Genomic DNA, 121,896 nt, shown 5'->3' with positions numbered 1-121,896 from the left:
AAGCGCTCTACTCGGAACTCCTACACGGCAAGCAATCCCCAGGTGGGCAGAGGAAACATTTCAAGGTCACCCTCAAAGTCTCCTTGATAAAGTGCGACATCCCCACCGACACCTGGGAATCCCTGGCCCAAGACCACCCTAATTGGAGGAAGAGCATTCGGGAGGGCACTGAGCACCTTGAGTCTCGTCACCGAGAGCATGTAGAAAACAAGCGCAGGCAGCGGAAGGAGCGTGTGGAAAACCAGACTCCCCACCCACCCTTTCCTTCAACCATTGCCTGACCAATCTGTGACAGAGACTGTAATTCCCACATTGGATTGTACAGTCACCTGAGAACCCACTTTTGGAGTGAAAGCAAGTCTTCCTCGATTTCGAGGGACTGCCGTAATTTCTGCTTATGTGGCTCGGGGGTCAAATGTTTTGTCTCCTGTGAAGCACGTTGGGACGTTGTACTGCGTTAAAGGTGCTCTATAAATACACATTGTTGTTGTAAAATCCTGAGGTCGTGAAAGGGAAAATGATTTGCTTTCAAATGTTTAAACGGGTTTGTCGGCGATCCATTTTTGTGTGTGTGTGTGTTAAATCACAAATCTCAGTTTGAACAGTTGCCTGATGCAGAGTTGCTGTGCAAGGTCCTGGTTACCTTTGGCATTGTGTGTGTGGAGGGAGTGACAGGAAGCTGAGCTCGCAGCCTGCCTGTGGCAGAGCAGGAGGAGGAGTCTGGCTTGCACAGCTCCGGCTCAGCTGCTGCTCAGGAGGAACTTTGCGTCCAGTTTGACGGCGGAAGTGGAGGCAGCGGACGGACGGACAGGAGCAGCGCGATAGCACCTTCACCCATTTATTGTTTGCTCAGAGTTCAGCCTACCTCTCCTCAAAACTCCTTCCCTCCCCTCGCAGGGAATGGCCGGACTGCAGCTGGACTTTGGGCCCCTGAAGGAGCCGATCGGCTTCATCAAACTCTTGGAGTGGGTGAGTTGGAGTTTTATGTCTTTCATTAATTAATTATAAAGATGGCCGGGCCCGGGGTTGGGCCTGGCAGCTCAGGGAGCAAAGAAGGGAGGGAGCGTGGGCTGGGGGACGCTTCAAACTTGAGCTCGGGGCTGGGCCGGGCCGGGAGGGGAGGGGAGCAGCGGGGCTTGCCGCTGCTCTGGGGCGGGGGCTGCCCAGGGCGGGCTGCGCCGTGCTGGGCTCTGCCTTGTGACCAGCCCCAGCCCCGGGGCTCGGTGCCAACTCCTCGAGCATCAGCCGCAGCCTCTTCACTTCTTGCAGAGTGAGGAAAGGAGAGGCAGTGGGAGCAGCTGAGGCAACACTATGGGGAAACATGCTCGTTTATTACTGAAATTAATGTTTGCTAGTGAAATTAATGTTCATTTACTGACATTACTATTTGATAGTGAAATTAATGTTTTTAGTGAAATTAATGTTTAGTGAAATTAATCATTTACTGACATTACTATTTGATAATGAAATTTATGCTTTTTTTAGTGAAATTAATGCGATTATTAGTGAAATTAATGTTTATTTACTGGCAATCCTAAGTGATGTTTGATTACTCGTGAAATTAATGGTCAGTGAAATTTTTATTTAGTGAAATTAATATTTGTTTAGTGAAATTAATGGTTCTGTACTGATCATGATTATTTAGTGATTAATGTTTGATCGTTAAATTAATGTTTGTTAATCATAAATAACCATTAATTTCACTTAAGTATGTAAAAAGGGTGGGGAGGAGAAGTACATGTCGGGACAGGTGTTTTTTTTACACTAGCTACTTCTCCTGAAGGTGCTCACTCTCGTACACTTCCACAATGGTGGCAGCTGTCACCCATAGTTGTTCATGTGAGCTGGGCCAAAGACTATATTACCTCAGTGAGAGTTGAAGGGGAGGTTGCATCACATCCAAGTAGACCCTTGATTTAGGTCTCATTCGCTGTAGTTCGCTCTCCACATTTACTTTGATGGCAGAATCGTAAACCGAATATAAATAAAAGTGGGTCTCTGATTCTACTGATAAGGGAAGACGGTTTTAGTAAATGTGAGGTGACATTATCCAGCTGCAGATGAGAGTTATGGCAGCTGCAGTACAGACTGGGTTATTTGCCATAAATCACCAGTTCCTGGTGTGCAGTGTTGTGGCTGTTGGGACATATTTAGTTGCGGAGTGGTGTGCATTTTGTGACTTCGAGGCTGCCTTGGCGGCAATGATTGTAAATTTGTGCAAGATGCTCATACTGTTTGTGCTGCATTTTGGGTGAAGTTGAAGCGGATAGCTGCGGCGCTTTTCACAACTGCTTGTTTTGAAATCTCCTGTTTGTGGGTTTGGTGAGGTCCTACTTTTAAGATTTGATTTTTAAAACTGCACTTCACAAAGCCTGCAACTGCTCAAGTTAAAGGAATTGAATGTGCTACCATTTAAAAGTAAACTTATACATTTGCAGTGTTATTGTCATTTTTTTAGTTGGTTTTGGTGCCCTGAGTGCTCAATTCTTCTGGGAAAGGGGGTCTTAATGTTCTCAACATTGGGACCATTCTCATGGGCAGGCTAAAAGGGCTTCCATATGTATTGGGTTATAAATACTACGTTAATTAATTTACTGCAAACCCCCCCCCCCCACTTCTCACTACTTTGTGCACTCTCTATCCCACAGTGAAGTCCATGAAGTATATCACTGTTGAGTTCTTGAATTTCAAACCCAAAGTTTAGTGGCGAGAATTTAGAATTGCGCCACACATCTGCACATGTTCTACTTCATTGAAACATTTATTTAGCTGCTTGATATTCAAAAAATCCTGGTTCTGAACCTTGGAAAAGTTGGATTTTCTTTCCCTGTGTTTCAGAAAGAGAAACACTCTTTTGTTAATCAGACTAATTTCCCCTTATGCAAATAATTGGTCAGTTTAAATTGTGCATGTATGCAAATTCAAAATATCTTAGCTATTTGGTACTGGTTTCAGTATCTTTAAAAATGTTACTTCAGTGTTAAAGCCACTGCTCAAATCTGGTGAAAGTTGGACCAGTTTACAGCTCAGAAGATGGCTATTTGGCTGTTTCCACCACCCTTTCAAGCAGTGCATTCCAGAATATTACAGCTCGCTGAGTTAAAAACATTTCTCCTCGTCACCTGCTGACTTTGTTGCTAACCTTAAATCTGTGTCGCTCTGATTACTGACCCCCCCTGCCAGTGTATCATAGAATGGCCTCCTTCCATGCTGTAACCATTCAGCCTATCGAGCCTGTACTACTCCCCTGCCCTTTTCCTGTAGCCCTGCAATTTCTTCTCCTTCAGATACTTATCCAACTCTCTCTTTTGAAAGATAAAATTGAGTCTGCCTCCACCACCCTTTCCAGCAGTGCATTCCAGATCTTAACCACTTGCTGTGTTTAAAAAAAAAAACTTTTTTTATTGTGTCGCCTTTGGTTCTGCCAATCTTGAATCTGTGTCCTCTGGTTCTCGACCCTTCTGCCAATGTGAACAGTTTCTCGCTATCTACTCTGTCTAGCCCCCATATGATTTTGACCACCTCCATCAAATCTCTCAATCTTCTCTGCTCCAAAGAGAACAACGCCAGCTTCTCCAGTCTATCAACGTAACTGAAGACCGTCATTCCTGGAATCATTTTCGTAAATCCTTTTTGCACCACCTTTAAGGCCTTCACATCCTTGCTAATATATGGTGCCCAGAATTGGACATAGTACTCCAGTTGTGGCTGAACCAGTGTTTTATACAGGTTCTTCATAATTTCCACACTTTTGTACTCTACATCTCTATTTGAAGCCCAAGACCCTGTAAGCCCTTTTAACCGTTTTCTCAACCTGCCCTGCTACCTTCAACAATTTATGTACACATACCACCAGGTCTCAATGTTTGTGCACCCCCTTTAGGATTGTACCTTTTAGGTTATATGTCCCCTCCTCATTCTTTCTACCAAAATGCATCACTTCACACTTTTCTGCGTTAAATTTCATACGCCCACGTTTCCGCCCATTTCACCAGCCAGTCTTCCTGAAGCCTATCACTCTTCTCCTCACTGTTCACTTTACTTCCAAGTTCTGTGTCATCTGCACATTTTGAAATTGTGCTCTGTACACCCTTGTCCAAGTCATTAATATATATTAAGAAAAGCAGTGGTCCTAGAACTGACCCCTTGGGAACACCACTGCATACCTTCTCCAGTCTGAAAAACAACCGTTCACCACTACTCTGTTTCCTGTCACTGAGCCAATTACATATCCAGGCTGCCCCTGTTCCTTTTATTCCATGGGCTTCAATTTTGCTGGCAAGCCTATTATGTGGAAACAACTTTCTCGCTATCTACTCAATCACGACCCTTCATAATTTTGAACATTGTCTGTACATTTTATTTTTCTGTTTTTTTTACGTTCAGATTCATCCTTGTTTCTCTTCACTGCAGGCAGTGTGTGCAGATAGATGTATTTCCCTCCATGCACCTTTAATACATGGCTCTCACTCGCCCCATCTGTGGAAATTCGAGGTGCGCAATTCTTACTGTTGGGTGGAGGGGATTGGAAGCTTTGTCCCTGATTTCTGAAGGCTGAGGAGGGATGGAAAATATTGGGAGTCAAGAACTTGCATTTCGCTGCATAAATGACCAAGTTGCAGTGCTGCCCAATCCAATTATCCCCGTTTGAACTCACTCGGATGAGGATGTTGTTCCCCAGGTATTGCTGTTGGTTTATTTTAATTGTTTTCTGAACTGAAACAACTAAGTTGAGGGCTTAGTTAACAATAGGAGGACTCCTGTCCTATTGTTAACTAAGCCCTCAACTTAGTTGTTTCAGTCCTGTCCTATTGTTAGCAACCTGAGAACCACTACCAGCTTGTGTACTTTTGAGGTCTTAAAAAAAAAAAAAATTGCACAGTATTTCCACGTTACCGTCATGAATTTTAATACCTTTGTGATCCTTTTTGAGTTAGGAATGCTAGCCTATTCGGTTAGGCCTGTATACATCTCTAGGGCAGATGTTACAACAGCTGTTTGTGGGAGCGTGCTGTGAGCAAATTGGTTGCTGAGTTTCCCGCATTACAACAAGTGACTACGCGTCAAAAGTAATTAACTGGCCGTCAAACGCTTTGGGGGACGTCCTGCGATTGTGAAAGGCGCTATATAAATGCAAGTTCTTTTAATGTAGTAAAACTTTGTAAATGATTCGATTTGTGGTTGACCTTCCTGGTGGTACATGTAGTTCTCGGTGGGGTGTCAGTGGATACGCCTCTCCTTCACTTGGGCCCTTGAGAGGTTTCTGCTGCTCCATGTGTCTGAATCTCCACTCAGCCTTTCTGTGTATAGGATTTTGACAGCTGGGATTCAGTGCCGTTTGCTCTCTGTTTCTGTATCTCTAGCCACTGCACAGGTGAGAAATGCCCAATGAAAACTGCTGGACCAATTTAGTTTTCCTCCATCTGTTGGCCACAATGGCTGGCTTGAAATTAGGGACTGGCTATGTGAGGAGTCGGATGCAGACCCGAGTCCTGTCATTCAGTAGCCTTGTGAAGAGCGGCCTCCGTATTCAAGACAGGAATTGAAACTGATCTTGTGGCCGCGAGGTTAGGTTCTCGGTTTTGGGGTTCAGTTATATTAGTATTTACAATTTATTTTAATATAGATACTATTCACTTGGTGGGCAACAAGTCAAGGTGAAGACTCAGTAACTTTGCTGTATGTGCTTTAAAAGTAGAAGCCCAGTGGCCAGCACCTTAATACTGACCATTTCTACATCTTTTTTTTGATATGCCATTTTTTTTCTTTAGCCTTCAATATTGTTGCATTTAAAACCTATTTTGATATCCTGAACCCAGTCATTCTTGTCCTCCTTCCCAGCTTCATTCAGCAGAGATGAAGTCCTTTTCATCTAGCCCTGCAGGTCACAAGCCAGTATGGTTGTACCTGTATAGGCAACATTGTGAGTGTCTACTTTGCTCTTTTAAAGGGCTGCTACATTTTTTTTAAATGCAGGGGAAATTCTTTTTAAAATTTAGATTGGGGGGGGGGGAAATAATGGTTGGGTAATGTTCTGATAAAGAAAGTATTCTGTGTATTCCTGTATGGCGGCTGCGGCCTCATAACAGATGGCACACTGCGTTTGTGTAATCTATAACCGCTTACCTCCACACTTCCTGCATCAGTGTGGGGTGAGTGAACTGCCGATTCATTTATGGCTTTGAAAAGGCAGTTTGCTCTGTGGTTGTCGTACCAGGAGGAGAGCTCAATCTGACATTGTGCAGCTGATAGTTAAGTGTTAGCAAATGAACACACAATGGCTAATGAGCTGAGGTTTCCACCAACAAGTGAAACTTCCAACCACCATTAAGCGATCGTTGCTTTGCAGCGATCGTGCAGCAGCCCGGGAGGAATTAACCCGTTGAGTTTCATTGTGGCTCCTTGTTTGAAGCAGTGGTGACAAATGGGAAGGAATACACAGGTGCCCAATATCGGGGCAGGGAGCTAGCTGGTGGCTGCTCGTGTTCTTCAGTGAATAACGAGTCCTGTAGAACACTACTGATTGAAATGGTTGGAGATCTTTTCCAAGAGTGCAAGAACACGTGAAAGTAATTCAGTGCCACTGTTTGAGATATTGGTCGTTTTCACCTTTGTTAACTGCCAGTTAACCTGGCAGCGATTCCAGGAATCGTTATACAGCCAGTAATTCGATGCCACTATCGACTATTATGATTACAGCCTCCTCCATTCAAATTATCATGTAACTTTTTTGTCGCTGTGTAATCTGCATTGCTTAATTCAAATTATTGGATAATATTTTTTGTGCAAAAGCATAACTGAATTATCAGAAGGCGAATCGGACCTTGGTATCGTATCAATTTGATTTTAATTTGTATATTTCACTGGGTTGTGGAAAGTATGCAAACCCATTATCTGGGTTGGACAGCAAAACTTAACAAAAAAAAAAAAATTATATCTATATAATTATTCTAACCTCATGCTAATACCTGTACAGGTATTGCATGTTACAATAGCCTTTCTCGTCTTGTGTCTCTGAAGTTTTAAATACTTCTGCCATATGGTAAATTGTAATTGAGGGTAAAATTAATTGTTAACTTGAATGAATTCCTTGCAGTTGAGAAGATAGTTGGGGAGGGGAGAAAGTGTGTGTGCACAAAGGACCTTGGGCGCAAGTCTTGCAGTTGATATTGCCCAGACTCTTTGAGAATGGTGCACCTTGCTAGTGTACTCTAGACCTAGTTTCTCCCCACCACTTACACTGTCCACGCTTCTCGCGGGCAGCCACCTACATCTGGCAACTGACGCGCTGACCATTTGCCGTCACTATGAGATTCATAAAAGGCGGCGCTCATAATGTTTTGAGTGCAGCAACTATTTTGGGCAGTTCAATAAGTCATCATAGGCAGTCCCTCGAAATCGAGGACTTGCTTCCACTCCTGAAGTGAGTTCTTTGGTGGTTGAACAGTCCAATACGAGAGCCACAGACTCTGTCACAGGTGGGACAGACATTCGCCGAGGGAAGGGTTGGGTGGGAATGGTTTGCCACACGCTCCTTCTGCTGCCAGCGCCTGGCCTCACCACGCTGTCAACGTTGAGATTCGAAGAGCTCAATGCCCTCCCGGATGCACTTTCTCCACCTAGGGTGGTCTTCAGCCAGGGACTCCCAGGTGTTAATGATGATGTCGCACTTTACCAGAGAGGCTTTGAGGGTGTCCTTGTAACATTTCCACTGTCCACCTTTGGCTCATTTGCCGTGAAAGAGCTCCGCATAGAGCATTTGCTTAGGGAGTCTCGTGTCTGGCATGCGACCCATGTGAAGCTGATCGAGTGTGGTCAGTGCTTCAATGCTGTGGGTGTTTGCCTGGGTGAGGACACTAATGGTTGTGCGTCTGTCTTCCCAGGGGATTTGCAGGATCTTGCAGAGACATCGTTGGTGATATATCTCCAGCAACTTGGTCTCTTCTGTACATCATCCATGCCTCTGATCCATACAGGAGGGTGGGTATTACTAAAGCCCTGTAGACCGTGAGCTTGGTGGTAGATTTGGGGGCCTGGTCTTCGAACACTCTTTTCCTCAGGCGGCCGTAGGCTGCCCTGCCACACTGGAGGCGGTGTTAAATCTCCGCATCAGTGTCTGCTTTTGTTGACGAGGCTCCTGAGGTATGGGAAATGGTCCGCATTGTCTAGGGCTGCGCCGTGAATCTTGATGACTGCGGGGCAGTGTTGTGCGGCAAGGACAGGCTGGTGAAGGACTTTCGTCTTACGGATGTTAAGCGTAAGGCCTATGCTTTCATATGCCTCGGTGAATACATCGAATATATCCTGGAGTTTAACCTCAGAATGTGCGCAGATGCAGGCGTCGTCCACGTCCTGTACCTCTTCGACAGAGGTTGGGGTGTGATCTTGGACCTGGCCTGGAGGCAGCGTAGATTAAACAGCTTCCCACTGGTTCTGTAGTTTAGTTCCACTCCAGCGGGGAGCTTGTTGACTGTGAAGTGGAGCATGGCAGCGAGGAAGATTGAGAAGAATGTTGGAGCGATGACGCAGCCCTGTTTGACCCCGGACGTGGATTGGGTCTGTAATGGATCCGTTGGTAAGGATCACGGCCTGCATGTCGTCGTGGAACAGGCAAAGGATGTTGACAAACTTTTGAGGGCATCCGAAATGGAGGTGAACGCTCCATAGATCCTCGCGGTTGACCGTGTCAAAGGCCTTTGTAAGATCAAAAAAGGCCATGTATAAGGTCTGACGCTGCTCTCTGTGTTTTTCCTGCAGCTGTCGCGCTGCAAAGCTCATGTCCGTTGTGCCCCGTAGGGGACGAAATCCGCATTGTGATTCCAGGAGGAGCTCCTCGGCCACAGGGAGAAGGCGGTTGAGGAGAACTCTAGCAACAACTTTCCCAGTGGCTGATAGCAGGGGAGATTCCCCTGTAGTTTTCGCAGTCGGACTTGTCCCCTTTTTTAAAGATGCATCTCTGAGATCTCCCGACATGCTCTCCTCCCTCCAGATGAGAGAGATGAGGTCATGTATCCGCATCAACAGCGCCTCAGCAGGGATTCCATCCGCACCCGTAGCCTTGTTGTTCTTGAGCTGTTTTATGGCTTTGCCTACCTCGTGCAACATTGGGGTTTCATTGAGGTGGTGGCGGGTCGCATGCTGCGTGATGGAGTCGAGAACATTCGAGTCAAATGTTCTCCTCGATTGAGGAGATATTCGAAGTGCTCCTTCCAGCGGGCCCTGACAGCCTCGGTGTCCTTGATGAATGTTTCCCCGTTCTTGGCCAGGAGTGGGGTGGGGCCTTGGGAGTTTGGACCATAGGTGCCTTGACTGCAGTGAAGAATTCTCGCATATCGTGGCTGTCGGCCAGTTGTTTTATCTCCTGTGCTTTCTCCATCCACCATCTGTTCCGGGTTTTTTGTTGGACCTCAGCCTTGAGCCGTCTGTAGCGTTGCTTTGCTGCTCCTGAGTTGGGTTGTTGCTTGAAGCTCAGAAATGCTCTGTGCTTGCAATCTATTAGTTCTTGGATCTCCTGATCATTTTCATCAAACCAGTCCTGGTGTTTTCTGGTTGTGACCAAGTGTCTCTTCACAGGCACTGGTTCTGGAGGGCAGACCAAGCGCTATGTGCATTCAGCATCTCCGGGTCATCAAGGCATGCCAGATTAGCTGTGAGGCGCTGGCTGTATAGGGCTCTCTTAGCTGGGTCTTTAAGTGCCCCGGTATTGACTTTTTTTGCAACACTGTTTCTGCTGTCCCCTTTGCTTTGGGGCTATGTTAATGTAGATGATGGATTGGATTAGGCGGTGGTCTGTCCAGCAGTCGTCAGCTCCTGTCATGGCGCGGGTGATGCGCACATCCTGGCGATCGCTGGCTCGGACGATAACCTAGTCGAACAGGTGCCAGTGTTTGGAGTGAGGGTGTTGCCACGATGCCTTGTATTTGTCCCTTTGGTGGAACAGAGTGTTGGTGATGAGTTCATGTTCTAGACATTTTGTCAGGAGTAGGGTACCGGTGGATTTGGCTTTCCCTACCCCCCTCTCTGCCAATCACGCCTCCCCAGAGGGCTGTGTCTTTGCCGACCCTGGCATTAAAGTCACCTAGGAGGATCAATTTGTTGCCCGTGGGGACGCGGGACAGAGGTTTCTCGAGGTTGGAATAAAAACCCTCTTTTGGCCTCATCCGCTGCATTGAGTGTTGGGACGTACGCACTGATGACTGTGGTGCATTGGTTCCGGGATAGGGTAAGACGAAGAGTCATGAGGCGTTCGTTAACCCCGCAGGGGGAGTCTTTGAGGCGGTCGACCAACTCATTTTTGACGGCAAAGCCGACTCCATGAAGGCAGCGTTCTTCCTCTGGTTTTCCTTTCCAGAAAAAGGTGTAACCCCCCACCTTGTTCCTTGAGCTGGCCTTCCCCTGCCCGCCGGGTCGGTCTCAGGGCAGCGATATCGATGTCAAAACGTCTAAGTTCCCGGGCAACTATGGCGGTGCGTCGTTTCGGCCTGTTGGAGTTGTCCATGAGGATCCTGATTTTCCAGGTCCCGAACTTAATATTAACGAAGTGGAAGGTCCTGTACGTGAGTTCTTTTAACGTGGGGTGGCCGATGCACACGGGCTTAGCTGAGCAAAGTCTTGGTCCAGTGGCAAGGGGGTCCAAGATGACTGGAGACGAGGCACTGCTGTATAAGCCTAAATGCCTACGGTGAGGTGTTAGCCGTAGGCTCGGAGCCGAGTAGCGCCATTGATGGTAGGTAGGTGGCCCGAGGCTTGGTTGGAGGGGGCAGGCTGGAGTTCTGAGGAATGTTTTAAAAAGTTTTTTCCAAAGTTATTAAAAGTTTCTCCAAAGGTTTCCAAGTTGTTTAAAAGTTTTTCCAAATTGTTTAAAAAGTTACGCAGGTTGATTAAACGTTTTTAAAAAAGATTGAAAATTGATTAAAAGTCTAAAATGTAAGTCAGTAGGTTACTCCCCTGGCACTGCTCCATGGGTGCCACCAGCCCTCTGTTGTCCTGGAATGGCCCCGGAGTCCCTTCGGCCGGCTAGACGCCAGCCTCGACAGCGACCCCGGAGTCCCAGCGGCCCAATCCTCCTAGTTACACTACCCATGTAAAAGGCTCTGCTGATTTCAGGCAAATTCAGATCGTCAATCAGCTGTTCATACCTCGTTGATGGGCGATTACCATAGTGATTCTGAACGCAACTGCGAACAATTAGGGGGTAATCACGAAGTGAGATTTCCTGTTTTTAAAAAATATTTTGGTTACTTCGCTCTTTGGGGTTACCATCCACCGTGTATCGCGGGCAAATCACATTCACACAAATGCAGAAGGAAGCAACAATATGTTGTGTTTTAGAGCTGGTTAGCAGTGCTGGTTGGAGTGTTAGCACTGTGTTGGACCAATGCCAAGTTGTGAAAGTTAATTTCCCAGTAAAATGACAGCAAGTTTTCACAGCTCTGACTGTAGCAGTCTCAGTTGTGATTTTTTTTTGGGAGTGGCGGGTGGGGTAGGTAATGGTTTTTCCTGAATTACATTGTTGTGAAACCATCTTGCATGGCAAAATGTACCATTCTGTCTCCTTGAATATATTTTGTAATGTTCACCATTTGAAAGTGAAAATAACTTAATGAAGAGGAAAATCTAGGGGATGGGGGGAGCATTGGAGCGGTCAAGTATTTCTCCCACCCCACTGGAGCGTCACTCCATTGATGCCGGCTTCTGAATAGGGATAAGGACCGTTGACCTGGCTGCAATAGTGAGGTGCCTGGGCTGGGAAAATAGTGCTGGTTACTGCTTCATATTGACCCAAATTGGCAGGCCTCCAAGGAATGGAATAAAACGATTCCGAAGGGCCACACTTTGAAAGTAGAATGCCACTGCAGATCAGTACAATATATACACGTGCTCCAAAAGTGGTTGAGATATTTGCAATTGCATTCCATAAACAATTCTTGTCTCTGACCAATGTTTGGAGAACTTAGTGCAAACCGTATTGTCCTGCTGGTGTCCCAGCAGCGTGCGACCATGAAGCAATTCCGAACTAGCTCGTTTTCTTGCAGTAATTAAGGTGCACACTGCATTTGCAAACCTGCATTTTAATGTGAAAGCATTTAGAAATCAGGAAGAAAAAATTGCAGTCATTATGCAATACAGCGACCTGCTTTTCGCTCAGATGTGCTAACCTGACACAGATCAGGGTTTTGAATTTGGAGTCTATCTGGATCATATACGAAATTGACAGGACCAGCTCGTCCATCAGGCTCCCAGCCCACTCGCAAAACCCAGAGCATTATGAATGAACTCTTTTTCCCCCCCCCCCCCCCCCCCCCAGCCATATAATCTCCTGGGAGAGGCACAAAAAAGAAAAAAAACAGGGCCAATGAGGGGAAAGTACTCTGGAAAATTCTTTCTCCGACCTCCTTCACGCGATCTGGTCCAAGTGTTGGCTATAAAGACGTGTATGTGATGTGACCCCTGTCCCACTCAAGTATCAGTCCAGCTCCCTCTTGAGTGCATAGAGAGAGTAAGCCAGCCAGCAATGTGTTCCAGAGGCTCACTATGGCAGCCGTGGCCAGCATTTGGCTCTGCTTTTGCTCTCGTGGGGTTAAATGGGATCTTTTGGTTTTTCATCATGGACGGTATGGCGGACCTCTTAACTGGGCTGCTCCAACAATCACCAATTCTGCAGTTGCAGTGGAATGTGGCATTTTTTTTAATCATCCCCCACCCCGGGAGTAGAGTTTTCAAGCGGACAGGACCAGCGTTTGTTAATGAGACTGGATCAGGGTTGACATCTTGTGCAGAGCGGGAAGCAGCATGGTGGCAGGTAGCAACAGTAGATTCCATTTTTCCAGAATGATATTAAATGTACTGTTCATCCTGCAATTTATTTGCGTGCCTTTTCAAATTACTTAGTTTTACAGCTGCAACAATATAATTTTAGCAATAATGAACAGCCTCTTAAATTGTAACAAGTGATTTGTACAGGGGAATGTAGTGAGTGAAACCTGACGACTTTGCGAAGACGGTCTTTGCTTCAGAAGTATGACCTATTGCTGATGGTTTGTAGGGTTTCAGGACTCATGCACTGTCTAAATGGATTCTTTGAGGTGAGTTGGAAAGTGACTTCTGTGAAAGAATTTCTCAAAATTTAATAAAAAGTATGTTCACGGTATGAACTGCTAGCCTTCTGTCCTGGTATGAAGGAGAGTTATTGGAATATTGAGAGATGGACAAAATGGGGTGAAATCATGCTGGGCACGCCATTAGTGCGTTCATTGTTGGTGCTGAGCTGAAGTCCCTGTTACGGAGTTTGAGGCCCAGTGAACTGTTTTAAAAAATGTAAGTGCAAAGCTGAATTTTGGAGGGCTGAACTCTTTGTGAGAAATATTCTGATTTCAGTGTTCTGTACCACTCTTGCACAAATGTATATATATTTTTTCATGCCTGTCCATCACATGCAATGAAAGTACAGCGCCGTCCTGACTGATGCTTAGAGTTGGTGCGATGGTGCATGCAGAGTAGCAATGGTCTCGAGAGGCAAAACATGTCGAAAAGCTGCAGTCGTTCAAGTCTCTGACTCTAGCTTGTGTAAAAATTGTAGTTGGTGAATGTCTCTGAGCTCACTGATGTTTCTACTAACAGGGTTTCATTATTTCAGGCGAGATTGAATTTTGTTTACTGCTGGGTTGGTTGAAATGTTTGCACATTGCCCATTATATCATTTGAAGACCGTGATGATTGGACTCTTGACACGGCTATTCAACAAAAAATGTGCTGAACCGAAAATATATCCCTAGTAGCACTCTTTACGGCACGTTTATCGTATTGGTGGGCTGTAGATGGGTTGTTTTTTTTAAATTAATTCGCAGGATGTGGACATTGCTGGCAAGGCCAGCACTTATTGCCCATCCCTAATTGCCCTTGAGAAGGTGGTGGTGAGCCGCTGCAGTCCTTGTAGTGAAGGTACTCACTCCCACAGTGCTGTTGGGGAGGGAGTTCCAGGATTTTGACCCAGCAACGATTGAAGGGATAGCGATATATTTCCAAGTCAGGATGATTTGTGACTTGGAGGCGAGTTGGGAGGTGGTGGTATTCCCATGCGCCTGCTGCCCTTGTCCTTCTAGGTGGATTTGGGAGGTATTCTCGGGCTAGCAGCAACTCTCCTAAATGTAAATGACCTGACCTCTGTAGAGTGAACAACAGTACAGATCCAGTTTTGGTTTTGCTCGGCCAGGCCCTGAGCTGTGATAGATAAAAGCATCAGCTCCTCTTTGTCAGCTAAGGTTCTCTTTTGTGCAATCTTTGAGCTTTCAAAGGTGCTTGCAGCTATCCAATGTCTCAGTACCACTCCATTTGGTGCGTTTTCCAGCAAATTATCGGTGATCCCACATTTGTTATTTTAAAAGGTAATTAGGAATAAAATGTGAACAGCTAACAATTAAACATTTCATTTTTTTTGGGGGGGGGGGAAAGATTGCTGAAAAGTTAAAACTTGTTTTCATCACTTTTAATGGATCTCTGTTTCCCCTTTTTTTTTAAAAAAACCCCCAGATATTTGCAATTTTTGCATTTGCAACATGTGGCGGATTCAATGGCAAAACTGCATTGAATGTGGAATGCCAGAACGCTACTGACAGTCAAGAATATGCTGCGGCCTTCCAATATCCATTCAGGTTAGTGTGTTGTGGGCATTATTATTTGATGTAGGATTGCCTGGGTCAAGTCAAATTCTTGTAGCTTCATATTGATGTAACTTTCAACGTGTGCAGAATATGTGATATTCTACTCCCCAAAGTTAAATTAGCTTCAAAGTTCTGCTGTTTAATGAAGAGGTTCAATTCTTCATCTTTCCACATCGTTTAGCTGGCATTTTACATCATGATGCTTTCGTTAAACAGAAGCTTTCAGAGATTTAGTGACCGAGTTTGAGTCTGTTGCATTTTGCAATCTTGAAAACTTTTAGTATTTAAAAAAAAAAAGTCTCCTAACCTGTCCCAGGACAAGACGCTTTCATTTATTTGCAAAGCCAGCATCTAGTGCCACAGCCTTGCATGGTCAGAGATGAAGACGGGGAATAAATGAGGTAGTCTTGTCCCCATGTTAGCAGCATGTTGTTGAGTGATGCAGAGCAGTTATGGTATTAGCACAGTCATGAGGTCTCCCACATTTACTGCCCTAGAAGCTGGAGGGTAACTGCACTGTGAGCATTTTTGAGAAGAAATTTTGATGAGGGCGGAAGTAGGTAGCGAATGCAACTTCATTGTAAAAGTAATTGTTGAATGTGTGTGATATTTTTCAGGTTGAACCATATTGTGATCATCCCCGCGACAGTCTGCAATCAAAGTAAAAATACCTTCCTAACGGGAGATTTTTCATCCTCTGCTGAGTTTTTTGTTGCGATCGCAGTGTTGGCCTTTCTCTACTGTATTGCCGCCCTTGTTCTGTATATTGGCTACCTCCATGTGTACCGTGACGGCAACCGAGGGCCGATGATTGTGAGTATCTCCAGGAATATTTCCATGAAACTACCAAGGGGTGACTACACCTCATTATAATATAGTTAGGATCAAGTTGGAGCAGTTGACACAGATTGCAGTGTTTTTAGTCCTCATAAACCTTAAGCAATTTGGGATTAAATCAACAAGAGTATATGGAGGGGGAGGGTCAAATAAAACAAAGGTGTGTGTGATATTGACAGATCTTTACCCTACATATAGTCTATCTTGTACAGCATCAAGAGCTTGCTTATTGTATCCATCTGATCTCAGTCCTAACTTCAATCGATATTCAAATGTAGGTTTTCACACATCAATAAGTGATTGCTGCATGTGAGTCAACTGAGTGTTGTATATTTAGAGTCCTGTTTGGACACAGATGCCCCACTTGTACATGATGGTGTTTTTTTGATAGACTCAGATATTCCTTAGGCCTTGTCCCAAATTACGTACAGTGAACGAACCAATCTGACCCCTCCCTGTAAGTCAGGACCTGGGAGTCTTGTGACCAAGCAAGGATTTACATTTTCATGGCATTTGGAAGATTTAATTACTGATCTTGAAATATAGAGTATTCCTTCAATGATCCATTGGCACCTATATTCTAAAAGCCTAGAGCACAGATGTTAGTGGTTAATGAGGCACTGAAACATTGTGATTGGGGCAGGTATGGGTGCTGCTTCTATTATAAGCAGCTTGTAGCTGTATTCTCTTTACCCTCTTGTCATATATTGACATGAAATTCAATACTCACTCAGGGACTCGGTGTCGGTCTCTGTTGCCATTAATAGTAAGGTGCAATTACGTGCTGTCAGTCATTAGCACTAAGTTGTGGACTTGTTGTATATTCCACTCAATTCAAATGGGTGCAATTTAAAAAAAAAAAAAAAATCCCCTTTCAAAACTAACCATATTCTCTTCATTATTCATATCTCAAAAAGAGTTAGAAATAAACCATGGCAAAATTTGGGAAGAGCAGGGAAGTTCTCCCTAGTGTCCTGACCAATTGTTGTTGCTCAATCAACGTCACATTAATGGTCATTATCTCATTGCTGGTTGTGGGACCTTGCTTTGTGCAAATTGGCCACCACGTTTCCTACATTGAAACAGTGACTTATTTTTAAAAGTGCTTCATTGGCTGTGAAGTGCTTTGTTAGGTCCTGAAAGTTCTTTGTCATTTTGTTATTTTTTATTAATTCACGGGATGTGGATATCGCTGGCAAGGCCAGCATTTATTACCCATCTCTTGAGAAGATGGTGGTGAGCCGCCGCCTTGAACCGATGTAGTCCGTGTGGTGAAGGTACTCCCACAGTGCTGTTAGGTAGAGTGTTCCAGGAATTTGACCCAGCGATTATGAAGAAACAACAATATATTTGAGTCAGGATGGTGTGTGACTTGGAAGTGGTGGTGGTCCCTTGTACCTGCTGCCCAGTCGTGGGTTTCGGAGGTGCTGCTGAAGAAGCCTTGGCGAGTTACAGTGCATCTTGTAGATGGTACACACTATAGCCACGGTGCGCCAGTGATGGATTAGGTGCCAATCAAGCAGGCTGCTTTGTCCTGGATGGTGTCGAGCTTCTTCAGTGTTCTTGGAGTTGCACTCATCCAGGCAAATGGAGAGTATTCCATCACACTCCTGACTTGCACCTTGTAAATGGTGGAAGAGCTTTGGGGAGTCAGGAAGTGTGACACTTGCCACAAAATACCTGGCCTCTGACTTGCTCTTGTAGCCACAGTATTTATGTGGCTAGCCCAGTTAAGTTTCTGGTCAATGGTGAGTCCCCAGGATGTTGATGGTGGGGGATTTGACAATGGTAGTGCCATTAAATGTCAAGAGGAGGTAGATAGACCGTCCCCTGCTGGAGATAGTCATTGCCTGATACTTGTGTAGTGTGAATGTTACTTGCCACTTACCAGCCCAAGCCTGAATGTCTTCCAGGCCTTGCTGCATATGGACATGGACTGCTTCATTGTCTGAGGAGTTGCTAATGGAACTGAACACTGCAATCATTAGCAAACATCCCCATTTCTGATCTTATGATGGATGGAAGGAAGGTCATTGATGAAGCAGTTGAAGGTGGTCGGGATTAGGACACTAACCGTGAAGAACTCTTGCAGCAGTGTCCTAGGGCTGAGATGATTGGCCTCCAACAACCACGATCTCCTTCCTTTGTGCTTGGTATGACTCTAGCCAGTGGACAGTTTTCCCCCGATCCCATTGACACTCACCTCACCTGGAATTCAGCTCTTTTGTCCATGTTTGGACCAAGGCTGTACTGATGTCTGAAGCCAAGTGATCGTGGTGGAATCCAAACTGAGCATTAGTGAACAGGTTATTGGTGAGTAAGTGCCGCTTGATAGCACTGTCGACAGCACTTTCTATCACTTTGCTGATGATTGAGTGTAGACTGATGGAGCAGTAATTGGCTGGATTGGATTTGTCCCGCTTTTTGTGGATAGGACATACCTGGGCAATTTTCCACATTGTTGGGTAGATGCCAGTGTTGTAGCTGTATTGGAACAGCTTGGCTAGAGGCGTGGCTAGTTTTGGAGCACAATACTTCAGCACTACAACCGGGATGTTGTCTGGGCCCATGGCCTTTGCTGTATCCAGTGCGCTCAGCTACATGATACCACGTGGAATGAATTGAATTGGCTGAAGACTGGCATCTGTGATGGTGGGGACCTCGGGAGGCGGCTGATATGGATCATCCACTCGGCACTTCTGACTGAAGACGGCTGCAAATGCTTCAGCCTTGTCTTTTACATTCACGTGCTGAGCTCTGCCATCATTGAGGATTGAGCCACTTCCTCCTGTTAGTTGTTTAATTTTCCACCACCATTCACAACTGGATGTGGCAGGACTGGAGAGCTTTGATCAGATCTGTTGGTTGAATGAACATTTAGCTCCGTCTATAGCATGCTGCTTCTGTTGTTCAGCAGGCATATAGTCCTGTGTTGTATATTCACCGTGTTGGTACCTCATTTTTAGGTACATCTGGCATGCTCTTCTATCAAACCAGGGTTGATCCCCTGGCTTGATGGTAATGGTAGAGTGAGGAATATGCCGGGCCATGAGGTTACAGATTGTGGTGGAATACAATTCTGCTGCTGATGATGGCCCACAGTGCCATATAGATGCCCAGTTTTGAGCTGCTAAATCTGTTCTGAATCTATCCCATTTAACATGGTGGTCGTGCCACACAACATAATGGAGGGTGTCCTCGGTGTAAAGTCTCCACGATGACTGCGGTGGCCCCTCCTACCAATACTGTCATGGACAGATGAATCTGTGACGGGTAGATTGGTGAAGACGAGGTCAAGTAGATTTCACTCATGTTGGTTCTCTCACCACCTGCGACAGACCCAGTCCTTCAGCTGTGTCCTTCAGGGCTCGGTCAGCATTCATGCTACTGAGCCACTCTTGGTGATGGACATTGAAATCCCCTACCCAGAGCATGTTCTGCACTGAGGGAGGGTGGTAAGTGATAATCAGCATGTTTGACCTGATGCCTTGAGACCTCATGGGATTCGGAGTGATAAATGACTCCCAACTGCATACCACTGTGCTGCCATCTCTGGTGGGTCTGTTCTGTTGGTAGGATAGGACATTGAGGAGTCTACGATGTTGGATGAGTATAATTATCAGGCTGATGCTTGACTAGTCTGTGGGACATCTCTCCCAATTTTGGCACAAGTCCCCAGATGTTCATCAGGACTTTGCAGGGTCGACTGGGCTGGGTATGCCTTTGTCGTTTCCAAATCCGGTGCCTGGATCAGTGCCGGGTCGTCTTATTTTTCGTAGCGGTTTGATACAACTAAGTGGCTTGCTAGGCCACTGCAGAGAGCAGTTTAGAGTCAAGCACATTGCTGTGGGTCTGGAGTCACATATAGGCCAGACTGGGTAAGGATGGCAGATTTCCTTCCTATTTTATGACAATCCGGTAGTTTCATGATCACCATTACTGATACTATATCTATTTAATAAATTTTATGCCGGATCTATTTAATTAATTGAATTTGAATTCCCCGGCTGCTATGGTGGGATTTGAACTCCTGCCTCTGGATTACTTGTCCAATAATATAACCACTATGCTACCGTACCCCTAAGAATGTTTTTAACCAACATCCATTGTCTCATACATGATCTACAGAAAGCACAAATCTGAATAGCCACTTGGTCTGAATTTTTATCTGCAGTCCAGCATGTAGCTTTTCTGCAAATGTATTCCCCCCTTTAATTAAATTTAACAACGAACATCCGAATATAAATTCCTCCTGGCTTAAGGAGCTGAAATCTCAAACTATGACGGTGTGTATTTATTTTATAAATTTAAAAAATGGAAATATTGTGGTGTCAAGTGCTATTTCAAAAATCTGTGATTTTAAACAGCTTGTCAAGATAAGCCCCTTTTAAACTAGCAAATGACATGATATATTTCCAATAGTTTGATTACAATGCATGACCTACATTATATTGGTAGTTTACATGGTGCACTGTGATATTTAGTGATCAAAGTTCAAAGATTAAAATTTGCTTCTAAATCCTTGGAAATCCTTAATATTGTGCCGCAGCCCCTGCTGATTTACTTAATACCAGGAAAAAAAATGAATACATTTTTGCTGCACAGCAGTACCCAGTTAGTACAGACTTTTCTGTCTAAGTTGCTACTGAGGCTGATCCTTATTGTCCTTTTCTTGGTTTGCTTACGGAACAACCCTTGATGCAGAAAAGAACCTTCAGGTATGTTTCCAATTTGGAGAGAATATGTTGAAATGAATATTCATTCCAAGTCAACGTACTTTTTACATAGAAACATTGAAAATAGGTGCAGGAGTAGGCCATTCAGCCCTTTGAGCCTGTACCACCATTCAATAAGATCATGGCTGATCATTCACTTCAGTATCCCTTTCCTGCTTTCTCTCCATACCCCTTGATCCCTTTAGCCGTAAGGGCCACATCTAACTCCCTCTTGAATATATCCAACGAACTGGCATCAACAACACTGCAGTAGGGAATTCCACAAGTTAACAACTCTGAGTGAAGAAGTTTCTCCTCATCAGTCCTAAATGGCCTACCCCTTATCCTTAGACTGTATCCTCTGGTTCTAGACTTCCCCAACATCGGGAACATTCTTCCTGCATCTAACCTGTCCAGTCCCGTCAGAATTTTATATTTCTATGAGATCCCTTCTCATCCTTCTAAATTCCAGTGAATACAGGCCCAGTCGATCCAGTCTCTCCTCATATGTCAGTCCTGCCATCCTGGGAATCAGTCTGGTGAACCTTTGCTGTTCTCCCTCAATAGCAAGCACGTCCTTCCTCAAATTAGGAGACCAAAACTAACACAATATTCCAGGTGAGGCCTCACCAAGGCCCTGTCCAACTGCAGTAAGACTTTCCTGCTCAAATCCCCTAGCTATGAAGGCCAACATACCATTTGCTTCCTTCACCGCCTGCTGTACGCCCCTTTAATAAGTTTTAGTGAATCATAGTATGCTACAGCACAGAAGGAGGTCATTCGGCCCATCGTGCCTGTGCCTGCTCTTTGGCAGAGCTCTCCTCTTTCCCCAAAGCCCTGTAAATGTTTTCCCTTCAAGTATTTATCCAGGGGATATTTTATGTTCGTGATGAGCATCTTCCGTTGTTGTATATATTTTTAAGTATCTGCATGTTTAATGTCTAGTTTTTACAGATCTAAATTGCTATTATCATTCACGATTGAGTGAAAAATGGGTGGGAAGGTTCTTCAGATTTAAAATGGCTTGTGATTTTATTTCCTGCTGCACACACAAAGAGGATGAATCTAAATTGTGGTAAGTTGCTTGACAGTTCAGGACATACTAATTCATCTCTGTGATTATGGGATTTGTTCTGTTAACATCTTCACAAATAGCAGAGGGGTTGGTCGATCTGTTTCCATACGGTATTTTTCCAGACTCATGCGGTGTTCCTAAATGACATGTTCACATGTGCGACTTTCTGGAAGCCAGCAAAAATAGCGCTGTAAGAGGAAGTGGCTCAGTAGGTATTTGCAGCGAGTTGGAGTCATTGTGCAGATTATGGGCCCAAGTTTCCACACGCGCCTAGATCGGCGCAGTCCCGACCTGGACGCCCGTTTTTCGCGCCACAAAGTTCGCCTAAAAAAATCCTCTGTATTCTCCACCTCCCTGCAGGTCCTCTGGCCCTCGGCGCAGCGCATCACGAGCTATAGGGAGGGCGGAGCCAGGTCCCTGCGCTAAAAGCAGTGCCGGGACCTCTGCACATGCGCGCTACAGTGGGCACGCAAGTACAGTAACTCCAGGCGCCGAGCTGTGTGGGAGGGGCCTGAAACATGCAGCCCCTAGCCCTGGCCGAATGGCCTCACTGGGGCTGTGTGAATAAGGCTCCTCCCACGACCAGCTCCTGCTCCCCCCCCGACCAGACCCGACACCCGCTTCCCCCCCCCCCCCCCCCCCCCCCCCCGCCTCCGGACCAGACCGACACCCGCTCCCCGCCCCCCCCCTGCCTCCGGACCAGACCCGACCCCCCCCCCCCCCCCCGCCTCCGGACCAGACCCGACACCCGCTTCCCCCCCCCCCCCCGCCTCCGGACCAGACCCGACACCCGCTCTCTTTCCCCCCCCCCCCCCCCCCCCGACTGGACCCGACCCAACCCGCGCTCCTGTTCCTGCTCCCCGCCCCCCCGACTGGACCCGACCCGCGCTCCTGTTCCCGTTCCCCGACTGGACCCGACCCGCACTCCTGTTCCCGCTCCCCGCCTCCCCGACTGGAACCGACCCGACCCGCGCTCCCGACTCCCGCTCCCAGACTGGATCCGACCTGACCTCCCTCCCTCTCTCTCTCTTTCCCCCCCTCCCTCCTGCTCTCTCTCTTTCCCCCCTCCCTCCCTCTCTCTCTCTTTTCCCCCTCTCTCTCTCTCTCTCTCTCTCTCTCTCTCTCTCTCTCTCTCTCTCTCTCTCTCTCTCTCTCTCTCTCTCTCTCTCCTCCTCTCTCTTTCTCTCATTTTCTCTCTCTCTCTCTCTCTTTTTCTTCTCTCTCTCTCTCTCTCTCTCTCTCTCTCTCTCTCTCTCTCTCTCTCTCTCTCTCTCTCTCTCTCTCTCTCTCTCTCTCTCTCTCTCCCACCGAACCTCCCCGACCCAACGCCACCTACCTGTAAATCTGGTGCTGGGGACGGGCCCTGCCCAAAGTCTCGGGCCGGCCCGTTCAGCCTTCGGTCCCGAAAGGCCTGCCTGAAGCACTTTCACACAGGTAGGAAGATGGTTTATTTAATCTTTTCTTTGCTTATAAATGTTTATTCAGGTTGGATTTATTTGTATAAGTATAAATAAGGATTTATTATAGAATTTAATGACTTTCCTCCCCCCCCACCTCGTTCTGGACACCTAATTTGTAACCTGCGCCTGATTTTTTTAATGTGTAGAACAGGTTTTATCAGTTCTACAAAAATCTTCACTTGCTCCATTCTACTTTAATTTGGAGTACGTTTTCACTGTGGAAACTTTCAAATCAGGCGTCAGTGGCCGGACACGCCCCCTTTTGAAGAAAAAATTATGTTCCAAAGTAGAACTGTTCTACCTGACTAGAACTGCAGAAAAAAAAATGTGGAGAATTGCGATTTCTAAGATAGTCCGTTCTCCACCAGTTGCTCCTAAAAATCAGGCGTAAATAATGTGGAACCTTGAGCCCTATATGTCAATGCGACTTGGCACTCGCAGCTGTGAACAGTCTGCTTTAATTGATTCTCACCGGTGTACGTCGTCTTCAGAGTCTCGAGTGTCCCAGGATTGCTTTTCATAAAAAGGGGTAGAATTGAATATAATTACACTAAAGCGTGGGAGAGAGAAGGAAAGTAGCCCCTGCCCGCCATGTTATCACAACTAACACTGCTTTTTGATGAAGTTTTAACCTACGATTGCGTGCATCATTCAAGTTGCCTGAATGGTTGGTTGCATGGAAAATGTTATTTTACTTATGACTTTGTTTGATAAAATGACTTCAAACTGCACAGGACTTGAGTGAAGTCTACACTTTCTCATTAATTTAATATTAACCATTTCTGTAATCTCTCCCCTGTAAATCTGCTTTTAAATATTTTATTCTAAAAGTCCAAACAGCAAGGTTGCATTAGCCACTTGTACTTTGTGCCTATGACAATATATGTGAATCGATGGTTAGCACCTTGTGTGCCACAGTGAGGTGTCTAGAGTCCCTTGTGGCGCAGGGGCGGGGATGGGTCGGTCTGCTCCCTCGGTGTCAACTTTCTTTTTAAGGCTTATTTTTCTGGGCTGCTGGGGCATTCTTAGCTTTGACAGTCTTTTGTGCTTCCATTTCCATCTGTCGAGAATGTCAGCTGTGGCTCAGTGGGTAGCACATTCGCCTCTGATTCAGAAGGTTGTGGGTTCAAGTCCCACTCCAGGGACTTGGACCCACAAAATCTAGGCTGACACTCCAGTGCAGTGCTGAGGGAGCGCTGCACCGTTGAAGGTGCCGTCTTTCGAATGAGATGTTAAACCGAGGCCCCGTTTGCGCGCTCAGGTGGACGTAAAAGATCCCAAGGCACTATATTTCAAAGAAGAGCAGGGGAGCTATCCCTGATGTCCTGGTCAATATTTATCCCTCAATCATCATCACTGAAACAGATTATCTGGTCATTATCACATTGCCGTTTGTGGGAGCTTGCTGTGTGCAAATTGGCTGCCGCATTTCCCACATTATAGCAGTGACTGCACTCCAAAAGTACTTCATTGGCTGTAAAATGCTTTGAGACACCCGGTGGTCAAGTAAGGCGCTATATAAATCCAAGTCTTTCTTTCTCCCTCACCATCTCATCCATTCACATGTTCTGTGTTTTATCAATGTCTTTAAGTTTTCTCTCAATCTGTGTCATATTGTCTTGTGCTATATCACTTACACCATTTAATCATCTCCTGTATTCCACTTGAACAGATTACAGGTGCCTGTGTGTGTGTGTGTTCTACTTCTCACCCCCTTCCCTTTGATCTGTTTTTTAAATGCTGTTCATTTGTAGTATCCTCAAGTTTTGACTAAGGGTCCACACCCGAAAAGTTAAATGCTATGTTCTTGACCTGCTGAGTGTTTCCAGCAATTTTCTCTCTGTATTTTTCTCTTTGTTTCAATTCCAGCATCTGAAGATTTTTTTCTTTGTTTGTAATGTTGATGTTCCTTTGTTGTTGCGATACTTCATTCCCGAAGGGATATCACTTCAGTTTCTATCTAACTGAAGATCACAGACAATGCCAGTAGTTGCAAAAGCCTTTTATCATGTTTTTGACTGGTGTGATGTGGTACAGGTACAACATCTGAAATCCGTCAACCTCGGGACCGAGTCCGTGCCGGTTCTTGCCGGATTTCGGACCTCGCTGTTGGTGCTCCTTGCGGCCCTCTGGCGCTGCATTTTTTTACCTGTTTCCTCGTCCCTCGCCACCCGATGTCACCATTTTGGCTGCCTCAAAAATGTCCGGTTTTCGGATAATTTCAGTTTTTGGGATTCGGGACATTGTACCTGTATCTAATATAACTACAATTAATATTTGTTCAAAATTCTGATATTATTTGGTAACGGTATAGGTGAAATGTTACAGTACAAACCCACTAGCTCTTTATTTTCAGGATGTCTAGGTTTTGGTAGTAAAAGTGTGACATCCGAAATCCAGGAACCTCAGGACCAAGGCCATTCCGGATTCTGGGTATTTCCGGATTTCGGAACATCTTTGCCTGGGCCGAGGTAGGTAGGATAGGGGAGGAAGGGTCGGTTGGGCTGCCTGAGGTCTGGGGCGGGGGGGGAGGGGTCAGTCGGGCCGGGTGGAGGGGTGGGGGCGGGGGGTCGGAACGCCGTAGGTTGAGGGGATGTTTTGGGCCGAGGTCAGGCCAATGCTGGGGGAGGTCGGGTGGGCGAGTCTGGATTTCAGAACATATTCCGGTTTCCGGACAACCCCGCCACGGATCGTGCCCGGTGTCTGGATTCCGGAACTCCGGATTTTGAATGTCACACTGTACAGGCTTGCCTTTTCCCCACTATTGTAAATTCTTAGTACTGAGGCCATACCTTCAGCTGCCTAGGTGCTAAGCTCTGGAATTCCCTGCCTAAACCTCTCTGCCCCTCTACCTCATCCTTTAAGACGCTCCTTAAAATCGACCTCTTTGACCAAGCTTTTGGTCACTTAATATCTGTCATTTTATTTCATAACGCTACTGTGAAGCACTTTGGGACACTTTTTGCTATGTTATAGGTGCTACACAAATGCAAGTTGTTGTAATGCGTGGTCCACTTTGACTTCAGTGCTTCCCATTTTATGGCCCCAAGTTTCCACATGATTTGCTCCTGATTTTTAGGAGCAACTGGTGGAGAACGGAGTATCTTAGAAATCGGAATTCTCCACATTTAAGTTTTCTGCAGTTCTAGTCAGGTAGAACAGTTTCACTTTTGAACAGAACTTTTTTTTCAAAAGGGGGCGTGTCCGGCCACTGACGCCTGATTTCAAAGTTTCCACAGTGAAAACGTACTCCAAACTAACTTAGAATGGAGCAAGTGAAGATTTTTGTAGGCTTGAAAAAACCTTGTCTATACATTAAAAAATCAGGCGCAGGTTACAAATTAGGCGTCCGGAACGAGGTGGGGTGGTGGAGGGGAAGGGAACTCATTACATTCTACAATAAATCCTTAGTTATACTTATAATAATATTATACAAATAAATCCAACCTGAATAAAAATTTATAAGCAAAGAAAAAATAAACCATGTTCCTGCCTGTGTGAAAGTGCTTCAGGCAGGCCTTTCAGGCAGCGGTTTCCTGACGGCAGGCAGGGAGAAGGCTGCAGGAAGCCTCAGAACTTGAGGCAGCCGTTCCCGACGGCAGGGGGGGAAGAGGCAGTGAGAAGGCTGCAGGCAGCCGTTTCCGATGGGTCAGACCGGAGGCAGTGAGAAGGCTGCAGGAAGCCTCATTGCTTGAGGCAGACGTTCCCGACGGCAGGGGCGGGGGAGGCAGGGGAAGGCTGCAGGAAGCCTCATTTTGCTTTAGGCAGCCGTTCCCGACGACGGGGTGGGAGGCAGGGAGAAGGCTGCAGGAAGCCTCATTGCTTCAGGCAGCCGTTTGCCATCGGGCCCGACGGACGGCAGGGGGAGAAAGCTGCAAGAAGCCTCAGTGCTGATCATGGAAGGGCAATGTGGTTTTATTAAAAAATTTTAAAAATTGAACAGCTACAAAGAATTTGAATAGTCTCAAACAAGTGCATGTGTCCCGTTTATCACTGTCTATCGCAGGGTTGCCGGCACGAAAAAAACTCATTTAAATGGTACCCGCCCCCTCCTACTTACAAAATCGGCGCGAGTGGTAGGCTCCGCCCCCTGGGCGCCGCGCCAAGCAGACAACGAGCTGCAAAGCGCTCGAGAATAGTGTGTGTTTTTTCAGGCGCTGTTTTCGGCGCGAAAACGGGCGCCCAGCTCAGAGGGGCGCCTGTTTTGCCGCGTGTGGAAACTTGGGGCCATTGTGTGGAATCCTTTCGACAGTAGGGCAGTAGTATGCTGCATTGTTCAACATTGCTTTTTGGCCGCTCAAAGTTGACTGTGTTTTGAGAAGGGAGGGAGAGGAGAAAGTGAATTGGGATAACACAAATGGTTTTCATACCACGTGTGCGACTGCTCTGCATGTGCTTTTGCCAGCAGCTGCAAAGCCTGAGGCTTGAACTGTGTAAAGCAAGCAACAGACTGTCTGTCTGATTTACTATTGGTCAGCCGCTAAACATTCATTACCCTGCTCAAAAGACTTTGAACGGTGTTATATTTTCCAGTTATGCTTTCCCAAAAGCTTATGAGACTAGCACAATATTCTTTCTCTTCCCCCACCCTTTTTCTAAATTGTTTAATATGAAGTCAACCAGGAGTTAATTATTAAATGTGTCCAATAAATTTAAACTAAAAAAGATGGGTTTATGATTTTTTTTTTAAGTTTGGGAAGTAACTACATCTGTGGCAGTAAAAATTGCTGTTCATTTGCGCTGGTTATGATTTACCATTCGACTGCTAGACAAACTACTACACTGGGTGAAGGCTGTTGTGTTTCTCACTTTTTTCTCTCCATTCTTTCTTCCCTCACATCTCCCCGGACAATGAATTAAAGCTGGACTAAGAAAGGTCCCAGCTGTTCAATTTCAATAATATTTCTGTTGCACGCTTCCATGTGTACTGGGTTTTCCTATGTTTTGCTTATTGTGCTGTTGCAAATACTGCAGCAGACTGAGTTACCGAGTCCTTAACTACAGTCTGTAGCCAGCAGTTAGTTACTAGTTTTCATGTCTAGATGACCTGGGTTAAGTTATCATAATTTGCTAAAATCTTTATCTGGTCATTATTACATAGAGTTTAAAGTGCAGAAACAGACCATGATCTACACAAACCTCCTCCCACCCCTCTTCATCTCACCCTTTCAGCATAACCATCTTTTTCTAGCTTTCCCTTAAATGCATCTATTATTTGCCTCAAATGCTCCCTGTGGTAGCGAGTTCTACATTCTCACCACTCTAGGTGAAGAGGTTTCTACTGAATTCCCTATTGGATTTGTTAGCAGTTATAATTATGGGCCCCTGTTCTAGTCTCCCCCACAAGTAGAAACATCTTCTCTACGTCTGCCCTATCAAACCCTTTCATAATCTTAATGACCTCTCCATTCATCACTCAGCTGCCTTTAATGTAGAGAAGAGAGACCCAGCCTGTTCACTGAGTATAACTTCTCCACTCTGGTTAAAAAATCAATTTGCCATGCGCAGTAATCAAGCCCCAAATCGATGCATCTTCAATGGATTTCCATCTTTTTTAATTACCATTTGTGAAAGCTGCATTTATTTAAGATGTTAAGTGACATTTTATTTCATAGCGCATCCCATCCTGTTTGTCGTCGATCACAGTGAGAAGTCAATAAATTGGTTTGAGCTCTAATTTTTTTCCCAATGTATTGAACTGCACTTTTATTTCCTCTCTCATTTTCTAGGACTTTATTGTGACAATGATTTTTGCCTTCTTGTGGTTGGTCTGCTCTTCAGCTTGGGGGAAAGGCCTCACTGATCTCAAATATGCTACAAATCCAAGCGTCATCATAGACAATGTTCCAATTTGCAGTGGATTGGCTAAATGTTCTTCAGCAGGCGTGTCTGGCATGGGAAGTTTGAATGTCTCTGTGGTATGTGCTCATGGTTTTAATTGCTCCTCTGTCTCCACCTATCTTGTGGTTAAATTATTTCCCTGCAGTGATTTTTTGGATGTCAACTCATTAAATGCGACATTGTGTTCAAGCTTAAATAGGTTAAGAAAATTACTAGCACACACAAGGGTGGGGGTAGGGGTGGTGGAGGGGAGGGGAGGGGAGGGAGGGAGGGGAGGGGAGGGGAGGGAGGGGTGGGAGGAGGTGCGGAGGATCACACTGAGAAATTACTTTTTTGAGGTGCTTCGTGTGTGATGTTCCTTTGCCTGTTGTACATAATTAATTCTGTTTGTTATCTTGCTCCCATTGTGCACAAATCTCTCTGGTGTGTCTTTTGATCTGAAAATTTCAAAAATACCATTTTCAAATGCTATTAGATAAGTCTGGTTCTGAAGGCTGTGGGATTCTGCTGTAACTAATGCCCACAGTAGCATATCGTGTGTTATGACCTTGAGACAAATTAGCGTGCAGTTGTACACAATGACATTCTCTCTGCGGTCTGGCAGCACAGCGGAAGAACCAGATCCATTACAAGTCCCATTATGGCACCAAACCTTCACCATATTTATGTAAGAGGCAATACTGCCAGTTGGTAGCTGCACAGAGTTACTACTTTCTGTTGGTGCTTGAACAGGAGGTTTAGTGCAAGTTGTTCACCTCAGTGGGAAGTTCACTGGTGTTGGTTGCAGTTGGCGTCACCTATTTGTGTCTGCATGCCAGTCAGCACTGGTTGGCACCAGCTGAGGAAAAGACAGTCAATCAGTGCCATCCAGAATTGGCCTTTTGTACTGGTCCACAGCAGGACACTTCCATTTTCCCATACTGTCAGAAACCCTTCCTCATAGTGCCCAAGAGGGGTGTAGTGCCAACTGACACTCTTGATTTGGCTTGGGGTGGGGGAGGGGAGTAGTACCTAATCTTGTTTAACTGTTTATAGCCCAAGGGCTCCCAGTGCCTCCTGACAGAGAGAATACTTGAGGCCTCACTTTTGGAGGATGCGAGCCCCAGCTTGCAGGGATATGTGGGTTCCTCAATGGTGGCAGAACTTTAGACCCACTTCTTTGGTTCCCTAAGATCTGCTGTTCTGCATAGTTCCATGGACTGCTGGAGTCTTGAGTTTTTTTCCCCCTGCTCTGCTTTACCCCAAAAGGCCACATACAGCGTTCCCATTAAGCTGCGTGGCCTCGCAGCGGTCTGGAGGTCCCGTGCAGGCCGCTCACCGGCTTTTAGATGGAAGAAACCACGCATCGGAAAAATTTGAATGGGCCATACAGCCAGTTAAAGGGTCCACGTACGAAATAACAATTAGAGAGAACATTGGCCACATAATCATTGATTTCCCCAATGGCTCCTGATTGGCAGGGACTCTTCATGGTCTGTACAGTATCTTTTTTAAAGCAAACTGTAAGCAACCTTAACGCTGCTTTTGAAGTTGCGCCTCGTGCTGCATCACTTCATTTGATGAAATTTGATGTGTTTTATTTCTCCTTCATAGGTGTTTGGTTTCCTCAACCTGATCCTATGGTGTGGAAATGCATGGTTCGTGTACAAGGAAACCAGCTGGCATGCTCCACCAGAACCTCCTAAGCAGGATCCAGGGAATGTGGCACCACCACCTCAAAATCCATAGTGGTGCAGTTGAAAAATTGTTCAGGCATGTGTTTGCCACTTCACTAAAGCATACAGTAGGATTCATAATTATTCATAACACTGCATTAGCTTGTTGGGAAAATGCATCTGTTGTATTTGCTATTTGTGCTGTTGTGTCGTATGCCTTTTGGGGGGGGGGGGCGGGATGGGGTGGTTGGGGAAAGGGGGGGTGATGAATGTATGTAGTCCCATTTAAGTGTTGGGGTTTGCAATGAAAGAATGTGCAGACATTGTCAGTAATAGCGTTGGTGATCTGTTACACCATAAGTACGTAACAGTGGAGCCCTTTCAAGATCCATCTAATATGCCAGCTATTTCTGCCTCGGGTGGTGAATTACTGCAGAGTATTTATCATATATGTGTAAAACCTAATGATCGGTAAATGAATAGCTGCCAAATTTGCTGTTTTCCCCCATCTTCTCATCTTGCTGGGAAGTGTGAAAGACATGATTTGCATATATTAACAAGCCATTATGGAATACAAAAAGTAGGGGATTGCTCTTGAATCTCTTTTGGCTGAATAGCATGTACGATTTAGATTTTTTAAATTGTCTTTGTACAGTTAGTCTCGTACTTAATCTACATTGTTCTGAATACAAATAGCTTTGTACACGAAAGATGTTGATCTTTAATGGGCTGTGCTGTACTACGTAATTCAAGCCATCGCAATGAAGCATTTTTATGACATAACTATAAACACTTCAAATTATTTTTCTTTTGCTTTGTCTGTTTTCTTGTACAGAAATTATGAAAGGAGTGTTAAAGAAATTATTTCCTTTGGCTAAATCTGCACTTGATTTTTTCGCAGGGTTATTAAATCATTAGTTTATTTGATGCAGTACTTGATGATAAATAACACTTTCTCAGTAGCTCCACCCTGAGCTGGTCTGATTTTGTTTTAGTTGAGAAAAGTGAAAATCATAATTGTAATGGCTTGCTTTCATTGTAAATTACATACTTTGTAAAATGAAGGTTGTTCAATGTAAGCTTGAAAATATTTATGTATCCAAATCCTTGCTTGCTTTATCTCGCAGTCTTAAAATGCCTTGGTTTCTGATACTGTTATTCAATGGCTAAGGGTTGTCAGCATGGTGTGGTAATGTACCAAATGTATTTGAGCTTTTTTTTTTATATATATACACTGCCTCTCCAGTTTTGATTTTGGAACTGTGCTTTTGTTCGCCGTTAATCTTCTGCTTCGCTAGAAGCTTGTGGCGGGGCGGGGAGGAAAAGAGAAAGGTAAACATTAATTTGCCACATAGCCTTGTCGGTCATCGTCAATTTGTCAAAGTTTAAAAAAAAAAATCTGTATTTTCACTGAACCTCAAGTGCCTTTCCCTTGTCAGACACTGGCTTGTATTTTGAAAATGGAGTTCCCAGAACAGCCCATGTGATTTGGTTGGTGCTGCAGAAAGACATCACTTCAGAGCTGCACCACGTGTTTTACTAAACCTGGTAAATGTCTTGGCCTCTTGAGACAGTCTGGCCCATTTTTAAAGGCCACTGATTAAGAATTCAGGAAAAATAAATAAAAGATTTTCTGTTGACAGTGATCCTTTTGTTTTTTTTTTATTTAAATGTTGCTCAAGTGAAACAGTTAATAGCACATAAGCAAACTTAATTTGTACCATAAACATTTTTTTGGGGAACTTTTATTAAAGTCATCTGAGTTTTACTATCATTACACCCGTGTTTTCCTTGCTTATTTTTTAAGCAACTGCTCTGCTTCATTTATGGGATAATTCTGTTTCTTCCATTTCTAGTTTGGAATTGTTTGAATGTGACTTGCCAGATGAAAATTATATTTGCACAATATATATTTTTTTGCATAGACAGCTTTCTGGAATTGCTAAGAGTGTGTGCGCATTTTTAAAGAAAGCTTCTTTGAATTTATGAAATTTTCATCATCTATTAAATTAGAAGCTGTTGCGGTAAAATGTTGGGTTCCTAATTTGAGACACAATGGCCGGAATCTTACCAGCCCTGTGAGTGCGGGTTTGGAGGCGGCGCCACTGTCTAAATCAAAAAGATTGACGGCTGATCGGTATCCCTCATAAACCCGCCTCCTTGTCAGTTTGCCAAGTGTCGGGTCTGTCATTCCTCAACAGACCCGACACCAAGCGGCGGGTCAGCCAATTTAGATAATTAAAAGCTTGTTTAAAGTTAGCTAAGCAGGATTTTACCATGTGTATGCCATTTTACCAGGTTTTTAATTAGTTTTCCGGAGCGCGGTTATCACGTCGGGTAAGTAGGTCGGGTGTTGTCAGCATCGAATCATTCACTAACTTGACAGCTGCAAATGGTCTATGAAACTTCCCATTTCATAGGTCTTCACTTTCCAAGGTTAGAAAATGTTGCTTACTGCATTTAGAAGACAGACTGACCTTTATGCAAGTGTATGGGGCAAACTCTCTATCCAGTGTCATCTCATTGGAGCAACCTCTCTCGATTGACAGATCGTTTCTGTCATCTCAACCTCATCAGCATCGGTGCCCTTGAAAAAAATCTCACCTTGGTTCTCCGATTCCCAACACGATCAGACTCGACACCAACATCACCGGGCACACTAGCCCCACCGACATCCACACCAACCTTCTCCGCAATCAGCTGATGCTGCACTGGACACACAGCACTTGTGTTTTGAGGGGGAGTCAACGAGGCTGAGGGTGTATGAATCGAGGGAGGAAGTAAGAATTAAATGGTGGTACTAATGTGAATGAGATAGAGACGAGATGACTTGAGTGACAGAAAGTGAAGAGATGATGGCTATTCAGTTGCAAGATTCATCTGTATAAAAGCTTCTGTTTGGACTGTGACCCAACACTTGAAACTTGGCTCTAAGGCGAGGGTCAAAAGGCCATTTTCCATAAGCAGAACCATGTCTCCAATGAACTGAAATTAACTTTCTTATACATGCGCCCTTTATGATCAAGAGTTTACCTTTACTATGCAATATCTAGGCCGACAATAGTGTGACCTGGAGCCAAAATAATAAAACCCTTTGTTATATTAACCCAATACTATAATCTCGCTGCTAAGTATGCATCTCCAGTCTGCTGAAAAGTGGATTGATACTTTACAAATAAGTGAACAGAGTAATATTTATAATCAATCTCACCTTCCTTCTGTAGCACTTATAGCAGAAAATAACAAAATGCCTGAATGTCCTTTTTACCGGCAAAAGATACTATTATGACCACAAAGTTCTCTGAACCAGATCAGCCATAAACTCAATAGAGAGATCTTAAAATCTTTAGATTTTGCTTCTTCACAGATCTTCCTGACTCTGTCCGATCTTTGTTTTCTAGATGCACAGGAAGCCAACAGTTTGATTTCTAAACCTTCCCCCGTTCTCCATGTCTTGGGATTTGCCAGTAAGTAAGTGTACCGATTAACCACTCATTGCTAAATCTGTCTAGTTTGAATCAACCACGCATGAGTGAACAAGTTAGGGGCCAGGTTGCTAAAGATTCTCCATGATTTGGAAATCCTAAGCCATAAAATGATCCTGGTAAAGGAAATAATAGGATATCTTTAGAAGCAGTGTGAAAACTCATGAAAACATTGAAGACGTTTTGACGTGGATTATAGCAGAAGAGGAATGTGAGCTCTAAGTTCCTTTATAATGTTTGATATCTGGGCTGCATGTTTCATATGCTGCAGTTAGTCATCAGGGCTCTACAACATTTGCATGAAAGCCAGCATATTTACTAAAATGAGAGCTGTTAATTAATCAAGAAATCACCTAAGGCAACTTGACCTTTAAGCAGTGTGCAATGGAATCACACCCACCATTTAGTGTTGAAGAAAGATACTACCACTACAGTGTTGAATTAGAATAAAGTTGAAAGCTTTCTCATGAGTAAGTGGAACATCTAGTCTTAGAACCTTTTCCGTCGTCCCACAGTGCTCTTTTACAAGATGTAAGCTTCTCAATAATAATACCCAGTGATATGGGTAGCTGGAGCTAATTTTATTGATACAACTTGACTGAATTTATAATGTACTCTTTCAAAAAAAAAAAAAAAATTTATACATTAGCAGTGGGGTGCATGTTTGGAAACGTACTGGCTGATGTCATACTCCAGTGATTCCATGATTGCAGTTCCAACCAGTGGGTTTTTAACTCCTCTCCAGCTCCGTGGAGCTTATTCCTTTATCTTTTTTTAAAGCATATTTCTTGTGAAATGTGATTGGATAGAATTTTTGTAGCAGCATGTAATGGAGAGAGAATTTGTGTAATGAAAGTGGGACTTTTTTTTTAAAAAAGGCTGCAAATTGGGCAAGAATTGCATTCCATCCATTTTATTACAAGTGCGTTTTATCAACTGTGAATGGCCTTCACCACGTCTTTGGAGACATTGAACTATGAGGCACTTTACAGGGAAAGACAGAAATTCTGACTGTGAAGGACCCTGACCAATTTTAAGCATCTGGTAATGGATACTCGAAGGTATTTTGAAGAGGCCTGGGCTGCTTTGGTTGGTGAATCTGAGGGCTTTAACACCGAAGCAGAGGGGAATTTATTAATTATTTTAAATTTGTGAACCTGTCACTAATTACTAGAAGGAAGCACTTTTTGAAATATAATGTAAGAAAATATAAAGTCAACTCATGGGAGCGTCTGGGTGACTGGAAAGGACAGAGAATCAGAGGGCAAATTCTCAGTATTTATAAAAAGCACCCATGCAATAGATACAAGCATTCTTTGTTCATTGGCTCTCTGAACAAATACTTCCCATTGTTATTGCATTCCATCATTTGTGATCAGTTGGCTCGTTTTTAATGATCTCATCACTGGCCAACTCTCAAAATGGTGACCATATCTTAAGGGTACTACAGGCTGAGCAAATAGCACAATCGATTCAATTTAGTGTAATGGATGCTTGCATTTCTTACGATCAATAAAAGACAAGACATATGAAAGCGTAGTGTGTCAATGTACCAAATTAGTGTAAATTGGATTTTGAGTGCATTGATTTTATTAGTCATTCTGTTGTGCTAAGCCTCATTTAAGGAAGAGGGAATGTTGTCGGGTGTTACATATAATGTGGGAAGACTGAACGGAAAAAAAACAGGATTATAGTAGAAGTCTTCTGTATTGCTAATAACAAAAGTATTGCTGTTAGAGAAAGAGTTAGCTGCGAAGTTCAGTAGAGACAAACAATTGCTGCATTCAGAACATCTACAAGCTGACTAAGCTGGTAAAGTTGGCTTGCAATGATTTGAAAGTCATTTTCCGACTATAAATAAACCTATAAAATGTAAGAATTTAACTCCACAGTGCCGTTTAGATTCCACAGTAATGAGATTAAAAAAAAAATTAAGATTATTAAGAAAATTGGGCCTATGTTTTCATGGTACTGTAGATGTGTTTTTATTCATTCATGGGAATTGGGCGTTGCTGGCAAGGCCAGTATTTATTGTCCATTCCTAATTGCCCATGTGAAGGTGCTGGTGAGCCGCCTTGAACGGCTGCAGTCCTTGTTTTTTTTAATTTCAAAATATACTTTATTCATATAAAAATTTGTACAGTACATTCAAAAGCAGTTCAGTATATTTGGCTGCGATCAGCAATCCCATACACTACATTTGGGTGCTGACGGCAGTTCCGTTCGAAATATTTCCTTGCTTTTCATTTCGAGTGCAATTCGGTACAATACGGGATACATTGTAGTACATTCGACAAATTATATTACATGTGTCACTATACAGTACACGGAATGGGTGACCGTACATTTACATTTTTTTTTCTTTTCAACGTGCATTACGAAACAGACCTTGCATTGTACATGGCACTACATAGGTGTTTACAGATCATGGTACTCCATGTACACAAAGAAGTAGTTACAAGTACGGCCCGAGGGGAGTTTTATACTGATTCCAGCCCCTGGGTTTACCGTGGCAGAAGGGCTTTAAACTGTGGCCCTTCCCCACCGTGCATTTGCGGCGAATGCACCAATTTTAAGTGCGTCCCTCAGCACGTACTCCTGGATCTTGGATTGCGCCAGTCTGCAACAAGCAGACGTGGACATCTTGCTCTGGAAGACCAGCAAGTTTCGGCAAGACCAAAGAGCGTCTTTGACCGAGTTGATGGCCCTCCAGCAGCAGGTGATGTCTGTCTCGGTGTGTGTCCCTGGGAACAGCCCGTAGAGCACAGAGTCTTGTGTTACGGAGCTGCTTGGGATGAACCTCGACAGCAACCACTGCATCTCTTTCCAAACCTGCCTTGCGAAGGCGCAATCCTGAAGGAGATGGGTGACAGTCTCGTCCGCCCCGCAGCCGACTTGGGGACACCGTGCCGTGTTGCTGAGACATCGGCTGTGCACGAACTCTGACGGTTAAGGCCCTCCTCACCGCCAACCAAGCTACGTCTTGGTGCTTGTGTGAAAGCTCTGGCGATGAGACATTCTGCTAAACGAGTTCGACAGTCCGCTCGGAACCACCTGACAGGGTCCACCCTCTCCTTTCGTAGGGCGTCCAGGACGTTACGTGCTGACCACTGTTTTATGGCCTTGTGTCAAAGGGGTTTTTTGTGAGAATTTTTCCACGAAGGACAGGTGGACAAGCATGGTCCAACTGGTGGGGCCGTTTCGCGGCAGCATGGCCAGGCCTATCCTTAGCAATACCGGGGACAGGTAGAACCTCAGCACGTAGTGACACTTGGTGTTTGCGTACTGGGGGTCTGTGCACAGCTTGATGCAGCCGCACACAAAGGTGGCCATCAGGATGAGGGCCATGTTCAGAACATCCTTTCCTCCACTGTCCAGAGATTTGTACATTGTGTCTCTGCGGACCCGTTCCATTTTGGACCACCGCTGCAGTCCTTGTGGTGAAGGCACTCCCATAGAGCTGTTGGGGAAGGAATTCCAGGATTTTTACCCAACGACAACAAAGGAATGGCAATATACTTTCAAGTTAGGATGGTGTGTGACTTCGAGAGGAACGGCTGCTGACGCCACAAAATGCCCAGCCTCTTATCTGCTCTTGTTGCCACAGTATTTATCTGGCTGGTCCAGTTAAGTTTCTTGTCAATGGTGACCAGTGGATGTTGATGGTGGTGTAGATTATGGGTGGCTGTGACTGCATCATCATCATCATCATCATCATAGGCAGTCCCTCGGAATCGAGAAAGACTTGTTTCCACTCCTAAAGTGAGTTCTTTGGTGGCTGAACAGTCCAACACGAGAGCCACAGACCCTGTCACAGGTGGGACAGATATTCGTCGGGGGAGGGGGGTGGGGTGGCACTGATTTACCACATGTTCCTTCTGCTGCCTGCGCCGTGGGGTGGCACTGATTTACCACATGTTCCTTCTGCTGCCTGCGCCGTGGGGTGGCACTGATTTACCACACGTTCCTTCTGCCTGCGCCTGACCTCTTCACGCTCAGTGTTGAGATTCGAAGAGCTCAACCCCCTCCCGGATACACTTTCTCCACCAAGGGCAGTCTTCGGCCAGGGTCTCCCAGGTGTCAGTGGGGATGTCGCACTTTATCAGGAAGGCTTTGAGGGTGTCCTTGTAACGTTTCCGCTGCCCACCTTTGGCTCATTTGCCATGAAGGAGCTCTGCATATAGCAGTTGCTTCGGGAGTCTCGTGTCTGGCATGCAAATTAAGTGGCCTGCCCAGCCAAGCTGATCTAGTGTGGTTCGAGCTTCAATGCTGGGGATGTTAGCCTGGGCGAGGACACCGATGTTGGTGCGTCTGTCCTCCCAGGGGATTTGCAGGGTCTTGCGGAGACATCGTCGTTGGTATATCTCCAGCGACTTGACGTGTCTTCTGTAAGTCGTCCATGCCTCTAATCCATATAGGAGGGCGGGAATTACTGCAGTCCTGTAGACCATGAGCTTGATGGTAGGTTTGAGGGCTTGGTCTTCGAACACTCTCTTCCTCGGGCTGCACTGGCGCATTGGAGGCGATGTTGAATCTTGTCATCAATGTCTGCCTTTGTTGACAAGAGGCTCCCGAGGTATGGGAAGTGGTCCACGTTGTCGAGAGCCGTGCCGTGAATCTTGATGAATGGGGGGCAGTGCTGTGCGGCGAGGACAGGCTGGTGTAGGACCTTTTGTCTTACGGATGTTTCATATGTCTCGGTGAATACATCGACTATATCCTGGAGTTCAGTCTCCGAATGTACGCAGACGCAGGCATCATCCGCGTACCGCAGTTCAACGACACACTAGGGCTGTGACTGCAAATAAGTCTTAACTGGCTATTTAGATGCCATAAGGCACCAATGCAAATTTTGAGTTTAGGAGACAATTTTCCATGACTCCTTCAAATTCTGCATCTCGCAAAAAGTCTTTCAGCTTCAGTTACATGGATAGACTGGAGAAACTGGGGTTGTTCTCCTTGGAGCACAGAAGATTGAGAGGAAATTTGATAGAGGTGTTCAAAGTCATGAGGGGTCTGGACAGAGTAGATAGAGAGAAACTGTTCCCATTGGCAGAAGGGTCGAAAACCAGAGGACGCAGATTTACGATGATTGGCAAAAGAACCAAAGGCAACATGAGGAAAAACATTTTTACGCAGCGAGTGGTTGGGTTCTGGAATGCACTGCCTTTGGGGCAGTAACTGGGGCGCTGAAGGCACCCGCGTAGCGCTGATTCATTTCAATGCCGCTCCCCTTCGATTAAAGTGGGGGAGGGCCGCTGCGCACTCTGCTGGCCTCCACTGGGCCACCAGGGCAGCGTGCGACCGGGCCAGCAGCCCGGCACCCAAGACAGAGTGCAGGGATGCACGATGGCAACCCGGACCATTGAGCCGACCCGAGACTCAGCTGACAAATAAAGGTGGCGGACCGGGGCACTGGCGCCCTCTCCTTTTAAGAAGAGCCCAAGAGCAGATGTCTGGCAGCTTCACGACCCGCGAAGCTGACATTGTCATCTGCTTGCGCCAGCCGCGGGGCACTACGGGGTCGGCGCGGAGCAGTGAGGGGTCGCTGCGCACGGCAATGACATCATCACCAGTTGCGCAGCAGTGAGGGGCGCACAATAGTGCCCCCGCTAACTCCTCGGATGGATTCAGAGCCCCACCCGACTCTCAAACAAAGTTAAGAGATTCCCTCCTCTAGAGTCTTGCCCTATTACTGGCTCTGTTTTTGCACTACAGCTGTAGTGTTGGTATGATGCAAAACCACTTGGCCTTTACTGTGGTGTCAATGCAGCTTTAAAGGTGACAAGTCAGCAACACGTCCAGTCCAACTTTCCTTTTTAGGGAGAACGGTGAGAACATGTTTTCAAAGTTGAAGCTGTTTTTTGGAGAACAAGAGTTAAAAGGAAATCAGTTTAAGGCTTGTCACAGTTTGTTTAAGAAGAGCTTAACAATAATTTGTGGTGACTCACTGCTGCAAATTTTGCTAATTACAATCTATTTAGAGGAACTGCTATAAAACCCATTCTGCTGGTCAACCACTTTTTTTCATATTAGTAACACCAGGGCCTATGATAGGAACAAATGCTATGTATTTATTACTGGTTTAACCTAATGGGAGAAGCTGACGATCTATTGCAGGTTAATTAAGTTAATTTGGTAACAGGATTGAAACCTTAAACAAAATCTGATGTCCACAAGAGTATCATATCCACACTATCACCAGCTGTTGTGATGAATGTAACTTGTAATATTGCTCATTATGGGTCAGACTGGAGCATGAAATTGGAGCCGGTTATTGGTGAGACCCCAGCTCCCCTGCGAAATGGGCCATTCCCAGGAATTGCAGGCTCGGGAATGGGGGCAGGACAGCAGGAAGAGCGGCCATTATAAATGAACAAGATGAAACACTGAATAAAGAACATTGTTGGCATTGGGCAGTTGTTCGCTCCAATAATAAAACCATTTACGATGCGACTACGAATCAGTGTGGTTCAGAAAAGGAAAAGAGTTATTTACCAATTGTGTGAATTGGTAAATAACTCTGTGGAAATTAAATTGCTTTTAAAGAATGAGAAGCAACATAGCCACAACACGTAATGACCGGAGATAATTCCATATGCATTCAATTAAGTATATTGATACTTTAATTGTTTTTATTGCTGTGATACATGAATCTGAGAAGCAGGCAGGGTATTCTGACCTTGATATAAATTCTGTGACAGTATGGTGTAGCTTTGATTTTTCCACTTTGAACACCAAATCTGTTGATTTGCTTATTTGTAGATGAGGAATTACAGATGTATGAACAGCTTTGCAAATTTTTAAAAGAACTATCATTATTGAAGTCGTTATGTGGGGGGACAAAAACACACACCGGCTTTTCAAAAACATCTGCCAAAAGATTAACAGTTCACAACTGTCTTCAATCATTACATTGGAACCTCCAGGTGAAGGACTAAAGCGCATTGCGCAGGGCATGACCACGGTTACAAATAAGTAGGAGAGAAAAAGACTTGGATTTATATAGTGCCTTTCACTACCAGCGGACGTCTCAAAGCATTTTACAGCCAATGAAATACTTTTGAAATGTAGTCACTATTGTAATGTAGGAAATGCAGCAGCCAATTTGCGCACAAACCAGCTCCCACAAATAGCAATGTGATAATGACCAGATAATCTTTTTTTTTATGTTGATTGAGGGTTACATATTGGCCAGGACACCGAGGATAACTCCCCTGCTCTTCTTCGAAATGGGACCTTTTACATGCACTTGAGAGAGCAGACGTTGCCGAATGACGGCACCTCCAACAGTGTAGCATTCCCTCAGCACTGCACTGGAATGTCGGCCTGGATCTTTTTGTGCTCAACTCCCTGGAGTGGGATTTGAACCCACAACCTTCTGACTTAGGCGAGAGTGCTACCCACTGAGCCATGACTGACACTATGGAGATCAAGAAGTGTTAATTAGATAGCGATTATAGGAGAGAAATCTAAGATCGGTGTAAGATATTTCGTTTATGGTATAAGAAATCTTTTTTAATATGATTGGATCTTTAGAATTCTACAAACATTCCTTACCAGGATCAGAGACTCTTGTAAACGTTGTCCTTTCCTGAAATGAAAATTGTGTTTCTTTTCAGTCTATTCTAAGAAACTGATTAAATGTTTTGTATTCTTGTATTTGTCAATCACATTTTTCCCTTTGCCTACTCACTGTTTTAGTCTTTTACACATTTATTGGTGTACATCAATGAAACATAGGCTATCACTGGTTTGTGATGATCACTATCAACTGACCTGCGTACTGAAGAGGGTCTGGCTTGGATTTTGCTTGCCTCTTTCCATTCTAATCTGAATCAGGAGAATATGCTCCCTTGCATGTACAGCACAGAAAGAGAGTTAATGACACACATCCACAACTTGAGAGCAAGTAATGCTAGATACACAGTTCTCTCTTGGCTAGACCCTATCCCCCAAATGACCCAATGCTCAGGGACCAACTCATCATGAAACCACAAGAATGTGCTGCCATCACCCTTGCCCCTAACCTAGTAGTTGGAATGTACAATGTGAGTTATCGTCAGTTGAACTACGAGTTTAATGGGCGGCTGCAATGCTGGTGATACCAATATGCTCAGGTAAGCCTGAAATCTAGAACCAGGATCTGCGCTGAGTATGCTTGAGGCCGTGTGCTGAGATATGAACCTGATTTCTTCAAGTGCTGTTAGACCCGAACACTTCTGAAGTATTTTCTTTTAAATTCCTCTGTTCTGTATACTGTGATGATTGTAACTTGCTGTGGTACTTTCTTGATTTTTATCTTTGTTGTGGAGCAGATGCATTTAACCATAAAATATCTCGGCATTCCCCGCAACAGTGCTCAGGGTGATGCTGAACGGTATATACCAAGCATCTGGATGAAGTATTTTGTGATGAAATGGTGTATTGGACAATGTGCTCTTGATTTAAAAACAAAAGTAACTGTTAGAAAACAATGCAATACTTCACTTGATTTACAGATAGTATCTGCCAGCTGTCCTGTAGTTTGTTTTTCAACAGAGCGACTACCTTTCTGGTTGTAGTGTAAATAAAAGCTCGAATAGTTGCCTTATTGTAAAAAATGTTTGCCAACCTTTCCCAGATTAACATAACATAGAAAATAGGTGCAGGAGTAGGCCATTCGGCCCTTCGAGCCTGCACCGCCATTCAATGAGTTCATGGCTGAACATGCAACTTCAGTACCCCATTCTTGCTTTCTCGCCATACCCCTTGATCCCCCTAGTAGTAAGGACTACATCCTACTCCTTTTTGAATATATTTAGTGAATTGGCCTCAACAACTTTCTGTGGTAGAGAATTCCACAGGTTCACCACTCTGGGTGAAGAAGTTTCTCCTCATCTCGGTCCTAAATGGCTTACCCCTTATCCTTAGACTGTGACCCCTGGTTCTGGACTTCCCCAACATTGGGAACATTCTTCCTGCATCTAACCTGTCTAAACCGGTCAGAATTTTAAACGTTTCTATGAGATCCCTTCTCATTCATCTGAACTCCAGTGAATACAAGCCCAGTTGATCCAGTCTTTCTTGATATGTCAGTCCCGCCATCCCGGGAATCAGTCTGGTGAACCTTCGCTGCACTCCCTCAATAGCAAGAATGTCCTTCCTCAAGTTAGGAGACCAAAACTGTACCCAATACTCCAGGTGTGGCCTCACCAATGCCCTGTATAACTGCCCCTGCCCCTGTACTCAAATCCCCTCGTTATGAAAGCCAACATGCAATTTGCTTTCTTAACCGCCTGCTGTACCTGCATGCCAACCTTCAATGACTGATGTACCATGACACCCAGGTCTCGTTGCACCTCCCCTTTTCCTAATCTGTCACCATTCAGATAATAGTCTGTCTCTCTGTTTTTACCACCAAAGTGGATAACCTCACATTTATCCACATTATACTTCATCTGCCATGCATTTGCCCACTCACCTGCAGCCTCATAGCATCCTCCTCGCAGCTCACACTGCCACCCAACTTAGTGTCATCTGCAAATTTGGAGATACTACATTTAATCCCCTTGTCCAAATCATTAATGTACAATGTAAACAGCTGGGGCCCCAGCACAGAACCTTGCGGTACTCCACTAGTCACTGCCTGCCATTCTGAAAAGTACCCATTTACTCCTACTCTTTGCTTCCTGTCTGCCAACCAGTTCTCAATCCACGTCAGCACACTACTCCCAATCTCATGTGCTTTAACTTTGCACGTTAATCTCTTGTGTGGGACCTTGTCGAAAGCTTTCTGAAAGTCCAAATACACCACATCAACTGGTTCTCCCTTGTCCACTCTACTGAAAACATCCTCAAAAAATTCCAGAAGATTTGTCAAGCATGATTTCCCTTTCACAAATCCATGCTGACTTGGATCTATCATGTCACCTCTTTCCAAATGCACTGCTATGACATCCTTAATAATTGATTCCATCATTTTACCCACTACCGATGTCAGGCTGACCGGTCTATAATTCCCTGTTTTCTCTCTCCATCCTTTTTTAAAAAGTGGGGTTACATTGGCTACCCTCCACTCCATAGGAACTGATCCAGAGTCAATGGAATGTTGGAAAATGACTGTCAATGCATCCGCTATTTCCAAGACCACCTCCTTAATTACTCTGGGATGCAGTCCATCAGGCCCTGGGGATTTATCGGCCTTCAATCCCATCAATTTCCCCAACACAATTTCCCGACTAAAGGATTTCTCTCAGTTCTTCCTTCTTACTTGACCCTCTGACCCCTTTTATATCCAGAAGGTTGTTTGTGTCCTCCTTAGTGAATACCGAACCAAAGTACTTGTTCAATTGGTCTGCCATTTCTTTGTTCCCCATTATGACTTCCCCTGATTCTGACTGCAGGGGACCTACGTTTGTCTTTACTAACCTTTTTCTCTTTACATATCTATAGAAACTTTTGCAGTCCGTCTTAATGTTCCCTGCAAGCTTCCTCTCGTACTCTATTTTCCCTGCCCTAATCAAACCCTTTATCCTCCTCTGCTGAGTTCTAAATTTCTCCCAGTCCCCAGGTTCACTGCTATTTCTGGCCAATTTGTATGCCACTTCCTTGGCTTTAATAATATCCCTGATTTCCCTTGATAGCCACGGTTGAGCCACCTTCCCTTTTTTATTTTTACGCCAGACAGGGATGTACAATTGTTGTAGTTCATCCATGCAGTCTCTAAATGTCTGCCATTGCCCATCCACTGTCAACCTCTTAAGTATCATTCGCCAATCTATCCTAGCCAATTCACGCCTCATACCTGTCCATAATGTGTCCTTAAATTTCATCTGCCACATGTCCGCCCATTTCAGCAGCCTGTCTGTCTTCCTGAAGTCTATCACTCTTTATAGTGATACTTGTAACACATGAGAAAACAAAAAAACTATATTACAAATGCTTGTATTACGGCAGCTATACCTTCTGCTTTGGTAGCCACATTTCCCTGATGATGTGTGACAATGATGCTGTAGATTTTGTGAAGCAGACTTTGCCAGAAACTAAGTCTCTCCAACAATCACAAGTGAGATAACTAGTGCTTTTAAATTGCATATATGTAGTGCATGAAAACTAGTGAGGTGATAGCTCTTTAAATGTAGCGGTGCACTCAGCTTGAGGGCTTAACACCTCTAGTCAATAGAACGTATAGCAACAGACCACAGGATATCTGAAGTATTGAACAAGTGACCTGACTGCACACTTGTACATGATGAAATTCTGAGTGTTGTGCAGTAATTATTTATTGTTACCAATTTTGCCATTAATAAGCTTGCACCCCTTTTCTGATCACACCATTGGAGCAGAATATCACCACAGACTATTGGTGTCTTTCAAGATACAAGTATTTGTTTAGCTGCTTGCTCGGTACAGATTGAGTTGTGATGCCTGATTTGCATTGATGAATCAGGAGCCTGGCATTTGACGCCCCTCCAATTTCCTTCATCTGACTTAAGTGACAGTGTACCTATTTACATTAATGATGCTTGCTTACTCCTCAGAATCCGATGTGTTTAAAAAGGTGGAATTAATCTATGAGGTGTCTTGCACAAAGTGGAGCGTCAAGTGGGACGATGTATGTTCCCGCTTTACAGATGCCACTAATGTTCTGGCTTTAAAACCAAAATTAATAGTTATTTTTAAACAAAATACCAGAAACAGCAGCTTGGGGCATCACATTGTAAAGTATTATAGTAATACACTTAGGACACAAATAGAAAGATCATTAATCTACTTATTCTTAATCCTTTGATTTTTATATTGTCACCCTATCTCCTTCACATTAATACTCATCCGAGGGGTGGGGTAGTTTCTGAACAATTTGAGTTGCTTCTGTAGCGGTTATCAGTGACACTGAAATTGGACAGCTGAAGTTATAAAGAACTTGATTTTATATAGCGCCTTTCACGTCACCAGGACATCCCAAAGTGCTTTACTGATATCACAGCAGCCAATTTGTGCATAAGATCCCACAACCACCAATGAGTTAAATGACCAGCGAATCTGTTTTTAGTGATGTTTGTTGTGGGATAAATGTTAGCCAGGACACCAGGAGAACAGCCCTTCTCTTTAAATAGTAATTTTACATCCACTTGAGAGGGTAGACAGGGCCTCAGTATATCTCATGCAAAAGATGGCACTTCCCACCCTGCAGCACTCATTCAGTAGTGCACTGAAGTGTCAACCTAGATTATGTCTTCAAGACCCTGGAGTAGAGCTTGAACCCATGACCTTCTGACTCAAATGCAAGGCTGACTCTGTGGATAGATATCATGCTTCCTCCCCTGGGATCGAATGACTTCAACACTTTTCCAACAGCCTAACCCAGAATTCATGATGCTTGCTCAAATGAATTAAATGAGAGAGGCAGCTAGTGACTTGCAGCCGTTGGATTGAGAATTCAGGGTATATCACATAAACTGTCGTGGAATAAACTTTTAGGACAATGCACCTAGGTTGGTGGCAGTAGTCTGGTAAAACTGTCACTTGCATAACACGAAGTAATTTCACCTTCACCCCAAAGTTTCAGCATTAGAAGCTACAACTGTGGCAAACCTGTTAAAACAGTGACCTGCTTCAAACACTTAATATACATTTCAATCTTTATATATCATCATGCTTTCTTAAAACTGAGTACGCTCATGTAATGCAATAAATATCTTCTCAAAATGAGGTGCAATATCATAAAATGTTGACATCCGATCATAAAGCAATTCCGAATAGAATGACTTCTGTGAACTTTTCTCTGCTATCAGCACTATTAGGTGCACAATGGGCGAGTGTGCAGAGGATGTGGGAGGGTTTGTTCAATAGGAGATTGCCTTGTGATATTTGTTTCACTTTTTCTGTGCAGTATAATGTGTGCTTGTAGGAAGCTCATTAGCAAATGCAAACAGCCCGACATTAAAATACTTTCTGACAGAACAGAATATTAACGCACTTTACAGAAGCCAATGCCCATGGCTGTTAGTGCAGTTTTGGATATAGGCTTATATTGCAGTACACAATTAATTCGGGACTCAACATAGTTATGCTCAAGAATTCGTCCCTTCTTATGAACATCTTTGTATATTCACACTACCTGTTAAAGCAGTGAGTGGTATTCTAAACTGGTCTATGTGGGGGATGCTCAGGAATTATTCACATGTTCGCCAGGGCCCCTTGTTAATGGTTTGGGGACAACAGTGACAGATACTTAAAGGAAAACAGGGCTGCCAGAATACATTTAAAAACCAAGACAGAAGTAACATGCTAGTAAATGAACAAAATGCAGAACTCTGATAACCGATGGCCAGAACGCGGCTGGTCTTGTGACTCTCCAGAATCCACTCCCAGACCCCTCGAGCCTGGAGGCCCAATTAGAAAACCTTTGCCCTTAAAAGTCACCAATTTTGAAAGACCCGCCTCCTTACTTTATGTGCATAATCTTTGGTGTAAAATAGCTTCAATTCATTCATCTTTAAACTTATAAATGACGCCCATTCTTGAGACACAAGCATCTATAAAGAGTTTTTGGGGGACATTGTAGGCAATTTATTGCAAAGGGCATGGTGTATAAAAGTAGGGAAGTCCTGCTACAACTGTACAGGGCATTGGTGAGACCACTCCTAGAGTACTGTGTACAGTTTTGGTCTCCTTATTTAAGGAGGGATATATTTGCATTGGAAGAAATTCAGAGAAGGTCCATGAGATTGATTCCTGAGATGAAGGAGTTGCCATATGAAGAAAGGTTGAGCAGGTTGGGCCTATACTCATTGGAGTTTAGAAGAATGAGAGGTGATCTTATCAAAACATATAAGATAAAAAGGGGGCTCGACAAGGTGGATGCAAAGAGGATATTTCCACTCATAGAGGAAACGAAAACGAGGGGACATAGTCTTTGAATAAGGGTCCGCCCATTTAAAGTGAGATGAGGGGGAATTTTTTCTTCTCGGGGTTGTAAATCTATGGAATTCTCTGCCCTAGACAGCTGTGGAGGCTGGGTCATAGAATATATTTAAGGTGGAGATAGACAGATTTTTGAGTGATAAGGGAGTAAATGGGGTATGGGGAGCAGGCAGAGAAGTGGAGTTGAGCCAAGATCAGATCAGCCATGATCCCATGAATGGTGGAGCAGGCTCGAGGGGCCAGATGGCCTATTCCTGCTCCTATTTCTTATGTTCAATCCCATGATTTGGCATGAAGGAAGAAAGGCAATAACCGTTCCCAAAAAATAAAGGGGGAGAAAACAATTCGTACCACTTAGCAGATGGGCAAAGGGATCATTGGTGGTGGACTGGGAACAGAGGTTGAAGAATAACGATAACCTATGTCAAAGATAAAGTAGCAGAGAAGAAGGGCAGTTGAATGTATTGACTATTTGTCATGCTTGGCCAAGCACTAGAGAATAAACCAATCACTTGTTTCATCAACCACAACAACAACAACTTGTATTTATATAGCGCCTTTAACGTAGTGAAACGTTCCAAGATGCTTCACAGGAGTATTATAAGTCAAAGATTTGACATCGAGCCACATAAGGAGAAATTAGGGCAAATGACCAAAAGCTTGGTCAAAGAGGTAGATTTTAAGAAGTGTCTTAAGGGAGAAAAGAGATGTAGACAGTTTAAGGGAGGGTATTCCTGAGGAGCGCAGATATCTCGGGGGTGGGGGGCTGGAGGAGATTACAGAGATGGGAAGGAGCGAGGCCATGGAGGTATTTGAAAACAAGAATGAGAATTTTAAAATTGTGGCATTGCTTAAGCGGGAGCAAATGTAGGTCAGCGGTGAAGGGTGAACGGGATTGGTGCGAGTTAGGACAGCGACAGCTGAGTTTTGGATGACCTCAAGTTTACATAGGATAGATTGTGGGAGACCAACCACGACTGTGTTGCAATAGTCAAGTTTAGAGGTAACAAAAGCATAGATGAGGGTTTCTGTAGCGGATGAGCTGAGGCGGGGCGGAGATGTGCGATGTTATGGAGGTGGAAATAGGCGGTTTTAATTATGCTGAGGATATGTGGTCGAAAGCTAATTTCAGAGTCAAGTATGTTACGAAGGTTACGAACAATGTGGTTCAGCCTCACAGATGTTGGGGGGAATGATGGAGTCAGTGGCTAGGGAATGGAATTTGTAGCGAGGACCAAAAACAATGGCTTCGGTCTTTCAAATATTTCATTGCAGAAAATTTCTACTCATCTAGTACTGGATGTCGGACAAGCAGTTCTGAAAATTTAGAAACTAGAGAGGCGAGAGAAGTGGTTGTGAGGTAGAGCTAGGGCAGCATGCAGACGAGAAAGAGGAGGGGGCCAAGGATAGATCCCTGGGGGACACCAGAGGTAACGATGCGGGAGCAGGAAGAGAAGCCATTGCAGGTGATTCTTTGGCTATGATTAGATAGATAAGAATTGAACCAGGCGAGTGCAGTCCCACCCAACTGGATGACGGTAGAGAGGCGTTGGAGGAGGATGGAGGTCAATGGCTGAAGACAAGTCGAGAAGGACGAGGAGGAATAATTTACCTTTATCACAGTCACAAAGGATGTCATTTGTGACTGATGAGAGCCGTTTTGGTACTGTGGTAGGGGCAAAAACCTGATTGGAGGGATTCAAATATGTAGTTGCGGGAAAGATGGGCACGGATTTGGGAGGCCATCCGTGTCCATCTTTCTCGCAACTACACGTTTGAAGCCCTCCAATCAGGTTTTTGCCCCTACCACAGTACCAAAATGGCTCACATCAAAGTCACAAATGACATCCTTTGTGACTGTGATAAAGGTAAATTATTCCTCCTCGTCCTTCTTGACTTGTCTGCAGCCTTTGACCATTCCACCCTCCTCCAACACATTCAAGGACGTTGGAGAGGAAAGGGAGGTTGGAGATAGGGCGAGAGTTTGCAAGAATGAAGGAGTCAAGGTTTGGTTTTTTGAGCCCAAGTAAAATTGAAGTCAATGGGAATCGGGGAAAACTCTCCACTGGCTGAAGTCATAATGAGCACAAAGGAAGATGGTTGTGGTTGTTGGGAGGACAATAATCTCAGCCCCAGGACTTTGCTTCAGGAGTTCCTCAGGGCAGTGTCCTCGGCCCAACCATCTTCAGCTGCTTCATCAATGACCTTCCCTCCGTCACAAGGTCAGAGGTAAGGATGTTCGCTGATGATTGCACAATGCTCAGTTCCATTCGCAACTCCTCAGCTAATGAAGCAGTCCATGCCCGCATGCAGCAAGACCGAGACAACATTCAGATTTGGGCTGATAAGTGGCAAGTAACATTCGCACCAGGCAATGATTATCTCCAGCAAGAGAAAGTCTAACCACCTCTGCTTGACATTCAACAGCATTACCATCGCTGAATCCCCCACCATCAACATCCTGGCGGGTCACCATTGACCAGAAACTTAACTGGTCCAGGCACATATATATTGTGGCAACAAGAGCAAGTCAGAGGCTGGGTATTCAGCGGCGAGTGTCTCTCCTTCTGACTCCCCAAAGCATTTCCACCATCGACAAGAAGCAATGTTCCCCTTAAGGTGTGCGGCCGCTCACTAGCTGAAGATACTGTGCATGTGCGGCCACAAGCAAATTTAAAGGGATCACGCAGTTAGATCGCAAATTAGAGAGGACATTGCTCTGGAATACTTTCCACTTGCCTGAATGAGTTCAGCTCCAACAACACTCAAGAAGCTCGACACCATTCAGGACAAAGCAGCCCGCTTGATTGGCACCCTATACAACACCTTAAACATTCACTCCCTCCACCACCGGCACACCGTGGTTGCACTGTGTACCATCTACAAGATGCATGGCAGCAACTCACCACAGCTTCTTCAACAGCACCTCCAAAACCCATGACCTCGACCACCTAGAAGGACAGGAGCAGCAGATGCAAAGGAGCACCATCATCTCCATGTTCCCGTCCAAGTCACACTCCATCCTGACTTGGAAATATATCACCGCTCCTTCATCGTCGCTGGGTCAAAATTCTCGAACTCCCTCTCTAACAGCACTGTGGGAGTACCTTCACCGCATGGACTGCAGCAGTTCAAGAAGGCGGCTCACAACCACCTTCTCGAGGGTATTTAGGGATGGGCAATAGATGCGCAATGACGCCCACATCCCATGAATGACTTTTAATAAAATGATCCCATCCTTTTAGATTGCTAAAAATAGCAGTCATATCACCTCAACCCTAATGTTTCCATTGAGAGCATGCCCAATTTACATAATCGCTCATCAAAACTAATTCCTCTACCCCCTCAAGCATTCTGGTTGCCCTCTACTATATCCTCTCAATAGCTGCAACATTGTTTTGTACTGTGGCGATCAGAACTGTAATAAGTCGCACCAATGATTTATAAAGTCGCAGGATTATCCCACTATTTTGGTCGATGTTGACCTTTTAATACATCCCAACAATAGATTTGCTTCACTCACTGTCACCGAGCATTGTTGTGATATCTTCAATTTATCAGGACTCCCAGATCACTTTCATTTTCATACTGAATCAAAGAAAAGCCGTCATACGATTGTTTGCACCCTGACAGTGTCAGCTGTGGCTCAGTGGGTAACACCCTCATCGCTGAAGTGAGGTTTGAACCCAGAACCTTCTGACTCAGAGATTTGAGCACAAAGCTAACACTTGTGCAGTACTGAGGGAGTGCTTTCAGGTGAGACGTTAAATAGAGGCCCCATCGGCACTCTCAGGTGAACATAAAAGGTCCCATGGCACTATTTTGAAGATGAGCAGGGGAGTTATCCCTGGTGTCCTGGCCAATATTTATCCTTCAATCAACATCACTAAAACAGATTATCTGGTCATTATCACATTGCTGTTTGTGGGAGCTTGCTGTGCGCAAATTGGCTGCTGTGTTTCCTACATTACAATAGTGACTACACTTCAAGAATACTTCAATGGCTTAAAGCGCTTTGGGATATCCGGTGATCGTGAAAGGCGCTATATAAATACAAGTCTTTCTTTTTCTTTGATGTCTTTATTTCCAAACTATTCATTACATTTAAAAAAAACAATATGAACACAAGAACCAAATCTCTTGCACACTGCTATAAAGCAAGAGTTTGTAGCAGAGCATGCCAGCTGAGGGTCATTATGTGCCGATGCAGAAAAACAGCAAACAGCAGAGCCAAATCCACTGGGTGTTGTGAGGAGAGCATGGAAGGAGCTTCTGGAATGTGCTGAAGCAGGATGCTTGGAAATCGAGTAAATCTGCTGTTTTGAGATTAGACACAACTGGGAGTCAATTGGGTTGAAGACTATAGAATTCTTCATATAATAATCTAAATATAATAATCACTTTGGGTCCCATTAGGGACTGGCCCAGACTGCCGATGAAATGTCTTCAAATTGAAGTGTCTTTTAAATCTGTATCATGCAACAGCTGTGATTACTGCAATATTTCAAGTCTAAATAATGAGAAAATATAATTTTCTCCCCACTTTCACCTAATTGGTTTTGTATTTCATTGAATGTACAGGTTGTAGTTTCATTTATTATCAATTATACAAAATATAAGTTCAATAATAATGTGTCCTTTTGATTTTGTTTTGTGCTACTTGTCACTTGATTATAATCATTTGATGGAACTGATACCCTGAAGCTATTTAAATGACAGCACGGACCTGCGAGGAGTCGGCAGCACCCGAGGGAGTGCTGGGGTACAAATCATTGAATTCAAAAACAGCAAAATAAAACAAGAAGTGACGTCACAAGACAGCAGGTCGGTGATTACTTGGTGAGTATTAATGTTTTTCCGCTCTAAGCTCGGACAGTGCTTTGAACTAAGAGCAGGGAAGCTTTTATTGCACTTTCAAACTGCTGCTGCTCATTTTCAGCATTGCTGCACTGTGTTAGACATCTCAGCATCACAACTGAGACACCTTTGTGCAATGGCTAGTGTGAATCCTGCTTCAAGGGAGAGGGCCCCGCGCTTTACTAATGTGACATTGGAGACATTGGTGTGGGCAGTGGAGAGAAGCAGGGATTCACTGTTGCCTGCATCTGGAAGGGGGCCATCACCACAGGTATTCAGGGCCATGTGGGGAGAAGTGACCGAGGAGGTGTTGGCCAGCACAGTGGTAGACAGAACTCCCACACAGTGCCATAACAAATTCAATGACCTCAGTCGGTTGGTCAAGGTGAGTACATGTTTCCACACCTCCTACCTACCAGCCTCAGAACCTCTGTCTGTGCAAACCACCACTTCCACACCACTTAACCACCCAGCATCTGTAGCTACTCACACTCACATCCCCAGTGTTGGGGTTGCAGAGGGGAGTTAGGAGCCACGTGGAGAGCGGATAGCCTTTGTCTCCCAGCAGCCAGCTGCGAGCTTGATGTGGTGGCTGGAAGAGTTCTGGCACACCGGTCTGGCGCAGAATGAAGGCATCCTGGCTGCTGCCAAGATAGATGGCATTGATGGTGAGGATTCTGCATGTGTCGTTGCACACCAGCTGCACATTCAGCGAGTGGTAGCCTTTGTGGTTACGGAATACCTCAGGATTGTTATGCGGTGCCCGCAAAGTGACGTGGGTGCAGTCAATGGTGCCTGCACCATGGGGAATCCCGCTATCCTGATGAAGCTACATGTCCGCTTGTGCTGCTTCTCTCTGGTCATGGGGAAGAAAACGTAGTCCCTTCTCCTTTTGTACAGAGCCATCCTCATCCTGGTCTGAGACTCGAGGTCTGGTTGCAGGAGATGGCAGAGCTCTGTGACCACATCCTTGCTGAAGTGCCTTCAAACACATTGTTCCTCAGTAAAATTGATGTGGGAGAACTGCTGCTGGAATGTCCCAGGAGGGTAAGGTCTCCTGTTGCCAGTCCTGTTGGGCCTTCTCCCTCTGGCCACATTTTGCTGCCTTTCTCCATGTTTTTCTCCCTGTCATGCTCCCTGCCTTTCTCCCTGCCTTTCACTCTGCATTTGTCTCTGCCTAAGTAACCTCCAATGGTGATGTAGGAGCAAGAGGTCGAGTGCCAACACAACCCGCAAGAAATGATATAAATGTTGTCCTTTCAAATCTGTCCTCAAGGAATGGTTAAGAGGCAGAACAGTCCTTGAAGTGATAATCACTCCAATCTGTCCAACTGCCGCACTGTCTATGTGTTAGCAAGCTGCAAAGAGAAATGGGCAACAAAAATTATTTGTAAAAATGGTGCCTTTAAATAGCGCTCCTCCAGCCGGCTTCTGACTGCAACTCAACAGCTGAAGTTGTCGTTGTCAGCGCCAGGCGGTAAGTGAGGGGGCACTGTCGAATTTCTCTTCCAGGGCAGTAATGGGGCTCTGCGCACGGTGACAATATCATCGCGGGGCGCTACCTCTTAGTGCCTCCGCATAACCCCCGCACAATTTAGCGGGGTGCGCTGTTCTATGCGAGGCGCTAATGGCAAGAGCACAGAAGTCCAATTTTGCCCCAAAGACTGTTGCAAGGACAGCCAGAATACAGACCAAGGCATTTTGGAGCATGAGGCTGTCCTAAGGCGAGGGCGAGGGGGAGGGAGTGGGGGTGGGAGAGGAAGGAGGTGAGGAAGTGTAATGTGCTAGTTATAGGGGATTCTATAATTAGGGGGACAGGTAGCATTTTTTGTGAGCATGATCGAGAGTCCCACATGGTATGTTGCTTACCTGATGCTAGGATGAGGGACATCTTGAACCGGCTCAGTAGGATTTTGCAGAGGGAGGGGGAGGATCCAGTCGCTGTGGTCCACGTTGGGACCAACAACATAGGGAAGAGTAGGCATCAGTAGTGGGGAAAATGTTGGAATCAATTATTAAAGATGAAATAGCAGCGCATTGGGAAAGCAGTGACAGGATCGGTCCAAGTCAGCATGGATTTATGAAAGGGAAATCATGCTTGACAAATCTTCGAGAATTTTTTGAGGATGTAGCTAGTAGAGTGAACAGGGAAGAACCAGTGGATGTGGTGTATTTGGACTTTCAAAAGACTTTTGACAAGGTCCCACACAAAAGATTGGTGTGCAAAATTAAAGCACATGGTATTGGGGGTAATGTATTGACGTGGATAGAGAACTGGTTGGCAGACAGAAAGCAGAGAGTCAGGATAAATGGGTCCTTTTCAGAATGGCAGGCATAGACTAGTGGGGTGCCGCAGGGCTCAGTGCTGGGACCCCAGCTATTTACAATATACATCAATGATTTAAATGAAGAAATTGAGTGTAATATCTCCAAGTTTGCAGATAACACTAAACTGAGTGGCGGTGTGAGCTATGAGGAGGATACTAAGAGGCTGCAGGGTGACTTGGACAGGTTAGGTGAGTGGGAAAATGCATGGCAGATGCAGTATAATGTGGATAAATGTGAGGTTATCCACTTTGGTGGCAAAAACACGAAGGCAGAATATTATCTGAATGGTGGCAGATTAGGAAAAGGGGAGGTGCAATGAGACCTGGGTGTCATGGTACATCAGTCATTGAAAGTTGGCATGTAGGTACAGCAGGCAGTGAAGAAGGCAAATGGCATGTTGGCCGTCATTGCTAGGGGATTTGAGTATAGGAGCAGGGAGGTCTTACTGCAGTTGTACAGGGCCTTAGTGAGGCCTCACCTGGAATATTGTGTTCAGTTTTGGTCTCCTAATCTGAGGAAGGACATTCTTGCTATTGAGGGAATGCAGCGAAGATTCACCAGATTGATTCCCGGGATGGCAGGATTGACATATAAGGAGAGACTGGATCGACTGGGCCTGTATTCATTGGAATTTAGAAGGATAAGAGGGGACCTCATCGAAACATATAAAATTCTGATGGGACTGGACAGGTTAGATGCAGGAAGAATGTTCCCGATGTTGGGGAAGTCCAGAACCAGGGGACACAGTCTAAGAATAAGGGGTAAGCCATTTTGGACCGAGGTGAGGAGAAACTTCTTCACTCAGAGTTGTGAACCTGTGGAACTCTCTACCGCAGAGAGTTGTTGATGCCAGTTCGTTGGATATATTCAAGATGGAGTTAGATATGGCCCTTATGGCTAAAAGGATCAAGGGGTATGGAGAGAAAGCAGGAAAGGGGTACTGAGGTGATGATCAGCCATGATCTTATTGAATGGTGGTGCAGGCTCAAAGGGCCGAATGGCCTACTCCTGCACATATTTTCTATGTTTCTATGTTTCTAGGAGGAGGTAAATTAAAGAACAGGACCTCAAGAGTTATAATCTCTGGATTATTACCTGAGCCACATGCAAATTGGCGTAGGGAAAAGCTGATTAGGGAAGTGAACATGTGGTTAAAGGAGTGGTGTGGGAAAGCAGGGTTCCATTTCGTGGGGTACTGGCACCAGTATTAGGACAGGAAGGAACTGTACTGTTAGAAACATAGAAACATAGAAAATAGGTGCAGGAGTAGGCTATTCAGCCCTTCTAGCCTGCACCGCCATTCAATGAGTTCATGGCTGAACATGCAACTTCAGTACCCCCTTCCTGCTTTCTCGCCATACCCCTTGATCCCCCGAGTAGTAAGGACTTCATCTAACTCCCTTTTGAATATATTTAGTGAATTGGCCTCAACTACTTTCTGTGGTAGAGAATTCCATAGGTTCACCACTCTCTGGGTGAGTTAGAACTAGGGTCCTAGCGGAAAGGATAAATAGGGCGGTCACAAGGACTTTAAACTAGTAAATGGGAGTGAGGACTCGGGTGGATATTGTAATACAAATAGTAGTTCAAAAACAGATGAAAGGGAAGCGAGTAGAGAAACAGTCAGAAATTGTGCTTTAGGCACTACACCTAAAGGGAAAGTAAAAGATGTAAAGTGATTAAACCAGGAGAGAGAAATAAGAAACGTGCGAGTAAAACATTAGAGCCAAAGGACAGGCTCAGTGTGTGGTCCAAATAAGCGTTCTTTATACAAATGCACGGAGTATAATGAATAAATTGAATGAGCTGCAGACGCAAATTCAACTTGGAGGGTATGTCATGCCTGTAAGACGGTCAGGACGGGGAACTAAATATACCTGGTTATAAGCTCTACAGGAAAGATAGGGAAACTGGCAGAGGGGGAGGAGTAGCTTTAGTGAATAAGGATGAAATCACTTCAATGATAAGGAGGATATAAAGAGAGGTAAGCAGGTAGTGGAGACTTTATGGGTAGAATTAAGAAATAGGAAAAGATTTAAGTCTGTAATGGGAGTTGTGCATAGGCCCCCTGGTAGCAGCTGTGAAGTGCTAGATTGTATAAATGCAGAAATTAGACAAGCGTGTAGTAACGGCGGAGCAGTTTTAATGGGGGATTTTAACCTTCATATAGATTGGGATAAGCAGACTAGCACCTGTAATAAAGGTAGTGAATTTCTTGAGTGTGCCCGGGATAGTTTTCTACAACAATATGTCCGAGAGGCAACAAAGGGGAAAGCCATATTAGATTTAGTAATGATTAATGAGCCAGATTTAGTTAACAGTCTAACTATGCGTGAACATTTATCCAATAGTGATCATAACATGATCAAGTTCAACGTAGCGTTTGAAAGGGAGAAATAGGAAACAGCTACCAAGATTTTAGATTTGGGTAAAGCCGACTTCAACAGGATGAGACAGAGAATGTCCACTGTAAACTGGGCAAATCTGTTAATGGGTAAAACGACAGAAGATCAGTGGGAGATGTTCATAAAATAATTATATTTGATACAGAAGCAGTTTATACCCCTGAGGGGAAAGAGCTCTACTTGCCAAAAAAAACACGGACAACTAAAGAAGTAATGGATATCATGGGCTCAATTTTCCCCAAGCCCGTTTTCTGGCATATTGCCAGAGTTATGGCAGGTTTTCCAGGCCAGAAATGCATCAGAAATACGTTGCCAAAGTTTCCCCAATCTATAATTCAAATTTGGTGCTACGCAGCGTGTCCAGTTGCTTCGGTGGGTGGAGCCTGCTGTCTTCACCATGCGCGGAAAAAAAAGTTACGTTTTTGACGTCGTCCCAATGGACGTGCATGCTCAGTACAGCTCGGATTTGGCAATCGGACATTTTTAAAGAGCGAAGTTGTTTGTGAGATAAGGAGTGCTGTGAGAGCATTGGAAAAATCGCAGCTGGAACAATACAAGATGCAACGTGGAGCAAGGACCAAGAATTTCATACGATCCGGAGGCATAGAATGAAAGTGCAGCAGTAACCTTCAGTTCAACTGCCAAAGCAGTCCTCCTGATGCTTCTCGGCTGCAGGTCTGCTTTCACCAACTCACAGATCTCACGGACAACTTTTTTGCGGAAACACAGCCTTCTGATACAGTCTGCATCACTCAGGTGCAGGTCGGAAGCCTTTCTCGATATACCCGAGGTGGGTAACATCTCCTGCCCAGCACCCTATGGGCTCTGATGTTCCTGATGCGATGAGCTCTAATCAATTGTCACCATGATGCAGAAGGCTCGCACAAGGCATGGCATTGTCAGTATTGCCCCCATACTTAAAGTTAAACTTTCAAAGAAGCTCAAAACGGCAGGAAAGTAGGCAGCATAGGTTCGCAGTCCTCTCTCTCCCCAAGGTCAGTATGGATGGGTCACACCCAAATGTCTTGTGACCTCTCTTCTCTTTCCACTACCGCCCCACCCCCCCCCCCACCCCCTCCACCCACCCCTTGAGTCTTGTGACCTCTCCCTCCCCAGGCTACAAGCCTTCTGATCGGTGCCTCATTCTCCCTCCCCCTACCCGGGCTACAAGCCTTCTGATCGGTGCCTCATTCTCCCTCCCCCTACCCGGGCTACAAGCCATAAGATTGGCTATCTTTCTCCCTCCCCGGGCTACAAGCCGTAAGATCGTCTCTCTCTCTCTCTCCCCCTCCCCGGGCTACAAGCCATAAGATCAGCTATCTCTCCCTCCTTTCCTTTCTTCCCCCACCCCCCACCCCTCACGGCTTGTTCTGTAGCCGAACCCCGAGTCACTGTGTCCAGACGCGAGGTCGATTCTGCTGGCCAAACCTGCAACCACCCAGCCTTCTTCAAGACGTTCGCTGGTGGCGTGTGAGTGAGTAATTAATAAAATGAGAAAACTTGTGAAATCCAACAAATTTACACTTCTACGCTGACAGGTAAAAAAAAGTTAATCTGTATTATTGATTTTGACTCTGTTCTTGCCTCCCTCCAAAACCTTCGATTTAAAAACAATGATGTCTTTCAGCGCAGATTTGTGAATGTGCGCTGGTTTCTTAACTCACCAGAAGGTTTTTCGGCCAGATACGCCAACCTAAGAGAAAAAAATGTTGGCCAAACTGCGAACAATTGAAAAAACCGGCGCAGACATGACATCCAAAAAAACTGGCCTAGAAAAATCGTAACTAAGTCAGTTACGCCGGTGTAGATCGCAGGGGGAAAGTTTGAAAAAAATAAATACGCCAAAAATTTGACTCAATACGCCAAAAAAAGCAGCTTACTCCAAAAGAACGGCGCAAATCATTGGGGAAAATTGAGCCCCATAAAACTAAAAGAAAAAGCATACGAAAATGCAAAAATTAGCAGAGATCCTGGCGAATGGCAAAGATACAAAGAACAGCAAAGGGCCACAAAGCAGATAGTAGGAGCTACAAAAAGGGAGTATAAAAAGAAACTTGCAAGGGATATCTAAAATCAATAAAAATAATTTTTACATTACATTAGGAAAAAGAGGGTAGTCAGGAGCAGTGTTGGCTTCTTAAAAACTGAAAGTGGTGATATTGTCGATGATAATAAGGAAATGGTGGACATGTTGAATAATTACTTTGTGCCAGTATTTACAGAAGAAGAAGAGGATAGCATGCCGGAAATCCCAAGAAAACTAATATTGCATCAGGGACAGGAACATAAGTAAAATAACAGTAACGAAGGTCATGCCTGACAAACCTGATTGAACTTTTTTGAATTGTTGACTAAAGTAGTGGACAGGGCAAGGTCTATGGATGTTATTTATATGGACTTCCAGACGGCATTTGAAGTCCAGCATAAGAGACTGTTAACTAAGGTAGAAGCCCAGGGAATTGAGGGCAAATTATTGACTTGGTTTGGAAATTGGCTGAGCGCAGAAGACAGAGAGTAGGGATAATGGGTAGGTACTCAAATTGGTAGGAGGTGACTACTGGTGTCCTGAAGGGATCTGTGTTGGGGCTTCAACTATTCACAGTATTTACTAATGACTTAGATGATGGCATAGAAAGTCATATCCAAATATGCTGATGAAACAAAGATAGGCGGCATTGTAGGCAATGTAGATGAAAGTATAACATTACAAAGGGATATTGATAGAGTAAGTGAATGGGCAAAACTGTGGCAAATGGATTTCAATGTAAGCAAATGTGAGGTCATCCACTTTGGACCTAAAAAGAATAGAACAGGGTACCTTCTAAATGGTGAAAAGCTAAAAACAGTGGATGTCCAAAGAGACTTGGGGTCCAGGTAAGTGGATCATGAAAATCTCATGAACAAGTACAGAAAATAATCAAAAAGGCTAATGGATGCTGGCTTTTATGTCCAGAGGACTAGAATACAAGGGGGTAGAAGTTATGCTGCAGCTGTACAAAGCCCAGGTTATACCACACCTGGAGTACTGTGAGCAGTTCTGGGCATCACACCTTAGGAAGGATATATTGGCCTTGGAGAGAGTGCAGCGTAGGTTTACCAGAATGATACCCGGACATCAATGGTTAAATTATGAGGAGAGATTACACAAATTAGGGTTGTATTCCCTAGAATTTAGAAAGTTAAGGGGCGATCTGACCTAAGTTTTCAGGATATTAAGGGGAGCAGATAGGGTAGAGAGAGAAACTACTTCTGCTGGTTGGGGAGACTAGGATTAAGGGCATTGACTAAAAATGAGAGCCAGACCTTTCAGGAGTGAAATTAGGAAACACTTCTACACACAAAGGGTGATAGAAGTTTGGAACTCTTTCACAAATGACAATTGATGCTAGATCAATTATTAATTTTCAATCTGAGATTGATAACTTTTTGTTAACCAAAGGTATGAAGGGGTATGGGCCAAAGGCGGGTATATGGAGTTAGGTCACAGATGAGCCATGATCTAATTGAATGGTGAAACAGGCTCAAGGAGCTGAATGGCCTACTCTTGTTCCTATTTTCCGAACATAATACTTTCAAATCAAAGCAGGCCACTTTTTAACATGAGCATACTAATACTTTGTATTTGGTTTTGCTGCCCTGCGCAATGCATGTAGTGATGATTCAGCTATATGCATCAAATCTTATTTTCCAAAACCATTTACCATTTGCACTAGTGATTTTTATACTCTTGCTTGTAACAATCAGCACATGTTCAGTTAGAAAGACTTACATTTATATAGCGCCATTCACGATCACCGAATGTCTCAAAGCGCTTTACAGCCAATGAAGTGCTTTTTGAAATGTAGTCACTGTTGTAATGTTGGAAATGCCAATGCAAGGATTAGTTTAGAATTGCTTTAACTGCTGATGGGAATGCCTGTTAGATTATAATCAATTAGTACTATTCACCTGCCCTCAGGATTAAACTGGATTGATTTGTATTTGGAGTCTTTTTTCCCTTCAGCCTGGTGAGTGGCTGTGTGACCAGCTGCTCAGACAGAAATAACTGATCTCACAGCAATGGGAGAGCTGGATTTCGCAGCTACAGAGGCCTGGGTCAGTCTTGCAGGAGAAAGTGAAGTGTAATGTTTTCATATTCCACAGGCAGGTTATAAAGAGAAATACAAGAGAGAACGGTAGAAAATATTAATAGCCACTTGGTTGTGTCCTGATGACTGGTGTGAGATAATGTCCGAAACTAAAGATTTCACACTGAGCTTCTATTCCATTTGTAGCTGTGCTTATGTTGGTATCAGTGGCATGTTTGCGGCACCAGTTCCCGAAGCACAGGCCTCGGGATACCAGTGGCAGTGCCAATGTTAAAGCTGCTAGGTCCACAGGTTTATTTAGCAGGTCTGGTAGGTTTACAGTGGAGTTCCCAGCAGCTGTGCTTCACAAACCAGGAGCGCAAGCACCCAACTGACACCAATATCAACACCACCAAAAACAGATTATCTAGTCATTTATTTCATTGCTGCTTGTAGGGCCATGCTGTGCACAAATTAGTTGTCGCGTTTCCTACATTATAACAGTAAGAAAGCTTCAAAAGTACTTCATTGGCCTTAAAGCACTTTGGGACGTCCTAAGGTTGGTTGTGAAAAGTGCGACAGAAAAGGTTATATAAAGTTTTCTTTTCCTTTCTGTTTTTGACAGCTTCGAGATTTCTTTGAGGTTTTGTGTAAGACTCTCATTTACTGTTTGCAGCTTCTCCTCACCAACTGTTGGATTGTGGGATGATCTGGCCCGTGACCACCTCCTCACTGCTGCAATCACTGAGTCAACTGATGATTATTCTCCACCCTGGCGTATGGCAGCAGTTACATTAATAACTATCAATAGGCCAAGAACTGGTTGAGCTTGCTTGTCTGTGGCAACTGGATAAATACCAAGAAACCATGGACTGGCTCTTTATGCTTGAGAGGAAGCGGTCTCTCGCTTGCATTAGTGGGCTCTTGGTGGAGCACCGTTCACTTAATATACTGTCATTTCATTGAATATTTTTCACACTGGCCAGAAAAAATGGGAACATGCATTTCAATGTGCATTGAAAAGTGCATTTCAATAGCTTATTCATAAATGGAACATTTGACTGCTCCAATGAACATCCAGGAGTTTCCAAGCTGAGCTGTGCCATGAGAAGAGCAGAGGTTGGGGACTTCCGTGCAGGGAGGGAGGGAACAGGAGTGGCAGCAAATGAACTGGATGAGCCACAACCTTCCAGTAACTTGGCCCAGAGCTCTGTTCATCGAGGCCTGCTTAAAGCATTGCAGCTTTTCATAGCTGAGGCATTATATACCTTCAACTCACTGCAGTGCGCTTCGGGTTAGATAAGCTCTACATGGATCAATGTGATATTTCAATTCACGCACTCTATTTCTGTAGAGCACAGTTACACAGCACCACTCCATCGCAGTGATGGTCTCATGTCTGGAATGCATTGCAAGAAGATCAAGCAATGGTGACACAATACTGCTACTAACTTGATTTCTCCAATGCAGTGTAACGATATAATATATAGCGCCCTCTAGCTAGGAAATATAGCACCCTGGATCTGTATTTAAGAAACAGACTGTATGAGGAACACCATTTTAACTGCACACAGCTGACTGAGATCTCCAGAATAAATAGAGTTAAATTGAACTAAGAGTTATTCAAGAGACTACAAAATACATGGGGCTTAACGCCCACTTAACGCCCATTTTACTGCTGAAATGACGTACAACGCCCAGATATTGCCCATTTTGGCACAAAATGGAAACTGACCGGCATTTTCCGGAAACTTATCGCCGAGCGTTACGTTCCCCATGTGCTTAACCCTGGGAAAAAATATTCCTGCCTGCCCACTTTTTTGGGGCGAATCAGCAGAATGGGCGAATTCAACGCCCATAATATCGCTCAGTGTTACTTTCTGCACGGATTTAACGCCGAGATTCAATATTAACGCCCGCCTACTTTTTTTTATCGTAACGAGCATATTTACCGAAACTAGCAGCCATGAGATTGCCCAGTGTCAATTTCACCACCTCGCACACATATCGCCCACAATATCACTCGCACCAAAAAAATGCCCACAAAAAGTGGAACTAACCGGAACTAATCACAGCGTATGGACGCCATGTTCTAAATCACATGTCGCATCCTTTAAAAGGCTGCTGTGCTTCAACCTCAGTGGAGTTCGGATGTACTCTGCAGGTTGTTGGAGTTGATGTGAACATCTGTAAAAACATCTTGACCACACTGTGACCGATTGGAATTAAAGAGGTGTCTTCGTCAGGACGTTCATTCTTTGTGACCAATCGGTGGCAAACAGAGAGCTACTGCAATGGGGCCTGTCCTTTCTCACCCTCCCTTGGTGACCAATTACATGCAGCAGGAACTGCATTATGTGCCCAATGTAGGACGTGACAGACTGATGAGGAGGACCAGACGTTACACCCACCGCAAGTACAGGGAGAAGCATTCTTACCTCAACTTGCCCGACACCACCTGCCTTCGGAGACTGCGCTTCCACAAAGAGGTTATCACTGAGATATGCCAGCTGATAAGGGCAGATCTGCAGCCTGCCAGCACCATCAGTACTGCACTGTCCGTCGAGGTCAAAGTCACCGCGGCACTGTCGTTTGACACCTCGGGTTCTTTTCAGGCCACAGCTGGCGACATTTGCAGACTTTCTCAGCTTGCCACACATCGCTGCATTAGACAGGTCACTGAAGTCCTGTACGCATGCAGGAGGGACTTGATCAGCTTCCCTATGACCAGGGAGGTACAGAGTGAGAGGACTGTAGGATTCTCCAGAATTGCAAACTTCCCCAAGGTGCAGGGAGCAAGAGACGGTACGCACATCACAATGTGGGCAACTTTTCAGGATGCTGAGGTTTTCAGGAACTGCAAGGGATTCCACTCCATGAATGACCAACAGCAGTGGCAGTGAATGCTCAATTTCTGGGCAGCATCCATGATGCTCACATCCTGCATGAGAGCACTATCTGACTTGTTTAACAATCAGCCACAAGGTCAATGCTGGATGCTTGATGGCAAAGGATATGGCCTCGCCACCTGGCTGATGATGCCCCTGCATGACACCCACACTGAGGCCAAGAGGCAATACAATGAGAGCTACAGAGCAACTTGCAATATAGTGGAGAAAACCATTGGAGTGCTGAAGCAGCGCTTTAGATGCCTGGACCACTCAGGAGGCGAGCTCCAATACCACCCTGAGCAGGTAGCTCAATTCGTGGTGGTGTGCTCCATGCTGCACAACTTGGCTATCAGGAGAGGACAAGAATTGCCTGATGAGTCTGACAGTCCACCTCACCAGAGAGAGGAAGTGGAGGACGAGGAGGCGGACGCTGACAATCAGGCTGATGCTGAAGCCATGCCCCCGCCCCTCTGTAGACCGCATGAAAGGGCCCATGGTGGCATGATAGCTGCAAGAGCCTTACATCAGGAGCTCATCAATGATCACTTTGCCTGAAAGAACGTTGATGTTATTTCCAAGGCTGACACACTGTTGGGTGTGCAGGTCATATATCAATGGTGAGCATCATCTTGGTGACAGTTTAAGTTGATTGAAATTAAGTGCGATTATACCCTTTAATGTTAAAGAATCACCAGCGTGTAACAGTGCAGCTATCTGAGCCAATGTGCTACAACATTTTGTTAAATAAAAAACATTTAAACTGAACATTAGTTTGAAATCATTAGTATTTCTGTACAAACCAACCCTCCGCACCCCTCCCCCCCTCTCCCTCCGCTTCTCTTCCCCACATCTACCCCTTCCCCTTCCCCTCCTGGCTCCAAGACACCTGGCCGAGGAGGTCCTCAGGCGATGCTTCATTGGGTGGGGGGTTGACGGCCGAAGTGCTGCTTGGATGGATACAGGAGAGGACAGTCCCGAGGTGGGAACGTGCTCCGAGCAAGAAGCAAGATGTTGCTCCTGGCTCTCGTGTGGTTGGCAATGGGGGTGCGGTACCTCGGGGTGCAGTGCCGCACTCCGGGACCACTGGGAGCCCTCTGCCACCAGTTCCTGGCTACCAGCTCCAGGGCCTCCTCCATCCCTTCCATGTTATATCTTATTTATTGGCCAAAAACTCGGTGCCAATTATGTTCTTGGTGCTTTTTAGGCTTTTTGCTACTGGTGAATCTCCCTTGTGCCTCCCACAACAGTCAGACAAGCACACACCACAGCTTTCAGTGCCTCTGAGCTCCCTCTCTTTCTGTCTCCTCTTCTGCGCATGTCATGATGACCCTTGACCTCCGGAATCGAGCATTGCCATGCCATTGCTAAGGATGGCCCCACTTTACGGCAGAAGGTAAAAAAAATTTAATGCTATCGCCCATTTGATATTGCTCACGGTAACATCCATTTTCAAAAATGGAAACTAGGTGTTTTGAGAATGGGCGAGAAGCCGGCGCTCTGAAAACCCTTTTTTAATGCCCACGTCAGAAATAACACCCATTTTTGGGCGATGAGCACAAAAGTAGAGGTTCTAGCCCATGGTGTCAGAAGCGGAGACTTCCGATCTTCGAATGCATCTACGATCAAAATATCGGAACTGTAAGACTTTTACGAGCTGATCGAAATTGACATTAAGCAATGCAGTGCAAAGTGTGCTTCATACACATTGCGTGGGATCCATGGAAGGGCGATAAATAGTCATTAGCTTGTAAGTAATCTAAATAATCTAGTAATTAGAAAAGTAAACTTAAGGTAGCATAAGCTATTGTAGAGCCTTGATTGAAAAAGTATTTCTACAAATACATGACCATGATATTTTACTAATTAGACTAATTGTTCTAGTCCTCTGGGTATTTGAACTGTATACAAGTATGTGACAGACTCAAAGTCCTAAACTGTAGCGAGCTATCATGACCACCATGGTGCCAACTCCCGCACACATTCCTCTCCCACCTCCATTGCAGATGACTGGTGATTGAAAGCCAAGTTTGAAAAATTCAAACAGCTATGAAATTATCACGAATATTGTGGAAAAACCAGATAGAATTAGGGTTGCAACGTTTATCACTGCCATTGGCAGAGATGCCCTAGATGTCCACAACAATTTCATTACAAATCAGAGGAAGAAAAACAGGAAATTGAGATTATTTTGAAGCTCTGGGAAGAGCACTGTAAAGGTAAAACCAACATCATCTATGAACGGTACCAGTTTAACAACTGTGCACAAGGGGACGAGCGGTTTGACAGATATCTCGTTAAAGTGAGGGAGCTGGCATCATCATGTGATTTCGGCAATTTGAGGGATAATTTCATCAGAGACCGCATAGTCTGCGGAATATCTGATAACACTCTTTGTAAGAGGCTATTGCAAGAATCAAGCCTAACACTAGATAAATGTGTGATGCTCTGCAAAACTACAGAGGCCACAGTTGTGCAAATGAAATCCATGAAGCTCACTAAAACAGATTTAGACTCTGAAGATGTCAAAGCTGTCAGACAGAAACCCCGACTCACAGAAAGTATTCACAGACAAAGAGTTAACGAACAATTGTAGAAATTGTGGCAAAAGATATGAGCTGCCAAAAACTAAATGCCCAGCATATGGGAAGACCTGCACAAGTTGCGGCAAACTCACTTTTCTCAAAAGTGCAGACAGAGTGGATCGAGGCAGAAGTCTACACATAACCAAAAGTATAAGGGCAAGCCAAAAGTTCATGCACTATATGAAGACACTGATGATTCTGATTTTGAGGTCATGACTGTAAAGATGTTTGGTAAAGTTGATCGCACAATCGAGGACAAAGTTGACAGAAAGTATCCTCATCATCATAGGCAGTCCCTCGGAATCAAAGAAGACTTGCTTCCACTCTTAGCATGAGTTCTTAGGTGGCTGTACAGTCCAAGACGAGAACCACAATCTCTGTCACAGGTCGGACAGATAGTCGTTGAGGGAAAGAGTGGGCGGGGAGCCTGGTCATACAACAAATCACAATGGGATGGCCAGAAATGACACATGAATGCCCATGTGAAACACATGCATACTTCAAAGTTCGTGACGAACTCACAACACAGGATGGCAGAGTCTCCAAAGGCTATCGCTGTGTCATTCCAAAAACCCTGAGATCCGACATTCGTCAGCAACTTCATGCTGCTCACACTGGCGTCGAGAGCACTCTTCGATGTGCCAGAGAATCCGTTTACTGGCCAGGACTGAACAGTAACATAAAAGACTACATTTCAAAGTTTGAAACATGCAGCACCTATCAATTGAGCCAACCAAAAAAGCCATTGATAAGTCACGACCTTCCTCAGAGGCTGTGGGAAAAGATTGGTTGTGACATATTCACACTCGATGGCAAAGGGCTACTTATGCACAGTGGACTACTACTCGGACTATTTTGAGATAGGCAATCTGCACGGAAAGAAAGATGCCACTGTTATCATCAAACACCTCAAGAAACACTTCACTAACCACGATATTCCAGACAAGGTTCAATCCGACAATGGACCTCCCTTCAACTCACAACAGTTCACAAACTTTGCCACAAAATATGGATTCAATCACACAAAAAGCTCACCAGAATATCCACAAAGCAACAGAAAGGTTGAGAACGTGGTTAAGCTCACAAAGTGTTTAATCAAGAAGACAGAGAAAGACTGTGGTGAATTCTACATGAACCTTCTCACCTGGCGAAACACAACAACTGAAGGCTTTGATAGTTCGCCAACACAACGCTTACTTGGTCGCTGCACAAAGGCAAACATCCCAATCGCAAATGAACTACTCACACCAAGAATCGTACAGGGCATCAACGTCAACAAAGAAAAGAACCATGCTACACTGCAGGAAGGAGAACCAGTGAGACTCAAACAAACACGAGACAGCAAAATGTGGCAAAAAAGCTCAGGTTCAGAAACAAGTCGGAATTCGTTCATATCAGGTCATTCCAGAAGATGGCCGTGAGGAAATAGGGAACATCTGGGAATGAGCGCTGAGACATTCATCAAAACTCCAGAGATCCCAGTGACATCCACACACGATCCGCTGCCAACACAGCCAACTAACACACGGAACAGCATTTCAATGACTATGTGCAAAAACAGGGATATGTTGCCTGATATTTCCCTTCAGCGCACTGATAAAGGGACTAAAGCGATCAGTACACAGAACACCACTGAAACAACCAGTCTGAGGCGAAGCAACAGAATTCACACAACACCAAAATACCTGGAGCACTATGTACAGAAATAAGAAATCATGGACACTGGACACTTGGATAAAGAAACAATAAGACAGGTTTTTGTTGTTGTTTGTTAAACCTGTAATTGTTTACTACATGTATTCATAAGTTAATTACCAGTTTATATTAAAGCTCATCTTAATCCAATTTGTTTCTTCTGAAAGGAAAAGTGTAACGATATAATGTATAGCGTCTTCTAGCTAGGAGATATAGAGTCCTGGATCGATATTTAAGAAACTGGGCTGTATGAGGAACACCATTTTAACTGCACATGGCTGACTGAGATCTCCAGAATAAATAGAGTTAAATTGAGCTAAGAGTTGTTTAAGAGACTATAAAATACACGCAGCAGCACAAGGTTGCAAGTAAACTATTGTAATTTGCCTTTTTAAATAGGGGAGGAAACAGGTTCAGTCTATATAAGACACTATTAAATGGCTGATTTCATTCAAACATAGTCCCTGAAATAACATTGGCTGAATATAGGTTGAACCTCTCTTATCCAGAACTCCCTTATCCAGAACCATTCCTGGCCACCGGGTGGTGCATGCGCAGAACTCTGACATGAACAAATTGAAGTCCTTCCTCGCTGTCGACTCCCGCAATCGTTGGCCTGACCCCACGATCCACCGCACGGCCCCCCCCCCATGATCTCTCTGCCGCACTCCCAGCCCCAAGCCAGCCAGCCCTGAAATCCCCTTGCTCAGTACCTGTACCATCTGGCGCCAGAGGGTCGGCATGTGGTGAGAAAACTCTGCATTTTTATTTTCAGCGCTGAGGGGCCGGAAAAAAATGGGCATCCAGGTAAGTGAATGCCATTTTTCTTCTTTAGGGAAACTTGGGCCCTAACGTTTCTGCTAATAAACTGTATAACCACCGAAATTGAAAATGTTTTCCTGCTCTAACCTTGAGCAACACTCTTTAAAGAGTCGGCAGCTATTAAAGGACTGCTGTTTGCAGTTAAAGCAGAAACGCACACTTAAGAAATCTAAAGAATTTCTGATACCTCACTGTAAGTTTCTCTGGCAAAAATGTTAAGTTAGTGAATGTTCATCAAGTAGATTTTCCATGAGGCAGTAGTCATAACCCAGAGCTTAGCTATTCGTAGGCTCACCACCCAACCTACAAGTCTGTTCAATTGTTGTTTGTATTTTGATCTGATTAAACGGATAGCTGGAGAAATTTCCTGCCATTAACACCTTTTATTTTTTGATTTCTCATTTTACATACTTTTATTGAAACAGCGAATGCTAATGACATGACAGGGCTAATTACCTGGTCTTATCACAATGCTTCTGGTACCAGAGCCCATCACATGCACGGTGCACACGCAGCAGACACCTTACCACATGTGATTTTACTGCTGACTCTGAAGAACTGCTGCTATCTGTGTATCAACAGCTGTAGCAATTTTTACATCACCAGGACCTCCATCATGAGTCTGCACTGTTAGGATATACTCCTTACTGTTAGGCTATAGTTGTTTTGTAGTCTGGTTGGCTCATATGCTATATATTCCAGGATCTGGAATAAGTGGCTATCATTGGGTGAGTAAGCCAGGCCAGTAGATGGAAGATCCTTGTCGTCACCAAACACTTTCCCTATCACTGTTCCTCCTAGAAGGGAAAAGTGAAAGGTTTGGATGAACATTGATTGGTGATCTATTTCAATAGGACAGAATCTGAGTGTTTTTGAGTCCGTGCTAACTGGTGCCAGCACCATGTTGTGTAATCCTCGTATAATGGGTTGGTAAAACCACCCTGTAAGACTGTAAGAATTACAAAATACTTCAGAACTGCAGAATTGTTCGAAATATTCTCAAAATAGCTTCTGCAGAAAACAGCTCTGCTTCTGACTAGTCATGTGATGATGAAGCAAGAGATTGGTTTATATTCTAGTGCTTGGCCAAGCATGACAGATAGTCAATACATTCAACTGCCCGTCTTCTCTGTTACGTTATCTTTGACATAGGTTATCGCTATTCTTCAACCTCTGTTGCCAGTCCACCACCAATGATCCCTTTGGCCATCTGCTAAGTGGTATGAATTGGACCACTCTGTCCACTACCCACTTCCCCCCACTCCTCTCCCTCACCACCAGCATTGGGGAATGTCACAGCTTTCAATCTAAGCTTGGTGCAGTCAGATCAGTATTAAGCAGTGGGGGCGGGGAGGGAGAGAGAGACGGTGGGGTGGGGGGGTGGGGCGGGGGGAGAGAGAGAGAGAGACGGAGGGGAGGGAGGGAGAGAGAGACGGGGAGTGGGGGGAGAGAGAGAGAGAGAGAGACGGGAGGGGAGAGAGAGAGACCGGGGGGCGGGGAAAGAGAGATGGGGGGAGAGAGATAGTGGGTGGAGGGAGAGGGAAGTGAGGGAGAGAGAGAGAGAGAGAGATACACAGGGGGGTGGGGGGAGAGAGAGAGAGAGAGAGACGGGAGGGGAGAGACAGAAACCGGGGGGCGGGGAGAGAGAAACGGGGGGGGGGTGGCGGGGAGGGAAAGAGAGACGGGGAGGGTGGGGAGAGAGAGATGTGGGGGGAGGGAGAGGTGGGGGGAGAGAGAGAAATGGTGGGGGAAAGAAACGGAGGGGGGGGCGGAGAGAGATAGTGGGTGGAGGGAGAGGGAGGTGAGGGAGAGAGAGAGAGAGAGAGACACACACAGGGGGCGGGGAGAGAGAGATGCAGGGGGAGAGACGGGGAGAGAGAGAGATGCGGGGGGAGAGACGGGGAGAGAGAGAAATGGTGGGGGGAGAGACGGGGAGAGAGAGAAATGGTGGGGGGAGAGATGGGGAGGAGAGAGAGGTGGGTGGGGGGGGAGAGAGATACTGGGGGGGGGGGGAGAGAGACACGGGGGGGGGGGAGAGAGACACGGGGGGGGCGAAGAGAGAGAAACCGGGGGGGGGGAAGAGAGAGACACGGGGGGGGGGGGGGGAGAGAGAGAGAGAGAAACCGGGGGAGGGGAGGCGAGGAGAGAGAGATGTGGGAGAGAGAGAAATGGTGAGGAGAGAGACAGGGGAGGGTGGGCGTGGAGAAAGAGATAGGGGGAGAGTTGGGGGAGAGAGAGAAATGGTGGGGGAGAGAGAGACAGAGGGGCGGGGAGAGAGACAGAGGGGCGGGGAGAGAGAGATGGGGAGAGAGAGACAGAGGGGCAGGGAGAGAGAGATGGGGGAGAAACGGGGGGAGAGATAAACGGGGGGAGAGAGAAATGGTGGGGGAGAGACGGGGAGAGAGACGAGGGGAGAGAGATGGAGGGTGGAGAGAGAGTGGGGTAGGGGGGAGAGAGAGACATGGGGGGCAGGGGGGCAGGGGAGAGAAAGAGAGACACAGGGGGAGAAACGGGGGGAGAGAGAAATCGTGGGGGAGAGACGGGGGGAGAGAGATGGAGGGTGGAGAGAGAGTGGGGTAGGGGGGAGAGAGAGACATGGGGGGCAGGAGAGAGAGAGAGAGACATGGGGGGGAGAGAGAGAGAGAAACCGGGGGAGGGGGAGAGGAACCGGGGCGGGGTGGAGGGGAGGAGAGAGAGAGAGACACGAGGGGGGGGGGAGGAAAAGAGAAATGGCGGGGAAAGAGATGGGGGGAGAGACGGAGAGAGAGAGAAACGGTGGAGGGGGGCGGGGGAGAGAGATGGAGGGTGGAGAGAGAAGAGGGGGGGTGGAGAGAGAGGGGCAGGGAGAGAGAGACATGGGGGGTTGAGAGAGAAAAATGGGTGGGAGGAGAGAGAGAGATATGGGGAGGGAGGAGGGAGAGAGAGAAAAACAGGGGGAGGAGAGAGAGAGACATGGGGAGGGGGTGGGAGGGAGCGAAAGAGTGGGGAGGCGGGAAAGAGGAGAGAGGAAACTCAGGGAAAACGGAGCACGTTCTTTCAACCCCCTTGACACCCACACCCGATTTTTGGAAAAGCTCTGTGCATGTGTTACAAGAGATATTGTTGGAGTGGATGAAATTCAGAAGTCACTACACTGTCACTATTCACTTCATACCCAATAAACCTCATGCACTTGCGCTGGGGTAATGGGCTTCGGCTGGGGGAGGGATGCAATTGTGCTGGGGTAAGGGACTTCGGCTGGAACTTGGGAGGCTTTTGCTGGGTTGGTGGAGATCCATCCTCTCTGGCTTCTGAAGTCAGAATGGATTAAATTACACTTTGCAAAGTCAGTCAGAACTTGGGCTGGGCGGTTCCAGTTACACATTCCAGAATCAGAGGCAATGCAGCCATCTTGGCAATACAAATAAATGCATCGCTATATAAATACAAGCCTTTCTTTTCTTTCTTTTACTGCACTGAAGCATCAGCCTATATTATATGCTCGGTTCTGTTGAGAGGGGTTCTGATTCAGAGAAGAGAGTACTGCCAAACGAGCTAAGCTGACCCTCCCTGTTGGACATCTGGGTGCAAACCCACAAAAGAAGCAACCACAGTATTTTGGGACCCTAACATTTTGCAGCATCATGATGTCTCCACCCTTTCATTTTTTTTAAAACAACTGGTGCTGATTTGTATGAAAAGCCAGTGTAATTTGTATCCATTGTAACGGAGTTGATTGTTTTGGGAGGGGAAGGCATGCACACATTAGCTCCTTCAGAGGTGCAATAGTCGGCATACGATATTTAAGAAAACATCTTCACTAGAAAATACTTGCCATTATTTTTGGTTTTGGCTGGAGGAAAAAAGCCAGAAGTGCTGGGGTTTGCTTTAGTTGTGATGCTGTGTGGCTGGGATTTATATGTCCGTGCTATGTAAATAAATGGGGAGATAAAAAAAAAATTGCCACTTTTTCTTGGATAGTGCAAGAGAAAGTTCACTTGATTTTTCATATTCTAAAATCAGCAACAACTACATATGGCAACCAGCACCTCCCAACCCCCCACCTAGCTGCCAGCTCAAAGCCTTCGATTTTAACCCCTCTCTCCCAATGAGAATGGTGAGTAGCAGTCAGTTTACGAGCCTAAGGTCGATCACTCCATTCCTGCCTGGCGCTATCTTATCTACATTGACTTACAAGCTGGTCAAGGCTCCTGCTACAGTCAGATGGGGGGCCTACTCAACATTGAAAAGCCGTGGACCAATGATATCATCAGCGTCGCGTCATAATCTTAACCATGTCAGGGGGAGTCCCGCTCTGTCTGCAACCTAACAACACACTGGCCAGAAGAAGCCTAGGTAAGTTGTAAACAAATGACATCTATCAGAACTCCTTGTGGGCCAGGTGTAGCAGCAGGAGTGTTCCTCTCAGGCCCCACAAGGAGTCCTTGGACCTCCCCAGCCCTGGTCTCTGCTCAATCGTGGTGGATCACCCGTGCTTCCCCCCGGCCCATCCGATCCAGACCCCTCCTCACACTGACTGCTGGAGACCATTCCCACGCGTCCCCGGCTGCGACCTCGATGACCTGCCACTTATCTTCTAGGAATTCCCGTTTGTCTATTTTACCTTGTTCATACCTTTTGTTCCTTTCTCCCCCATCCTCCTTTCCCGGCCGCTGAACTTGCTAAAAAACCTGTTACATCTCTAACTTTTTCCACTTCTGACGAAGGGTCATCGACCTGAAACGTTAACTCTGTTTCTCGCTCCACAGATGCTGCCTGACCTGCTGAGTGTTTCCAGCATTTTCTGCTTTTATGTGGGAGATATGGAAATGGGCCAAAGAACTGGAGGGTGGTAGATTTTAAAGAAAATAGTCCTGGAGTCCATTTTATGGGATTAAATTAAGAAACACTTCGAAAGACATGATCAATCAGCATTGATTTATCGGTGGCATGCCTGCTTGACTAACTTCATTTAATTTTTTGACGCAATCAAACTGGAAAGATCAAGGGCTAGACATTCGGCACATCATCGCTCATTTAACGCCCACTTAGCGCCCATATAAGCGCTGAGATTCAGGCTATCGCCCATATTTGATGAAAAATGGAAACTAGCGCCCGATTGTATCCCATTTATCGCCGGCACAACTTTCGGCATACAGCAATGAGCTGCATCGCCCGGCCTATTTAAAAAAAAATATGATGTCAACCTCGTGCAAGGCCCAGAATACTGTTTATAATGGAAACTTGCGCCCGATTATCGCCCAGATTATCATCGAGCGTTACTTTCGGCATCTCGTCCACAATTCATCCAAATGATCGCTGGCCCAAAAATACGCTGAAGGAAAGCTGGACTCACCTGACCTTAACTCGGCACTATGGGTGCCATGGAGGATCTTTAATAAAAAGGCTGCTTGAAGTGGTTGGGAGGAGAAGTAATTTATGAGTGATTTTAAGGGCGTTTTTGAATCTTGCCAATTATCTAATCATTGTATTTCTTGAGGACAATTTAAGACGACAGATTAGGGCATTTAGTGATGGGGCCTGTAATTTCTCAGCCGGTATTGATGACTACTCACATGCTGCAGAATATAGATGGGAGAAGTTTCATTGAAGAGCATTATGTGCCCAATCAAAGAGGTGGCAGACTGCTGAGGAGGAGGAGACATTACACCCAACACATTTACAGGGATAAGCGATCATACCTGGACTTGTCCGATAACACGTGTGTTAGAAGGCTGCGCTTCCGAAAGGAGGTCATCAGTGAGATATGCCAGATCATTAAGGGAGATCTGCAGCCTACCAGCACCATCAGGACTGCACTGTCCATTGAGGTTAAGGTTACTGCGGAACTTTCTTTCTACGCATCGGGCTCCTTTCAGGCCTCAGCTGGCAACATTTGTGGTAACTCTCAGCACGTCACACACTGCTGCATTCGACAGGTGACTGAAGCCCTTTATGCACACAGGATGGACTTTATAAACTTCCCTATGACCAAGGAGGCACAGAGTGAAAGGGCTTTGGGGTTCTCGAGAATAGCAAACTTCCCCAAGGTGCAGGGAGCAATAGACTACGCACATCACCCTGCGAGCATCTTTACAGGATGTGGAGGTGTTTTGGAACCGAAAGGTATTCCACTCCCTGAATGTGCAGCTCGTTGTCGACCACAAGCAAATAATCATGGCAGTGAATGCAAATTTTCCAGAGAGTATCCATGATGCACACATCTTGCCTAAGAGCATTGTCTTTAACCTGCTTAAGAGTCAGCCACAAGGTCACGGTTGGATGCTGGGGGACAAAGGATATGGCCTTGCCAGCTGGCTTATGACCCCCCTGCGTAAGCCCCAGACAGAAGCCGAGAAGCGCTACAACAAAAGCCATGTAACCACACGCAATATCGTCGAAAAGACGAGTTCTGAAGCAGCGCTTCAGATGCCTGGACCACTCAGGAGGCAACCTACAATACTACCCTGAGCAGGTGGCTGAGTTCATTGTGGTGTGCTGCATGTTGCATAACCAAGCTATCAGGAGAGGACAACAATTGCCAGATGGGACCGCCGGTCCACCTCAGGAGAGAGGGGAGGCAGAAAAGGAGGATGAGGAGGAGGACGAGGACCTCGGGGAGGACAATCAGCCTGGCAATGAACCCATGCCCCACCGCCCACATCACTGGAAAAGCCCCGTGGTCATTACGTAGCTGCAAAACTGTTGCGTCAGCAGCTCATAAATGACTGCTTTGTGTGCAGTTACGTTGGTGACAGTTACAGTTGTGTTACGTTTTATCCTTGCCTGGCCATGGCCATTGCTTGCAACCCTTGTATTGGCGTTTTACCGTACGTTGTTAGAATACACTTCACAACAATTGTAAAGTTAAATACATTTTTTAAATAATTTAACAACTGGTTTAAATTTTTTTTAACAAACATATATAACACCCACCACACCCCCACCCAACCCCCCCACCCCCTGCACCGCCCCAACCCCCAACAGTGAACAACATTTTTTCAACAACAATATAACAAGAACAGCCTCCCACCATCCCCAAAAGTCAATAGTAAAAAAAATGTTTTAAATAATAATAAGAAAACAATAATATACATCCCCTCACTTGCGGCCACGTTCCCTCCTCTAACTTGAGTCCCCTCATTGTCCAACCATCTGTCCCATGCCTCCGATATTCTGGCAGTGCGGCAATGTTATCGGTCAACCCACCAAGCGCCTGGAGGAGCTCTCGACCAATGTCAATGCTCGCCGTCGACAGTGACACCATGTCCTCGTTGACATCTGCCTGTCGCAGTGCGTGCCTACCTCGCTGACTCAACCTCCGCGGGATCGGCATGGGCACTGGACGATTCGGAGTGGCCTGCTGCAAGCCGCTTGGCCCCGCTACTTCATCCGTTGACGATGACGTGGCCGCAGGTACCACAGATGAGATTTCTGACTCATCATCCTTCTCCTCCTCGGTGAGCACGACCTGCAGCGGTAGTGGTGATGCTGCAGGGGCATCCCGTTGCGCCTGGAGAGTCTGGGGAGCTGGAAAACATAATTGAGGTTAGTAGAAGAGAAGGGGAGACATGAGAATGCTTGCGCTGCGCAGGCATATGTACGAGGAGCAACACTACTGCAATAAATGTGAACGAGAGACGTTACATATAATTAACATGAGAGTACAGAAGAGTACAGAAGCTGCATGCATAACATTACATCATTCATATATTATAATCAAATAGCATTAAATTACTTTAAATTACCACTGGTTTACACATTACTCACGTGGCGCAACAATGGGATCTGCACCACCACGGGCGGCAGGACAATTATGCCTGCCTACTAAGGCTGTGGCATGCTCCTCCAGATCAGTCAAAGCGTGGTTAGCAGGCCCTCCTCTGGTCTTCCTGATTCTTAGATATCTTCCTCTGCAAACGTGACAAGAGCATGCCATAAGCTAATTGACTCGGTATTATTGCGGAAACACAACAGATATTTTAATCCACAATTAGTCACCCCACATGCTATTCATCATTAACGTTAACATTTTAGATAATTACATCTTTCTTTTAATTAAAATAAAATTGCACTCAGCTATGACAATCATCTAGCAATAAGTAGAAACATAGAAACATAGAAAATAGGTGCAGGATGACGCCATTCGGCCCTTCGAGCCTGCTCCACCATTCAATGAGTTCATGGATGAACATGCAACTTCAGTACCCCATTCCTGCTTTCTCGCCATACCCTTTGATCCCCCTAGTAGTAAGGACTACATCTAACTCATTTTTGAATATATTTAGTGAATTGGCCTCAACAACTTTCTGTGGTAGAGAATTCCACAGGTTCACCACTCTCTGGGTGAAGAGGTTTCTCCTCATCTCGGCTCTAAATGGCTTACCCCTTATCCTTAGACTGTGACCCCTGGTTCTGGACTCCCCCAACATTGGGAACATTCTTCCTGCATCTAATCTGTCTAAACCCATCAGAATTTTAAACATTTCTATGAGATCTCCTCTCATTCTTCTGAACCCCAGTGAATACAAGCCCAGTTGATCCAGTCTTTCTTGATATGTCAATCCCGCCATCCCGGGAATCTGTCTGGTGAACTTTCGCTGCGCTCCCTCAATAGCAAGAATGTCCTTCTTCAAGTTAGGAGACCAAAACTGTACACAATACTCCAGGTGTGGCCTCACCAAGGCCCTGTACAACTGTAGTAACACCTCCCTGCCCCTGTACTCAAATCCCCTCGCTATGAAGGCCAACATGCCATTTGCTTTCTTAACCGGCTGCTGTACCTGCATGCCAACCTTCAATGACTGATGTACCATGACAACCAGGTCTCGTTGCACCTCCCCTTTTCCTAATCTGTCACCATTCAGATAATAGTCTGTCTCTCTGTTTTTACCACCAAAGTGGATAACCTCACATGTATCCACATTATACTTCATCTGTCATGCATTTGCCCACTCACCTAACCTATCCAAGTCACTCTGCAGCCTCATAGCATCCTCCTCGCAGCTCACACTGCCACCCAACTTAGTGTCATCCGCAAATTTGGAGATACTACATTTAATCCCCTCGTCCAAATCATTAATGTACAGTGTAAACAGCTGGGGCCCCAGCACAGAACCTTGCGGTACCACACTAGACACTGCCTGCCATTCTGAAAAGTACCCATTGACTCCTACTCTTTGCTTCCTGTCTGCCAACCAGTTCTCAATCCACGTCAGCACACTACCCCCAATCCCACGTGCTTTAACTTTGCACATTAATCTCTTGTGTGGGACCTTGCCGAAAGCCTTCTGAAAGTCCAAATACACCACATCAACTGGTTCCCCCTTGTCCACTCTACTGGAAACATTCTCAAAAAATTCCAGAAGATTTGTCAAGCATGATTTCCCTTTCACAAATCCATGCTGACTTGGACCTATCATGTCACCTCTTTCCAAATGCGCTGCTATGACATCCTTAATAATTGATTCCATCATTTTACCCAACACCGATGTCAGACTGACCGGTCTATAATTCCCTGTTTTCTCTCTCCCTCCTTTTTTAAAAAGTGGGGTTACATTGGTTACCCTCCACTCCATAGGAACTGATCCAGAGTCTATGGAATGTTGGAAAATGACTGTCAATGCATCCGCTATTTCCAAGGCCACCTCCTTAAGTACTCTGGGATGCAGTCCATCAGGCCCTGGGGATTTATCGGCCTTCAATCCCATCAATTTTCCCAACACAATTTCCCGACTAATAAGGATTTCCCTCAGTTCCTCCTTCATACTAGACCCTCTGACCCCTTTTATATTCGGAAGGTTGTTTGTGTCCTCCTTAGTGAATACCGAACCAAAGTACTTGTTCAATTGGTCTGCCATTTCTTTGTTCCCCGTTATGACTTCCCCCGATTCTGACTGCAGGGGACCCACGTTTGTCTTTACTAACCTTTTTCTCTTTACATATCTATAGAAGCTATTGCAGTCCGTCTTAATGTTCCCTGCAAGCTTCCTCTCGTACTCCATTTCCCCTGCCCTAATCAAACCCTTTGTCCTCCTCTGCTGAGTTCTAAATTTCTCCCAGTCCCCGGGTTTGCTGCTATTTCTTGCCAATTTGTATGCCACTTCCTTGGCTTTAATACTATCCCTGATTTTCCTTGATAGCCACCTTGAGCTACCTTCCCTTTTTTATTTTTACGCCAGACAGGAATGTACAATTGTTGTAATTCATCCATGCGGTCTCTCAATGTCTGCCATTGCCCATCCACTGTCAACCCCTTAAGTATCATTCGGCAATCTATTCTAGCCAATTCACGCCTCATATCTTCAAAGTTACCCTTCTTTAAGTTCTGGACCATGGTCTCTGAATTAACTGTTTCATTCTCCATCCTAATGTATAATTCCACCATATTATGGTCACTCATACCCAAGGGGCCTTGCACAACGAGATTGCTAATTAATCCTCTCTCATTACACAACACCCAGTCTAAGATGGCCTCCCCGTAGTTGGTTCCTCGACATATTGGTCTAGAAAACCATCCCTTATGCACTCCAGGAAATCCTCCTCCACCGTATTGTTTTCAGTTTGGTTAGCCCAATCTATATGCATATTAAAGTCACCCATGATAACTGCTGCACCTTTATTGCATGCACCCCTAATTTCCTGTTTGATACCCTCCCCAACATCACTACTACTGTTTGGTGGTCTGTACACAACTCCCACTAGCGTTTTCTGCCCCTTGGTATTCCGTAGCTCCAGCCATACCGATTCCACATCATCCAAGCTAATGTCTTTCCTTACAATTGCATTAATTTCCTCTTTAACCAGCAACGCCACCCCGCCTCCTTTTCCTTTCTGTCTATCCTTCCTAAATGTTGAATACCCTTGGATGTTGAGTTCCCAGCCTTGGTCACCCTGGAGCCATGTCTCCGTGATGCCAACCACATCGTATCCGTTAACTGCTATCTGCACAGTTAATTCGTCCACATTCCGAATACTCCTTGCATTGAGACACAGAGCCTTCAGGCTTGACTTTTTAACGCACTTAGACCCTTTAGAATTTTGCTGCAAAGTGGCCCTTTTTTTTTTGCCTCGGGTTTCTCTGACCTCCACTTTTACTCATCTCCTTTCTGTCTGTTGCTTCTGTCTCAATTTTGTTTCCCTCTGTCTCCCTGCATTGGTTCCCATCCCCCTGCCATATTAGTTTAACTCCTCCCCAACAGCACTAGCAAACACTCCTCCTAGGACATTGGTTCCGGTCCTGCCTAGGTGCAGACCGTCCGGTTTGTACTGGTCCCACCTCCCCCAGAACCGGTTCCAATGCCCCAGGAATTTGAATCCCTCCCTGCTGCACCACTGCTCAAGCCACGTATTCATCTGAGCTATCCTGCGATTCCTACTCTGACAAATACGTGGCGCTGGTAGCAATCCCGAGATTGCTACTTTTGAGGTCTTATTTTTTAATTTAGCTCCTAGCTCCTTAAATTCGTCTCGTAAGACCTCATCCCGTTTTTTACCTGTATCGTTGGTATCAATGTGCACCATGACAACTGGCTGTTCACCCTCCCTTCTCAGAATGTCCTGCACCCGCTCCGAGACATCCTTGACCCTTGCACCAGGGAGGCAACATACCATCCTGGAGTCTCGGTTGCGGCCACAGAAATGCCTATCTATTCTCCTTACAATTGAATCCACTATCACTATCGCTCTCCCACTCTTTTTCCTGCCCACCTGTGCAGCAGAGCCAGCCACGGTGTCATGAACTTGGCTGCTGCTGCTCCCCCCTGATGAGTCATCCCCTTTAACAATACTCAAAGCGGTGTATCTGTTTTGCAGGGGGATGACTGCAGAGGATCCCTGTACTACCTTCCTTGCACTGCTTTTCCTGTCGGTCTTCCATTCCCTATCTGGCTGTGGACCCTTTACCTGTGGTAAGACCAACTCAGTGTTTTAATTGGTTCGTTTAAGTTTCTTGTTCAATGGTGCACTGCGGCTGCTAAGGAACATTTTGTTGTGCAGCTTACAGCTTGCTGTTTTGAGTTTCTAAATCATCATAGGCAGTCCCTCGGAATCGAGGAAGACTTGCTTCCACTCTTAGCATGAGTTCTTAGGTGGTTGTACAGTCCACTACAAGAACCACAGTCTCTGTCACAGGTGGGACAAGCAGTTGTCGAGGAAAGGGGTGGGTGGGATTGGTTTGCCGCATGCTCCTTCCGCTGCCTGCGCTTGATTTCTGCATGCTCTCGACGACGAGTCTCGAGGAGCTCAGCGTCCTCCCCAATGCACTTCCTCCACTTAGGGCGGTCTTTGGCCAGGTACTCCCAGGTGTCAGTGGAGATGTTGCATGTTATCAGGGAGGCTTTGAGGATGTCCTTGTAATGTTTCTGCTGCCCTCCTTTGGCCCGTTTGCCATGAAGGAGTTCCGAGTAGAGTGCTTGCTTTGGGAGTCTCGTGTCTGGCATGTGGACTATGTGGCCTGCTCAGCGGAGCTGATCAAGTGTGGTCAGTGCTTCAATGCTGAGGATGTGGGCCTGGAGGAGGACGCTGATGTCGGTGTGTCTGTCCTCCCAGGGGATTTGCAGGATCTTGTAGAGACATCGTTGGTGGTATTTCTCCAGCGACTTGAGGTGTCTACTGTACATGGTCCATGTCTCTGAGCCATACAGGAGGGCAGGTATTACTACAGCCCTGTAGACCATGAGTTTATACAGTGAGCATACTTATACCCGTATATGAAGAGAAAGATATAATTATATAACGCCATTTCTCAAGCATTTCAGAGTGCTGAATTAGTTTGTGACTGTTACACAGGAAAACATGGCAGTTATTTTGCACGTATGCATGCAGGGAAGAGCATCTGCCACCCCAGTGAATCCAGCAAAGCATAAAATGATTTATTCTTTGGTGGAAATGGATGTCTTACATCACTGTGCATTGTTCACCTTTTCAATATAGGTGGACCTGATTCTTTGGTCCGATGACGGAGAAATTATTCTGATTGAAAAGACCTGGATTGTAATGGCTGCTGTCACTTCATAGATGTGAGCAGGGGAGTTGGAGTCAGTAACAATCACTTTAAATCATTTCTCAGCATTGCACATATTTATTGCTTCTCTTTCCACTGCTTCAGGGATAGACAAGATGCAAGCAGTTGAGGCTTGATTAATCTTCTCCTTAGAGCAAAATATTCTCCTGTATACATGAAAAGAAAACTGTGAATGCTGGAAATCTGAAATAAAATGTTAACTGTACACATTAAGACCTTCCCTAAAGGATATTAATGAACCAGTTAGGTTTTTACAACAATCTAACAGAAATGTGCTCACAGAAATGTACATTATATTGAATTCATGATGTGATTAGAATTTACATTCCCTGGATTTATTAGTCCATGCCTCTGGATTATTAGTCCAGGAACATGACAGCTATGCTACCTTGCCCCCTTTCTTAAAAAAAACTTTTCAGATATGATATTGTTGAACTAGAATATGATTTTTTGGTACATTTACATATTTTGCTGTGGCCTTTTGAAGAGAAGTTTTGGAGATTATGTTTAGGACCTTTTTCATTGTACAGTTTTTCATTTGTATGGTATCCTAAAATTTCAGTGAGAACATTGAATGTATTGAATATATAGGATTTCAATTTATTCCACAGAGTAAAGTAACCAATTAAATACAGAAGACTAAGATGGTTTGATATCCTGTTTTAATAATTTAGATATTTTTCTGTAATATTTATATTCCCTGTTGACAAAATCTTGCTTTATATTGTCACATGTGTTGTCAACTTTTCTATTATAAAATCCAATGTCCACATTAATAATGGAAACTGCCTATATACATATCACTTGGTGGTTGTACCTTTCTACCAGTTGTGGCACTGAAGTAGCTCAGCTTTGCATCAGCCAGCTCCTCGGCCTGTACAGCAGAGTAACTCCTATCCTCCAACCACACTTTATGGCTTCTGACATTACCGTTAAGTTTTGCAATTTAATTGTATAAAGTAATCTATATATCTTGTATCTGTGCACACTTCCTGTTCTACAAAACCTTTTTATTGTCACTTTAAAACAAAATCAAACTTTTGCCACTTTTTTTCCCTCTTTTTAAATCCCTCTGTCCACATTAAAAATGGATATCTGCTATGTAAAATCAGCATCCTGTAATTGCCTTCTTGAAGGAAACAAATAAGAGGGAGTAGGGGAAAAGAGAAACAGTTGGAGGATAAGGGGGCCTGTTGCCACCCATACATCAGAGGAAGAGGTGTGGGGGCGGGGGGTGGCGGGGAGGGATGGTTTAAAGTGAGCTGAGTAACTGGGGGATACAAGGACTGAGAGGGAAGTTGAAAGGGGGAGTGATGGAGGGAGTAGTGGGTGTAAAGGGATGGTAGGAAGAGAAGGAGATGATGCAGGTTCAAGACATGATTGGAGTGAGGAACTGGGGGAGGGGATGGGAAAGGAGCCTCTGAGGGCCATGTTTATTCTGCAGCTGTTGGTTGAAGCTGTCCTTGCCATACCAGCCATGTAACCTACCACACAAAGGAAAAGACAGACAGAAGCAGAAGACGACAAGGAGAATAAAAACATTTCATGAAAGAGGTAAAAGTAGAAGAGGAAAGACAGAAAGAAACAGCAACACGAGGACAGAGCCATGCCAGAGAGACCATAATCCTCCAACATCATGGGCTGCCCCGACCTGTGTGAGAACACCACCGCAGGTCGGGGCGATAAATAGAGCCGGAGCACTGGATCCTGGAACATCGTGAGTGAAGGTGCGGCAAATGAGGGTGCAGGGCCCAGAAGAGCCGAGGGCCCAGGGGCAACACGGGCCAGCCCACACTGCGATATGTGTGCGCACTAGGTCCGTGCAGCAGAGCAGGTCTCCAGTCGTCCTGGTTAACCCTTGCCAGTGGATAAAGGCCTAGCTCTGTCGAGCCCGTGTGGTGGCTGGTGTGCAATGGTCACACCACGTTAAAAAAATCCACGCACAGGCATCTTCCACCCCCTCAATTGGAGTTCAGGACTGGAACATCAGGTCCTTCATTGAAACATCTGTGGAAGCAAGTCATCCCCGTTCAAGGGGCCGCCTATGATGATGATAACGTTATATGCTAATATGGTTTGTATCCAATAGATGCATGGCTATAACATCTACCATCAGAGAAAATATTTAATAAGATTGTGTATCGGAACTAATGCTTGACATCAAACATCTCGCGTACAATCTCCAGGAAAGGTCCCATCACGGGCCATGCCATTCGGTGCCTGAGGGGAGGGAGGCGGTTTATTGGAATTGATGGAGGTCCCTGAGTGGGGGGAATCAGAACCACTGGTGAGCTCCGCAATGGCAGGACCATGAGGGGAGGGGGCACCGTGTCCTCGGGCTGTGCTCGGAGACCTCCGTGTGGCCAGAGCTAATGTCCCAAAGTGTCCCAGGGCAGACAGTGAGCCAGGGCAGCTCTCCCCCAGTCCAGGCTGGGTCACTGTGTGATTGACAGCAGCCGGAGAGACTCACATAGTCTGGGTAGAGTTTCAGAGCTCAGTTGTGCTCCCATCCACCAACCTAACCCAAAAGGAGACGGTGCCCAAGTTAAAGAGTTGCTCACAGCACACAAGCAGCGATATAATTTAATAATTATCCTTCTAAACTAAAGTGGTAGAAATGCCGAGTGTTTGCAGTCTGTCTGTTTCCAATCATTCCTTTGTGCTGGAATTTCTGTGACTCTCTGGATTGGCAAGTGTTGGAGAATGGAAGTTTGTGTTGGGTCTTGGAGGAAGCAGCAATGGTGGAAGTAAATTTGCATACTTACAGATTAAAGATAGCTGGGTTGCTGTTCACATCAAGTATGAGAACTTTGAGAACACCAACAACAGTGACACCTGCTGGGTCCCTCACTCCTCACTGAAATGTGTCCGTTTTAAAAGAAATACAAAACACATTGGGCTGGAAGTTCGGTTGAAGGTTTTTTAAGGCACTAATGTCGGACGGTCTTTAAATTTAGCGCCGGGAAATGGTTTGCGACGGCAGCAAAAAGATTCAGTGGTTGCGCCCTGACAGTGGGATGGAGCGCTAAAGGAGGCGTTCCACACCTCTCATAGGGAGCTAGGCGGGTGAGCAACTGAATATCCCGAGCTAAAGAGCCAGCTTCATAGAGCCCAAGAGAGGCCTCCCTGTAACAAAAAGAACCGGAACAAAAAACACAAAAAACATTCCCGATACATTACTCACCCCAAATACAGTTAAATCGCAAAAAATAAAGTTATCCATCTCACTTACCTCATGTAGTATTCCTTCCCTTAGTGCCCCAGGTCAGCTCTGCACACCAGCATTGTCTGGTGGTGTCACTACGGGGCACTACGGGTAAAGCGCAAAACAAATTATGAACCCGTGTCGATACCCGGGGCATTGCATATCGGGCGATAGTCCTCTGCGCCGCCGGTACCGGCACACTGAATTTACCGAGCGGTGCAAATGCCGGCGCTCGCAGCTGCAAACCCTTTAGTGCCCCTGTTCCCACCTTTGCAATGGCTGCTGTCCCAGCGAATTTCCAGCCCGTAATTGTTGTGTATGTATAACATAAGTATAGACCCTGTACACTCAATGTACAGTTACATAAGACTACTGGATGTACCTTCACACTGTATACACTATGCTTGTACCACCAGAGGGTGCAACTGGTGGAGACCGAGGGGTCACCTGTACACGACAGGTAACCAGGTATAAAAGGGAGCCCACCATGCTGTACCCTCATTCAGGAGCTGCAATAAATGGACTAAAGTCACAACAGTTCAAGTACAATACCTTGCCTTGTGGAGTGCTTACAGATACAACAACTGGCGACGAGATTACGAATTTCCATGCGAAAAATGGCTAATCTTGACAACTTTCAACAATTCGCCAATGGGGAAGATTGGGAGGCCTTTGTGGAAAGGCTCAAACACTTCTTCATTGCGAACAACCTGGCGGGAGACACCCCGACCTCGCTGGCTGATAAACGCAGAGCTATCCTGCTCAGCAGTTGTGGACCCACCGTCTCTGACCTTGTCAGAGACTTGCTAGCCCCAGAGAAGACAACAACCAAAACGTATGCGGAGCTCGTAACGATGATACAGGAACAGCTCAAACCTAAAGAGAACATCCTCACAGCCAGACACTGGTTCTACACACACCGGCGGCCCGAAGGCCAAGAAATCGCGAAATATGCTGCAGACCTGAGACGATTGGCTACAATGTGTGATTTTGGCGACCACCTCATCAAAGCACTGCGAGACATCTTCGTTATTGGAATTGACCACGAGGGCCTTCTAAACGGGCTGCTTTCAGCGAACACCACGGTCACCCTGCAGAAGGCAATTAATGTCAGCCAGGCGTTCATGGCCTCGGCCTGTGATTCCAAGCGGATGATGATTCACCCCCAGGACTCTAACTCAGCAAGTACTTAGAGGCAAGGCTGCTGCAAGCGGTCTCTCTCAGGGCAGAGAGAACAGCACCCCGAGTCTCACAACCCTGAGTCTGCCACATGGGGCCAACTGGCCAGCCCCATGCTGGCACTGTGGAGGGAATCTCAGGGCCCACCAGTTCCGCTACAAAGCCTATACTTGCAAAAGCTGTAACACAAAGGGCAACCTCCAGCGAATGTGATAGAGAAATTTTATTCACCGAGTCGTTGAAGATTTGGCCAATCATTCGGACTCCAGCGCTGATGAAGAGGAAGAGAGAGTCCATGAGGCAGCTCAGCCCCACAAAGAGATGTACAGAGTGTTTACCTGCTCCACTGAGAGTTCTCGATTGAAAATGGAAGTTGAGATTGACGGTGTTCCAGTCACGATGTAGTTGGACACAAGGGCGAGCCAGTCACTGATGAATCAAGCGGCCTTTGAGAAACTCTGGGACAGTCCAATCAAATGATCTAAAATGATCCCGATCCAAGTAAAGCTACTCACCTACACAAATGACACATCCCAGTTGTTGGCAGCGTGGATGCTCAGGTGTCCCATGGCGGCACGATACACAAGTTACCTTTATGGATCGTTGCTGGTGATGGTCCAACGCTACTTGGAAGGAGATGGATGAAACAAATCCAAATCTGTTGGAGCTGGTAAAATCTCCAGGCCCCGGTGATCGACGTCCTATGCGGCTCCAAATTTGGATCCAGCACAACACCTGAAAATCCAACCGCCCAACTCGACTGTGATACCATGTATGTACCTTACTTGTAAACTGTACTTGTTCCACTACTGCAAAACTCAAACAGTGATGTAATTAATTCTATGTTCTTTTTTTTTTGGTTCTTTCCTTCTGTACATGTATGCACATGCAGGTGTTGAGCCACACACATAGTCTATGTATGGGGGTGGGGAATGGATGTATGTAGCCATGGACACACATGGATCATACCCAGAACCCAGCCAACCCCCACTGCAACCTCAAACCATCCACTGCCGACCATTTCTCAATATTGTGACAATAAGGCTTGGGGGTCTACATGGAGAGAGCTTAGCCAAAGCATAGACAAGGTGCAAGGGCTTTGGGCACTCAAGTCTAGGGCCAGAGCACACAGTGCAAAGGCCGGTGGCACAAGACTTAGGGGGGAGTGATGTGTATGTATAACATAAGTATATACCCTGGACACTCAATGTACAGTTACATAAGACTACTGGATGTATCTTCACACTGTATACACTGCACCTGTACCACCAGAGGGTGCAACTGGTGGAGACCTAGGGATCACCTGTACATGACAGGTAACCAGGTATAAAAGGGAGTTCACCATGCTGTACCCTCACTCAGGAGCTGCAATAAATGGACTAAGGTCACCATAGTTCAAGTACAATACCTTGCCTCGTGGAGTCATTACTAGAGTGCTTACAGACACAACAGTAATGTCACCCACATTAGCATATCTTTAGACTAAAACAGCTGAATTAAACTCGGGCAGGCTGTAGTCAGTTTCTTTCAGGGATATAAGATGGCTGCTGCTATGCTGGCAGTTCCATAAGGAGCTCTGGAGTTCTTCACTTCTTTAATTGGGAATCTCCAGCCATCCTCTGTCCATTCTCTCCCAAATCTCCTCCCTTCCACTGTTCAAGTTCCAATGGCTCCATCAGTTGGTGGCATTTTAACCCCAACTACAACTGTTTTAAACGTCATTACATATCGCCCACCCCTGCTCTCTGCTTCTCAAATTTGGTTTCTGAATTCCTGGACTTCTATGGACATCAATACTGTGGGCAAGTAATTCAGCTCCATTTCCGACAGATTTTTTGGCGTTATTCTTCGTTTTTGGCAGAAAACCACCCTGCGGGAATTTCTTCAAAAAATTCCGTCGGCGGTCTCGAAATACGCCGGACCGCCAGAAAAACCGCTGCCGCCCAAGTTTGGTCACAGCGGTGACCCGTAGGTGAGTAGGAAAAAAATGCCCATGAGAAACCAGCAGGAGCTGGGTGGTAGGTAGGAAGCCTTGCAAAAACAGGTAAGTTAAAGTTTTTAAAAAATTATTTTGCCGCGATTCAGTGGAAAAGGGCTCTGAGAATGTTTTACGATTTTTTATTTTCTGTTTTTTGGAAAAAAATTGGAAAACATTCTCAGGACCCTTTTCCACTGAATCGCAGCAAAATAATTTTTTGGAAAAATATTTTTTGTTTTTTCTCCCCCCCTCCCTAGGCCCAACCCACAGCCTCGGACTAAATTTGAGTAAGTATGGCCCAATTTGCCCAGGATCGCATGTTCCACCGAGAATCTGCGTGTAAGACCCATTTTAGCCACCGGACGGAATTTTTTCCTTCTTTTGATCAATTTTTCGTCGGCATTAATTTAATAATCTTAGCGGTTTTTTGGGCGGCAATCCAGCGGTGGCGGATTTTGTGGAAATTCTAGCCCATTCTGCACTGGACTACACTATTACCCATTGACTGGTATTTCAGCTTTGTTGCTTTCTGCTACTTGCTGTAGTTTCTCTGCTGAGCTGGGTGACTCGTTCTACTGTTTTTTCTGCTTTGTTGGTCGCTGGCTTGTGTGGTTTTACATTTTCTCTGCTGCTTCTGACCTATGGTGACCTCCAACTTTGCGTCAACTTTGCCTTCGTCCTTCTGCACCGCAACCGATTCTCATTACCACGGCAATAACCTCCATCCTCCAATTCTCTACCCTTCAAGTAGCTTCTGGACTTCTCTCGCACACTTCATCTGTCTCTGAACTTGGACAACAGTCCATCGATGCTCCACGCCGACTCCATGTCAACTTTTTCCCTCCTCGGGACCTCCATCTTTAACTCTGAACTCCCTCCTATTCCCTGTTACTACCAGGAAATATGTATCCCAAAAATTGCTACATAACCAGGCTTATGCACCTTGAGGTTTGCCCGGTGTCTATTCATCTGCGTATTTTGGTGCCGCTCATGACCTGAGCCGATCATTTCTACTTCTGCTTCTTTCTCCCCCCTTTTCTTTTCTCTCTATCCCTCCCCGACTGGTCTCTCCTGTCATCATGCCGCCTTTCATCTCTGCTTTCTTGTATACTCTGCTCTCCCAAGTCCCTACCCCAATCCTTCATTACTCTTTGACCTTCCTACATTACAACACTCCAAAAGTACTTCATTGACTGTAAAGTGCTTTGAGACGTCTGGTGGTGGTGAAAAGCGCTATATAAATGTGGCACTGGTCGCTGCCCCCTCACGAGCACCAACCCCAACTGTCCCATCCTACTCTCTCACCGACCTTGCTGTCCAACTCACCTTAGGGGCCTAATCCTGCCAATCTTCTCCCTGTCCAACTCACCACTCCAAGTGCTGACCCTGTGGATGCTGGCAGTAGATCAGCCATCACCGATCCTCTCCGTATCTTCCTGCAGAATGTCTGTTCACTTGCGAACAAAGCCCTTGCTATCCATGAGCTTATCGGCCCTGACGGAAACTTGGCTGAGGGGTGATACCTTGCCCTTACTTGAAGCCTCTCCGCCTGGCTATACCTTCCACCACTTGCCCCGCCCTGACCACCGTGGTGGTGGTGTGGCTCTCATCACCAAATCACACCTTGGTTTGTTCTCCTACTCCTCCAGCACTTTCTCCTTCTTTGAATATCTAACCTTGTTCCACACTTCTCCCCTCTCATTTAAAATTCTCGTTTTCTACTGCCTGCCCAAGTACCATAAACATGTTATTACCGATATTCTTTGAGGATGTAACGAACAGGGTGGATAAAGGGGAACCAGTGGATGTGGTGTATTTGGACTTCCAGAAGGCATTTGACAAGGCGCCACATAAAAGGTTACTGCACAAGATAAAAGTTCACGGGGTTGGGAGTAATATATTAGCATGGATAGAGAATTGGCTAACTAACGGGACCTAGGGGTTACTTGTGCATGAAACACAAAATGATAGCATGCAGATACAGCAAGTGATCAGGAAGGCCAATGGTATCTTGGCCTTTATTGCAAATGGGATGGAGTATAAAAGCAGGGAAGTCTTGCTACAGCTATACAGGGTATTGGTGAGGCCACACCTGGAATACTTCGGAGCAGGCCAGGGAGCGGAAGGAGCAGCGTGGCAGCCTAGCCCAGCAGTCTGCGTGGCCCCCAGCCTGCGAGCACCATCGGAGCAGGCCGGGGAGCGGAAGGAATAATGTGGCGGTGTACCACTCCAGGGAGCAGCACGTGCTGGAGCAGGAGAGCAACGGCAGTGAAAAGTGACATCACCAAGGTCCAGGTCGGTGATTGGAGCATGGGCAGGTACAGCAGGAGCGGCGAGGTCGGGGTGAAGGAGTGGCAAGAGATTGTAGAGGGACGTGAATGGGGCCCAGGAGAGGAGTGAGTTCTGGGCCCAGAAGTGGCGAGGGCCCAGGGGCAGCACGGGCCAGCCCACACTGCGATATGTGTGCGCACTAGTTCTGTGCAGCAGAGCAGTTCTCCAGTCGTCTTGGTTAATTCTTGCCACTGGACCAAGACTTAGCTCTATCAAGCCCGTGTGGTGGTTGGTGTGCAATGGTCACCACACGTTAAAAAAATCCAAGCACAGGCATCTTCCAGCCTTCAAGATTTAGTTCGGACCTGGAATTTTAGGTCCTTCATTGAAACACCTGTGAACTTTTTGACGTGGAAGCAAGTCATCCTCGACGCGAGGGACTGCCTATGATGATGATGATGATGATTGCGTGCAGTTTTGATTTCCATATTTACAAAAGGATATACTTGCTTTTTTAGGCAGTTCAGAGAAGGTTCAATAGGTTGATTCCGGAGATGAAGGGGTTGACTTATGAGGAAAGGTTGAGAAGGTTGGGCCTCTACTCATTGGAATTCAGAAGAATGAGAGACGATCTTATCGAAACGTATAAGATTATGAGGGGGCTTGACAAGGTGAATGCAGAGAGGATGTTTCCACTGATGGGGGATGTCATGTATCCTACATGGCTACTGTTTGTACTATCACAAGGTGTGCCACCAGAGGGCATAGCAGTGGGAGACTTGTAGGTTACCTGCACAGGTGTGCCTGGCCTAGTATAAAAGGCAGGCCACCAGGTGTGATCCTCACTCTGGAGTTATCAATAAAGGACTATGGTCACTACAGTTCAAGTACAACACATTGCCTCGTGGAGTCATTATCAGAGCATCCAAGGACATAACAATTGGTGACGAGATTACGGACTTTCACATGAAAATGGCTACCTTTGGTACGTTTTCTGCAGTTCGCCGATGGTGATGATTGGGATGCCTTTGTGGAGAGGCTCAACTATTTCTTCACAGCAAACGACCTGGCAGGAGACAACCCGGCCACACTGGCTTGCAAGCACAGAGATATCCTAGTAACCAGTTGTGGGCCCACCGTCTATGGTTTCATCAGGGACTTACTGGCACCAGCGAAGACAACGACCAAGACAGACGAGGAGCTCGTAACACTGATCCATGAGCAACTCAAGCCCAAGGAGAGCATCCTCACAGCCAGACACTAGTTCTACACCCACCGATGGCCCGAAGGCCAGGAAATCGCAAAATATGCTGCAGACCTCAGGAGGCTGGCGGCACCATGTGATTTCGGCGACCACCTCACCGAAGCGCTGCGGGACATTTTTGTCATTGGAATCAGCCATGAGGGCCTTCTTCATAAGCTACTGTTAGCAGATACCACAGTCACACTGCAGAAGGCCATCTCTGTGAGCCAGGCATTCATGACCTCGACCTGCGGCTCAAGGCAGATGACTCACCCTCAGGACTCAAACCCGGCAAGTACTTTGCACAGAGTGGTGCCTTTTAGAGGCTGAACTGTAGAATGCGAACCTTCTCAGGGAAGAGAGACCAGGCCCCCCGAGTCCCTTAACTCAGAGTCCGCCGAGTAGCTGTGCCCATCAGTGCCGTTTTAAAGACTATGTATGCAAAGGCTGCAGCACAAAGGGCCACTGTATCGATGAAGAGTCTGCAGATGGCCATGAATCCAGCGTGGATTATGAAGCAATAGTCAGAGAGGCAGCTCAGCCCCACGATGAGGTATGTAGCATGTTTACCTGCACCACCAAGTATTCACCGTTGAGGATGGAAGTCGAGATAGATGGCGTTCCAGTCTTCATGGAAGTGCACACAAGGGCGAGCCAGTCAGTAATGAATCAAGAAGCATTTCAGAGACGATGGGACAATCAAGCTGAACGACCCAAGTTGGTCCCGGTTCAGGCAAAGCTGCGCACCTACACCGATGAACTTATCCCAGTTGTTGGTAGTGCGGATGTTAAGGTACTCTATGATGGCGCGGTGCACAAGTTACCTCTGTGGATTGTTGCAAGTGATGGACCAACGCTACTCGGAAGAAGGTGAATGGAGAAGATCCGTTGGAAGTAGGAAAACTTCACCCCTCCAGCAAGCCCTCACCTGAGGTTGGATCCAGCACCAGAGAGCAGACCAGCATAGCACCCGAGGCAGAGACCGCCCAGCACGACTGCGTGGAGATGATCCAGCTGGGACGACACGAGCGTACCTTCCAGGCTCCAGTGGCAGGACTCCAAGAAAGAAAATCGGATCTAGAGGCGACTTCCCAGCTTCGGAGGCAAAACCCGGGGAGAAGAGGATCACCGCAGTCGACATCGTGGATGGAGGAAAGATGGCGCCCGAACCACGAGGTGATGCGCTGAAGGAAAAGATGGCGGTGAGCAGACCACGAGGTGCAGCGCTGATGGAGCAACGTGTGGCACCAAATGGAGAAGAGGATTGGGGTAAAGAAAGCAAGGCTCTCTTAAAGGAGGCCTGCAATTCACCACACTTAAAGGGACAGTTCCACACACTCAAGCAATGTAATAGCAATTGTGAGTTAGAGGTAAAATGTGTACTTCATGATCAGAGTTGTGTACATGCAATAAGCAAGGAAAAGTCGCGCGATTGCGATCATGTAAAATGTGTACTTAATGATCAGAATTGTGTACATGCAACAAGCAAGGAAAAGTCGCGCGATCGCGATCAAAGCTACAGGGTATTCACAATAAGTAATGAAACGTTGTGCGATGTAGGATTTCAACTGCATACAGCCAATGCAGCGGGCAAACACCCATCGTGAGCACACAGGTCCAGTGAGCTACCCAATTTAGTAGCCTGCGTCCCTGGGACCAGAGTTATGCACCATGGAGTGTGGCCACAAGCAGCCAATACATACAAGCTGCAGAGCAAGCGATCTCAGGAGGGCAATGGCACCGGTGTCGATACCCTGCCCCCGATCGGCTCCACCTCTCAGGCACCCGATGGCACCAACCGCCACGAGACTGAAAGAGCAGACTGTGCTAAGGCGCAGCCCCCAGACCCCATCGCCACCAAGGCCAGACCCGTAAACGAAGGATCACCTGCAACAGTCCTCCCAAAGGGGACCGGGACCAGCCAGGATCCCAAACCAGACAATGCTCAGGCCAGCGAGTCAGCAGTTCCCTGTGCACTGCTAGACGACTGCTCCTCAGGGAGCAGCAGCGACCTGGGGCACAAGGAGACGACAGGGAGGTCACAGGCATCTGTGAACCTGCCCGATGCTAGGAGCAACGGCAACAGCCCCAAGAGCAGCCAACTTGAGCCAACCGGGTTCCCACTGCCAGAACTGGGCACCGCGTCGCCACCAGACTGCCTGGACACCATCCAGTAGTTCTGGAACTAGCTTGTCCTTACGCACCAGTTACCAATCCCCAGTATGTATCGATAATGTATCTCACCAGTCTAACATACTTGTATCACAACTGAACCACAAATGTAATGCAAAATTGTTTTTCTGGACTTGAATGTATATGAATGGAATGAGCCTCCAGCATAATCTATATGTGGGGGGCATGGGTGGAGAATGGAGTGGTTAGGGACACACACAAACAGCAACCACCAGCACTCTACTGTCAATGAAACACCAACCACACACCCAAAATTGAAACGACCCACCAAGGGTCAACCAGATAGAGCTAAGCCCAGAGCACAGTCAATGCAGAGGCGATTTGCACTAAAGGCTTGGGGGAGAATGATGTCATGTATCCTACATGGCTACTGTTTGTATTATCACAAGGTGTGCCACCAGAGGGCACAGCAGTGGGAGACTTGTAGGTTACCTGTCCAGGTGTACCTGGCCTAGTATAAAAGGCAGGTCACCAGGTGTGATCCTCACTCTGGAGTTATCAACAAAGGACTAAGGTCACTACAGTTCAAGTACAACACATTGCCTCATGGAGTCATTATCAGAGTATCCAGGGACATAACAGGGGAGACTAGAACTAGAGGGCATGATCTTAGAATAAGGGGCCACCCATTTAAGACGGAGATGAGGAGAAATTTCTTCTCTCAGAGAGTTGTAAATCTGTGGAATTCGCTGCCTCAGAGAGCAGTGGAAGCTGGGACATTGAATAAATTTAAGACAGAAATAAACGATAAGGGGATAAGGGGTTATGGGGAGCGGGCAGGGAGGTGGAGCTGAGTCCACGATTAGATCAGCCATAATCTTATTGAATGGTGGAGCAGGCTCTAGGGGCCGTATGGCCTACTCCTGCTCCTATTTCTTATGTTCTTATGTTCTTATTTCTTCACTGCTTTCCTCCATCAGCCTCTGCACCGAGCAACTTCTCATCCTCGGTGATTTCAACCTCCATCTCAATTCATTATGCTCTCTCTCCTCTGAGTTCACTACCTTCCTATCTTGCCTTAATCTCTCCCTCCATGTGAACACCCCAGTCCATATTCACAATTAACCCCTTGACTTTGTCATCTCTCATTAGCCTCGCTATTCTCACCGTGTCAATCGCAGATAAGGCCATCTCTGACCACTTTCTTGTATCACTCTCCACCCACATCCCTCTTTCCCCACCTAACCCAACTTCCTTCTGTGTCTGCCCCTGGAAAAAATTCTCTCCAAACTCTCTTACAACTGCACTTATCAACTCCAAACTGTCCAGCCTTTGGCCCTCCATTCACTGCAACATTTCTACAGCTACCAATCTACTCAACCACATCCTCACTGCCACCTTTGATGCCCTAGTCCCTGTTAAAACAATTACTCTCTCTCTCACCCTGGCTGTTCCCCTTGGTACAGCCCTGATCTTTGCTCCATCAAGTCCAAGGGACGCAGATTTGAACAGATATGGTGGACAACTGGTTTAGCCATTCACTGCCAGATCTGGCTGGACCACGTAAAGCACTATCGGGGCCTGCTCTCGACTGCCAAAATCGCTCACCATTACAGGATCATTCTGGAATGCAAAGGTAACCCCCCCCCCCCCCACCACCCCGGCTACTATTCTTTACTGCTAATCGTCTTCTTAAACCCCTCTCCCCTGTTTCCACCACACTCACCTCCAACAACAAGTGTGAGGAACTCATGAACTTCCTAAGTTTGAGACCATCCAATCAGCTCCCTCTGCCACTTCTCTTCCTTTCCCTAGCCCACCAGGCCAAACATCCTCTAAGGTCCCCACTTTGTCCAGCCCTGAACTCGCATTTTTCTCCAGTTTCTCTTCGATCTTCCCTCTTGACCGCTATTTGCTTATCTTGTCCATGAGACCCACTTCTGCTCCCTCGACCCTATTCCCACTAAACTACTGACCACCCAACTTTCTTTTCTGGCTGCCATGTTAGCTGATACTGCTAACAGATCACTCTCCTTCAAATCTACCATCATCACCCCTTTCTCAAAAAAACAACCCTGGACCCCTTTATCCTTGCAAACTACTGCCCCGTCTCCAACCTCCCTTTCCTCTCCAAAGTCCTTGAATGTGTTGTCGCCTCCCAAATCCATGCCCATCTTTCCCGCAATTCCATGTTTGAATCCCTCCAATCCGGATTTCGTGCCTGCCATAGTACCGAAATAGCTCTCATCAAAGTCACAAATAACATCCTTTGTGACTGTGACAAAGGCAAATTATCCCTCCTCGTCATTCTCAACCTGTCTGCATCCTTTGATAGGGTTGACCACTCCATCCTCCTCTAACACCTCTCCACCATCGTCCAGCTAGGTGAGACTGCACTCACCTGGTTCCATTCTTATGAATACAATCGTAGCCAGAAAATCACCTGCAACAGCTTCTCTTCCCACTCCCACATCGTTACCTCTGGGGTCCCCCAAGGATCTATCCTTAGCCCCCTCCTATTTCTCATCTCTAGGCTGCCCTTTGGCGACATCATCCAAAACACGGCATCACTTTCCACATGTATGCTCTACCTCACTACCACTTCTCTTGACCCCTTTATGACCTCTATACTGTCAGACTGCGTTTCCGACATCCAATACTAGATGAGCAGAAATTTTCTCCATTTAAATATTGGGGAGACCGAAGCCATTATCTTTGGTCCCCACCACAAATTCCGTTCCCTAGCCACCAACTCCATCCCTCTCCCTAGTATCTGTCTGAGGCAGAATCAGACTGTTTGCAACTTTGGTGTCATGTTTGACCCTGAAATAAGTTTCCGACTACATATCAGCAGCATAACTAAGACTGCCTATTTCTACATCCGTAACATTGCTGTATTCCACCCCTACCTCAGTTCATCTGTTGCTGAAACCCTCATCTATACCTTTGTTAACTCAAGAATTGACTATTCCAACACACTCCTGGCTGGCCTCCCACATTCTACCCTATGTAAATTTGAGGTGATGCAAAACTCGGCTGCCCTTTGGCGACATCATTCGAAAACATGCCGTCAATTTCCACATGTACGTTCTACTTCACCACCACTTCTCTCGAACACTCCACGATTCTATACTGTCAGACTGCGTGTCCGACATCCAGTACTGGATGAGCAGAAATGATCTCCATTTAAATATTGGGGAGAACGAAACCATTGTCTTTGGTCCCCACCACAAACTCCATTCCCTAGTCACCGACTCAATTCCTCTCCCGAATATCTGTCTGAGGCTGAACCAGATTGTTTGCAACCTTGGTGTCATGTTTGATCCAGAAATAAGCTTCCCGACCACATAGCCTAACTTGCACAAAGTCCCACTCACCCATCACTCCTGTGCTCGCTGACCGACATTGGCTCCCAGTTAAGCAATGCCTCGATTTCAAAATTCTCATCCTTGTTTAAAAATCTCTCCATAGCCTTCGCTTCACCCTATCTCTGTAATCACCTTCAGCCTCACAACCTCCCGAGATGTCTGCGTTCCTCAAATTCTGCCCACTTGAGCATCCCTGATTATAATCACTCAACCATTGGTGACCGTGCTTTCTGTTGCCTAGGCCCCAAGCTCTGAAGTTCCCTCCCTAAACCTCTCCACCTCTCTACCTCTCTTTCCTCCTTTAAGACGCTCCTTATAACCTACGTCTTTGACTAAGCTTTTGGTCATCTGCCGTAATTTCTTCTTCTGTGGCCTATATAAATATATGTTGTTGTTGTGTTAAATGAATCATTCCACTAAGAAACATAGAAACATAGAAAATAGGTGCAGGAGTAGGCCATTCCGCCCTTTGAGCCTGCACCATCATTCAATAAGATCATGGCTGATCATTCACCTCAGTAGCCCTTTCCTGCTTTCTCTCCATACCCCTTGATCCTTTTAGCCGTAAGGGCCATATCCAACTCCCTCTTAAATATATCCAACGAACTGGCATCAACAACTCTCTGCGGTAGAGAATTCCACAGGTTAACAACTCTCTGAGTGAAGAAGTTTCTCCTCATCTCAGTCCTAAATGGCTTACCCCTTATCCTTAGACTGTGACCCCTGGTTCTGGACTTCTTCAACATCAGGAACATTCTTCCTGTATCTAACCTGTCCAGTCCCATCAGAATTATATATGTTTCTATGAGATCCCCTTTGATCCTTCTAAACTCCAGTGAATACAGGCCCAGTCGATCCAGTCTCTCCTCATATGTCAGCCCTGGCATCCCGGGAATCAGTCTGGTGAACTTCTGCTGCACTCCCTCAATAGCAAGAACGCCCTTCCTCAGACTAGGAGACCAAAACTGTACACAATATTCAAGGTGAGGCCTCACCAAGGCCTTGTACTGCAGTAAGACCTCCCTGCTCCTATACTCAAATCCCCTAGCTATGAAGGCCAACATGCCATTTGCCTTCTTCACTGCCTGCTGTACCAGCATGCCAACTTTCAATGACTGATATACCATGACACCCAGGTCTCGTTGCACCTCCCCTTTTCCTAATCTGCCGCCATTCAGATAATATTCTGCCTTCGTGTTTTTGCCACCAAAGTGGATAACCTCACATTTATCCACATTATACTGCATCTGCCATGCATTTGCCCACTCGCCTAATCTGTCCAAGTCATCCTGCAGCCTCTTAGCATCCTCCTCACAGCTCACACCACCATCCAGCTTAGTGTCATCTGCAAATTTGGAGATATTACACTCAATTCCTTCATCTAAATCATTGATGTATATTGTAAATAGCTGGGGTCCCAGCACTGAGCCCCACGGCACTCCACGAGTCACTGCCTGCCATTCTGAAAAGGACCCATTTATCCCGACTCTTTGCTTCTTATTTGCCAACCAGTTCTCTATCCACATCAATACATTACCCCCAATACCATGTGCTTTGATTTTGCACAACAATCTCTTGTGTGGGACCTTGTCAAAAGCCTTTTGAAAGTCCAAATACACCATATCCACTGGTTCTCCCTTGTCACTCTATTAGTTACATCCTCAAAAAATTCTCGAAGATTTGTCAAGCATGATTTCCCTTTCAGAAATCCATGCTGACTTAGACCTGTCACTGCTTTCCAAATGCGCTGCTATTTCATCCTTAATAATTGATTCCAACATTTTCCCCACTACTGATGTCAGGCTAACCGGTCTATAATTCCCAATTTTCTCTCTCCCCCCTTTCTTAAAAAATGGTGTTACATTAGCTACACTCCAGCCCATGGAAACTGATCCAGAGTCGATAGACTGTTGGAAAATGATCACCAATGCATCCACTATTTCTAGGCCACTTCCTTAAGTACTCTGGGATGCAGACTATCAGGCCCTGGGGATTTATCGGCCTTCAATCCCATCAATTTCCCTAACACAATTTCCTGACTAATAAGGATTTCCTCCTTCTCACTAGACCCTCAGTCCCCTAGTATTTCCGGAAGGTTATTTGTGTCTTCCTTCGTGAAGACAGAACCAAAGTATTTGTTCAATTGGTCTGCCATTTCTTTGTTCCCCATTATAAATTCACCTGAATCTGACTGCAAGGGACCTACATTTGTCTTCACTAATCTTTTTCTCTTCACATATCTACAGAAGCTTTTGCAGTCAGTTTTTATGTTCCCAGCAAGCTTCCTCTCATATTCTATTCTTCCCCTCCTAATTAAACCCTAAATAAATATCAAGCTGTAATATAGAGTTGAATGAAAATTAAGGGGAAAAAATGAAAAATATTGTGTTGTGATGTACTAACATTTAAATAAAAATCAACCTCAGGATTAAGAAAATAAAAAAATCACAATCAGTAGCCAATTTCGTGTCAACATAACCTGGCAGCGTGACACTTCAAATTACTGGGCTCTTGAGCATCCCTGATTATAATCACTCAATTCAGCTGCTTAATGTACCAGATTTTGCAGTCAGAGTGATTGAACCGCACTAGCTTACATTTACACTTGGCCTCAGATTTCCTGTGGGGTTTTGCACTGGAACTTGCTGTAATTCAAAATCCATTTTAGTGCAGCGCCCTCTACATGGGATCTGGGACCTGTGTGAATAGGGCAAGCAATGATGTGTCTCCTTAACCAATCAGATTGAAGAATCCTTAATGAGCCACGCAGAGTCTGGATTAGGAAGTGTAAGTTGGAACATTTAATTCAACGCCAAATCATGTATAGAAAGTGAAGGAAAGAAAGATGGGATTAAGAGAGTGATAAAAGGGACAGAAAGAAGCAGTTAAAAAAAAATTACTTTTTTATTTTTTAAATCTCCAACAATAATTTAAATCTTAAGGAATGAGACTGCACATTTGTAAAAGTTAATTTCCAGTGCCAGAGAGATTATTTGGTCAAATTGTTAAAATTTACTTACATTGGATCAGCTCCGTGGACAGGCCACATTGTTCGCATGCCTGACACAAGACTCCCAAAGCAAGCGCTCTACTCAGAACCCCTACACGGCAAGTGAGCCCCAGGTGGGCAGAGGAAGGACACCCTCAAAGCCTCCTTGATAAAGTGCAACATCCCCACCGACACCTGGGAATCCCTGGCCCAAGACCGCCCTAAGTGAAGGAAGAGCATCCGGGAGGGCGCTGAGCACCTCAAGTCTCGTCGCCCGATAGCATGCAGAAAACAAGCGCAGGCAGCGGAAGGAGCTGCCTATAATGATGACACTGGAATGGGTAAGCCCTAACATTTTCTGACGAGTTTAGTGGGTAACTATCATGTATGTACAGCAACTTCATGCCGTTCCATATGTTTCGATGCTGAGTCTCTGGGAGAGATACTGTTATAGCAAAGCTTCTGGAGGAGCAGGGTAACCCAGACAGCATCTCCTGCGTTTAACTGCAGATTTGCGGTCACTGGAAGTTTCTGTCCAATTCACTCTTTAATAATGGTGAACACTAATAGCCTCATCATTAGTTTTATCACAAAATCTAGGCCAAAGTCTGCAGTGTGTTACAAGGCTATCAGCACGTAGAGGAATTGAGATTCTGTCACAAAGTGCTGCTCAAGCAGTATGCCAGCATAATTGGATTGAGTCCGTTTTAATGAAAGTTCAACGTCAAAAATGTGAACCGACTTTTCCTTTTCAGATTCTAATCTACCTGCTGTGTATTTTCAGTATTTGCTGTTAATTTTTGACCTTATTGATATTTGACTGGTATAATTACGCCTTGTATTGTGGGGTTTTTTTGAGAGCTTGTTGCCACCTTTCTCCCAATTGTTCTCTACTTATTCCCTTTCTCCCACCTTGCTCCATTGTTTGAGAGTACCAGGCCCTGGCTGGCTGTCGAGGGATGTGGGACAGTGGCTCACTTGAGATTTCTCATCCCATTTTTAGTTTTCTTTTTCTGTCATCAAAGCCCAAGACTCCAGGAAGAGCGGAATTAACCGTACCAGCTAACATCAACTAATTCCACACAGACTGGATTAAATCTGCACCTTTCCTGCTCTGTATAGTCGAGCCACAGATTACATACACCTGCTGAACCACGGGGGTACTTGGCTTCACTTTTCTAACCAATGGACAATGGAGTGGATCTTGACTTTGGGCGATAGTATATAACAGTTGGGGGGGAAATTGCGGTTGCAGGCTTCCTTCGGGCGAATGCCTCCGACCGGAAATTTTTTAATGAAAATACTTGGTGGTCCCGGAGGAACATAGGATTGCAGTCGGAGGCCTAGTTTTGCAGTCCAGCGTACAGGAACATGTCTTCCAGGTTCGTATTCATATCCTGGGACCACGTGGGCCTGGACCACCAACATCTAGGGGCTAGACTTTCGGCACATTATCGCCCATTTAGTGCCCATATAAGCGCTGAGATGCAGGCTATCGCCCATATTTGCTAAACAGTGGAAACTAGCGTCCGATTATCGCCGGCCCAACTTTCAGCGCACATGAATGTGCTGCATCGCCCACGTAATCTGCTTGCAAGGCCGAGAATGGTGCTGGAAATGGAAACTTACGCCCGATTATCGCCCAGGTTATCGCTGACTACTACTTTCAGCATTTCGCCCACAAATGATCGCTGGCCGAAAAAGTTGCTGAAAAAAAGCTGCACTCACCTGACCTTAAGTCGGCGCTACCCGGCAGTAGTCGACATTACAGACACCATTTTGAAACTCGGAAGATCTGTACTGAAAGGCTGCTTCAAGTGCTTGTGAGGAGAATCAATTTCTGTGATTTTAAGGGCCTTTTTGACTCTTGCCAATCACCTAATCACATTTGTATCTGTCGAGGACAAATTAAGGGCAGTTATAGATAGGTCTGTAATTTCTCAACCAGTGTTGGTCACTAATCACATGCTGCAGAATAGGGATGGGAGAAGGTATATTGAAGAGCATTATGTGCCCAATCAAAGAGATGACAGACTGCTGCAGAGGGGGAGATGTTACACCCAACACTCTTACAGGGATAAGCGATCATACCTGGACTTGTCCGATAACACATGCGTTAGGAGACTGCACTTCCGAAAGGAGGTCATCAGTGAGATATACCAGCTCATTAACCAGCACCATCAGGACCGCACTGCCCATTGAGGTTAAGGTTATTGCAACACTTTCCTTCTTTGCATTGGGCTCCTTTCAGGCCTTAGCTGGCGACATTTGCGGTATCTCTCAGCACGCCACACATTGCTCCATTCGATAGGTGACTGAAGCCCTTTACGCTGGCAGGAAGGACTTTATAAGCTTCCCTATGACCAGGGAGGCACAGACTGAGAGGGCTTTGGATTTCTCACGAATAACAAACTTCCCCAAGGTGCAGGAAGCAATAGACTGTTTGCACATCGCCCTGTGAGCAACTTTACAGGATGCAGAGGTGTTTCGGAACCGAAAGGGATTCCACTCCCTGAATGTGCAGCTCGTTGTCGACCAATAATCATGGCAGTAAATGCAAATTTTCCAGGCAGCATTCATGATGCACGCATTTTGCGTGGGAGCACTGTCCCTGACCTGTTTAAGAATCAACAATGTTTCCAGTCAACCCACCAAACGCCTGGAGGAGCTCTCGACCCATGTCGACTCTCTCCCTTGACACTGCGACCATGTCCTCATTAGGATCTGCCCATCGCAGCACGTGCCTACCTCGCCGACTGAACCTCCGTGGCCGCCTTGGAGTTGCCTGCCGCAAGCCGCTTTGCCCCGCTACTTCATCTGTTGATGAAGACGTGGCCGCCGATACAACAGATGAAATTGGGTCATCGTCCTCCTCCTCCTCCTCCCCTTCAGTGGTGTCCTCTCCACCCTTGGTGATGACCACCTGCAATGGGACAGGTGCAGCCTCCCTTTGCGCCTCGGGAGTCTGGGGACCTGCAAAACATAACTGAGCTTATTAGAACCGAAGGGTAGACATGCGAATGCTTGCACTGCGCTGGCATACTTAGGAGGAGCAACACTACTGCAATAACTTGTGAACGACAGACGTTACATTTGATTACATCATATGGTTGTAGATTATTCACTGCCCCAGAGAGCTGTGGAGGTTGGCTATATTTAAGGTGGAGATAGACAGATTTCTGAATGATAAGGGAGTCAAGGGCTATGGGGAGCGGGCAGGAAATTGGAGCTGAGCCCATGATCAGATCAGCCATGATCTTATTAAATGGCGGAGCAGGCTCGAGGGGCCAAATGGCCAATCCTGCTCCTATTTCTTATGTTCTTATGTTGTTAGTGTTGCTAACCTGAGAGTAGTACAGAAGCTGCAGGGAGAAGGAGGGCAAAAGCCTTCTCAGACGAGGCTAATGAGGCGTTAGTGAATGAGGTTCCTCGTACATATGCCAGCGCATAAGCATTCTCATGTCTACCCTTCTCTTCTAATAACCTCCATTATGTTTTTCAACTACTGAGACACACGAGGTGCAAAGGGAGCCCCTACACGAATGCCTTTGCTGCTGCAGATGGTCATCACCACGGGTCCAGAGGAGACTACTGAGGAGGAGGAAGATGACCATCTGTCATCTGTGGTACCTGCGGCCACATCTTCATCAATAGATGAAGGAGCGAGGCCAAGCGTCTTGCAGTAGGCGACTCCAGTGCCCATGCCGACCCCACGGAGGTTGAGTCGGCGAGGTAGGCACGTGCTGCGATGGGCAGATCCTAACGAGGACATGGTATCACTGTCAAGGGCGACGTCGACATAGGTCGATAGCTCCTCCAGGCGCTTGGTGGTTTGACCGGAAACATTGGCACAATATCCGCACGAATAACGGAGGGCATGGATCGGATAGTTGTGGCAATGGAACAAACGATCGACGCTGTCCATGCCTTGCGGCTTGCGATAGTGTCGGGAGATGGCATTGCACCCCAAGGTGCCGTCCCACCAAGCACCAGGACACATGCGAGACAGGAGGAAGAACTTCCTTCTGACTCGGAAGACGTTTCTTCAAAAGAGACGGTGCCCAAATTAGACTTAAAGGATGCAGGTCCCGACCCCAGTCCAAATCTTAACAGGGAAGCTATGCAAGATTACCCAGCTTAATTACAATCTGGCAGATTTACATATTCAATGGATCATTACAATTTAAAATCTCATAATCTAATACTTACTCTTGCGAAAGCAACCAGACTGTTCCATCTCTTGCTGCACTGATCGGACGCACACCCAGCATGGGACACAGATGACACAATATCGGCGATTTCGCCCCATATTTTTTGATACATCCAGGGTGGAGGTTTCCTATGCCCACCCCGGGTTAATTGGCCCCACCGAGTCTCGACCTCATTCACTAACACCTCATTAGCCTCGTCTGAGAAGGCTTTCGCCCCCCTTCTCCCTGCAACCTCCTGCAGACTCTCTCCCGAATCCTCCTGGGGCATCACCATAATTCTTAAGTTTAGCACTCGGTTTAGCACTCCTTCATAACAATCTTTTAAGTTTAGCACTCCTTCACAATCTTTAGCACTCCTTCACTCTTCACAATCCACCCTCTTCAAAAGCTTCCTTCTCTCTCTCCTTCTCTTTGTCTTCTGAGCATGCGCAGATGACCCCTGACCTCCCGAATTGCACTAATGAAGACTGCAGTCGTCACAGAGGCTGCCCCGCTTCTGCACTGACGTTTCCTGGGGTATATGCTGCTCACTGTACTCTTGGAATCCAGTCACACCCGAACTTGCACCATCATGTGCAAATTAACGAAGCCAGGATAATTGCGTGCAACTCTCTGGTGGTGAACAGCATGGTTTTCCGGAGCAATAACAATGCAGCGGACACTGAGGAAATTCTGGGACAATAAGTTTTAAAATGAACCCGTGTTATTGTTTTAAAGTCTTGGGCGTGTAATTGGTCTACAACAGTTGCGTAAAACAGATTTGTAGTGAATGAGCAGCCCATGTTACACCGAGCCCAATTTTTCTTTTCCATTATGCAGTGTGAAATGGGCTGCTGATTCTCTGAGGCAGTTTCGAGCTGCTAACAGTCCACTTTCACCCCCTAGCTCTGCAGGACCTTGTTATACAGAGGCCAATTCCATAAAGTAAACCAGTTATAATGAGAATGATTGGTTCCCATTTACTTTATGGAATTCCCCTGTATATGGTACTGGCAGTGGTATCGCCACTTTTCTTGGCTCACTGCTTCCCTGTGTATTTATAAGTGTAGCAGTGACCATTGTTTTCAATTGGATTCAGTTAAGAACTTACACAAGAAAACTTGGGTATGACTGATTAAATATTTGATACTTCTGCACCCCCCAGTGGTCCTTTCTTAGAATAGCCGCAAAGAAGTCCTTTTTAAAAGAAATGTAAGATTATAAAAAATATTTTACAAGTACATGGATCTCTTAAGCATCTCTTCACACTCGGGTGAGGGAGGAACTGCTATATTTGTTTTTTAAAAATTCGTTCACGGGATGTGGGCATCGCTGTCAAGGCCAGCATTTATTGCCCATCCCTAATTGCCCTTGAGAAGGTGGGGGTGAGCCGCCGCCTTGAACCGCTGCAGTCCATGTGGTGAAGGTACTCCCATAGTGCTGTTGGGGGGGGGGGAGTTCCAGGATTTTGCCTCTGAAGTGACAATGAAGGAACAGCGATATACTTCCAAGTCAGGATGGTGTGTAACTTGGAGGGGAACTTGTAAGTGAAGGTGTTCCCATGCACCTGCTGCCCTTGTCCTTTTAGGTGGTAAAGGTCGCGGATTTGTGAGGTGCTGTCGAAGAAGCCTTGGCGAGTTGTTGCCGTGCATCTTGTAGACGGTACATATTGCAGCCATGGTGCACCGGTGGTGGAGGGAGTAAATGTTTAAGGTGTTGGATGGGGTACCAATCAAGTTGGCTGCTTTGTCCTGGATGGTATCGAGCTTCTTGAGTGTTGTTGGAGCTGCACTCATCCAGACAAGTGGCGAGTATTCCATCACACTCCTGACTTGTGCCTTGTAGATGGTGGAAAGGCTTTGGGGAGTCAGGAGGTGAGACACCCTCCACAGAATACCCAGCCTCTGACCTGCTCTTGTAGCCACAGTATTTATGTGGCTGGTCCAGTTACATTTCTGGTGTGAGTGGGTGGTGGGTGTTTAATGTACTCTTAATTTTTTTTTTACTCACCCGCTCATGTTATGTATGTTCTCTGGAGATAAGAACATAAGAAATTGGAGCAAGCTATTCGGCCCTTCAAGCCTGCTCCGCCATTCAATAAGAACATGACTGATCTAGCTAAACCCCACTTTCCTGCACTATCCCCATATCCCTTGATTACTTCACTATCCAAAAATCTATCGATCTCTGTCTTGAATATACTCAACGACTGAGCCTCCACAGCCCTCTGGGGTAGAGAATTCCAAAGATTTACCAGCCTCTGAGTGAAGAGGTTTATCCTCATCTCAGTCCTAAACGGCCACCCCCTTATTCTGAGACTGTGACCCCTGGTTCTAGACTCCCCAGCCAGGGGAAACATCCTCCCTGCATCTACCCTGTCAAGCCCTGTAAGAATTGTGTATGTTTCAATGAGATTACCTCTCATTCTTCTAAACTTTAGAGAATATAGGCCTAGACTACTCAATCTCTCCTCATAGGACAATCCCCCCATCCCAGGAATCAATCTGGCGAACCTTCGTTGCACTCCCTCTATGGCAAGGAGACCAAAACTGTACACAATACTCCAGGTGGGGTCTCACCAGGACCCTATATATTTCCAGTAAGACGTCTTTACTTTTGTACTCAAATCCTCTTGCTATAAAGGCGAACATACCATTTACATTCTTAATTGCTTCCTGCCTGCATATTAATTTTCAGTGATTTGTGTACAAGGACATCCAGGTTCCTCTGAACACCAACATTCCCCAATCTCTCACCATTTAAAAAATACTCTACTTTTCATTTTCCCGACCAATGTTCTTGCCCACTCACTTAGCCTGTCTAGATCCCATTGAAGCTGGTTTGCATCCTCCCCATAACTTACATTGTCACCTAGCTTTACATCATCAGCAAACTTGGATATATTACATTTGGTCCCCTCATCGAAATCATTGATATAGATTGTGAATAGCTGGGGCCCAAGCAGCGATCCTTGCGGTACCCCACTAGTTACAGCCTGCCAACCTGAAAATGATCCATTTATTCCTACTCGCTGTTTTCTGTCCATTAACCAATCCTCAATCCATTATACTAGTATATTACCCCTAATCCCATGAGCCCTAATTTTGTTTAATAACCTCTTGTGTAGCACCTTATTGATGCCTTCTGAAAATCCACATACAACACATCCATTGGTTTCTCCTTATCTATTCTGCCAGTTCCAACTTCAAAAAACTCTAACAGACTTGTCAAACATGATTTCCCTTTCATAAATCTGTGTTGACTCTGCCCAATCCTATTATTAGTTTCAAAGTGCTCTTTTTCCACATCCTTAATACCCTGTAATAGACTCCAGCATTTTCCCTGCTGCTGATATCAGGCTAACTGCTCTGTAGATTCCCGTTTTCTCTCTCCCTCCTTTCTTAAATACATTTGCTTCTTTTCAATCCGTGGGAACCGTTCTAGAATCTATGGAATTTTGGAAGATGACAACCAATGCATCCATGATCTCTATAGCGAACTCTTTCAAAACACTAGGATTTATTGGCTTTCAGTCCCATTAATTTCTCCAGTATTATTTTTTACTAATACAGGTACAACATCTGAAATCCGGCAACCTCGGGTCCGAGACCGTGACGGTTTTTAGACATTTTCCGGATTTCGGACCTCACTGTTGGCTGATCCTCCACTCCTCGCTGCCCATTGATCCACCGATTCTCGCTGCCCACCGATTTTTGTTGTACGCAGCCCCCCGGCACTGTGTTTTTACCAGTTTTTACCGGTTTCCTTGTCTCTTGCTGCCTGATGTTACCATCTTGGCCGCCTCAAAAATGTCCACTTTCCTGACAATTCCAATTTTCGGACAGCCGAATTTGAGACATTGTACCTGTACTCATTTCTTTCAGTTCCTCATTCTTGCTAGACGCTTGGTTCTCCACTATTTCCGGGAGTTTTAATGCATCTTCTTCCGTGAAGACAGACACATAGGCCCCAACCCTGGTCAATGTACCGCCGAGGTTCTGCCAAAAAAACAATTTTTGAGGAAAATCCTCAGGTACCACCGATGTGCTGCCCAGGTCCCGCCCGGCGGGAGTTTAATCGGGGAAGTACCACTGACGGAACTCCAACTGCATACCGGAGTCTGAAAAAACACGATTTTGGTGGCTAGGATCCTCGAAGATTCTGCTCCTGCCTGCCAGAACGACCACTGGGAAAAAGGTAGTCTGAACTGGCTGTAAATCGGGCGGGAGGAACAATCACACAGAGTGGTCCGGAGCTGCACATCCCGGTTCACATACGCTGGACCTGTATAACACCTGTATAACTCAGAATGATTTCACAGATGGAACTTACACTGCTCAGAGAGACTTTACACATGGAAATTACACTGCTCAGAGACACCTTACACATGGAAACAAAAAGTCCTATGTTGAAGAGCAGGTGTGGGACAGGAAGCGGAAATGAGGTGCGAAGGACAGTAAAGGCACCATGGAGTAAGGGTATTGAGACCATTGCACACAGAACAGAGTTAGTGAGACAATGTGAGTGTACAGATGGTATGAGGTAATGTTAAAAAAAATAGGCAACAGTTAAATCCTGTGAGGTTCTCTTAAGTGGCAGGATGTGATCCTGAGAACAACATGAGCTCAAGTAGAGAAGACGGAAAACTATTTATAATGGACTGCGATGTGACTGAACAACATGTCATGTCAGGGGTGTAGCTCGGCGATGTTGCACTTACGAGAATGTGGACTCAAATGCCAGCCTTAATGTTTGACCTCCAAGTTCTACAACTCATCATCATGGCCAGTCCCTCGGAATCGAGGAAGACTTGCTTCCACTCCAAAAATTAGTTCTTAGGTGACTGAACAGTCCAATATGAGAACCACAGTCCCTGTCACAGGTGGGACAGACAGTCATTGAGGGAAAGGGAGGGTGGGATTGGTTTGTCGCACACTCTTTCCGCTGCCTGCGCTTGATTTCTGCATGCTCTCGTCGATGAGACTCGAGGTGCTCAGCGCCCTCCCAAATGCACTTTCTCCACTTAGGGCGGTCTTTGGCCAGGGACTCCCAGGTGTCGGTGGGGATGTTGCACTTTATCAGGGAGGCTTTGAGGGTGTCCTTGAAACATCTCCTCTGCCCACCATTGGCTCGTTTGCCGTGAAGGAGTTCCGAGTAGAGCGCTTGCTTTGGGAGTCTCGTGTCAGGCATGCGAATAATGTGGCCTGCTATCTGTGATTCAATGGCAGCCTTCCTGCATTGGTAACCCTTACTTGGCTAAATTGCCTGATGTCAGGACCCATTATAGAGTTGCATCATAAGTGCACGGCCAGATATTGCTTAGAGACCAGTACACTTGTTGGAGATTTGTCTGTTTCTCAGCACGTGCGCCAGATTATTTAAAAGTGAAACACTGCACAAGAGTTTGTAAAAAATGTGTCTGTATTGATTTGTACAGCATTCCAAAGTGACAGAACATGCAAACACGAGAAGCCAAATCTTTTACATTATTTCAAAAACCATTAAAGTGACAATCAACTGGAGCCATGTGATACATGACCAACAGTAACAAGATTTAACACCATCACCAGCACCAACACCCAACCCTCTACCCATGACCACCACCTCTCTCCCCCCCTCGATGTGAGGCCCATTGTCCTCTTCATGGATCTGCCATCACCAGGGCGACCCGCACCGCTGCCCCTCACCGCCTCTGCACCATGACCTTGTGCAGGAGGGCAGCCGGAGCACTCGTCGTGGAGAGCATGTAGGGGGCGAGATGGAAGCCACTGTCATCTCTGGCTCCTCGGGATCTGTCGGCGTCGCTGGTGTGGCATCGGGGGGTTCCATGACATGGCCCAAAAGCATCGCTTGACGCATGGCTTCTACAGAGTTGGTGTTTCGCTCCACCTCACTGATGAGCTGCGACATACTGGTAGTGTGCTGCTCTGCAAAGGTGGCGATGCTAGCAGCTAACCCAGTCATGGCCTGCAGCAGATCGCGACCTAGGTCGACGCTTGTCCTGGACAGCTGCACCATTTCCTGCATTGCTGCCACCCGTCCTGCATCATCATCTCCTTGCTGCATCATCCTGGGTGGAGGCGGCTAGGTGGCTTTACCGGAACAGGTGCTGTACTTCACAATGCTTGATCCCGCTTCCTCCGACTCGAAGCCCACAAACTCGGACCCAGAAACCGATGTTGGTCGCACAGGCGGAACACATGTCAAGAGGCTGTAGTCCTCCTCTTCCACCTCCTCGACCTCAAGTGGTACAAGCACTGGCCCTTCTCCCTCCTTTGTCCCTCTGGGTGGCGGAGGTGGATGGGGGATCTTGGGGGGGAGGGGCAAAAGGAGCTGGTGTGTTGGGCTCCTGACGACGTTGAAGTGGAAGGCGTTGGTGGTTGACACTACTTTTGTGTGCCAGAGGTGGCCATATTTGCTTTGGAGGCAGTTCAGAGAAGGTTCACTCGGTTGAGTCCGGAGATAAGGGGGTTGACTTATGAGGAAAGATTGAGTAGGTTGGCCCTCTACTCATTGGAATTCGGAAGAATGAGAGGTGATCTTATCGAAATGTATAAGATTATGAGGGGGCTTGACAAGGTGGTTGCAGAGAGGATGTTTCCACTGATGGGGGAGATTAGAACTAGGGGGCATGATCTTAGAATAAGGGAATGCCCATTTAAAACAGAGATGAGGAGAAATTTCTTCTCTCAGTGGGTTGTAAATCTGTGGAGTTCGGTGCCTCAGAGAGCTGTGGAAGCTGGGACATTGAATAAATTTAAGACAGAAATAGACAGTTTCTTAAACGATAAGGGGATAAAGAATTATGGGGAGCGGGTGGGGAGCTGAGTCCATGATCAGATCAGCCATGATCTTATTGAATGGCAGAGCAGACTCGAGGGGTCGTTGTAAGATTCCAAAATTTGTGGAAACCCCCCCCTGGTGTTTGGACTCACTGAAAAGGAAATTCGATTTGGGACTATTAAGCAGAAAGTTTGGGATCCTAAAATGCCCACGGAATAAATCTACAAGTTTTAACCAAGTTTGGGATTTTAAAAAGCTGCATGTTGGGTCTGTGAGAAAAAGGCTATAAGACCAGGGGTGGGTTCAACCTCTTGAAAAGCCAGTTTGGATATTGGAGCTAATCAAATTGTCTTGGGAACTGTTTACCCTCAAACCTGCCCCCAGAAGACATTTAGATTTCAACAATCGACTCAAGGAAGTACAGTTTCAATCCAAGCACAGAATCCATCCAACACATGCATAATGCTAATCACCTTTCCAGCCTGCATAGAAAACTCGGGGCCCAGGCAGACAACTCGACACCAGAAACTAACTTTAACAATTGTGACTCAAAACCAAAAGATAATTTCAACAATTGACACATTTTTAATCACGTTACCAGTAACGAGCCCGCCAAAATTAATGTGCCTGCCAAAACTTAAACAAAGAACCGGGCTTGATTTGGCGCGCAGATAAGGAAGCCCCTCAAAGTATAATTGAGGCCCTGTTTTACAGTCAGTAGGTCATTCACAGGTTACCACAGACAATCACAGCCAAGACAGAAGAAGTCAGTCTTCAGTGACCTGGACATCATCAGACACATCGCGGCAACAAGAGCCTCATGAAACCATCAACAAATCATTACCAACAACCAACTTGGTAATATTGAGCCGCCGCGACCGACAGATTTCGACCAGAACCAACTTGGAAGAAAACTGGAGATTCAAAAGTTTTCCACTCTACAATCTGTTCCTGATCTACAAACGCGTAAAACTTTACCTAAAATAACCTAAAACCCTACCTCTGCAAGAGAAAAGTGAGTACTTACCCCATAGATCCAAAACACGCCCTGCAGCATCAGCGGACACAATCCAACTGAAGAAAACACAGTAAGAAGTCCTCTATTACGTTCGGGGTACGGCGAGCAGAACCTACAAAACCTAGCGAACCCCGAAATCGCAAACCACTGTCAACTGTCAAAGGAAGGATTGGTGAGCATTATCCCTGTTGCCCTAGAGCCTAACTTAGCTAGAAAGTGGGATAGGGAGGTGGGAGGTGTTCTTCTGCTGTATCTCTTCTTGTGTATGTATTAAAGTGTTCCCCATTTTGAGATTGTAAAATTTTGACATACATTGAATATTGTAATTTTCTTTCTTGAATAAAATCAAAGTTTCTTGCACCAAAACCAGTTGTCCGCTGCACTTTGTCACATCCCTAAATAAATCCAAAGTCTAGAATCAAGGGAGTGGGAGCGATTCGAACCACTCAAAAGGTCAGAAGTAAACCTGACCCCCACCCCCTACATCATATGGCCTAGTCCTGTTACTATTTCTTATGTTCTTATGTTCTTATAGATCGGTGGTGTCCGATTGATCATCTGCAAGTACAGGACAACACTTAAGTGTTTAGCTGGGGGGTGAGGTTGGTTATGCTGACATGAAAACCGTCACATTTCACATTTTTACTTCAAGGACCATCATCGATGCATCACCACACCATGAATGGCCGACAGACAGTGCATTAAAAAGCATTTGACATCACATTATATGACCTTCCATGACATGAGTGTCACACAGACCGGTGAATTGTTTAAACTTACCATCCTCTAGCACGGGATCGGCACCACCATGTGTGGTGGCACGGGGCTGGTCACCCACCAACGCCAAGGCAGGCTGCTCTATGTTAGCCACCTCAATGACATCTGGTGGGCCCCCTCCCATGCCACTCTGCTTTGATGTGTTGACTGTTATTTTCTTCTGCAGAAATAAAAGTTGCACCCATTACCCCCTTTGCACATGCAACACACACACAGAGACACACAGACACAGCGGTCACAGAACCTATTTGAGTAGTATGGGAGTGCATCAATAATATGTTTACTTATTCTTGCTGACACAACCACATTGTTCCATCTTTTCCTGCACTGGTCTCCATACCACAGTGTTGCCCACTGAGCACATGGCCTCACCAATCTCCTGACAAATGCGTCTACATTGGGGTGGTGCAGGTTTGCCACGACCATCCCAGGTGAGGTCTTTATAACGGTGCTCCACCTCTGAGACAAGTGCCTCCAGATCATCTTCAATGAACCAGGGAGCTCTGGGCCTCCCTCCATTCGACTTCTTGGCAGCTTTTCTTTCACTCACGAGAGCTTTGTAAGAAGGATGTCTGATGATAATGTTGCTTCTCTCTCTCTAAATTAGACCACTCCACAACTGGCAGGTGTAAGTGAGTAACGAGGTTATATGCGCATGCGCAGTTGAGCCCTCATCCCCAATTGCGGTAAAAGTGATGTCATCGGCCACAAGAAACTAGAAAAAAAAAATCGAAATTTCGCGAATGCGCGGTGCACGGCCTCCGATGTTTGCCGAGCCAAGAGGCTTGCACCTACTGTCCATTGCTGCTGCCACCCACTCACGCCCACTCCCACCCACTGACTCCCGCTGCCTGTCGATTAAACTCACGCCCGACTGGCCCCAGCGGCAACGGGCAGGAAAAACTCACGTTCTGCCTGGGGACGGCCGAGAAACGGGCCTACATCGCACCAAATTTGAGACCAAAGTATTTGTTTAATTTGTCTGCTATTTCCTTATTTCCTATTATAATTTCTCCTGTCTCAGCCACATTTACTTTTGCTCATCTTTTCCTTTTTACTTACCTATAGAAGTTTTACAGTCTGTTTTTATGTCTCTCGCTAGTTTACTCTCATATTCTATTTTCCCTTTTTTTAAATCAATTTCTTGGTCCTCTTTTGCTGATTTCTAAAATCCTCCCAATCCCCAGGCTTACTGCTCATTTTGGCAACATTATAAGCCTTTTCCTTTGATTTAATACTGGCCCAGAAATTCCGTATTCCCCTTCCCGCGGGTGTTCGACTAGATTTGAGAGAAAAAATATGCACCTACCTGAAGCTGCTGCCCCCGCTCGACTTTCCGATGCACAGGCCTCCTCTTGTTGTGCATCGCAGCGCGTGCACGTTGGGATGTGCGCAGACCTGGAGCTGGAGTCACATGGTTCCAATCAGGTATAGTATATTCTCATTCATAGTAATAGGAGTTTCGTAAGTCCAAAACTCCTATTACTATGAATGAGAAACCCCTCCAAACACCCAAAACACTAATAAAAAATAGAAAATATACACTACATTCATTTAAATTTAAATTATTAATGTCTTATAAAAAAATACATTTTCCCGCTTTAAAAAAATTTTTTTTTTAATTATGCCTTAAAATAAACTTACCATTGTGGGGAGGGTTTTTAACAATAAAATATGTTTTCATAACTTTATTTTTATATGTTTTTGTGTGTTTTAAAAAACTTGTGCCTGTAAAAGTAGGCTATGCGCCTGCTTTTTCAGGCGCAAGATTTTTGAGGATATTTGTATGCGTAAATATCGCAAATTTGCACTTACAAATGTCCTCGCTCCCGATATGCGCAACATCTGTCAAGCCAGAAACTTGACAGATTGGATCGCTGAAAACTGTTTTTTCCGAAGCCTTCCCGTGTCCGTAGAAACTTTGTACGGGCCCGGGGACGTCGGAATTTCAGGCTCACTATCCTTAACTTCTCTTGTTAGCCAGGGTTGGACCACTTTTCCTGTGGGGTTTTTTGCCTTAAAGGAATGTAAGTTTGTTGTAAATTATGTATTAATTGTTTAGTTGCTAGCCATTGCTTGTCTACAGTCATACTTTTTAATGTAGTTTCCCAATCTACCTTAGCCAACTCGACCCTCATATTTACGCAGTTTGTTTTGTTTAGATTGAGGACCCTAGTTTTGGACTTAACTAAATCACTTTCAAACTTAATATAAAATTCTATCATTGTTGTAGGAGGTAGGCACCTTTAGATGATACCAGAATACTAGGCATTAGGCACCTGCTAGATATATCAAAACTCACATAAGCTTAAAATGGACACATAAAATGGCTGCCCAGGCATGATGGGAAATCAGGTAGTCAAGCTGTGAACTGTTGAACGTTCAATGACCAAGCAATAACCCTGTGAGGCCCACTGTAGGAATGCCTGGGATGCGGGAAGACAGAGATAAGAAGGAAACCATCTCCTGTGAACAAGGTCATAAACCAATTAATTCCCCAGGAAGAAAGATAAGAGGGAAACCATCTCCTGTAAACAAGGTTATAAACCAATTATTTCTCCCAGATGAAAGAATTAGGGAGAGAACCTATAAAGTCATCGATCAGCCCAAGCTGACAATAACCGAACATATGGTTCCCTGGATACGAGGGGAATTCTATTGGGTTAAAATAACCTATATGTAATCTATAATCATTGTGATTGGCTTGTGTCCAGCCGTGATGGGCTGTGTAGCTGTAGTAAACTGTTTTGTAACTGTTGTGAAACATATAAAGGTGCATGTAATCCTTTGTTCTGTGGAGAGAAACCTGGATACGGTCCTGAGTTTTTCCTCCCCGCTGAGCATAATAAAAGCTGCATCAGCATTGGAACCGACTCTGAGTGTTGAGTGATTCTTCTAAAGAAAACACTAACGCTAACAATGGCGTAGTCGACGGGATTTCCCGGAGTCGCTGGATGCCCTTGGAAAAAACCCGGGTGAGTATAAAAAACTATTTTTAAGTATAAAGGGTGCGGAAGGTGGAAGCAGGTTGATCGACATGAGGAGACGGTCTAATATCTCAAACGCCTAGCCTGAGCCTGAATTAAGAGGACTTTTGTCCCACGTGATGGCCAGGAACCAAGTAGGCGTAGGGAACACATTTAGACCGTGGGATCGTGATACCGAGAGACATCTTCCGGACCCAGTAGTGTAATTTGAAATACCCCGGGGTAGAACCAAGCGGTGTACAGCGGCTAACGGAATCCAAACCTGTGAACAGGGTCGGACCAACGGGCCGAGCAGTGGTAGGTAGTCGTTAAGGATACATAGAGCACTGCGGGAATTGCTTAAACGCGTTTTTAAGAATTGTATAAGTTTGTGTAACAGCAGAACTTGTGACCTGACAGTAGCCAAGAGACAGTTTACTACAAGTCGCGCTAGAAAGAAAGCGGACCTCTGAGAGTAGATTCCTAACGGTACTAGTCCTACCCAGGAATGGCCATGAAAACAAGTAAACTCGAGTGGGGACCAGAAGGGTCGCTTACCCACCACCTGGCGGAAAAACAAAAGAAGCTAATTGAAAAAATGATTAAAGCAGGGTGGAATCCTCAGGAACTAGTTATGTGAGGAATTATTTAGATAAAACTACGAATTCCCTGAAAGGTCATGGATCCAAAAATAGAGCCGGCCAAAACAAGAAGAGAGACTGTTGTAAATGTCTGATCGTTGAGTGAGAAGTGTCTGTGTGATTTTTGACTGCAGAATGAATTTTTTTATGTTTTCATGTTCCGAAAGCCTGGTTGGAAGAGGAATGCAAGTGTCTGTTTATTTTAGAAACAGAGTGAAAGTCTTTTTTTAACCCTTTGTAATGTTGTCCTGTATGTGGGAAGTTTTAAGACATTTAAGTTAGAAACGCAGGTGTGGATTTATTCGGATGATAAGTTACGGAGCTAGGAAAATAAACAAATAAAGGATAGGTTTGTTGAGCAAAATATTTATTTGACACGCTCACTTACTTGCCGAAAGAAAACATGCAATGATTGATTGGGTTGAAAGACATAAATTTAGTCTCGGAATGAGATAAAGAATGCTTTAAAAAAAAAGTTTTAAATAAAGATTGAAATTACAAAGTTTGAATTGGGATTTTGAGATATTCAGAGAAGGCACAGGAAATACTGAGGTGGATTTAAAAAAAAGAAAAAGATTAAATTAAATCTGATCAGGTCAAACTCCTGGGCAAGTGGCGAGCTATCTGCGAAGGTGTAAAAGGAACTTTTGGAAAATGTTAAAAAACAGCAAGCTTTAGTAACGACTTTGAAACTGGAGCATTTTGAGATAACGAAAGGCAGCACTCAAACTCTCAAAGCTGGACTCCATTCCAGTTATGGAGAAAAAGAAAAAGATAAAGACGCCACTTTGAAAGTAAACAAATGATTTTAAATTAACAACTTTATGGAGTTACGAACCCTCCGTGTAAAATACAAAACCTAATTTGAAGAAAGGAAAAAAAGATGTAACGGACTAAATGGAAAAAGACATAACTTACTAAATACTAGTTGATGTTTGCTGTGAAAAAGATATTGGTTTAATTAGAAGAGAAAAAAAAAATTGGAATAAGTAAAAAACACTCTGCATGGATTCGAATTTTCAATTATGAAAAAGTTTCAATGCAGTTTGAAAAGATTTCCAAAATGGACAGTGTTTATCAAAAATGTCCCGAACAGTCTAAACAAGCAGGAGGGTTTTGAAGATAACGAGGAGAAAGAGAGAAATAAAAAAAAAAACAGAATTGAATTTCAGTAAACAAAATTGCTATTGTATGTGTGGTCTTGTTTTAAAACAATTAAAAAAAAAAAATTCTTTGGCAAGTACTTGAATTAGAAGTTAAGAAAACATTGGAGTTTACTCTAATGATTTATGCTGTTTTTAACGGATTCCTAATTTCGAAGCCAGTTTTGAAGGCACAAAGACTTTTTTTTCAGATGATTACGAAAGGCGCTACTCGTAATATGGATAGCCCTGCGACATGCACGTACCCTGGGCAACACCGACGGACAGCAGAGCACGCTGGAAATAAACAATGAACTATGGAGTCTTGTTTAATTTAACGGACGGAATGTGCATCCCAGCAGCCAAGGACTGGAGCAAGGACAGGACTTATTTTAATGCATGGTTACAAGTGAATCCTAATAAGAATCCTAATAAGAATAAGAGTATGTGTACAGTGCTCCACGGGTATAAGGAGCAGATGCATTAAACGGAGGGATGTCAAAGGGCCTGATGAATGTACTTTCGGCATAATTTGCGCGCCTCCGGGACAATCCCAGCAATCAGTCATCCGCAAGAAGGGAATGGGGCTGTGTGGGTATTACGAGGAGGCGGGGGCGGCTGCAATATCATTGTATGTATGTTTCTCACCCCCTCCGACACCGCACCCCATAAGAATCACTACATTGCCCGAGGAACTGCCTTGCCCCATAACTACGAAGGGACCAGAGAATGGGATTGTAATGTACAACGAGGGGGAACTGTTGTATGATAATGTTAAACATGAAATTGTGCCTGTTCTGATCAATATTTCAGGCATCCAGATGCCGGAATACTGTACAGAACAGTCAAGGAAGATGTACAATGTATTAAGTTAAGTTGTAATGCAGCAGGCTGCCGATGCAATGGGTGCCAGTAGGTTCCGGGGACAGGGGTTAGCCCCCAGGATGAAGAGGGAAATAGTTAATGATGTTGCTACCGTTTTCAATACAGGGACCTCCGTAGTGAACTCGATAGACATACAAGGATTAAATGAGAGGGTGGAACAGCTTAGAGAGGTGATGAAGGGGTTATTGGAGAGGGTGGAGCAAAACCAGGAAGACCAAGCCAACCTAGGAAAGGAGGGTGCCAAAATCCAGCTGGATGGCATCTCAGTCCTGGAAGCTCAAGCCAGAACCATCAATCACCTCATTGATAGAGAACAGGAAGATACAGGGAAAGCAAAGACAGGGGCAACTCTGTCACGCTTATGGTCTGTGGATGGTGGGACAGATCCGCCACAATCTCGACCAGATCCAACGCGGGGAAGTACCTGATTGGATAGACAGTTCACATTTAGCTCAGTTGGATAACCAAAGGGGGACACTGGATAATTGTACTCTGAAGGGACTGACCAGAGTATACCCAGCAATTCCAGATTGCCAGATGGGTAGGACTACCGGGATAGGGATAGTCCTGATGATCCCTATAGCCACGCCGGACTCAGGGCCGTTCCCCCTAAACCAACGAGAGAATATCGGAATAATCCGGGAAAATGTCTCCATACGCTACTACCTGACCACCACCTCTGCCATTCGTCGAAACAACATACTTACCGGGATTTCCCTAGCAGATTGCAAGCAAAAGGGGGAAATCACAGTATGTCCTCACCCGGTGGGCAGAGGGGAGCGAGACGAGTGCGGGTTTAACCGAACCGACGGGTGTGTACTAGAAATAGTGCCCACACACATGCACTTCGCGAGGGCAGGCTACGGAGGGAGGGGAAGATACTGCGTCTCTACCACAGAGCGTTCATACCGGTATAATGACCTGCAGTGCCCTATACCGCAGCCAAACTTTTGCTTTACACCACTACGACTTGTCGCGATCGGGCAAGCGCATATCACCCAGGTTAGGCGCCGGAAGTCCGAAGTTATCGAGGTAACCGATCAGCTCCATGATCATTTACAGGATTATGACAAGCCAGAGCAGGTCCTTATCCCACATCTAACCGAAGTATTACGAGAGTTGAGGCTCAGAGTGGGTCAATCTGTAAAACTATATCACCAACTGCAAACTAAAATCAAAGTACTGGAAGAAGATACCGAGGTAGACTTACAAAGTCAGAGTTGGTGGAGAAAGGTCTGGGACTGGGGAATAAATGTAAACATCCACCCATGGATTCGAATAATTTCACATATACTGGTCGGGATACAATTGATCTTAGCAATAACATGGGGCGTAATGGCCTGCCAGGCATGCAGACACCACGCACAACGAAGACGGACAAATCACCGTTCCCCGGATACTAAACAAGCCTGTTTTGTAAGGGGGCAGGAGGATTTGGCCTTTGTCAATTCGATTTAAGCAACCGGGACTCCTGAAACCGCGTGACTGGCCAGCACGTTGAGGCAGGGAGTACCGGGCCGTGCACAAAATCTAATAAAGGTCGAATGGTCGGTTAAAAGGGGACTAGGACTAGTCCCTTTACCGAAAGGGGGAGTTGTTGTAGGAGGTAGGCACCTTTAGATTATACCAGAATACTAGGCATTAGGCACCTGCTAGATATATCAAAACTCACATAAGCTTAAAATGGACACACACATAAAATGGCTGCCCAGGCATGATGGGAAATCAGGTAGTCAAGCTGTGAACTGTTGAACGTTCAATGACCAAGCAATAACCCTGTGAGGCCCACTGTAGGAATGCCTGGGATGCGGGAAGACAGAGATAAGAAGGAAACCATCTCCTGTGAACAAGGTCATAAACCAATTAATTCCCCAGGAAGAAAGATAAGAGGGAAACCATCTCCTGTAAACAAGGTTATAAACCAATTATTTCTCCCAGATGAAAGAATTAGGGAGAGAACCTATAAAGTCATCGATCAGCCCAAGCTGACAATAACCGAACATATGGTTCCCTGGATACGAGGGGAATTCTATTGGGTTAAAATAACCTATATGTAATCTATAATCATTGTGATTGGCTTGTGTCCAGCCGTGATGGGCTGTGTAGCTGTAGTAAACTGTTTTGTAACTGTTGTGAAACATATAAAGGTGCATGTAATCCTTTGTTCTGTGGAGAGAAACCTGGATACGGTCCTGAGTTTTTCCTCCCCGCTGAGCGTAATAAAAGCTGCATCAGCATTGGAACCGACTCTGAGTGTTGAGTGATTCTTCTAAAGAAAACACTAACGCTAACAATGGCGTAGTCGACGGGATTTCCCGGAGTCGCTGGATGCCCTTGGAAAAAACCCGGGTGAGTATAAAAAACTATTTTTAAGTATAAAGGGTGCGGAAGCTGGAAGCAGGTTGATCGACATGAGGAGACGGTCTAATATCTCAAACGCCTAGCCTGAGCCTGAATTAAGAGGACTTTTGTCCCACGTGATGGCCAGGAACCAAGTAGGCGTAGGGAACACATTTAGACCGTGGGATCGTGATACCGAGAGACATCTTCCGGACCCAGTAGTGTAATTTGAAATACCCCGGGGTAGAACCAAGCGGTGTACAGCGGCTAACGGAATCCAAACCTGTGAACAGGGTCGGACCAACGGGCCGAGCAGTGGTAGGTAGTCGTTAAGGATACGTAGAGCACTGCGGGAATTGCTTAAACGCGTTTTTAAGAATTGTATAAGTTTGTGTAACAGCAGAACTTGTGACCTGACAGTAGCCAAGAGACAGTTTACTACAAGTCGCGCTAGAAAGAAAGCGGACCTCTGAGAGTAGATTCCTAACGGTACTAGTCCTAC

At 45.6% G+C, this 121,896-nt stretch overlaps 1 protein-coding gene and 1 long non-coding RNA gene across 2 annotated transcripts; both read left to right on the top strand.

The window, feature by feature from the left end:
• The first annotated feature begins 726 nt into the window (after positions 1-726).
• LOC139280854 (synaptophysin-like protein 1) lies at positions 727-30,468 on the top strand. The gene is made up of 5 exons (XM_070900611.1): positions 727-969; positions 14,530-14,651; positions 15,278-15,473; positions 28,477-28,665; positions 30,182-30,468. The coding sequence occupies exons 1-5, from the start codon at positions 901-903 to the stop codon at positions 30,314-30,316; spliced, it is 711 nt and encodes a 236-aa protein (XP_070756712.1). The 5' UTR covers positions 727-900; the 3' UTR covers positions 30,317-30,468.
• A 3,174-nt stretch (positions 30,469-33,642) lies between these two features.
• LOC139281512 (uncharacterized) lies at positions 33,643-62,009 on the top strand. Its single transcript, XR_011596887.1, has 3 exons — positions 33,643-33,714; positions 52,341-52,475; positions 61,970-62,009. It is a non-coding gene; the product is annotated as an uncharacterized lncRNA (long non-coding RNA).
• The last annotated feature ends 59,887 nt before the right edge of the window (positions 62,010-121,896 follow it).

Source organism: Pristiophorus japonicus, chromosome 15 (assembly GCF_044704955.1).
Source record: "Pristiophorus japonicus isolate sPriJap1 chromosome 15, sPriJap1.hap1, whole genome shotgun sequence".
NCBI lineage: Eukaryota > Metazoa > Chordata > Chondrichthyes > Pristiophoridae > Pristiophorus > Pristiophorus japonicus.
This window is presented reverse-complemented; position numbering and strand designations above follow the sequence as displayed.

Excerpts from the sequence above, each read along its gene's own strand:
- LOC139280854 (XM_070900611.1), top strand. The coding sequence starts at position 901 with ATGGCCGGACTGCAGCTGGACTTTGGGCCCCTGAAGGAGCCGATCGGC. Across the intron at positions 970-14,529 it reads TCATCAAACTCTTGGAGTGG|ATATTTGCAATTTTTGCATT; the intron begins GTGAGTTGGAGT and ends AAAAACCCCCAG. Across the intron at positions 14,652-15,277 it reads GCCTTCCAATATCCATTCAG|GTTGAACCATATTGTGATCA; the intron begins GTTAGTGTGTTG and ends GATATTTTTCAG.